At 44.0% G+C, this 144,179-nt stretch overlaps 3 protein-coding genes, 1 long non-coding RNA gene, 1 other non-coding gene and 2 pseudogenes across 5 annotated transcripts; 3 read left to right on the top strand and 4 right to left on the bottom strand.

The window, feature by feature from the left end:
• Positions 1-3,893: 3,893 nt before the first annotated feature.
• Positions 3,894-4,001, bottom strand: LOC132654474 (U6 spliceosomal RNA). Its single transcript, XR_009592115.1, has one exon. It is a non-coding gene; the product is annotated as a U6 spliceosomal RNA (small nuclear RNA).
• Positions 4,002-9,816: 5,815 nt separating this feature from the next.
• Positions 9,817-15,715, bottom strand: LOC110564843 (killer cell lectin-like receptor subfamily B member 1A; annotated as a pseudogene).
• A 17,370-nt stretch (positions 15,716-33,085) lies between these two features.
• Positions 33,086-66,079, top strand: LOC132654302 (uncharacterized). Its single transcript, XR_009591980.1, has 6 exons — positions 33,086-33,200; positions 35,930-36,077; positions 42,838-42,950; positions 47,259-51,628; positions 51,880-53,147; positions 65,441-66,079. It is a non-coding gene; the product is annotated as an uncharacterized LOC132654302 (long non-coding RNA).
• Positions 62,159-93,806, bottom strand: LOC110564841 (killer cell lectin-like receptor subfamily B member 1A). The gene is made up of 11 exons (XM_060384258.1): positions 93,661-93,806; positions 88,766-88,864; positions 88,107-88,181; positions 86,677-86,831; positions 86,243-86,358; positions 72,846-72,982; positions 69,983-70,081; positions 68,823-68,897; positions 68,146-68,300; positions 67,717-67,826; positions 62,159-62,976 (listed from the first exon to the last, which is right to left on the bottom strand). Exons 1-11 carry the CDS (start codon positions 93,743-93,745, stop codon positions 62,835-62,837), a joined length of 1,248 nt encoding a protein of 415 aa, XP_060240241.1. The 5' UTR covers positions 93,746-93,806; the 3' UTR covers positions 62,159-62,834.
• Positions 93,807-97,746: 3,940 nt separating this feature from the next.
• LOC110564839 (small ribosomal subunit protein uS8-like) lies at positions 97,747-98,139 on the bottom strand. Its single transcript, XM_060383367.1, has one exon. It carries the CDS (start codon positions 98,137-98,139, stop codon positions 97,747-97,749), a length of 393 nt encoding a protein of 130 aa, XP_060239350.1.
• Positions 98,140-113,152: 15,013 nt separating this feature from the next.
• Positions 113,153-126,371, top strand: LOC110543538 (uncharacterized; annotated as a pseudogene).
• A 1,825-nt stretch (positions 126,372-128,196) lies between these two features.
• LOC110543539 (killer cell lectin-like receptor subfamily B member 1B allele C) lies at positions 128,197-141,208 on the top strand. The gene is made up of 6 exons (XM_060383368.1): positions 128,197-128,420; positions 133,340-133,438; positions 134,023-134,097; positions 135,357-135,511; positions 135,831-135,940; positions 140,392-141,208. The coding sequence occupies exons 1-6, from the start codon at positions 128,336-128,338 to the stop codon at positions 140,531-140,533; spliced, it is 666 nt and encodes a 221-aa protein (XP_060239351.1). The 5' UTR covers positions 128,197-128,335; the 3' UTR covers positions 140,534-141,208.
• The last annotated feature ends 2,971 nt before the right edge of the window (positions 141,209-144,179 follow it).

The raw sequence follows: 144,179 nt of genomic DNA on the forward strand, positions 1-144,179 counted from the left end.
TGTTATACTTTGGGTGTGAAGTAATGGCCCCACAACTATATTAAAAGGTTTTTGTGCCTTTTCTCTCTTCACACATTACCACCTACTACTGTGGCCTACCAAGTACTTGAATGTGCTCGAGAAAGGCTCCTCGTGTTTAACCTTTATCAGGAAAGTATCGAGTTCCATCTGTTTGCCTGAAAGCGTCCTTGTGGTATGATGGAGCATCTTTTGGGTATATGTCCAGGAGTGGTACAGCTGGGTGTTGAGATAGAACTATTCCTAGTTTTCTGAGAAATGCTAGATTGATTTCCAATGTGCTTGTACAAGTTTGCACTCCTACCAGCAATGGAGGAATGTTCCCTTTTCTTCACATCCTCGCTAGCAGGTGCTGTCACTTGAATTTTTGATCTTAGACATTCTGATGGATGTAAGGTGGAGTCTTTTTGATTTGCATATCCCTGATGGGTAAGGATGTTTAATGTTTAAGTGCTTCTCAAGCCATTCGAGGTTCCTCTGCTGAGAATTCTCGATTTAGCTCTGTACCCCATTTTTTAATTGGTTTATTTTGTCTGTTGATGTTTACTTTCTTGAGTTCTTTATAGATTTTGGGTATTAGCCTTCTGTCGATGTAGGGTTGGTGGGGTCTAAGGGAGCATGCTTGAATTCCACTCAGAAGAGGAAATAGAATAGACTTGGGAAGTGGAGGGAGTGAGGGAGCTGGGGGAGGAGATGTGTGGGGATGATAGTGAGGCTGGGCAGAGTGGGGGTCAGAGGTTAGGGAGGTAGGAGAGAGACAGGAAACAGGAGAAAGGGACAAGCTGGAGACCTGTGACAGGGTAGGCTCCTGGGAGGATATGGGGGTGACTCTAGCTGGGACTCCTAGCAGCAGGGGACATGGAGACTGAAGTGGCCACCTCCTAGACAGGCAGGATTTACAGTAGAAAGAGTGAAACACTAATCTGCCCACAAAGCCATCGACCCAAAATTCACCCTGCCTACAAAATGTGCAGGGATAGAGATGGAGCAGAGATTGAAGGAAGGGCCAACCAGTGACTAGTATTCTGGATACTTTTACCGTTGCAGCTGTATGTTATGGACACAAGACGGCGATAGACTCAAACAGCATCCAGAAACAGATGTTTTCTTTCTTTTTTTTTAATTTTTATTTGTTTATTAATTACAGGTTATTCACTTTGTATTCCAGCTGTAGTCCTCTCCCTCCTCTCCTCCTAATCCCACGTTCCCTCTCTCATCTCCTCCAATGACCCTCTCCAAGTCCATGGATTGGGGAGGTCCTCTTCCCCTTCCATCTGACCCTAGGTTATCAGGTCTCATCAGAGCTGGCTGCATTGTCCTCATCTGTGGCCTGGCAAGGCTGCTCCAACAACCAGAGCAGGCGGTCAAAGAGCTAGCCACTGAATTCATGTCAGAGACAATGCCTGTTCCCCTTACTAGGACCCACTTGGATACTGAGCTGCCATGGGCTACATCTGAGCAGGGGTTCTAGGTTATATCCATGAATGGTCCTTGGTTGGAGTATCAGTCTCAGAAAAGACCCAGATATTTTGGTTCTGTTGCTCTCCTTGTGGCTCTCCTGTCCTCTCCAATGAGCAAAGGTTCCTCAGAAGGCAGGGAACCCTGAGAAAGTTCACACATGAGTGGTTTCCATACAAATGGCTGGAAGTCTAAGAAACAACTGGCAGACTGAGAGAGACCCAAGTTCAAGTCCCAGCTCGCCTGTGGATTAAATTTGTGGTTTGAGAGGCAAAATGAGAAAACGGGTTTTAAAGATTTGAGGCTTTTCTTCTGGTTGGAAGAACCACCATTTCCCTTTTAGTTACACACACGCACACACACGCACACATTAATAAATAAGATGTAACATTTAAGCTGGGTAGTGGTTGTGCATACCTCTATTCCCAGCACTTGGGAGGCAAAGACAGGTAGAAAACGGTGAATTTGAGGCCATCCTGCTCTACAGAGCAAGTTTCAGGAGAGACAGGGCTACACAAAGAAACACTGTCTCAAAAAATTTTTTTAGACATATACGCAATTATAGATGCTATGAAAATTTTTTTTGCAGTATCTCTATTTGCAGAACAGAAGTTGTCCCCAAAGCAGAGGTGGAGGCAGAGTAAAATAACAGATTAAAAATGAAGAGACCACAAAGACAGGGCAGGTGTTGAAATGGCAGGGTTGAAATGTTACGTGCTTCTTATCAGAGACGGAAATCAACTGGCTCCTGAGGAAAATTACCCTGGGTACTGCGCTGCAATCTCCTTGTTCAGGGATGCTTCCCGGAGCCCACTGCCTGACGAGGCTCTTTCAAAGTTGCAGCTGTGAATTCAGCATTCAGAAACTTAGAAGACACCTGGACCTTCTGTCTTCATCCTGTACAAACCTGCTATTTTTGTGTTTCTGAGTGGCCATGAGATTTCCCCATGAACATGTATGTTTACATGTGTAGACCTGGGCTGCCCTCAGTCTCGGTCACAGAAGCTTCTTTGTGCACTGGACAGTCAACAGAGAGATGCAAAGTGACCAAAGTGCTGGGACAGGAGACTGAGAATCAGCCCTAAAGTGGACACCTGTATTAATCCCCACTCCGGAGGCTCAGAGCACACTGTGGGTAAGGAGCTAGAATGAATCTAAGAGGCAGCAGGTGGGGAGGAGTGCTTCGAAGGGCTGTCTTCCAGATGTGACAGGGCTGTCACACTCGGGGGCTCCAGCGGCCGTGGATCTTTACATGAGGCTCCCCAATCCTCAGCACAGCAGGCCTAGATGATTCACACCCTTTATCGAGGAGTTAGTGGCAGTGGACAGTTGCCCAGGGAGAGAGGACTTTGCTGAGGATGCTCGAGCTGACCCATGCTGATTGTAAAGTGACTTCCCTAAAGACAAGGCTGCAGCTTCACCACCCTTGATCCTAGGGTGGTCTTTGACTTGATTTACCTAAGAGAATGTCAGGTAGGGAGTGAGTTCCAGTCAACATCCATCCAGTGACCAAATAAACAACACGACTTCAAACTGGAGACGCATGAGTGTGTCGGCCACATGGTCCCTGAGCTCACACCCCACATGTGGAGGAGCTCAGCCAATGCCAGGCAGATCTCTGACAACCAGGCAAAGTTCCACAGGTCTGTGGGTCTGCTGAGACTTGACCAGCAAAAACACGCAGCTAATCTCATCTTATGAACAAAGCCACTGGGCGCTGAGAGGACAGTCATGAAGCAAAACTTAACGGACATGAGCAGCAGAGGACAGCCGTGTTTGTAGTTTCTTATGCCATTACAACTTTGTAGTTTAGGTAATTTTGTTGGTCACATTTGAAATGATCTTGAATCAGTTGTTACTGATTTGTTTGCTCTGATTATAATAACTAAACATTTTGAAGGTCTTTGCTTTTTTTATCCATTTGGGCTATTTTAGTCCTGTGTTAAGAAAACATATAACTGGCTCTGAGTTTGCCTAGTTAGGTGCTAACCAGGTGATGAGTAGTTAGAAAAAAATACATCATATGTCCCTCTTTATTACTGTTCTTGCTGTGCTCAGACACCGTGACTCTCTTAGTTAGGGTTACCATTGCTGGGCTGAACCACCATGACCAAAGGGAAGGAAAGGGTTTGTTTTGCTGATACTTCCACATCACAGTTCACCATTAAAGAGAGTCAGGGCAGGAGATAGGAGCTGATGCAGAGGCCATTGAAGGGTGCTGCTTACTGGTTTGTACCACATGGCTTGCTCAGCCTGCTTTCTTTTTTTTTTTTCTATGATAAATATTTATTTTATTTCAAATGAGCCATAAATTTGGTTTTCCTATCTTTTAAGTAAAATAGTAGAAAATTTAGACTCTCTATATTTATAAATATAGAGACTACTCTGCAGTAGTTTTCTTTTTTTTATTTTTTATTAAAAATATGGAACGCTTCACGAATTTGCGTGTCATCCTTGCGCAGGGGCCATGCTAATCTTCTCTGTATCGTTCCAATTTTTAGTATATGTGCTGCCGAAGCGAGCACTCAGCCTGCTTTCTTATAGAACCCAGGACCACCAGCCCAGGGGTGGCACCATCTCAGTGGAATGAGCTCTTCCCCATCAATCACTAATTAAGATAATGCCTTACAGGCCTGTGTCCCTATTTCCCTTCTCACAGATGATGTTAGCCTATGTCAAATTGGGAAAAAAAAAAGTCCAGCACAATTGGCCCCTTGCCAACCTGACACATAAAAACATATTCCTTAAGCTACAACTTTTCTTTTCTTGTTCATTCCCAAGTTCTTACATTAAAAAATATAAATAGCTCTAGAAGTCCCACGTTTTTTACAAAACCAAACACATTAGACGTTCAGTCTCTTTAAAATACCCAATCTCTTTTAAAATCCAAATCCTTTTAAAATTCAAAGTCTCTTAACTGTGAGGTCCTAGAAAATCAAAATTAAGTTAAATACTTTCTTACTTCAAGAGAGAAGAACTAGGGCAAAGTCACAATCAATTCATTACAAAACCACCTAACAGTGTCAATAACACACTTAACACATTGTTGAATGTCTGTGACATACTTGTAATCTTTCAGCTCCTCCAAAGGGCTCGGGTCCCTTCTTTGACTCTGCCCTCTGCAGCACACACACAGCTTGTCTCCTAGGCTCAGGCCAACTCCATTCCACACCTGTAGCTGTCCTTAGCAGTCATCCCGTGGCACTGGCATCTCCAAAACACTGGGGTCATCTCCCGCAACTGGGCTGCACTTTCACCAATAGCCTGTCATAGGCTCTCTTAATGGCATGAAGCCTCAACTTCTCTGCATGATTCCTTCAATCCAGGGCCTTCAACTGGCACTGGGGCCTCACCTTTCCTGGCCTCTCACGGTGCTAAGCCTCAGCTGCTCTCCATGACCCCTTCATGCCTTCAAAACCAGTACCACCTGGGTGATTCTTATGCTACCAAACACAGCTTCCAGCAGGAGATACAACCTTGGCCACCTCTGGAACACAGCTTTTCTATGCTCTAAAGAGACACTTCCCAGACAACAATGCTAGTTTCTTCTTAATCACTGCCAATTTCTCACCTCCAGCTGACAGCATTGAGTATCCCAGCAAAGCAAAGGATTCACTTTAGTAGTTCAGTTATCTTGTTAATCTCAGCTGATTTTTCAGCCTCAGTGACCAAGGCAGCTTATAGAAAAAGACAGGCATGTTTGGGTTTACAGTTCCAGTGGGTTAGGAGACCTTCACCATCATGGAGGAGGAGAGCATGATAGCAGGCAGGTATGGAGGTTGGTGCGGAAGCTGAGAGCTCATATCTTGAACTGCAAGCAGCAAGCAGAGAGAGAAATCTGGGAATGATACATGGCTTTAAAACCTCAAAGGCCACCCCCATATATTCTCCAAAGCCACACCTCTTAAACCTACCCAAACCATGCCACAAACTGAAGACCCAGTATTCAAACACCTGGATTTCATCTTACTTCTATTTTATTATACTGTGTAATAAAAGCTCCTTATGGACTGTGCTATTTTCTATGAGATGAGAATGTTCCCATAGGCTCAGGTGTCTGAATACTTGGTCTCTGGTTTCTAAAAATTATTCAGAATTTCCAGGAAACAAAGAAGAAATTTTAGGATACATAGGTGGAAAGAGGAGACATTGTTACTGACATGTTTACATTCTATGCATTCTATGTATGAACCCACTTCACAGTCGAAAGGATTCTGTAAATTAACTAACAATCTAAATTATTCTATAGTGTTCTTATGGCCCCAAATGACAATTTGAAGCAAATCAGTAGCAAATCCCAGTGGGTATTTTTTTCCTTTGTTCCTCATGAAAACTGCTCTGATGAATAGAAATATCTGAATGTAAGCATATGAACAAGTCAAATGCAGAGGAATGTTAGTCAACCTTGTAATTGTAATTACTGATTGTTGCTGGTTAAATATATTTGCCCAGAAATGTTTAGTTGTCGTTGTGGATAGTTTTATGTCTAGTTGGCAGAAGCTAAAATCATTCGAGAAGAAGGAACCTCAATTATGAAAATACTTGCTGAACTGATTGGCCTGCTCTTTGATCACTTCCCCCTGAGGGGGGAGCAGCCTTACCAGGCCACAGAGGAAGACAATGCAGCCACTCCTGATGAGACCTAACAGACTAGGATCAGAAGAAGAAAAAGAAACCCTCCCCTAGCAGTCGTCTTGGGGAGGGGCTTGAGTGGAGAAGGAAGAGGAAGGTAGGGATTGGGAGGGGAGGAGGGAGGGAACTAGAGGGGGATACAAAGTAAATAAAGTGTAATTAAAAATAAAATGAAATTAAAAAAAGAAAATACTTGCATAAGATCAGGCTGTAGGCGAGTTTGTAGGGCATTTTCTTAATTAGATTAATAGGGGAGGGCCCATCCCTCGTAAGTGGTTCTATGCACGGCTGGTACACCTGGGTTCTATAAGAAAGCAGGCTGGACATGCCCAGAAAATGTCCAACCAATCCCTGGCCCAACCTGAGACCCACCCCATGGGAGACAGCCAACCCTTGACACTAACAGCGAATTCTGTTGTGCTTGCAGACTGGAGCCTAGCATAGCTGTCTTTTGAGAGGCTCCTCCTAGCAAATGACCAAAACAGATGCTGAGACTCACAGCCAAAGATTGGGCAGAGCACAGGGAGCCTTGTGGAAGAGTTGGGGGAAGGATAGAAGGACCCAGAGAAGATAGGAGCTTCACAAGAAGACCAACAATGCCAACTAACCTGGGACCACGGGGTCCTGCAGAGACTGACGCACCAACCAAGTACCATGCATGGACTGGATCTAGGGTTCCTACACATATATACCCAATGGGCAACTTGATCTTCTTAGGTCTCCTTGTAAGGGGAGGAAAGATGACGGTGGAGGGTGGGGTGCTGTTTCTGACATGGTCTCTGTCACATGCTTTTTGACCGTTTCCCCCTAGTGGGGCTGCCTTGCCAGGTCACTGCAGAAGAGGTTATGCTCAGTCCTGATACAACTTATATGGGGAGTGTTGAGGTGAGCCTTTTGGAGGCCCACAGGAAATGGCAAGTGAAGTGTCAGTGACTCCTATGACTCCTGGAAAGATCCTGACCCATGGCACACAGTGTTGATACACTTGGGAATCCTAACATGCTAAAGATGTCTCAAAATAGATCCAAGGGTAGGGCTGTGACTGCTTCCCCCTTCTTTACAGACATCTCCTAAGGTGAACTACACCCCCCACCCCGAGATCTCCCATAGATCCTTATAGTTGCACCAACCTGATTGATTGTTCCTGGTGCTTGAGGCGAGCATGGGATGGTCTGATTGGCCTTTCACTGTATTTAAAGGCCTTACACTGGACAATAAAGTTAGGTCTGCACCTTTGAGTCTGGTCTCCAGAGTCTCATTCCTGGGATTCTGCATGGGCTCCATTGCTACTCACTCCCCTTCCCCTGGTTCCTGATCCCCACAGACATGAAGTGCTGGCGTGGGTATGTGGGGGTGCTCTCCTAAGTGGAAGGGAAGGGGAGGAAGGAAAAGGGAGGTTGGTACCAGGGGGAGAGGATGATGGGGACTACAATTGAGATGTAAAGTGAACAATTAAATAAGCAAAGTTAAGTTAAAAAAAAAAAAAAGAAAAAGGCTAAGCCAGCCATGAGGAGGAGCAAGCTAGTAAGCAGCACCCCTCCACAGCCTCTGCATCAGCTCCTAACTCCAAGTTCCTACCCTGTTTGAATTCCTGTCCTGACTTCCTTTGATATAATGAACAATGATATGGAAGTGTAAGCCGAATAAACCCTTTCCTCCCAGACCTGCTTGTTGGTCATGGTGTTTCAGTACAGCCATACAAACCCTAATAAAGACAGCTGTTATGGGTTATCTGCTTTCCAGTGGTATATGCTGGGAACTTAGGATGAAGCACAAAGGACACATATCCAGCATGATCTGATTTCCCAGGGTTCCCAGATGTATGAGAAAGGGTCCTGACAGGTGGTGTTGGGGAAGTACACAGCAGGGCAGTCAAACTTGGCCTCCAGCTCTGTCAGCAGGTTACCACAGCTGACAAATCATTCCACACTCTGCCTTATGACTTGAAAAATAGTCCTTTTGGGAAAAGCCACTTCTGCTATCCAGTTTAAGTGTAGGAAATGTCCATTCCCAATAAGCACCTGTGCACATGAAGCATGCTGCCTGCATTCAGGACAGGGTGGAGTGTTTCCAGGCTCTTGGTGCCTTCTTCAGGGGTAGCAAGGTGGCTGGGAAACCTCATCTAAAGCAAGGCTATAGTTCACATTGGAATACAGTGTAATGAGAACATGCAGCCACAGGAGTGAGTACTCTAGGGCCCTGATGGTTGGGGGGCTTCTTTTTAGGGGTTCAAGAGAAGGAGTGTGGTTACAAGGAGCTTAATTTGGGTGGCTCTCTGTTTTGACTGACAAGCTTGGATCGCATAAACCTTCCCCCAACACGTCTGTTTTTAATGATTCACATGTTCAGGTGTTCTAGGCCTCAGACGGTAAACAGGAGATTCTCTCAACAGGTTTGCTTTGCCTTGTTGAGCACACACCCCAGACCAGTCTAGACTGGACTGACCCATTTCCCATAGTTCCAAGATACATTAATATTATGTTTGATTAGAAACTGTCAATGCTTGATGGTCCTTAGAGCGATGAAAACTTCTATTGTTTGAAGTAGGTGTAAAGTGCAGCTCTATGGCTGTGCAGGTCTTGGGGTGCAAACAGATCACGAGGTGCATTGTTTAGACATGGGACATGTGTGCATAGCATGTACAGGAAAGGAACCTGGGCTCCCAAGTGCATTACCAAAAGAGAGGTGTGTGCAGAGCTCAACTGAAGTAGATTCCCGAGTTACTAAACTGTTCCCTAAGCTCCCTGCTCTGCTGCAATGTGTTCACTGCAGCTAACTGCCAGGAGCAGGGTTTTGGTTGTTGTTTCTGTAGAAATCTGTATTTATTAGGGTCCTCTTCTCTACCCACCCTAGCTCCCAAATAGATGACACGGAGTCTTATGAGATTTATTCAACAAGTTTTAAGCTCTATAACTGCTCAGATATTTCTCTGTTCTCACACATTTATGCTAGCCTGGCTACATCCCAGCAATGAGCTCTTTTACTTGCCTTCTGCCATAACTCTCCATCCCCATGGCAAGCTCCTCATGGTCCTCCTTGTGGTGACTTCCTCCTCCCTTCTCCTCTTGCTCTCTCTCTTTCTATCTTCTCCTCCTCCTCCTCCTCCTCCTCCTCCTCCTCCTCCTCCTCCTTTTCCTCCTCCTCCTCCTCCTCCTCCTCTCTCTGTCCCTCTCTCTTTCTACCTGAGACCTCAGACTGGGAATGGGAGTCCTGCCTGCTCTCTCTTCTGCCCAGTCATCAGTTCATAAGCTTCTTTCTTAGCCTATCAATGACAATTGGGGAGCATTCTTTACACAACATCGAGACAGGATGTTCTTCATAGAAATGACAATGCCCACATTCAGACTGCAATTGAATCTCACAGCACAGCATCTGAATACAAAGTGTACGAGAACATCCCCAACAGTTTCTGATTTGCTTACTAAGTTGCCCAAATTATTAGTTACTTATCTTGTTCTAATGATAAAAACAAGTGAGGTGGCTTATAGAAGAGTTTGATTTGGCTTTTCATTCAAGAGGGTTGGAGCCCATAAAGGCAAGAAAGCAGAAAGTGTGGCAGCTGGAGTAGACAGCTGAGAGCTCACATCTTGAACTGGAAGCATGAAGCAGAGCAAGCTACAAGTAGCTGGGGCTTTTACTCGCAAAGGCCACCTCCAGTGACGTTCCTCCAGAAAGGCTACACTCCCGAACCTTCTCAGACAGTGCCAGCAACTGGGGACCAAGTGGTAAAATGCCCAATGCTATGGAGGACATTTATCATTTAATTCACATACTGAGGCTGGCCTTGAACTCATGGCCCTCCTGCTCAGCCTTCCCAGAGCCACCAGTTCCTGCATTGCCAGCATTTTAATAATGATTTTGCAAATAGTTTTCTGTGGCTGCTTTGCAGATGAGCTCAGACACAAACAGTTAGGGTCACCGTCTCCAGGATTTGAATCTGGTGCCCCTCAGCTGCCTGGGCTTCTCTCCAGCTCTCTTAGAATGGTACATCTGTGTCTCTGTACATTTACATTAACAGAATAATGAACACGTAAGCATCACCCTGCTGTTAGAGTCCATGCTTTGTGCCACTATGTACAGGGGGAGAGCTGACAGCAGAGACTGAGCACAGAGATCTGCTGTGGATGGTAAAGTAATCAAGATGCGATTTGCAGTCAGGAGTCATTGCACACGGTATCACATTTTGGTTCCTTTTGGCAGATCCAGCGGTTGTCTGAAACACAGCTCTCAGAAACCACTTTGTCGTCTGAGATGCTGACACAGCTGCCTTCCTTAGCTTCACCAGTGACTTTTAACCTGAGGAGGAAGAGAATAGCTGCTCTTAGCATTTAGGATTTTCTCGTAATTATCCTGTCAGCCGTTGTATTCCTTTGGACTTTAAAGGAAAGAGTAGAATGTACAATTATAGAGTATAGTAAAGACAAACATAATGTTGCAGACATTAAAGGCAGAGCTGATAGAAACCTCTAAAACTTGTTGTTTCTTCATTGATGAACCCTTCCAGCAAAATTCTTCATCATGATGCATAGGCAGTAGAAGGCTTAGAGAGAGATCATTAGTCTTTTCATTCTGCTACAGACACTGCGTGTGCAAAGCTTCATTTGGCTGAGCTTCAGTTTTCTTTAATATACAGAGGTATGGGATGGAGAGATGGCTCAGTGGTTAAGAGCACTGGCTGCTCTGGCAAAGGATCTGGGTCCAATTCCCAGCACCCCCACAGTCACTCACAGTGTCTGTAACCCCAGCCCCAAGGGATCTGAAACCCTCTTCTGGTTTCCATGGACACCAGGCATTCATGTGGTAAACATATACACATGTAGGCAAAGACACCTATACATAAGAGAAAATGAATAAATCTCTAAAAATTATTAATAGAAGAAAACACAATGTATGTATTATGTGTGCATGCATGCACACACACACGTTTGTGATTTAACTCATTAATATTTGAGGAAGTATTGAGATAACCATGAATGTGTGACAAAAGTTACACACAGTAGGCACTCAATGAATGTATTCCAAATACAGATTATGTTCTCAGGGTCTGGATGCAGAGGCCTAAAGAGGCTCAGCTCACGTGATACACAGGTACAATTCCTTTCACATTCACAATTCCTTTCATTCTCGTTCCATAAGTGGGTAAGCACTTGATTAACATGTAAGTTTCCACTGTTCACAGCTCCCATGGCTCCGTGCTGGTGGAGACACTAACACAGACAGTCTCAGGGTGGACTGGAAGAGAGCGATGACTTCATAATGCACTGATGGGTCTTAAAAAGAAGGTGGCCTGTGATAGCGGGAAGGGCTCCCCCACCAGTGTCCTTCCTTTGTTTAGTTCTTCGTGGAGCCACTTGAACTTGAGGGGCAAAACTGATGTCATCATTAGTCCAGCCTGGTCAACATTAGTCCAGCTGTGATTTGCCCTCTTTGTTTCTCTCATCCTTCAGGATCTTTCTTTAGTTTTCAGTATAAATTTCTTAAAACTGATCTGTTTAACTCAATGGCTTTCTTTCCAAATTCCTTCAAGGCTTCCCAGGCCTTCTCCTACCAGGCACCTTAAGAATTCTCTAACTTTCCTTATTAATTCCCCAAATTACCTGTGGGGCAAACTTTTTCCTACCTGAAAGCCAGGGACAGAGAATTGAAACAGAAGTGGGGATTGCTTGACTGACACTCTTTCGACTGAGGGTGGCAGTCTCCAGGTTTACCATTGGCTTTTGCCTAATCACAGTGTCAATTAGTCTTCAGAGTAAAATGGCAGATTCTCTGAGCTTAATCTGTATACTTCATATGTATTTCTTTATTCTATGCCAACATTTTGTGTTTAACAATTTCTTTATTAATAAATAATCATTACATTTTATTATAAACCTAAATGTGTTTCAGCCTTTTACATTGCAATCTCATCTGTTCTGAGTAACAAGTGGTATATTTTCCATATCAACTTGTGTGAATTGCTCAAGTTTATTCAAACACAATTATTAAAACAATTCTGAATATCACTCCTGAAAACCCCACTGGAAGCACTGTATAAAAATATGACTGAATCTTACATATTTTTGCTTATGAAAGGAATGAATATTTTGCTCTTGTTATGCAAACAATCATGAATTCTGCTAAAATACATAAATTAACTCTGAAGTGTCCTCTTGTTGCACTCACAGTTACCATGATAATCTCACACAATAAGAAAATGACAAAATGCCAAAGAGTTAACACCTTCTTTGTGAGCTACACACAATTACAGTTTTGATACCAAGTACCCTACATGTCCTGTGTGAGGTAGCTGTGATGCTGTTAAGAGGTGACTGGATCATGAGTGCAATAACTCCATCAAAGAATCAGCCAATCCCTGAGTTCCCAGCCAAAGGAAAGGAGGCCTCAAGAAAGATGTAGGTCATGGGGGCCAGGCCTTTGAAGGTCAGATCTCTGCCTCATTCCCTCCCTGTGGGTTTGCCAACTTCTCTACTTTTTACCAACCACAAGGCAAGCTACTTGTGCTCTTATAACCACATGTCTGCATTGCCACAGGACTAGCAACAATGGAGCAAACTGAAGATGGACTTGAGGCCCCTTGAACTGTGATCCAAAATGATTTATCACTCTTGTTTATCTGTGATATTTTATTACAACAACAAAAGCTGATCGATGCCTGTTTCCATCACAGCTCCTCAAATAATTGTATCTTTCATAACCGTAAACTAGGATGCAACCTGTGATGATGTGGTCATTTCTCTCAGCTGTCAAAGCTCCATGCTGACACTTACTTCTTTTCCTTTCACACCCACACTTCCTCTGCTGGTTGTGACCTGAGAAACTGGCCTCATGAAACAATATGGGTCATTTTAGCCACAGCTTGAGCAGTTCCATTTAAGAAATTCTTTGGAATATATAAAAAGTGTAAGAGGGAAAAAAGAAAAGGTCTAAGTGCCCATAGGCTCTAAGTTAGCATTTTAAAACTGCATATTCTTTCCAAAGGAGTTAGGCTAGTTCCCAATCTCAGAACTCCATTGTATACATACATACATACACGTGACCTTATAAAATACTGGTATCATTTTGTACATGGAAATTTGCAAGCACCTTTGAAATCATGCTTTCAGACTGTTCTGAACCTCTTTAATCTTGGATATCAGGGTTAGAGCCCTACAGTGTAATGACCTGAAATGAATATTCACATTAGCATCTTTAATACTCACAAATCAGAACTTAAGATAGAGTTGTTTATCCATTTCCAGTTCTTGTCCGGCAATTCATAACTTAGCCCAATCCAAAATGAAAGTCCTCCTTCCTTTATCTGGTCCTGTAGGAATCTCTACAACCAAAACAGAGTACAGGACTTAACCCAGAAACTATGTCTGTTGGCTCATCCACCAGACTCCTGAAACCTAGTTCAAAGTCACCTGTCTCTGACCTGAGTGCCCAGTTAATTCTTCCTCCTTTGTGAAATCTGTGCCCATATTTATGATCCTAGGACACTCGCCTTCCATACACAGTTATTGGCTCCATGTCATTAGTCTCTCAGACTATGAGCTTCCTTAAAGTCCCCACTTCCTTTGCATGGAGCATGTGTAAGTCTAGACAGTGGTGTAGCTTCAAGAACAGCTAACATCTCTGTTTTGTTGAACAACTTACCAGCTCTTCTTGGTCTTGAACAAGCAGCAAAGTGGCTTCTTTTTTATCACAGTCATCCAGACCTTCTGTCCAACTGTTGGTAGCTTGAGAAAAATGTATGCATTTATGCGTGTATGGGATCCAGTCTTTTGGGCACATTGACTTAGCTGGACTTTCTGAAGTGAGAAGGAGACACGGAATATTTCTACCTATTCTTGCTGTAACACAGCCAGCTGCACACAGTAGTTGCTTTACTAACACACTCTTTCACTAACATGTGCAGGAATGAGAGTACTGTCATGACAGATCAAGAATATACATAACACATAATATATATAAATATATATTCACTTTTGTTTCTATTAATTAACTTTAGGCAAAGTTAACTACTTGATCCATTTGCTAAAACAAATATCCCATTTGAGCATTTTCTTAAGTTAATGATCAAGTGTGCTAGCACACTGAGGCAGTACTGCCAAGTGGTTAAGACCTCAGGCTTCAAGGTCACACAGTTTCAAAGATGTTCCCAGCATTACCAACTACCCATCACAAGACCCTCAACAAGTTACTATGCAGCAATTTCCTGTAACATAGGACTACGGTGATACACTGTCTTCATGGATGCTGTTGTAAGCCTTGGCTGATGTAACCACCCAGTAAATAGCAAATTCAGCTAATATTCTTGAGAAATTCAGCCACAAAGATTATCTGTTGTCTTACCTATGTTCTCTTGAATACACACACAGTGTTTGTCTATTGATGGTTTTTGTATTAAGACTCGAACTAGGAAATAAGAAAACACACAGAGAATTTAGTGCTGAAGTGAATGGTGTGACAGGTGTTTTATTTCTCACTCCAGGAAACAGAAGTTGTTTCCACAAACCTGAATATCTGGATTGAAGATAAAATATTAGCAAACTGAATTGAGAATCAGTTTAGAGACAGATATATGAACAAAGAAGAAAAATGCTGAACATATGGATTCACAACACTGTTAAGTCATGTCTTATCAAATGGCCTTAGAGAAACTCTTAACTTACCCACACTCAGGCCTGAATGAGTATTATTACATCCCTTTCAAGAAAGATAGGTTACTGCTATTGGCGTTTAGTAGCCATTTAATAAAATAAGCTTCTGAGCCTTTTAGTTATCTTTGTTGTTATAGTTTTTATCACAATTGGGACTCTATTTTAGGTTCTGGGAACATGAGAGGAGTGTGTTTGTGGGTGGGGGACACTTGGAGTTAGCTCAGAACACACCCAGACACCAAATCCTCAGCACAAAGTAGATTTATTACCCTGGGGTGAAGAGGGGCTGTGTGTGCCTCTGGATCAGGCAAAGACAGCAGCAGGTGTGTTTTTGCAGGAGTGGGTTTTTAAGGAGAAAAAGGGGAAGTCTGTGCTAGGGTGAGTTGGTAAGTGCTGATTGTACTAACTTTAGCCAGTGTAGCCAAATAGTGAATTTGGATTACTGGACCTTGATGTTTTGATAGTTGGACCTTCGTGTTCAGCCTCAGGAATCAGGTAGGCATAAGAAAGTGGCTAAATAATGGACTGGACCTTAGGGGCCAGCTTTAGAAGGGTAATCTAATTGTTTAGCAAAGGAGAGGAAATGGGAAAGGGGAAAACCTGCTGGCCGCCATCTTTGTCATGCTCTGGTTTTTTAGAGAGCCCCTGGTGACTCTCAGAGGAATTTGGAAGCATGAAATGAATGAGAAGTTTCTGCCCTGGACATGGATACTGTCCTGTAAGCACTCATGTCATTGACCTTCCCCCAGGTTCAAGGGCCAAGTCATCTGAAGAGGCAGTGATATTTGTGATGGAAAGAGAGGAAGAATTCTGAAGCAAAAGCTCTTGCCTTACCTACCTAAGATGCTCATCCCAATCAGGGTCAAGAGAAGAAGGATCAGCACAGCACAGCTGAGCTTCAGAGCCAGCCTGTGTGAACATGGGCACTGGCAGGCATCTGTGAAGTTAGAAACCTTGTTACTCATTTAGGTCAGTTGAGTACATCTGGAATAATACTTAAAGGTGGTTTAGATTAACACGGACAATTGGATTCAGATAGATGGTCGATTGCAGGAAAGATCCTTAAAGCAGAATTCTATAAAATAAATTCTCTGTTAGGTTCTGAAAGACCAAGGAATTAAAAATTAGTTTTTTAGGGTTATAGAATTAAAGTTTAAAGCACAACCCTGATCAAAGTCCAGGCAGATGTAGACATATCCAGCCACCTGTGGGGAGGAACCAGGCTTATTGCATTCTTTTCCTGCTTACTAGAAATACAGTTGCTAGGAAACTGTCCCAGATGGCCTGGCAGGAATCACTTAAAGAGATATGGTCTCCTTGCAACCCACCCAGATGGCCAGGCCAGAACCATTTATGGACTTGGTTTCTAAAGTAAGCCAATCATTTAAAAATTCATTTTTCCTTACCCAATCATGTAACACCAAAGCATGTAACTCCCAGCTTGTGGTTTTTGCCCTTTAAAAAGCTTGTTCCCCTAGACAGCCTGGCCGCATAACTCTCTGTTTCCACAGGGAGCTTGTGATGCGGGCTTGAACTTGTATCAAATAAACGTTTATGTGTTTTGCAACAGACTCAACTTCTGGTGGTCTTTTAGGATCTTGCGAACTAGGCACAACATTTTTTGGGAGGTCCCACAGAGATTCAGGACCACCGCTCAGGACCCCAAAACCTTGCTCCAGAGGGTCCAGTACAAACTGATGAGTGTTTTTTGTCTCAGTGTTTCTGTGCAGTGTCCATATGTGCGTCTACTTTCTGTTCTCCGAAAACCCTTGAGGTGTTGGTTTAAACGGCAAGATGCGGCTAGAAATGAACTCACTTGTGGGTAACAGCCTTTGCAGTCCTTGGAGACATCTCTAGCCCGGGGGGGGGGGTTGACGGAGAGCCCACCCACCTTGTCTCTGGATGAAGAGTGTCTACCTCAGAGGTGGTTGGCAGAGAGCCCACCTGCTAATTGGAGAGTTTTGGTGGATGTGGAATCCCACCATTTTCTCTCCTCTCTGTGCTGCTCTGGGCTTCCATGGCAGGGTAACCAGAGTAGAAATCTGAAGGGCCTTGTGTCTGAGCTTGAGTTGTGAAATGGCTACACAGGCATTAGTTTGTGTTTGTCTTTCTATTTTGTTCCTTGTATTTGTGAATCTTTGTTTGTATCAGGCTGTGGGACTGTGACTGGACAGACTTCCTCTAATTCCTTCTTGTTCCTTCTGCCCATTCCACCCACATGTCATTCCTTATCCGTGCATCCAGTGGCAGAGGGATCGGCAGAAGCGGCAGGATTGTGAGCGCTCCTCTGGTGACTGATGCTCTGCCAGTGGACGGGATGCAAGGGTGGGGCCAGGGATGAAATTGTTGAGAACACTCCTGGCCAGCTAGCAACTGCTGCTGAGTACACTTTCATCATGAGCATGGCAGGCTGCATGAGCTTGCCCAGGCTGGTGGAACAAAGTGCTTGAAATTATGGCTGGTTTGAGCAAGAAACATTTTGTCTCTCTGGATGTATGTGTGGCCATTACTTGGTTGTTTCTGAAAGATCACAATTGGTTAATATGCTCTGTATGTCTTGGTTATAGATTAAGAGTTCTTAGATATGTTTAAAGGTTAAAGTCAAACTCTTGTTTAGAACATATATGTGTGCATATGTGTTTGTAAGATCTATAGAAGCACAGAGGTTTTTAAATAGCAACAATGTTCCTTGTCATGCCATGTGATGTGACTCTACCATCTTGAAATTGCCATGTAGTGTGGGGCAGAACAAAGGAATAGAAAGAACCTCTTAGTCATAATAAATTTTGGTTATCATCCCATTTCCTTTTAGACTAAGAAGACAAGTCTCATTTTAAATTGATATTGGTTTTAGAGATAGGATGGTTTGTACTGGTAAAATTCAGTTTTGACTTTTAAAATTATGGTTAGGCTTTGTAACTTCAATCCTAAAAGGGTACTTTATTTTGATGTTGCAAAAACAGAATTCTTCTAAAAATGTGTTTAAGACTATGAAACAGTTTAAAGTTTATCAGGAATTTTAAATAATGTTCGTGGGAAGTCTAACAAAAAACTTGGAACTTGAGGGAAGACAAAAGACCTTAGTAATTATTTTCTTTTTTTTTAATTTTTCATCAATTACACTTTATTCATTCTGCATCCCCCCATAAGCCCCTCCCTCCTCCCCTCCCAATCCCACCCTCCCTCCTCCCTCTGCTTGCATGCCACTCCCCAAGTCCACTGATAGGGGAGGTTCTCCTCTCCTTTCTGATCTTAGTCTGTCAGTTCACATCAAAAGTGGCTGTATTGTCCTCTACTATGGCCTGGTAAGGCTGCTCCCCCCCAGAGGGAGGTGATCAAAGAGCAGGCCAATCAGATTATGTCAGAGGCAGTCCCTCTTCACATTACTATGTAACCCAATTGGACTCTGAACTGCCCTGGGCTACATCTGTGCAGGGGTTCTGGGTTATCTCCATGAATAGTCCTTGGTTGGAGTATGAGTCTCTTGGAAGCTCCCTGTGTTCAAATTTTCTTGTTCTGTTGCTCTCCTTGTGGAGACCCTGTCCTCTCCAGCTCTTACTATTTCCCAGTTCTTACCTAAAATTCCATTCACCTGCCCAACAGTTGCCCATCCGGCTCAGCATCTGCTTTGATAGTCTGAAGGGCAGAGGCTTTCAGAGGCCCTCTGTGGTAGGTTCGTAGGTTGTTTCCTGTTTTCTTCTTCTTCTGATGTCCATCCTCTTTGCCTTTCCGGATGGGGATTGGACATTTTAGTTAGGGTCCTCTCTCTTGCTTAGTTTCTTTAGATGCACAGGTTTTAGTGGGTTTGTCCTATGTTGTATGTCTATATGAGTGAGTATATACCATGTGTGTCTTTTTGCTTAGTAATTATTTTCTTAATTTTACAAAATGAAACCAAGCTGTACTTTTTGAGTCAATTAAGTAAACTAAAGTTTTTACAGTGTATCATGTCAGGATGATAAACACATGGAAGGACTTAGTAAAGAAATGATGACAAGGATGTTGATGGAAGCTTTTATGGTGTCTGAAAAGCAAGAGAGAAAGCAAGAGACTGGGATAGTAAAGAAAGAAACAAAAGCCTAACCTGAAGGTATATAGAATGTTATATAAAGTCAGAGTATGTATAGAAAGCCAGAAGACATATGATCTGTATTTGCTTTGGTTTTTCATACCTGCAAATATGATTTGAGAAAGAACTGTAAAATGTTTTGTTCTTCATTTAAAAAGGCTGGTGATTCTTCATTGCAAAATGTTTCCTTATGCTCATTAAAAGGGGAAGAGGACTGCACCTCCATGTTAGCCCAGGGTTATACAGGGTTGTATTCAAGTCATTATTAACCATTATGTGAAATCTATGCCTGACCGCCAGGTCCTGAGTGAATGCATAGATGCTGTTTCTTTCTGGCCAATAGGTTTGGTATGGCCAGAATAGTTCAAGTACAGTTTAAAACTGTTCTATACTGTTCTGTTATGCAGTTGGTTCTAAAACTTATTTGATCGCAATTTAGAACTTAGTTACAGGAAAGTGTAAATGCTCCACAGTGCTTGCAATACCGTGGGAGGTAGCAATGCCATCAGTGGTGCCTAATGGCTATGTTTTAGACTGTTGGCCACAGCCTGTAGCAACACATGGCTAGCTGCCATGTTGATTCAAGAATAAAGAAAGTGGACCCGTGGTTTCATTGCCGTCTTTTTTGAGGGCTTCCAGTTGTGTTCAGGTCTCTGTTTAGTGCTAAGTGAAAATTTTGTCCTTTAACTTTTTGTTGTTCAGTCTTAATGCAATGTGGTAGAATCAGCAAGATTTGCTGATTCTATGAACTGTATCTGATTGAAAGTTTTGCTTTGATTTTAGTTCAGAAAGATATTTAAAGTTATGCTAATGACTGTAGTTGATTACAAGATTGAGGTTTACCTAGTCTTTTGTTAATATTTCCTAAGGTTAAGCCTAGGAAGCCTAAGATGATGGGTAACAACAAAGTTTGCCTATGTAGATCTACTTGAATTAGATATGGTCCTAAAACACTTATCCAAGTAATATACCAGAAATAGAGATTATGGCACTCTGTTTTACTGGTTAATCTACTGTTAGAGTAGATGACTAAAGATAGACAAAGAGTAATTGATATGCTGGCCCTCAAGCTTGTCAGAGATCTGATGAATATGGCATTTTAACATGTGTAAGCTTATTTTGACAGAGAGTCCCCAACTCTGGCAGTAGCTCCCCAAGTTCTCTGAGAAGATTTGGGCACAACGACAGATGACGTTCGACTCTGGATTATGCTATGCTAACCACTGGGCAAGACCACCACAACTGGACCACTGTGAGGGGCCAGCCTAAACTGTGGACAAAGCTGTGGACAGCTGGAGAGTCATTGTTTCACGTTGCTGAAGGTGAGGCTAGGTCATTCTCTCATGTTCTTTTTCCACAGAAACAGTCTCTCATCTTCTGTGCCTGATGGTCACACTGCCTCTGCTTATGATGCTATGAGACCACAGGAGCCAGGGACAACTGCCTAGGTGGTGAACTAACTAGTCATCTTTGTCATTTTGACTGGCACATACATAGAGTGGAACATTTATTTGATTTATATTTATTCTACTCAGGTCTCTTATCACACTGATGGTTAAGCTAAGCAAATGGTAATTTTGCAGCTAAAGGGAAGACAGTTAAATCCACCTGTTAGTTCATTGGTGAATTCATTAGCTAGTTAGAACTACTAGGTACTAGATCTTTTATTTGGAAAGGCAAACAGGTTTGCCTTGCTCACAGGTTTCAAGTTAATTTTCTGTGTCTTATGGTGAATAACTGGATAGCTGTAAGGTCTGAGGATATGAAAGTTTAGGTTATGAGGATCTAACAAAATTGTTTGAGGGTCTAGGAAAATGTTTCAAAGTTGGTAATTGCAAGGAAAATTGGAGGGTCTAAGTAGGTGTTTAAGGTATGTGAATGTAAGTTGTAATGATATAAGAAAGTAATTTAAGGCATATTGACAATGGGAGATATTTCAGATTTCTCCCTCCTCTCTGCTATTGTTGTGCTTGTGTTATAAGATTTCAGAAGTTCAGAGTTACAACATGGATCAATAGAGTTCTGATAAGTTGATGGAGCACTGACTGCTTATTATCCAGTCACAAGCTTGAGATGTTAATTTTCTTTTGGTTGTCTTCTGGAGATAGACTTAAAGATAGACTTTTTCATGCTAAAAACATCTGTCTAATGTGTAGATCTCAGACTCAAAAGACATAGCTTTTACTAGGTCTTCATAGCATGATTCTACTTTTGCTGTCTTGTAGACACCTGTTAACTGCTTTTTCTAAAGTATGAATCTCAATATGATAGTATTCCTAATCTACTTCCTTTTGTAAACTAAAATTCATATGAGTTTCAGGAAATCAAAAAGTCAGAATGCCTGGATCTGGCATAACTCAAACAGACCCCAGCTGAATTTTTCCCTTGGTCTTGGGATTCCTCACTTTCCCTAATTACTAGACAAATTTTAACTTCTATCTTGAGCCTGAATTTGTCTCTGTAGATTTTCACCTGGTTGACAGACTCTATTCAGGGATCAGCTATGGACTCCAAGCTGAAACCTGGACTTTCTGGAAGCTGCCATGATTGCCCCCTGCCCCTTCAGGTAGATCCACTAACCAAATACTTCTGACGACTGCCCCATTGTGGCATTTCACACTTTCTCACCCCTGATGGGGACAGCACCCTGGTCAGCACGGAAGCAGATACAGAAGAGACCTCTGCCTTAATTCCACCTGGCAGGCTGAATGCTAAGTCAAAGGAGGCTTCCTGACATTAGTTACTATCTTGGAAACCTGCTTATCTGGAATAGGAACTGCTATTGTAGCACTGGATGCACAAAGCCAGAATCATAACTGCTTAAAGGCAGATATTGATAAAGACAGTCAATGCCCTGAGCACTCAATCATCCATTTAGAAAAAATATTGATTCCCTGGCAGAAGTAGTGTTGCGAAACAGAAGGGACTTGGATCTGTTGATTTTACAGGAGGACAGGCTATGTGTAGATCTTAGAGAGAAATATTGTTTTTATGTAAACCAGTCAAGAATGATTAGAAAATCATTAGCAAGAATAACAAAAAGCCTGGAGAGATGCTGGCAAGACAGGATTCCAGAGGATGGTTTAAATCCTGGTTTAATAGTTCTCCTTGGCTTACTACCCTTATATCCACTCAGATGGGACCCTTACTTATTTTGATTTTTACCTTTGGGCCTTGTATTTTAAGTTGCTTGATGGCTTTCATGAAGGAATTCTTGGGAGCAATACAGCTAATGGTACTCAGATCCCATTGTGGATAGGTAAATCTGGAGGATACCAGAGGTCATATCGGGAAGACCCAAGATTGGGTCTTCAAATGATCATGGGAAGGAGGGAATGAAAGACCAAAGAATTAAAAATTGGTGTTTTTTTGGGGGGGGTATTGAATTACAGTTTAAAGCACAAGCCTGAATGCAAGTCAGACAAGTGGAGACATGCAGCCACCTGTGGGGGGAACCAGCCTTACTGCATTATTTTCCTACCCACTACAGTTGCTAGGAAACCGGCCTAGATGGCCTGGCAAAAACCACTTCGAGAGATACCGTCTCCTGGCAACCCATCTAGATGGCTAGGCCAGAACCGTTTATGGACTTGGCATCTAAAGTAAACCAATCCTTTCAAAAGTCAAATTCTGTTACCCAATCATGTAACGCCAAGGCATGTAATTCCGTTTGCGGTTTTGCCCTTTAAAAACCTTGTTTTCCTAGACCTCTCGGAAATACTCCCCCTCTTCAAAAGGGAGGTTGCTGTGACCTGGGCTCGAGCATGTATTAAATAAACCCTCATGTGTTTTGCAATGGAGTCAACTTCTGGTGGTCTTTTGGGGTCTCACAATCTAGGCACAACAGTTCAAGTGTTTGCTTTGGTGAAGTGGCAAACACTTTGCTGAAAAATAATGTGTATGCAGGTATTATGCGCAAAGGAGTATTGGGTGAATCAAACTTGATAGATGTGAAGATGTGTTGTGTTGGAGGCACCCTGCTGGTTGAGGTTGTAGTTCTCACCTAGTCAGGACAGCCATTGTGAACTCTGAGTTAAAGGCAGGACTCTCTCCCCTCAATGGGGTCCCCAGCTCTCTGTCTGGCTTCATCTGGAGAATGTTTTTAGACTCAGTCTCCCCTGGCCACAGTTGATACACATTTGATATGTGGCTTCTGACACAGTTCCTTTCTGGGTCTCTCCTCCCTGGTGCCTATATGTTAATTAGGTGCTGTGTTTCCATTCATATGAAAGGAGCTTAATGTATGATGCAAATCAAGCATCCTTGAAGTGCCTGCTTCCAACCAAGTATATACACCAATTCTTGGAGCTCCCCACCCACTCAACAGGGGTATACAGCCTTGTTCTCTGTAATTAAAGTTGAATTAGCCATCACCTGTTTGGGGTGTATGAACCCTCTACTGAGGATGGCACCCTGAGGCGTACAGAGGTCTGCTGCCCCTCTAGACTTCCTGGGCTGCTGGGAGACAGCCTCCAGGCAGAAGGAGACCAACAGTATTGAAAGGTGCTCAGCTATCAAAAAATAAATCACATGTTCTAGTTCAGGAAGGGAGTCAAAGCATTTTCAAGGAGGATTTCTTTTTAATCAAGAGACATTTTTGATGATCAGGTTTTCAGTAATTGTGACCATCATTGATGTTGAAACCCAGGATGGTCTTTCCTGGTTTTTCCTTGAACCCATTTGGACTCCTATGGGGCAATGGACAGCTACAACAGATCTTTTCTGCTCTATCTACCCCTAAAAATCTTTACTTTTCCTCAACCATCTTACTACGCATGGCACATCTTTCCAGCTGCCTACGGCAGTGACGGCAGTCCCCGGCTCCCCACACCACTCAAACTTGTTCCCTGCCAATGCTCCAAACTCTAGGGACTCAAGCCTCTCCAAAATTGGCTTGGGGAAATCACTGGTTCTCAGTGCTCTGAGCCCTGGGAACTCACAAAATCAGCCAATATCTGCTTGGGAAAAGTGCGGGTGCTATTGCTGGAGACCCTGTACACAGATTTTCACTGCGGCCTCAGGCTCCCATGAGTGAGATTTTAAACATGGGTGAGATTTTGAATCTTCTAAAAGACACCCGCCGCCATGTTGGTTTTGGGAGGAGATGGGTGGAGCCATGGCTTCACTGCCATCTTCACATGGTTTCACGACCATTTTGACTTAGGGCAATTGTGCCCCTTTCCTATGGATGGGTTCCTTCTACAAGAACTCAGCCTTGCCATATGCTCGACCCTCCCCTGTGATGCTCCAAGCCTTGCAAATTCTGTACACTGGCTCTCAATATTCTTACTACTCTAAAATCTATTTCCAAGCTTTAAAAAAATCTTCTCCCTGATTTCTGTACACTCTTAAATATTTAAAATGCTTTAAATTCTATCTAACAATTTATATAATTTTCTCTTTGGATTTACAAGACTTCCGTAGTCATAACTGTTTACTTTATCTCCTTTTAGACTAGGACAACAACAAACCTCGTTTTAAATTGGTATGGACTTTTTTAAAAATTCAAAGTTATGCTTTACAATATATATAACTCAACCCTGCTTCAAAATAAATTTTATATAATGCTAAAATTTCAAAGTTGTAAATGTCAATTCAAATTAATTTAATTTAAAATGTACATCTAACTGCCTATGTTTTTTTCAATTCCTAAATTAATAAATGCTATTGTTGTTTCTCCTGCCATGTGCTGCCTATGATCCAGATTCACCACTAGGCTTTCTGGCTAATGGGTTTGCTATAATAAAATCAAATATAATTTTAAAATTGTTTTATACCATTCTACTGTATTGTTGGTTTTAAATCTCATATCTCAGGGATTATTTACTACTTACAGTTTGTTTGTTTTTTTTTAACCAATATTCTAAATGAAGATCTATTAATTCTGTAGGCATTTATTTCTGTTAAAACTTGGTCGTTGTGCTATCAACACAGCGATATCTTTACTATCAAAAGGTTAAAATATGGTTGGTCTTATTTTCCAAAAACGATATTATGATTATTAATCTGTAGTATAGCCTTAGATTTTATAAGCTATGAACTTTTTATATACTAAATCATACAGAAAAATGCTATGTTCTCACTTTAATGGACTATCTGACTTTTAAGGCTCCAACTTAACAGGGACAAAACCTAAAGTCCTAATATTTAATGGTTAACAAATGCAAGTTAATAGTCATCTCATAGATGTCCAAATATACATTTATAGTCCTACATATGCAAACATGGTCTTACTGCCATCTTTAATAAATTTCAGTATCCTGCCAGACACAGATGTTTCCTATAGCCACAACAGCACCAAAGCAGCTACCGCACATGTTCCAGTCTGACCTCACAGACTTCCATCAAGCTGGACCTGCAATTTCTCTCCCTGCCATGAATATTCTTGAGGACCCTGGACAGCATCAAAACAGCCTGTTCTTCCTGGACTTGGCCAGCATTTCTGACTTTTGACCTCCCTACAGCACCTCCAGTGTCAGCAAGAAGTAGCCAGAAGAGAATCTACGCCCGTTATTCACTTATCATTGACAAAAGGCTGGAATGATGTGCTTCAGGCCCAGGAAAAGCAGCTCCAGATTCTCCCAGCATTCCTCAGTTCCTACGTGCAGCATTGCGTGGCTGACAACTCTCTTCTGGCAACCTTCTACCCTAAATTTTCCAGGGCAGAGGCTTCCCCTCCTCCTCTTGACCATGTAATCTGGCCATTTCGTTGCTATTATTTCTTCTCTCTCTCTTAACCCCTTGCATGGCATCCAAGAGCCTCTTCCAATGAACCTAAATTTATATACTTTAACTAACCTTACATGAGAAGCAGCACAAGTTCCTCATTTTTTAATTATAGAAAAAGGGAGGAATGTAAGTATTTAGGCACCTGCTCCTGGGTTGCCTAGCAAACTATGATGTCATCATGTTTTGAGGGCCAGGTGGTTACACCTGGAAGGCATGGTTGCCTTTCCCTTTAAAGGGAACAACCTGACACGTGGTCCCTCTCTTGGCCTCTTCTCTCTTGCCTCTTGCTCCCCCTCTTGCCCTCTTGGCCATTTCCCCTTTCTCTGTCAGGGAACCCCCTCTCCCTTTCTCTCTCTCTCTTTATCTCCATCTAATAAACTTCTTTCATGTAAAATCTGTTGTGCCCCTCATCATTCATTAATTGTCCCCATCAATGGGATTATAGGTGTGTACCAGACACAAGTGATCAAAAAGGTACAGAATTAGAGACATGAAGTACTCTAAATGGGACATAGGCATCTCATTCCATCCCCAACCCAGGGTTGGGCATCATCACAGAAGAAAGGGCAGAAGGACTGTAAAGACAGAAATGTTCAATAACTGCCATGAAACACTGTCTTCTGGACACAACAGTGCAGTTGCATATATGAACTCCAGGCCACTTGTGATAGCTCACACAAGACCTTCAAAAGCGCAAGTCAGACAAATGCCCAGCATGGAGTGAGAAGTTCCACCCCCAGATGGGGAGCTATTGGCAGTTGATGGGTGCTAGGAGTGGAGGAGTCAGTTTTCTTCAAAGATACAGTCCCTAAGAGGCCATCTATTCTTCAGGACATGGCCTTACACCCATGCACATGCTGGCAGTGTGACTAGACTCAGCTGAAGAACAAATATCAAAACCTTTAACTGTTTAAGTCCCTTCTTCCAGGTTTGCAGGTTTAAACACAGAAATCAAACACTTCATTGTGCCTATCATAAATAACCAGCTGTGTCAAATCACCCCTCTATTTATCAAAATCTCCCACTCTCTCCAGACTCTATGTAAAGTTTATAGTGAAGCTTATTTGCTGACTCTTAAGATATTTTTCCTAGTTAAAAAAAATCTGTTAATTTAAAAGTTTCTGACAAGCAGCCTTAAAGAGTTATGGTTCACATTTTTGACACAATACAGAAAATTTTAATTTAAAACATTGCAGTATTATATAAGGAAGCTCAGTTGTGTCACAGAAACTCATACTATACCATGACCACTTTAGTCATACATTCTGCCTCTGTGTCTGTCTCTTTTTATCCATCCTTAAATCATGGTATCCTTTATAAATGCTTCATATCAGTCTTCCACATTTCTGGCAGACAGGGGTTCAGTTGCACCTGTGGTCAGTGGTGTTAGGATGCTGTGGAGCTGAGCCATGGTATTTGTGTTCTGTAGAGAAGTTTGACTCAGGCAAGAAGTTTGCTTTACAGCAAGTCTTCCTGCTCGAAGCACCCCTTTCGTTGTAGATGTAAAATATCCTTTCTTCAGAGTCTTGTGACTAAAGCCAAAGAGAATGGCTGCACAAATTTCACAGACTGATTAACTAAAAATGGAATGTGTGAGCATTTTTTTTTTCTCCCAAGTTGTAGCCATCTACACTCTTCAGCTCTGACAGAGAGCTGGTCATCTTAAAAGCAACAGCTTAAAGCTGTAGGGGAAAAAAATCATAACTCTTCAGGGTATTCTAACACCTAAAGAAGAAATAAGGCTACTGACCTGGGGAGAAATATGTAGGTGATGCACGCTGAGCCGCTGGAGTCCTGGGTGCCTTTAAATTTAAGTAGACGGTCGCTGTGTCCATTGCAGATGGGAGCTGAGACACTGAACTTGTGAGCAGGGACACAGTCCAAGTCCTTTGCAGTGAAATAAGCAAAAGGAAGTCCTCTGCAAATTGCTATGTGTCCACGCCCACCCACTCTTGTCTCTGAGGGTTTCTTAGTAGTTATTGTCCTTGGTGTCTGTCCAGCTCACACAGCTTACACACTATTGTCTTTTCTTGTTCTTTATTCTTCTCTCATACAGTACATCTTCTCTGCAGTCTTTCCACCAGACTCCCTCCCCCACACCTCCCCTTTCCATGAGACATACTGCTCCTTTGTTTCCCTTGAGAAGAGAGAAACCCTCCTGTGATATTAGCCAAATACAGGATAACAAGATGCAATAGGACTAGGTGTAAACTGTCATATCAAGGTTTGACAAGGCAACCCAGGAGGAGAAAAAGGGTCCCATGAGCAGGCAAAAGACTCAGGGACACCCACACTCCAACTGTTAGGAGCACCACAAAACCAAAGCTATACATTCACAGCATGTATGCAGAGGGCCTAGCACAGACCCAGGCAGGCTTCATGATTGCCACTTCAGTCCTTGAGAAACCCTATGAGCCCTGCTTAGCTGATTCTGTGTTCTGTGTTGTCCTGGTGTCCTCTGGCTCCCGCAATCCTCCCTCTCCTTTTTCCATGCGGTTCCTTGAGCTCTGCCTGATGTTTGGCTGTGGGTCTGCTCCCATCACAGGTTATCATCTTAAGGTAAGAAGGAATAACTTGGTGTTTCCTTTTCTTAACTAAAGAGAGGGGCTTTTGTTCTGATTTCTGTAACCATCAGTTCTGAGTTGTTCTCTCAGGGTTGTTGTTATGTACAATGATGAAAATCCCAACCATTCTATTATACCACTGAGGACTCAGGAGTCAGATGCTGGGGTGAAAACCCGCCAGCTCAAAGAGACAGAGAAAGTAACCACTTGATCTTCCTTCTCAGCTCAGCTCTGGATGGAAAAACCCCAATGGGCTAATTAGTTCAACTAACAGCCCAGGAGGAAAAGGTCAAAAAACCCAAGGCTGAAGGCTTGCTAGTTCAAAGCCCCAAAAGGGAGCTGAGGAGCTGAAGCCTAAAGTAAAGACAGAGCTTGAGCCTTTTCTTCTTTTTCTCTACCATGTTTTAAATACCCCTCAACTCAAAGTCCATCCTACTCTTTAATCACTGTCAGCTGGTTTCCTGTTTCACCTCTGGACATAGTGTTAACTTTATTAGATTCAGTATACATAAAGCTCCTAGATTAAAGGTGTGTGCTAGGCCTGGGTGAAACACACCATAATCACCTGCTTACAATAAACAGAAAGTTCATGGATTAAAGGTGTGTGATAGGGCTCAACGACACCAAAGAAACAGGGTTTTACACTTCACAGTTTTGGGGACCACAATAGGAATATTGCAACACAGGGTAGGTGAGCTCAGGGTGAGGGAAATATAGCATGCTTCCTCAGTTCAAACTGAAGAGATCACTCTCTCCAAATTATCAGCAATTAAAATAGATAATATATTAGGCTGTGCTATAAAAATAATACATGAAAGTCCATGGTTATGTTTGACATGAGTTGAAGCTATAAAATCCTCCTGAAACATCCATGCTGCAAAGGAAGCTATGGAATGTGGAAACAACATGACCTTGGGAAATGTTCATGACTGAAACAACAGGAAAAGCAATGAGGAGGGAGCCATGTGTGCCACTCTGCACTGTCCTGCTCTGCACTGCACGTGGATGTGACAACATTCCCCTGAGTTAAGGACATCATCTGTCAGAGCTACAGGGAGTGCAGGACTTAGGTCTCTGGGGTGTGCTAACTTCTCCAGGGACTTTGCAGGCCTAGAGCCTCAGAGCAAAGACATCAAATGTCAAGTCAGATATTGTCACATTACAGTGAGGAAAAAGAAAAGCAGGGGTTGCCTTAAAGTTACTTTCTGTGTCAGAGCGGAATTGTTCCAGGTACTCACAGTTACTGGCCGTAAGAACAGTCTGATGGGTGCGAGTTCCAGAAGATAGGGGATGTAGACATACAACCTACATGGGGCTCACTCATTCCCTAAGACAATGATCACTATAAAGTGAGGGCAAACCTGTGTGGGTCTCACAGCTCACTTAAGACTCAGTACATCCACTGCAGCTGTTAATGTTTGATTACAGTCATTTCACTCAATGCAAGGCACAGTGTTCTGTGTCAGGCTCCATCTATTTATTTTCTGCAGTGCTGGAAATTGAACTTAGGACCTCATGAATTCAAAGGAAGCACTCAATCACTGAACTATGTTCCCAAGACTTTGTGTTCCCAAGTGATTTGCCAACACTGAAAACTTTAGCAATTAAGCAAGATTTTCCAGAGTTTCCTATCACGAGTCGTGATATTCTAAAATCAAATATGAAGAATTTATGAAAATATTCTCAAATTATGGTACACAACAATTTCAGTATATAGAAAGGCCTTGAGCCTTAGTATTTAGAGAACTGTGTCCTCTGTGCTCTGACTTCCACAAACACAGTTAGACATTCATGTGTGTTTTGCTTGCACACACAAACACTATCTATCTATCTATCTATCTATCTATCTATCTATCTATCTATCACTCAACATTCTTAAACATTTTTTAAATCTAAAAGCCAGTGACTAACATCATATTCAGTGATACAAGACTGAAAACATTTTCTCTAGATCAGGAGTGTCTGCCCTCCCCTCTTCTACAATGAGTGTAGAAGTCATGGATATATATTGAAGTGAACAGGTGTCATATTGCTGTGTTTGTACTGTGCTTCTATTTGCACCGGGGAGCAGATGTGAAATACATGCTGTGTTGGATTCTCTTGCATAAAGATTACCATAGTCTGGGCAACTTAAACAATAAAATGTTCTCAGAGTTCTGGAAGTCAAAGTCTACCATTAGAGTGTTCTCAGAGTTGATTTCATCTGAGACCTCCCTCATTATCTCAGAGCCATCTTCTTTTTTGTCCATGTCCCCCTCCCCTGTATCTATGCAATAACCCTTTGCTATCAGTCACAGCAAAGTGGGGTATAACTTCAAAGCTTCATTTTAGCTAATGAACTGAGACCCTGTCTCCAATACAGTCCCATTCTGAGGCACAATATATGAAGGGGAGGGACACAGTTAATGACATAGCCTAGTGTGTTTAAGCCAGTCCAGTGGGAGCATTTTTATATTGTGAACATTCTAAAACATAAAACATTTGTTTATTTATCTATTTGTTGATTGTTGAATGATTAAATACTTGTGTGTGAATGAAAACATGCTATTTTGTATGAACTCATAAGAATTGTTTCTCTCCTTTCACCCTATAGGTTTTAGGGATCAAAGTCAGGCCATCAGGTTTGGCTGCAAGTGCTGTCATTCTCTAAGGCAGCTTTACCTGTAAATGATTATGTCTGTATATATGACTAAGTATCATAGGTTAGTAGATGGCTATTGATATACACAGGACAAATAATAAAGACTTGTGACTTCTAAATGCCAAGTGAAACCACTGATTAGCACCAGACATGAAATGCAAACCCTTCTGAATGGGAAGCACTCTTCCTGACTTGTCCTACCATAAATGCCACCGGTACTCATAAAACTTTCAAAACCATAATGGATAGGACATTGGCTAGAAGCCTTCCATATTCAAGGTTCAGAATTTTCCACTGCAAACAAGAGCAGGTCAGTTGTCTTTGTGCACAGGAAATAATAACCACAAAGGTCTCCAAAGAAGCAGGTTTTTGTAACTCTGGTCAGCAGAACCATTAACCATCTGTGTACCAACAGGCCTACTAGCATCTGCCTGGAGTGTACAAACATGGATTTTTTTAACACATGTTCTATAATGAATATTCTATAATTGTTTTGTCAAAAACAAAGATTGTAAATGGGGGAAAAGATGAGGGAACAGCCCTAGAACTCACTCTTCTTCAAGTCCCCTTTTCTTAAACAATATGGCCCCCTTATTAGGTGGTCACTCTTGTTCAACCATTCAGTAAACAGCCACTTACATGTGTTACAAGACACAGTATTTGTTGGGAGGGTGGCATGTGAAAAGATTGAAGTGTGGAATACACATTATACAAGACAATATATGAACAAAGCTGGACACAGAAACAAAGCGGGGAGGTTAAATGCTCATGGGATGGTGCATGGATGGAGGGCTGTGTCGTTAGGAATGGAGTGAAAGTTAGAGAATGTACTGAAACACAGGAAGTCCCAAACCAAAGAGCAAGCATCTTTGGTTTTGGATATCTCACAAGATAGAAAATTCCATAAACAAATGTGTATTATTCATCACTGAATATTTATGGTGAATTCTCAGGAGGGGCACGTGCGAACAATCTCTGAAACCTCATATTAATCATTGCCTCTGTTTATACAGAAAGTGGGATTTCAAGGATGTTTTCTCGGGTTAAATATTTTTCTAAAGTTGTCCTGTATGAGTGTTTAACTTCTGTGCTGTTTGTCCTTCAGAAATATCAGGCTTATACATGTTGTATTTCTTAGTTATTTAACAGCTACCCTCTTCATTGCTTTAACTTGGCTGACAGGTAACTTTATATCCCATTATCTGGTTTAGTTACCGCTGTCCTTCTGTCTATGCTAACTGTGGCCAGCTCATTTACTCCCGTTGTTTTCATGCTTCATTCTTTTAATTTAACCTACTGAAGAAATCCTCTCACCAAAGCCAAAGTTGTCTATAATTGGTTGGCTATGATAAGGTTGCTATAAGACTTTACCTTATTTACCTTAAAATATTTATTTGGGTACAAATTTTTCATCAGCTTTCCTGTTTGTTTCCCCCTGGTTCTGGTGTGGTTTGTGGTAAAGGAATGCCAGGGCCATGTCTATGAAATGTCTCCAACGAGTCATCCTCATGATTACCTGCTCTGTGTGGAAATGTCATCGAACAGCTGCCTGAGGGCTCTTTCCCTCCACCTGGATAGGCAAGATGCTCTCCCACTTCTGGTCCTAGCAGCCTTGCCCCCTTTTACCCTCAGGGTTTGCAGAAATGAGTCATAGCCACTGCTGGGAAATCAACAGCAATTGGTGCCTTGTAGTGTTCAGTTTTTCTCCAAACCTCGATGGCCATGACCCTCAGCTCTCAAAGTTCAGACCCTAGGACTCTGCTGGACCCTTGGCAGAACCTGGGTTTGAACTCTCAGCCCCAGGTCTGAAACCCTTGTCCATTACCACTAGGTATCTCTCCAGGATTTTCCCAGCAACTAGGACCTTGGTTTCTGTTCTCTCCTCTTTCAGGCTCAGCTCTGCCTGCTCTGTCCTCTTTCTCCTTCTTTCCTTCTCCCTCCCATCCTGGCTGGTCACAAACAGATCAGCTGCTTCTTCAGCTGTCCAGCAGCAACAGCCTTACCGTAGTCACAACATGGCCAGCCTGCACTCGGGGGTCCTGCCTCAGCCTCTGTGGTTCTGTAGCCTGTGCTCTCTGTTCTCCCTGCTGCTATTTCCCTAGCCTTAGCAGCTCAGCCTGGACTGCCTAGAGAAAACATGACAAGGCCACTTCAGAGGAGCCTTTTTTGAGGACTCATGTTGCAACATCAGGCAGGCTGCTTCCAGCAGACTTGGTGAGCCAGAGCCACCTTCCTGAGAAGCTTGAGCAAAGGCCTTTGGACCAGTCATGGCCTTGGGTTTCTGACCATTCACAGCACTGTTTGGATCAGTCACAGAATTGACTCTTGCACCAATCACAGGAGTTGAGGATTGTGTTTTGGAGCAGTCACAGGCTGGACTCTAGAATCATCTCAAGCTCAGTGAACTTTCTGATAGCAAAGAATCTGGTTTAAACTGTTCCTGAGAGGTAAACCAAACTTAGTGACTTAATACAACAAATGCTGTGTGTGAGATGAATGAGTGACTATATTGAGTGAATGTATGTGATTGTCTGTTCTTGAGTCTTGAGTGTGTGGCACACCTGTGTGGAGGTCAGAGAGCAACTGTGTGCATGGCTCCTTTCACCTTTCTACTTTTTCTGAAACTGTGGTTTTTTTTTTTCTTTCTTGTTTTATTTTGTTTGTTGCTGCTCTCTTAGCCAGACTAAGAGGCTGAGGACCTTCTGAAGACCGTCCTGTGTCCAACTCCCTTCTTCTCATAGGGGCACACTTGGATTGCAGATGTTTTCACTTCTGCATAGCTCTTAGATGGGTTCTGGGCATCTCACTTCAGGTCATAATGCTTTGTGGAAAGTACTTTTACGCACTGAGCTGTCTCCTCAGCCTACAAGTGATATCTTCCATCACAATCTGTAAGTCGGGTATCTGGCATAGCTGAGCTGGAAAGGGAAGATACTGCATGCCTAAGACAGACAGAAACTTGGATTCTGGTGCTAGAGTACCCACCCAATGTATGACAGCCTGAGTTTGAGCCACGAGCAGGAGAAAAAGGGGGGAGAGGAGAGGAGGTATGGGAGAGGAAGGGGGAAAGATACAAGAACCACTTCCTTGTCATGTATATGAGAACCACAATGTTCACACTGAGCTCTCTTGCTTTGCCTCTGTTTCATGCCCGGATGCACTGGTACAGACTGTACCACTGGCAATGTTGTCAGCCTCATCAGGGGTCAAGAACGTAGCAAGTTAAAGCTGCTTCTTAAGATGCCAGTGCTGACACAAGAGTCACAGCGCTAAGGCTGGATTCAAGGAGGCTCACAGTACAATCTCTCCACAGCCTTTCTTACATTTTATGCAGGAAGTGTCCTCTGAAAGAGGCTCAAGTGTCCATGTTTTGGTGCTCAGCTTGATTACAGATGCAGTCCCTGAGAGGTCATTAGGGAATGAGGGCTCTGCCTCATTTTAATCCACTGATGAGTTCAGAACTTGATAACAGTACTGGGGGATTGGGGAGCCCCTGAGATCAGGTGTAGGTGACATGCCAGAAACATGCCTCTGGTTTGTCCTTGGTCCCTCTTTGTCTCCCTCTTCTGCTTCCAGTTGCCACATGCTCTGCCATCACCTTCTGCATCTCTGGGGCCCAGAAACACATTTACTGGGGCAGAAAATCCTGAAGCTGGGCCAAAGAAGTGCTCCCTGCTTTAAGTTTTTCTCTCAGCTGTTTTTAATAGAGATGTAAAATCCCACTAACACCCCTTGGAAAGAAGACGGGAGGAGGACAAAATGAAACAGAAGTGTTTCTAGATACCTTCAATATTTCCCTGAAGTCTTCCAGAATCCAGAACAACATTGTCACTCTAGTTGGCGGTGTGAATCTGGGAGAATAGAGCCTAAAAAGAAAAGAGCTAACGTCTCATGTAATAGCCAACTTCACTCAGAGCATCCGACAATTGTATTCTGAGGGTTAAGCAAGGTCATATGAGCAAAGATCGCATGAGTTCAAGATGCATACAGTCACAAGGAAGGTGTGCGCACGAGGGCTCAGTACACAGCCTGGAGGACAAGCCATGCCTGGAAACACCGTCTGAAGAGTGAGCTATCGCGTAATCTGAGCGAGGCCCACTCCGACATGCTGCATCTGGGAGGGGCACAGCAGCCCATTCCAGGAGCAACCCTTTGTTTTGGAGGTTCTGAGGACACAGGAGTCATCCTGTTTTCTGGAGTTTTCTCAGAATTCTCACAGCTTCAGTCATGGACTATGTACTGACAAATAGAGCTTTGATATTTTGGAGTGTGTGATCAATAAGCAAGGTTTATAACCTTTCAGGTAACATGACCTCTGAGCTTCCTGTGAAGCAATCAGGAGAATTGCACGTTGCCCATATAATTTATCTTTTGGGTTTAGAGCGCTGGAACTTGTAATATTCTTTCTTTTCTTTTCCTTTTCCTTTCTCAATGTGTACCCTTGTCTGTCCTGGAACCCACTATGGAGACCAGGGTAGCCTTAAGTTCACAGACATCCACCTGCCTCTTGAGTGCTTAGGATTAAAGATGTGCTCCACAAAGTCCAGCAACTTTTAATACTCTTGACGCATTGCGAGCTCCTTCCCAAAGGCTGCGTTATTTCAATCAGATTCTAACTAGGTCACGGTGCCAATTCACCTTTTTCTTATTTACTTTATTGTAAAAATACAATGCAGCGTTTCTCTTTTAAGTTCTTTCAATCGTTTTTAATTTTATATGTATGAACGTTTGCCTATATGCACGGGCACCGTGAAGCCTGGTGCCCAGGAAGGCCAGAAGAGGGTGTTGGGTCCCTGGAGCCAGAGGGGACTGTGAGCTGCCGCGTGGGTCTTGGGAACTTAACGTGGGTCCCTCTTCATCACTGAGTTCTCCTTCCAGCCCCTTCTCTTTTGAAATTTTAATTACACACTAGATAACTGGGGCCAACAGTTGCACGCACAGCAGGTCTCTAGAGTTTACTGAGCCTGGTTGATTTTCTACTTATAATGAATGATCTCCACATCCTCCCTGTTCCCTGGTGACCACCTCTCCGTTCCTTCACGTTCTCGTGTGACTACTGCAGATGTGTATGTGTGTGGAATCAGGAGGCATTTGTTTTCTGCGAGTCCCTTATCTATTTAGCATAAAGTCCTCCAGCTTCACCTGTTTCCTGAGCCACATGTGCCTTCTTCTAAAGGCCGACTACCCTTCCACCGTGTGAATATACCACACCCAGCTGGTGGCATCAGTCACTGGCTGCATGTCGGGTGATCTTATTCTGATAGTGCTTCAGTGAGGATGGAAGCGGTCATATCGCTTAAAGGCCTGGATTTTGATCATTTCAGGTAAGCATCTAGAAGAGAAACTGCTGGATCAAACTGCAGTGCCGTTTAATTTTCTGAGGAGTTTCTACTGTTTTCCAGGGGCCTCACCATTTAGCCTTCCCCGCAGTGTTCAGCTTCTCCCTCTCCTCTGTGTTCCTTGCATTGTTGTGTTTGGTCAATAGTCAGGAAATGATTTCCCATGAGGCTTTGACGTATACTAACCTCATGGATGAGCGTTCAGCATTCCCTTGGCCATCCGTGTATCTTTTTTTTTTTTTTTCTGTAGTGCCTATTGAAGTCCTTTACCCATTTTTATACAGTTATTACATTTTTAAAAAACCAATGAATCAGTCATGAAATCTTGTATATTTTGGACATATATGTAGCAGGGCAGGAACCTTCCCAGATGTCATAACGTCTAAGTCGTTAGTAGGATGTTGTCAGGTGCATAGTCCATGGCACACAGACAGATGGAAAGCTAAACAATAAAACATAAAAGTTGGGATGAGATGCGCACTGAGCCACAGTGTGGCTATTTTTATTTTTAATTTATTTGAAATTCGACTTTTAAGCCTAACCTGATTCTACCTAGTTTTCTTTAGAAAATTAACTTCGCTTCAGTTAGTTAATTTTAAGTCCAGCTTCAAACCAGAACATTCCTGGGAGTTGGGGGGGGGGATGACATATTTGGAAAGATCGAAGAGCCCACTTCTGAGTCTGATACGAATCATCCCTGTTCTGTGGGGTGTGGGCCCTTGGTGTTCTGTACATCAGCTTTAGGTTTCAGAGCAGCGAGGGACTACGTGAAATTTCCAGTCAAAGAGATGTACATTTCCCACAGGCCACATCCTATGTAGCGCCTACACTGCCTGCCCCACATCCTGTACCTCCTGCCCCACAGCCTACACTGGACACGTATGTTTGCCTTTTCTTGTCTGTTGCACTTCACTTCGCACAGTAGACCTGGTTTCATCCTCATCCTACCTGGTGCATTTCACCATTCTCTGCTCCCTCCTCCTCCTTCTTCCTCTCCCCTACATTGTATCCTCTCTCAAGCCACCGGGACACAGGCACGCCCAACACCTTTCATCTTTTCCAAGGCCTTTGTGCTCAGCTACCCACTATTCAACAGGCCTTTTGAGATCTCTTCCTCCCCAAGACTGCTGTAGCAGTCCCAGGTCCACGTGCAGGGTGTGTTGGGGCAGGGGGGAGAGGCAAGCCTTCCTGTCATGACAGCCCTTGTGCTTATCTGCTCATTGGCCAATCCCCATGCTTCAGGGCTGATCTTTGGGCTGCTTTCCTAAGGTCAAAGGTGATGCTGTGGTGAATCATGTCACCAGCAGGACCCCAGCATCTCTGTCCTTCTGCTCCTGTGGAAAAGGATGGAGATGGCAGTGGCTCACGCAGACCTGGGGTCTGAGGTCTTGCTCACAACAGATGGCACATGGGCAACGAAACCTAACTGGTCATTCTCTCTAAGCCTGGGGAATGTGATCGAGGCACACAGCATTCACTGAGAAACTGTCCCTAGGGGAAGAAAGCTTGTCTGCTGCCTCATTTTGGCTGTTGTGAATTCTGTTGCAATAACAGTGGACCCTGTATTCTCATCCTTCAGGTATGCACCCCGTAGCAGACTCCTGGATCATTTGGCACTCTCTATCATTAATTCATTTGTTCATTCAGTCAGTTGCTGACTGTATATTATGATAATCTATTTGTTTCTTTGCTTCTTTAATAATGGACCTACTGTCTTTCACAACAGCTTCAAGTTCACCAGCAGGCTTGGCAAACATCTCTTCTTTCTCTCTTTTCCATCCTGTCAATCCGTCTGACCACCTTTGCATATATATAAATCAGACCTAGTGGAGTTAAGTACTTTTAAGAGCTAGGAACATACCTTAGGTGGATCAGTGAGTTTGAGGCCAGCCAGTTATACAGAGCGAATTCTATGGTAACCAGAGCTACACAGAGGAAACTTAGTCTTGGGGGGAAAAAAAAGAAAAAATAGCAAGCAAACAAACAAACAAACAGTACTTTACACCTCCTTATAAGCAAGCGCAATGCAGCTATCAGTGGCCAACACAAGGGAGAGCAAGATGAAATGACCCCTTGACTTCTCAACCCACCAGAGGTATGTCAACTGGAGGAGAAGCTATGCTTTGAGATCAAACCCTGTGTGTGGGAACAGAATGGAGATAAGGGCAGGACTGGACTGGCCTCACAGTCACTCTCCAGAGAGGCACGAACCTTTCAGAGTGTCTCAAGGGAATATTTTGTCTATGAGTTAATTCTTCCTGAGCTGGTGAAGGGAAGGAGTGCTCAGGGCTTCTGTCATTATTTGAAAGTGAAATGTCCCCTGTAGGCTAATGTGCTTAAACACTTTGTCTCCTTCATCTCATGGGGCTATGTGGGGAAGCCCGGGGACTTAGGTTGAGACCTGACTGTGGTTCATATTCCAGCCTCAGGCCAAGCTCTCTGCATCCTGGTTGGTGTCAGGCACTGAGCAGTTGCTGTACAGTCCTGTCATCCCAGGCCAATGCAATTCTCCTGCTATGGGGCCATACCACGATGGACTGTTTTCTTTGATCTGTGAGCCAGAATGAATTCTCCAAAAAGTTCCTTCTGTCAGTTATGTGGTCACAGAGAGAAAATTAACCAATACAATGTCTTACTTCACGTATCACTGACAGGGTATCCCTTTTCTTATCAATATCAATGATCTCAGTTCCCCAGTAAAATGATAGACTAAGAGAATGGATGCAAAAACAGGATCCATCCTTCCAAGGAACACACCTCAACATCAAGGATAGACATTACCTCAAAGTAAAGGGTTGGAAAATGGTAGTCCAAGCAAATGTACCTAGGAAGGAAATTGGTATAGCTAATTTAATATCTAACAAAATATACTTCTAACCAAATCTAATCAGAATAGATAGGGGAAAGACACTACATAGTTATTAAAGAAAAAATCCACAAAGACGACATTTCAATTCTTAACATCTATGTCCTAAACAGAAGATCACCCAAGTTTTTAAAAGAAACACCACTACAGCGAAAACATGTTGACCCTTACACAGTAATAGTGGGAGATTTCAATATCCCAGTCTCACCAATAGACAGTTCATGCAGGCAAAATCTAAACAGAGAAATGCTGGAGCTAACAGATGCTTATAAACCAAATGGACCTAATAGATATTTGCAGAACATTTCACACAAAGAATACACCTTCTTTTCTGCACCTCACAGAACTTTCCCCAAGAGTAACCACATATTCTGACACCAAACAAGTCTCAACAGATACAAGAAAATTCAAGTAATGCCCTATCAGACCACCGCATATGAAGGCAGTATATCAGCAAAAAGAGATACAACGGAAAGCTTACAAACTAGTGGAAACCGAACAGCTTTACACAGAATAAAATAATAGGTCAAGACAGAAATTAAGAAAGAAGTTCAAGACTTTCTAGAATCCAATGAAACTGGAAACTGAAAATACAATATACCCGAACTTACGAGACACAATAAAGGCAGTTCTAAGAAGCAAGTCCATAGCACTAAGTGCCTGCAAAAAAAAAAAAAAAAATACCGAAGAGTTCTCAAACCAGCAACTTAACAGCCCACCTAAAAGCTCTAGAACAAAAAGATGAAATCACATCCAAGAGGAGTATATATAACATGAAATAATCAGACCCAGGGCTGAAACAAATAAAATAGAAACAAACAAACACAAAGAATGAGTGAAACAAAAAGTTGGTTCTTTAAGAAAATCAGTAATATTGGCAAACCCTTATCCAAATTTATTAAAAGGCAGAGAGAGTATATCTAAATCAAAATCAGAAACAAAATGGGGGACATAACATCAGACATCAAAAAAAAAATTACAAGGACATACTTTAAAAACCTGTACTCCACCAATTGGAAAGTATAAAAGAAATGAATAGTGTTCTCAATAGGCACCATATACAAAACTTCAATCAAACTCAAACAAACAATTTAAACAGATCTGTAATTCCCAGTGAAATACAAACAGTCATTAAAGTCTCTCAACAAAAATAGCTCAGGGACAGATAAAATGACTCCTAATGATAATTTTGCTATACTCATAGATCACTGCCTTACTAAACCATTATCAAAGAAGCTTGCTCCTGCAATAACTGGGAACAGGTACAGAGAACCACACATAATGGAGAGAGAGAGAGAGAGAGACACACCTTGGAGCACACAATTCTAAATGGGATGTCTCGAGCAAATTTCTCCCCTCAGAGCTCAGGGAATCCCATGGAAGAGGAGGTAGAAAGGATGTGTAGGAGCCAGAGAATATGGAGGACAGCAGGAGAACAAGGCTCTCTAAGTCAACTGAGCAAAGCGCGTAAGAACTCACAGCGACTGAAATGGAGAGCACAGGGTCTGCATAGCTCTACACCAGATCCTCTGCACACATAGTACAGCTTTCAGTTTAGTGTCCAGACGGTGTGGACAAGTGGATCTGTAATTCTTGTGCCTTCTCTTGGGCACTATTCCTTCTGTTCATTTCCTTGTTCAAATTTGAAGTGATGGTTTTTGTTTTAATCTTATTGTATTTTATTTTGTTATGTTTTGTTGTTATCTCTTAAAGAAGGCTGTTTTTTTGTTTGTTTGTTTGTTTTGTTGTTCTTCTCCTAATGAAACAGAAAGGGAATAGATCTGGATAGGAAGGAAAGTAGGGAGAAATTGAGAGGAGTAGAGAGAGGAGGAACTAATCAGGATATTTTGTCTGATGGAAGACTAATTTTTTAATAAAAGGTAGAGGAAAGAGGGGGAAGAAAATCTAGGCATCCAATTCTAAATCTGTGCAGATGACATGCTTAGTGTCATCTACACCTCACACACAGCATGCAGGGAGAAAGCTCGCTTAGGAGATAAGAAACCAGAGTTCCTCCTAGCTTCTGAACTCTGGCCAGGATGGAACCAAAGACATTTCCTATTTCGAGGAGAATTGGAACTGTCCAACTTGGGACCTCTGCTTCCAAATCTGCTTGGCCCTTTTCATCTCCTGTCCTTCACGGCTTAAGCATCCAGTCCTGTGTCCCAGCTTTTCCTTAGTTTAAGCTGAGGCTCCCTGTTACCTTGGAGTTTGGTGTAAATGAATAAAATGTAGTAAATATATATTACAATATATTCATTTTGTATCCCAGATGTAGCCCCCTCTCTTATTCCCTCCCAATCTCACCCTCCGTTTCTCATCTCCTCCCATGATCTTCCCCCAGTACACTGATAGGGGAGGTCCTCTTTCTCTTCCATCTGACCCCAGCTTATCAGGTCTCATCAGGACTGGCTGCATTGTCTTCCTCTGTGGCCTGGTAAGGTTGCTCCCCCCTCAGGGGGAGGTGATCAAAGAGCCAGCTCCTGAGTTCATGTCAGAGACAGCCCCTGTTTCCATTACTGGGGAACCCTCTTGGACACTGAACTGCCATGAGCTACATCTGTGCAGGGGTCTTTAGGTTATCTCCATACATGGTCCTTGTTTGGAGTATCAGTCTCAGAAAAGACCCCTGGGCTCAGATTTTTTGGTTCTGTTCCTCTTCTTGTGGAGTTTCTGTTCCCTCCAGGTCTTTCTATCTCCCCATTAATTCATAAGATTCCCTGCATTCTGCCCAAAGTTTGGCTATGAGTCTCAGCCTTTGCTTTGATATCCTGCAGAGTAGAGTCTTTCAGAGGCCCTCTGTGGTAGGCTCCTGTCCTGTTTCCTGTTTTCTCCCTCTTCCGATGTCCATCCCATTTGCCTTTCTGAATGGGGATTGATCATCTTACCCAGGGTCCTCCTTCTTGCTTAGCTTCTTTAAGTGTACAGATTTTAGTATGTTTATCCTATATTATATGTCTAATATCCACTTATAAGTGAGTATATACCCTGTGTGTCTTCTGCTTCTGTGATAACTCACTCAGGACAATCTTTTCTAGCTCCCACCATTTGCGTGCAAATTTCATGATTTATTTGTTTTTAATTGCTGAGTAGTATTCCATTGTGTAATTGCACCACAATTTCTGTATCCTTTCCTCAGTTGAGGAACATCTGGGTTGTTTCCAGATTCTGGCTATTATGAATAAACTTGGGAAGGATCTTCATCTACCCTATATCTGACAGAGGGCTAATATCCAGAATATATAAAGAACTCAAGAAGTTAAAAAGGAACAAATCAAGTAACCCAATTTAAAAATGGGGAACAGAGCTAAACAGAGAATTCTCAATAGAGGAACATCAAATGGCAGAGAAACACTTAAAGAAATGCTCAATGTCCTTAGTCATCAGGGAAATGCAAATCAAAACGACCCTGAGATTTCACCTTACACCTATCAGAATGACTAAGATTAAAAAAAAAAAAAAACTCAAGTGACAATACATTCTGGAGAGGATGTGGAGAAAGGGGAACCCTCCTCCATTGCTGGTGGGAATGTATATCAATCTGGCACTTTCTCAGACAATTAGGAGTAGTGCTACCTTAAGATCCAGCTCTACCACTCTGAGACATATATCCAAAAGATACTCAAGTACATAATAAGGACATTTGCTCAGCCATGTTTTTAGCAGCTGAAACTTTTTAAAAATATAATTTATAGTCAGTAAAATTAATTCATTTGTTGCACATTTCCGTGAATTTTGAGAATGATCTGTGAAACAGAAATACAAACCTCAACTAAACGTGCAAATTGCCTTGGTCATAGTGTCTCAGCCATAGCAAAGTAGCTAAGACACATGCTTCTTCAACCTAAGCCTGTTTGGACCTTTTTCATTCCGTTCCAGCCTAAAGACATGTCCAACAGGCCCCAACAAGAAACAGCGGGTCACGAAAGAAGAGACGGTGCTGGGGTCTGCGGGAATGGCTGCTAGTCCCAGAAGAAACACCTGTGTGCTGGGTAGGTTTGTCAATTGGACCCAACTGGAGTCAAGTGGGCTGGTGGAGCCTCCGCTGAGAAATTGCATCCATCAGATTGGGAAGTCTGTGGGGGCCTTTTCCTGACTGATGTCAGACGTGGAAGGGCCCATCCTTCTGTGGGCTGTGCCACCTCTGCCTGGGTGGTCCCTGGGGGGTATATGAAAGCTGACTGAGCAAGCCATGAGGAGCAAGCCAGTAAGCAGTGTTTGCCCCTGGCTCCTGCTTCAGTTCCTGCCTCAGCTTCCTCTCCGGGTGAGCTAATCAATACAAATTGATAGTTACACCCAAGATCGGTTTTGATCATGGTGTTTTATCACAGCCTTAGAAACCTAATTAGATAAAGAGTATCACAGCCCCACACCAGCCTTCACCAGCACCTCCCGTTACTTGGCTTCTGTGAACACAGATCTCCATCCTTTGGCCACTCACTGTCTCAGGAGGTACCAGCCTTTCCAGAGGCAGCAGCAGCGGGGTCAGCTGCCGGACAAGGAAACTAGGAATTCTTTCTTTGCTTAGTCTTTCTAAAACCCTCACCCACTTGCTATCCAGAAAATTCTTTACTTTGTCCTCGAAAGGTTTCTAATACAGTTAAGGGTAGTGGGTTAGGGGACCACTGCATCTCAGGAGACATCCGATCCGATTTTACTCCATACAGACCAGCCAGGCCACGTGCCCCGAGATCATGTCCTAGTGGCTTATTGGAGGGTTTGGAAGGAGGTGGGGAGGGTGGGGTGTTTGTGAGATTCAACAACTATTTTTAAAAGGGAAAGATGAGGTCAACGAGAAGAGGAGGAAAGGGGGGGGAGGAAGTAGGGTAGGAAAGGTAGTGACAGTTGGGGGTGGGGTGGGTGACCACAGCTGGAGCAGCTAAAGCAGGGGAGGAAGAAAACACACCAGGTGCAATGAAGATGAACCAGGTCACCGTTCTCAGGGAACAGGGCAGACAGGAGAGCACAAAACCGTGGATCATAGTCAGGGTGTGGGACAGAGGGTGTGCGGGAACATGGATGCTTTGGCTGGGGGGTCCACAGTGAGAACCCTGAAGTTGATGTCAAGAGCACCAGGCAGAAGAGAGGTGGTGCAGAGCCGCCAGAGAAGTGTGGCTCCCTGTCTTTGAGCACCTGAGGCCCGGGGCCCTGTGTGGACCTGACGATGGCTCTAATAAAACCAACTAATTAGAGTTTGTTAGGTTGCTTAATGGCAACAGAGTTAGGCGAGGTTGTCCGTGAGACGTAGTTTCAACTTGGTGAGGAGAGACGACGTCTCTTTCTCTTGATTTTTGGGTTTTCTTTTTAAAATATTAACTCTTCAATCGGCGTGTCCCGTTACGGCGCGGCGCAGGACAAAAAAGGTGGCTGGAGAGACAGCCGTGGGTGCTGGGAACCGAACTCTTATATTTTTGGTTGTGAGCCTAGCCTTTAACGGCTGAGCCATCTCTCCAGCCCGCGCACGGGGCCGAATCTGGATCTGATGTAGGTAGCGGGCGTGGCCGCACGTCACCGCCGCGGAAGTGCGGTCGGAGATAAACACGGACAGCGCCGAGCTCTACGCAGCGAGCACTTCCGGTCTGAGCGACCGCCGCTCCCGGCTGCGCCCTCCAGGGGGCTGAGGACGCGGGTTGGAAAGACGGGATCGTGTCAGGACGCGGGTGTGGAGGGAGGACGCGGGGATCGGCCGCGCGCCGCTCTGCGCCGCCAAGGGCTCCGGGGCCTCGGGAGGAATTAGTGCAAGCTCCAACCAGGAGGAGGGCGCGGCCGCCGGCGCAGACGCAGGGAGCCGGGGTGGGAGACGAGGGGGTCTAGGAAATGTGGCAGTGATGGAGATGGTTGGGGATGACGCGAGCCTGTGGATTTGTTCTTGAGTGGAAATTGGGGGAGGAAGGAAAGGAAAAATGGTTTCTCGCGAGAAAAAAGTGTGTAGACCAGGCTGTCCTCGAACTCCAGATCCACCTGCCTCTGCCTCCTTCAGCAAATCCTACCGGCCTGCGCCACCAAAACCGGTAGGAGCGACTACTCTTCTGAGAGTATTTAATAGTCACGTCCAGTGATGTCACGGCCTGGTCAACTTCCTGACACTATTATACACTAAAAACTGCGCGCAACATCCACCTGGCATTTGTCCGAACCGCCTCGGCAGCCGTGTCAAGAGGCCCCTCGCCTTTCCCACGCACACTCCCAGGCTCACTCCAGGGAACCGCAACTTCGCGAGCCTCGAAAGCGCTTCCCCCACGCGCTCCCTGCTGGTCACCCCGGAAAGCGCACTCCCGCACCTCCACACGTGGATTCCTCAGAACTCGCCAGGCCTCGTGCTATTGCTCTTCCAGGCACACAGGATGGAGCATTGCAGATCGCTTGTTTCCTCAGCAGGAATGCTGACAGCCTCAAAGGCCTGGAGCATAGCTTTGTGCTCTGGCTGAGCCAATTGGGAAGGCTCCTCTCAGGCTTTAAAAATTATTTTTACTAACTCTTGGTTGGGGGTTCAGGGACCATCTACAGCCCTTTAGTTATTTGGCAGTGTGTTGCATCTGTAGGTCTATAAATATATTTTTGTACATGTTAGAGGATTTGATCATCTATAAGATGACTGACTATTAAATTGCATTTGTTAACTATTAAATATTAGGACTTTGGGTTTTTTCCCTGTTAAGTTGGGGCCTTAAAAAAACAAACATAGTACGTAAAAAGAGTGTAATAGTTTCCTGTATAATTTAGTTTATTAAAAGTCAATAGCTTATAAAAGTCTAGGGCTATAATTTAGCAAACAGGACTAAACATATTTATAAGGCAGCAATTTTTAACCTTTTTGAGAGTGAAGAGGCAACATAATGACCAAGTTTTAATGTTGTAAAGAAATGAATATATCATATAGTTTTTGGGTATTTAGGCAAAAACTCATATCTAGTAACTCCTGAGATAGGAGTTTTAGAACCAACGACATAGTAGAACAACACAGAACAACAACAACTTTAAAATTCTATTTCAATCTGTTATAACAAAGCCATTGGCCAGAAAGCCTAGTGGCCAACCAACCCAGATCACAGGTGGGAGAAAAGCATTTATTCATTCCTTCAGCAACTGGTAAGGACATAGGCAGTTAGACATACATTCTAAATTAGCTTGTTAATCTGAATAGACCTTTATAACCTTGACAATTTAGCATCATATAAAAATTATTTTGAACCAGTGTTGAATCCTATATGTAGTATATTGTAAAAACATACTTTGAATTTATATAAAGATTCATACCAATTTAAAATGAGACTTGTTGCTTTATTAGTCTAAAAGGAGATAAAATAAGAAACAGAGTTAATAATGATTAAAGAAGTAAACCCAATAAGCAAATTAAATAAATCGTTAGATAAGAACTTACAGAATCATCTTAATATTTTTTTTAAGGCAGAGTGTGCAGAAATCAGGAAGGAAAGATTTTAGAAGCTGGGAAGTCGGGCCTTAGAGATCAGAGGCTTTGAGAGCCAGTGTTGGAAAGCCTGCAGGAGTGAGGAGGGGTGAGTGTCCATGAGGCTCCAGCAAGGACCAGGCCACTGCTTCAGCGTCCTGCCTTCAGTCCTGACACAGTGAGGAGCGAGGGTGCAAAGAGTCAGGTCCAAACTGTGGACCCTGGGACAGGATGTTGTCACTCAGAGTCCGCTCGTTAAGAAACACAGTATTGAGCTAAAAACAAAACAAAACAAAAAACCTCACTCACACACACACACACACACACGCACACAAACACACACACACACACACACACACGCATAAAAGCATCCTATTTTGAGTAGGTTACGATTCCGTGTAGGCCGCATTCCTAATCACGCGGGGCACGTCGGGGCCGCGGGATGTGCACGCGGGGTTGTGGGGGGGAACTCGGGGGCCGCAGGAGCAGAGGGTGGAAACAGCACGTTGCTCGCTCACCGTGGGGAAGAGAGCGCGGGGACTGGCCGGGCTCAGGCCTGGCCGTCCTTCACCTTAGGGAGGCCTTTAGCGTTAGGCCGTGCGAGCTGGAAGCCAACGGGGATGAGGGAGAGGACTTTGCGGTGAGGCTTTGGACGTGCTTGATTTTTAATGAGGTCCGTGTTTTAGTGCGTGAAGTGGCTGCGAGGGTTTTCGGGGCGGCGGAGGGAAAAAAAAAGTGTAGCCCAAGCTGTCCTGGAACTCGAAATCCACCTGCCTCTGCCTCCTTCAGCAAATCCTACCGGCCTGCGCCACCAGAGCCGGCGGGAGTTGATCCTGTTCTCAGAATACTTAACCGTCACGTACAGTGACGTCACTGGTCAACTTCCTGACAGGATTCTGCGCTGAAAACCGCGCACCACGTCCACAGGACGCCCTGGCCGCCGTGTCTACACGCCCTTCGCCTTTCCCACGCACACTCCCAGCCTGACGCCAGCCGCCCCGGCTCTAGGGAACCGCCAAGACGCGAGCCCCGAAGGCTCCTCCCGCCACGCGCCCCCTGCTGGTCACCCCGGAACGCGCACTCCCGCTCGTCCACGCGTGGATTCCTCAGAACTCGCCAGGCCTCTGCTCCTGCTCCTGCTCCTGCTCTTCCACGCGCCTGCTTGGCTTGGCCAGTGCCTGGGGCTTTTCCTCGGTGACCACACACGATGCCCCGGGTAAAGGAACTGCAGAACAGACCTTCAGGGCGCTGCTGAGGGGCAGGGGCAGGAAGTGTGATGAGGCCTCAGAGCGCTTTCACGTAGTCAGTCCCATCTGTCCTCCCCTCTCTTGCACAGCCTAGAAGAGCAGTTTGGTTTCCAGAGGGTTCACCCTGGTGTTGGGTGCAGGAATGTGGCGATTGGGCAGCCGGGAATTGATGCCATCCACAAGGGAAGACTCACCAGTCAGCTGCTGGTGGATGTAGGAATGTAGCAATCAGGAGGCCAGGAAAGGGGGGTCCAAAACCAGGGAAAGGGAGAGGAACCCCATCCTCTGAGATAGGCAAGAGGCTGTTGATTGGTGGTACTTATCTGGATTCCATTCGACCTGAGTGTTGGATTCAGGTGGATTTCCTGCAGCTTTCAAGAATTTTATTTGGGACATAAACTTTAGATGTGTTAGCATCACCATTGTAATCTGCAGTGAAATATACATTGCAGAAAAGGCAGGACACACACACTCCTCTGTGTTAACAGCATAAACACTCTCTGAGGTGAGCTTTGGAAAGGCAGAAGCCTTCTGTGAAGCAGAAGGGGCAAAGGCTCACTTGATCTTGACCTTGAGTAGGATTACAGATCGGGGAAGAGAGGCTGCTTCCCTGTCTCCAGAAGACGGGATCTAGCATAATGACAAATATCTTTTAACTCTATGCTTAAAAGACAAACCAAGAGATTTAAAATATTGATTTTGGATTCATGATAGTGGATCATATAGTGAAATGTTTTTTTTTTATCAGAGTTATATTAATAAATCAGAGCTCAGGTGATAATGTCAGAGCTCTGGACAGTTAATACAACACTAGCAAAACAACAGGAGGAAATATGAAACATTTCTTTAAAATTTGGGATTCCTTAAATCACCTTAGACCTTCTAACCTTCAGAACTTGCATCTACCAGCTTTCAAACACTTTCTTAGACCTTTAAAAAAACAAAGATAGTCCATAAAAAGAGGATAACAGTTTCCTGTATAATTTAGTTTATTAAAAGTCAATATCTTATAAAAGTCTAAGGCTATAATTTAGCAAAGAGGACTAAACATATTAATAAGGGAACAATTTTTAAATTTTTTGAGAGTGAAGAGAGAACATAATGACCAAATTTTAATGTTGTAAACAAATGAATATATCATATAGTTTTTGGGTATCTAGGCAAAAACTCATATCTAGTAACTCCTGAGACAGGAGTATTAGAACCAACAACATAGTAGAACAGCACAGAACAACAACAACTTTAAAATTCTATTTCAATCTGTTATAACAAAGCCACTGGCCAGAAAGCCTAGTGGCCAACCAACCCAGATCACAGGTGGGAGAAAAGCATTTATTCATTCCTTCAGCAACTGGTAAGTTAGACATACATTCAGGAACATAGGCAGTTAGACATACATTTTAAAATAGTTTGCTCCTCTGAATAGATCTTTATAACCTTGATATTTTAGCATCACATGAAAATTATTTTGAACCAGAGTTGAATCCTATACGTAGCATGTTGTAAAAATATAACTTCGAATTTATGTAAAGATTCATACCAATTTAAAATGAGACTTGTTGCTTTATTAGTCTGAAAGGAGATAAAATAACAAACAGAGAGTTAATAATGATTAAAGAAGTAAACCCAATAAGCAAATTAAATAAATCGTTAGATAAGAACTTATAGAATCATTTTAAAATATAAATTTTTAAGAGCAGGGTGTACAGAAATCAGGAAGATTTTTAAAAGCTGGGAGGTAGGGCATAAAACCATCATATTTTAAGTAAGTTACAATTTTGTGTTGGGCCGCATTCCTAATCATCGTGGGGCACGTTGGCCGGCGGGATGTGCATGCAGGGTTGTAGGAGGGAATTCGTGGGCCTCATGAGCAGATGGTAGAAACAACAGCCTTGCTCGCTCACCATCGGGAAGAGAGCACAATGACTAGCCGGGGCTCCTTCAGCCATAAGGAGGGCCCTTTAGCATCAGCCCCCACAAGCCCCTACACAGAGTGAGGAGACACTGAGAACCAGGGCCAGCCTCATCCCTGCTCTCCAGCTGCTGAAGCCCATTGGATGCCGGGGTCCTGAGAGCTGCTTGCCTCAGACATCAGCAAAATCAGGAGGAGGCCTCAATACTAGCAGGCAGCACAAAGCTCCTCCCCAAAGGCCGCCTAGACACATGGGGCCTGGTCAGTAAACATACAAGCTTGGTGGCTGCCGTGACAGGAAGGCTTGCCTGGCCTGTGGAACCTGGAACTACAGGGGCCTGGGGATGGCAGAGACCGCTAAGGGCCTGTAAACAGGGCAGGACAGCTCGGCCCAAGAGCCTTTGAAAGATGGAAGATGAGAACACGTGTGTCCTGGTGACTTGAGGTGCTCATGAAGGCCTGACAGTTGCTATCAGAGAGGGAGGTGTAGGAAAGAGGGGAGGAGAAGGGGAGGCTGTGGGGTCACCAGCTGGGGGAGGAAGAAATGCATCAGGCACAAAGTAGAGGGAAGAATGGTGCCCAGTGAACAGGGCAGACAGGAGGGGACACAGCCGTGGCTCTGTGCAGGGTGTGGAGCAGAGGGTGTGTGGGATGCGGACCTCTGGCGGGGGGTCCCTGTGACCCCACACAGTGAGCCCTGAAGCTGCTGTCAGGGGCAGGCCCCGTGTGTGCAGGACCAGAGAAGAGGAACAGAAGGTGGCTGGGCAGGAGGACTGTAGGGAAGAGGGCAGGTGGGGAGTGCGGTGGGTAGGGTGAGTCCAGGCATGAAGAAGGGCCAGAGAGCAGCAGTGTGGAACAAGCAGCTTCTGTGTCTGCGGGAGCTCGTGCGAGCTGGAAGCCGGTAGCCACCGGGGATGAGGGAGAGAGGACTTTGCGGTGAGGCTTTGGATGTGCTTGATTTTTAATGATGTCCGTGTTTTAGTGCGTGAAGTGGCTGCGAGGGTTTTCGCGGCGGCGGCGAGAAAAAAAAAGTGTAGCCCAAGCTGTCCTGGAACTCGAGATCCACCTGCCTCTGCCTCCTTCAGCAAATCCTACCGGCCTGCGCCACCAGAGCCGGCGATAGATAGTCTTGTTCTAATCGTAGTTAGCTGTGCGTTCCAATGACGTCACCGCCATTTCAGCGTGGTCAGACCAACGCGGGGTGAAAGCTGTGCACAGCGTCCAGATGCCTTCGCCTCAGACCGCACCGCGAGCCCTGCTCAAGCGGCGCTTTGCCCTTCTCAACACACCCCAGCCTACCAGCAGCCGCTCCTCCAGGAAACTGACACCTAAGAGCCCCCGAGGGGGTTGCTCGCCCCGCGCCCCCTGCTGGTCACCCCGGAAAGCGCACTCCCGCCCCTCCAGACCTGGATTCCTCAGAACTCGCCAGGCCTCCTGCTCCTGCTCCTGCTCCTGCTCCTGCTCCTGCTCCTGCTCCTGCTCCTGCTCCTGCTCCTGCTCCTTCCTGCTCCTGCTCCTGCTCCTGCTCTTCTGCTCGCCTACTTGGCTTGGGCAGTGCCTGGGGCTTTTCCTAGGTGACCACACACCATGCCCCAGGGAAAGGATTATGCACAATTACACCGTTAGTGTGCTGCTGAGGTGCGGGGTCAGAGAAGCGAGGTGAGGCCTCAGGGTGCCCTGTCACTTATTTCCTCCCGTGTGTCTTCGCCTCTATTGCAGACTACAAGAGCTGTTTGGTTTCCAGCGGGGTCACCTTGGTGGTTGTTTCGAGGATGAACTGGAAACTTCCGACCTCCTTCATGCAGAGCTAGAAACCAGGAGTCTTTTCTCACTGCGTCTTCATTTCAGTCCTCGTGATGGTTAGGGATGTTGTGCAACTTTTCTCGCGCTCCCTGGCCATCTCTGTGCTGTTGGGAGATTTGAGCTTGACTGTCAGTTTGCTTGGAATAAGAAGCAAACGCCTAAGCTGTTGGGAATGCACATCTCTGTGGTGCCTGTGAGGACGGCTCCAGGGGACACTGTTGGACTTGAGGGTTTTAAGGGAATGCGTGGATTAATCCCGGGGTGTTCAACGTGAGATGGCGTTTTGAGAGCTGGTCACAGGTAAGAGATGGTGGCCTGATGGAGTCAGAAGTTTATGGAGAGCACCAAGAGCACCTGGGCCTTCTCTGCACACAGCTTCTACCTTCTTTGACCTGAGAGTCTTCTCTTTCCCTAAAATTCTGTATTTCTGTATTTATGGATATGTATATGATTTCTGTGTTTATGAATACTGTAATTCATAAACGTGTGCTTCACGGTGCCTCCATACTCTGGCAGATTTCGTTTGAAATGCGTTTTTTCTCTGTTTGTAGATTCCAGCTCTTCTACTGTGTCTTCCACCCTGACATTCCGTCTTCTCCTTGATCTGTTCTCCTACAAGGCTTTGCTTGGAGTCTCCTCAGCCTGATAGGCTCCCCTGAGAAGCCAGGGAAAGAACACCAGAGTGCAGCCACAGGGCAGAGCAAAGGCCTTGGATGTGCAGAACCCTCTCTACATCGCTTTAGCTCACTGAGCCTTCCAGGAGGCCTTCAAGGAGGACTAGTAGACCACCATGCAGTTTAGCCTACACAAAAGTGCCAGGCGTCACCCTGAGTTACTCCCCAAGCTGTCCTCCCTTCCTTGACACAACAGCCACCCTACAGGCTCCAGCAGCCGTTAAAATACACGTTACAAGCAGGGCTGTGTCTGGGGGAGGAAGAAATGCACCAGGCACCAAGAAGAAGGAAGAATGGTGCCCAGTGAACAGGACAGACAGGAGGGACACAGCCGTGGCTCTGTGCAGGGTGTGGGGCAGAGGGTGTGTGGGATGCGGACCTCTGGCTGGGGGGTCCCTGTGACCCCACACAGTGAGCCCTGAAGCTGCTGTCAGGGGCAGGCCCCGTGTGTGCAGGACCAGAGAAGAGGACTCTAAGGTGGCTGGGCAGGAGGACTGTAGGGAAGAGGGCAGGTGGGGAGTGCGGTGGGTAGGGTGAGTCCAGGCATGAAGAAGGGCCAGAGAGCAGCAGTGTGGAACAAGCAGCTTCTGTGTCTGCGGGAGCTCGTGCGAGCTGGAAGCCGGTAGCCACCGGGGATGAGGGAGAGAGGACTTTGCGGTGAGGCTTTGGATGTGCTTGATTTTTAATGATGTCCGTGTTTTAGTGCGTGAAGTGGCTGCGAGGGTTTTCGCGGCGGCGGCGGGAAAAAAAAAGTGTAGCCCAAGCTGTCCTGGAACTCGAGATCCACCTGCCTCTGCCTCCTTCAGCAAATCCTACCGGCCTGCGCCACCAGAGCCGGCGGGAGCTGTTGATGTTCTGAGAATACTTATCCTTCACATACAGTGACGTCACTGGTCAACTTCCTGACAGGATTCTGCTCTGAAAACCGCGCACCACGTCCACAGGACGCCCTGGCCGCCGTGTCTACACGCCCTTCGCCTTTCCCAAGCACACTCCCAGCCTGACGCCAGCCGCCCCGGCTCTAGTGAACCGCCAGCACGCGAGCCCCGAAGGCTCCTCCTGCCACGCGCCAGTGCGCAGCCGTGTGGACGGGGCCTGCGTGTCTGCAGGAGCCGGAGCGAGCTGGGTGCCGGTAGCCAAAGGAGGTGAGGGCGAGAGGAGTTCGGGTGAGGCTTTGTGGGCCGTGGATTGTGGTGCGTGTGGGTATTTCAGTGCCTGAGGTGGTTCCGAGTGTTTTCCTGGCCGTGGCGGGAATAAAAACTGTGTAACTCAGGCTGGCCTCGAACTCCCGATCCTCCTGCCTCTGCCTCCTTCAGCAAATTTTACCGGCCTGCACCACCAGAACCAGCCCACCTTAGTTCCATAGCTAGTTAGCCTTCATTTCAGATGACGTCCGCCGGCCCCCGCCTGGGGAGGAGTGTGAATTTCAGCTGTGGTAGGAGGACACATTTGCTGGGGAAGCAAACATCCCCAGCCTCCAAGCCGCCGCCCTGTACTCTAGGGCACCACAGCTTCACAAGCCCCAAAAGCCTCTTCTGCTCCCTTGCCCCGGGCTGGTCTCCCCTGGAAGCCCTCCCCTCGCTGCAGCTCTGAGTTCAGTCTCAGCTATGGCCACCGCGAAACACCTTCAGCACTCCTGCAGCCTCTCTTGCCTATTGAGCGTCTGTGGACAATGCCTTTAGTGTCCCATCCAAGACGTCGCCATCAGATCCAAAGTCATTATGTTTCCTTACAGGAACTGTAGAACGTTAGTGTTTTGTTTATCTCTTTAGTTCATTCTGAGTTGATTTTTGTGCATGGTGAACAGTTAAGACCAAACGTGCGTGGTCATCCAGTTTTTCCACCGTTTTTCGCTCAATAAACTGTTTTTCCATCCATGGTATGGTTTGATGTCCTTGTCAAATCATGTGACCATCTCCGTGAACATTTAATAATATTTTTTGTTCTGTAATCTTTTACTATGGTTTATTTTTTCTGTGACAGTACTATACTAACTCGTTATTATAGGTTACTAGGGTGTTTTCAAATAAGCCCACCTAAGTCCTCCAGCTTTGTATATTTTCAAAGTGCTTTGAAGGTTTCAGATCCTATGCAGTTCTAGTACACTGTCAAGTTTTATTAGGGGTGGCTTCGAGTCTGTAGATCGCTTTGTTAGCATGGCCATCTCAACAATACTTACTCTTTCAACCCATTAACCCAAAATGTCATTTATTAGTGTTTGCTTTAATTTCTTTCAGCAGTGTTTTCCGGCTTACACTGTATAAAGCATTCACATTTATACCTTGGTTTGTTCCCAAATGTTTCAGTCCATCCTGTGATGTTGTTAAAGCAATTATTTTAGCTTTCTCTTTGAGTTGCTCGTTGTCAGTGATGCAGTCAAGGTGACTGCGGTGGTTTCAATGAGAAATGTCCCCCACAGTCTTGACCATTTGGGTTTGGTCCCCAGGTGGTGAGGCTGGTTGGGGAGGTTTAGGAGGTGTGGCCTTGGTGGAGGAAGTATGTCATATGTTACTGGCTTCGAGGGCTAAGCTCCCACCAACTTCCAGTTTACTCTCTCGGTTTCGTGCTTGTGCTCCAAGGTTTAAGCTCTTAGCATCCTGCATTAGCCACCATGCCAGCCTGCGGTCTCTGCCCTGCTGCTGTGTTTTCTCATCTTTTGGAACTATAAGCCAAAATTAACCCTTTCCTTTCCACATTGCCTTGGCCGTGGTGTTTTATCACAGTCACAGAAGAGTAACTGATAAAGTGGCCGGGTTCTGGGTGGGAACTTTATAGCTTGAAATGTTAAATTGCTTTGTTGGCTCTCATGAGTTTGTGTGTGACTCATCCCTGCTCCCACACACACAGAGAGACAGAGAGGCAGACAGACAGATGAGGCAGAGAAAGACAGAAAGACAGGACCTGAGTTTCGTCCCTGAAGTAGCTGTGTAGTAGGCTTCTGCTGACTGTCCCCTGAGCTCCTCATGCCTGCCATGGCATGTGCACAGGTCCACACACAGACACACACACAAATGCAGAACTGCAGTTTTAAGGAACACGTTCTCTGCTGACAGAGATGATTTGTTGTCCTCTCATAGAGTTGTCTCTACTTCTTCTGCGTGCCTACGGCCTTGGGGATTTACTGGCCAGCAGGCGTGGGCACACTCGCTCTGAGTCTAACGGCTGAGGAAGCCACCGGCTTTTTACAAATGCTCTCCACCGCGTTAGGGGAAGGGCTTCCACTTTGTTAAATGCCTCGCCGTAAAGTGGTGTGGGATCTTGCTGAATGCTGCTTTTGTGTTCCCTGAGATGATCGTGTGACTTCCGTCTTCGCTCTGTCAGCACTGTGATTTTCCTGGGCTGAAGCCTCCTTGAATTCCACAGCGTTTATCAGAGGACTTTGTAAGCTGAACGAAAGCAATGTGGAAGGCTAACAAAAGTCTTACATGGAGGGCCTGACCTAGAAGGCTAACAAGAGGTCATACGCGCCTGACCTTAGGGATGGATGAGAAGAGGCCGGAAGCTCTGTCAGAAGACGCGAATGCAGCGGTCACCAAGCCGTGGTCCACGCTGCACTTGAACACCCTGGCATCCACAAGAAGGCTGTGACTTCCAGTCAGACCACGACTCCCAGTTGTGGCAAGTGTGAGGCTCATGACCACTTCCAGCTGCTTGCTACAATTACATTGTCAAAGTTTTAAGGCAAGAGAAAAATGTGAGGTTTTGCTACCAGTCTTTACACAGGAGTCAGGGGAAAGTGGAGGATTTGAAAAACTTCAAGGAGCGCTTGACTGAGCTGTTTTAAAAATTACATTCATTTATTTATGGGTTTTGTGTAAGAGTAATTTCATTTTATTTTATAATGATATAATTGAAACTCTTAAGCAGCTATTAAAACTGGCTCCGAAAACATGACCTTCTCTCTGATTTCAGGTCAGTCTATGTGACTGATTTAAAAATCCACAACTCCAGAGAAAACAGGGAAAGGCCATCCTTCATACAAATAGAGGCGAGTTCAGGTTTTGGTCAATCGCTTGCTTAATTCTCTGTGAATGTTACTAAGTAGCTTTGAAATTTTACTCTCTTTTTTCATCAAAGTACTTAATAAGGTTTAATATGCATTTATGACACAATAATGAAAATTTGCTCTTAAAAAAACTTCAGTTAACACAATTAAAAATGATGAAAATAAATATTTTTGCAAAAGAAAACTCCCTCCCAACCAACCGAATGAAGTTCACCCTCCCAGATCCCTGTGCCTCTGTTTCTTCCTGCTTGTTCATCTCTGAGCTGGCCACAAAGACTGAATGATTTCCCATCTGTCTTCATCCTCCTACCACAGACACCCTGGCAGTCCCCTGTTACTCAAGAAATCTTTTCACACATTTTCATCAGCCCACAACTGCGACTCTGACGCCCTGTCAGCCCCGTCTCTCCAAGCTATTTGGTGGCTGCAACTACAAAACCACCATTTTCACAGGGAAGACATCAGCCACAGAAGAAGAAAACCTGGTGTCGTGGGTTGAAAATGTTTGCTTTATCTATGTGTAAGCATCGCTCTATTCAGAGCGGGTTAAACAGCCATGCATCTATGTGATGGAAGGTTTGGTTTCTTTGTATGTTATGTAAAAATGCTTCTGTTTTAATCCCAAGTGTGTGGTTTTAGCTGGGCTATAGTCTGTCCACAGCTGTTAACTGTCAGGTGGGAGGCATGATCTTCAGGGCGCAGCATCATGCAGGAGCCTTTTAGCTGCATCTGCGGTTGATGGAGATTGCTGTAGAGCCCTAAAAGAACCCTTGAACCTAACTAGCCAGGAGAAGTAAAGGGGTCTGGGCTGCCCTCTCTTTCTCTCTCCTACTTGAGGTTGGGGGGGGTGATGGAAGGGAGGTACAGGACTAAAAACCCCAAATAAAAAATAGTTTTAAACAGGAGAGCCATCAGTGGTTTTCTGCTACACATCTATCTCCGTGACATTAACATTTGGTTATGGCGATTACAGCAATGTGTCTTTTAAGAGGCAAGAAGTCACGTTAGGGAATGACATAAAGAACAGTTGAGAAACGATGCTTTAATATTTCAGAAAATGGATTTTTCTTTTTAAACACTTCATTTATTTTGTGATGTGGGAAGAGGTCTCAGGGCTACAGGCATGTGAGGAGGGAAACTCTGACCATTTATGCCCCTCCACCCAGAAAGTAGATTTCCTTTTCCTTCATGGGACTTTTTACTTTTATATATTTTCTTATTTACTGTCAGTCTGAGCAATAGGTGGTATAAGCTGTGTAGGGGCTAGGATCTTTGCCCGTTGTGTAGAGTGAGGTATCCCAAGCCCAAATAGATAGATAGATAACCAGATTCCTGACCATTAGCAGTCTTTCTGTATTTCTTCAACGAATAAATCTATCTTGAACTTTAATGCGCCATAAATTAAAAAGTTAAAAAAATAAGTATATGTAAAATTTACAGAAACAAATTCTTAAGGGGCATTTTGTCCTAATCTACACTTGCTAGATGCACTCAACTGAAGTAGTATTAGAATATAATGAACCATGATGCAAATAAAAGAGCAGGCTTGTGAGCTATTTGCATTCTACATCTCAGGGAATACATATTTTTTTTATTTTAAAGAAACTTTAGCATTTCATCATTATTTTAGAATTCATACAAAACATGCTAAGAATTTTATCCTTTTACAAAACAAAAATCACCTTTCTGTGTAACCATTGCCGAAAGGAATTTCCAATAATAGTTATAGAGCATTTGTAATAAATATTATTGGAGCTGGAGGGATGGGTGAGTGGTTGGGGCACTGGTGGCTCTTCCAGGGGACCCGGGTTTGATTCCCAGGACCACATGAGGGCTCACAACCCTCTGTATCTCCAGTTCAGGGGTTCTGACCTCTTCTGATCTTTCCAGGCACCAGACATGCAAGTGGTAAAAAGACATACAGGCACATAAAACACCCACACATATCAGATAAAAAATAATTTAATAAAAAATACTGACAATGCTGTGTATCTAGATACAGGAGTTAGAGCCCAATCTTTGTCAGAGAGATTATCCTTGTGCTTAATGTTCTTACTGACAAGGAGACAGGTGGCACACTCCTTTAATCCCACCTCTTGGGAGGCAGAGCCAGGCTGGTCTCTGAGCTCAGGGCCGGGCTCCATAGCGTCGGTGCTGGTACTGGCAGCCGTACGATTACAGTGTTCACTTCAGCACTGGGAAACGCGATTTCACCGAGGATGTAGTTGTGGAAGCAGCAGGTGTCATAACTGCTTGATGAGGAAATGAGCTTGTGTGGGCCGAGGTGGTGACACCTTCAATCCCAGCGCTCCGGAGGCAGAGGCAACAGCCAGAGATGTTACTGAACTTGTTTAGACCGAGACAGCCTCTAAAATTGTTTTCATGTAAATAAAAATAACCCGTGATCCTGTCGCATCATTAAGGCTATAGCCCCAGACAGCTGAACTTGGGCCAAAGGAGCAAGCAAATGACGCTATTCTGACGATCCACTGTATTAAAAAACACTATCTACTACTGAGCAGATCCCTCCAAAGTCTGCTAGACTGAAACATCACTTGCTGTATGACTATGACAGCACAGGCGCTGCCAAGGCTCCCTCAGGTGGTAAAGGTGAAATTTCTCCCCAAAGTGCTTTACTTTCGAAGCTGCAGCCGAGCGTTCTGGGCACAAGGCGGCGACAGACTCCTTTTGAGTTTATGAGCTAACACACCTCAGTGAAAGTAAAACCTTGCTTGGGGACATCTATTGCTGGATCTAGGGAGAGAAATGTGCAAAGACTCCTCAAAAGGCAGGGAAGGAGCGCCGAGAGGATTCACAAAACAGTCAACGAGCAGATTGGCAGGCTGGGCCAGGCCTAGTGGCGCCGCCTTTAATCCCAGCGCTCCGAAGGCCAGGCTGCAGGGACCTAGCGCCAGCCTTCAATGCCCTCTCTACACAGAGCTGACCCTGTCTCAAAAGCAAACCAAACCAGTCGGCACACAGGAAAGACGACTAAAGACTGAAGCAGAGACTGCATGCGTAGCTTGAGAGAGTTCTGGGCCGGGTCCTGACCCTCTTGCTGATTAATTTTGTAACTTATCTGAGGTGTAAGGCTCGGATGGGCAACTAAGGAAACTAACGCCCAGCTGTGCACTGTCATTTGCTCACCAATCAGTGCCTGATTAAATACCTCGAGTAACTTGGCTCTAGGAATAGTCTGCAATTTGAAAACAGGCTGTGTAAGGCACTGACTTTATTCCGTACGTATTGTTAAACAAACAAACAAACAATGGAGACCAAGGTTTCCCTGCAATAAAAGGATTTGATGAGCTGCTTTAGGTATTAGCAAGAAAAGGACCAGGTCACAATTTCCATATTTTCCATCATCAAGGCTGGGGAGCAATTGGAAATAGATTCAAGCTAAATAAATCTATCCCCGAAGCTTTGGTTTTCAGCTTCCTGAGACAAGCTCTGAGTGTTCCAGGCTGTCCTGGAATTCATGAACCGCTTTCTTCAGTGTTGTTTTCCCAGGCATGGCTCACCAGGCCCTGCCCCAAGATCATTTTAATAATAAACACTCGGGGAAGGAACTCAGAGACTGACAATGCTGAACTTTGCCTATGGATAAAAAGAGAGCTAAGAGGAAGTGGGCACAGTTTAGGGACACAGGGGGAATCCACTAGGACAGTCCTTGCTGCTTCTGCATTGGGTAGACTAAATTGTGAAGGAAGTTTCACAGTTATGCCTGGTTTTGCCCACCCAGCTAAGTTCTGAGTTAGGATGAAGGGAAGGAGGAAGTCTTCTGTCGGGTTTTGCTAATAGCTACTAACAGGTTAAATTTCTCTATTTCTTCCTGCCCCATCCTCCATCCTTGATAATTAAAACTGAAAACATTTTGAGAGACCAAAAGATTAAAAACCAGCGGCTATTATTAAAGGTTAAGGCCTGATCTAAGGCTACCTGGGTACAGACTTGTCCAGTAATGCCCTGAGGTAAACTCGTCTTACTGCATTCTTTTCCTGCCCTCTAATTAATTATACAGTTGCTAGGAAACCAGCCAGGCCAGAACTGTAGTCTTGGTGCCTAAAGTGGACCAATCATTTCAAAAGTCAATTTCCTTTACCCAATCATGTAATGCCAAAACATGTACATCACTGCTTACATTTTTTTCCCTTAAAAACTCTGTACCCCTAGACCTTGGGTCCACATTCCTTTTCTGTTTCCACAGGAGGTTTGCACCCATATTCAAACACATATACAATTAAAAAACCTCATGTATTTACAGCGAGTCTATTTATTCCTGGTCTTTTGGGGTGCAAGGACCAGGCAGAACAATTTCAGAGTTTGTCTTTCATCACAGGCATGGACTGGGATTGTCTGATGGTAAAGTAGATGTAGCTTTATTATCTGAGGACTCCTTGGCTCTTTTCCATAATGGTCATGTCAGCTTTCACTCCTACCGAGATGGGCACTTTATCTTTTCTCCATGCCCTCATGAACATTATCTCTTGTTTTGTTTTATAATCGACGGGAGACAGGGTTGGATACCGAATACTGTATTTTGGATGTGGCTCAGAGTTGCAGTTAGTTTATGTCAGTAAACACTGAGTCAGATCTATCAGGTGAGGTGGTGACCTCCTGTGATTTCTGAATTAGACCCGATACTTCACACGCCCTCCTGGTGGAGTTTCGCCTTCATAGCTGGACTTTCAAGGATGATCTCAGCAGGGTCCTCTCCAATAGTAAATTAATGTTGAAGCAGAAGTGATGGAGACAGACAGTCTACTTCTTGGGAATCCTGGGAAAACTTTCCACCCAAATCAACATTTAGGGTTACTTGCTATCGTGTGTAACATCCGTGTGTGGGATGCATTGTGAGCCATCAGGAAGGACTCAGCTCATCTTGAACAGTGTCAGAGAGTTGTCAGCAATAGCAGGCGAGCAGGCGCCTGATCACTTAGGGGATATTCCCTTCAGATTTGTGCTCTGATGGTGTCACCGTTACTGAAATGGCTAAGGTAACACCATTGATTCCTAATGTTACTGGTCACTTCTCAGCTTTCCATCCCCAGTGGCCACATTCACCGCGGCTAAGCTTCTGGGACCGTCATGACTTTGACCAACATTCAAGCATAGTATGTCGCATCTGGAAGATATTGCCGAGCCTTGTAAAGAGCACAGATGTTGCTAGCATTTTGTCTTTTAAAGTACTAAACCAGTAAGCTTGGGCACCAAGAAACTTTGCAGAGGCGTGAGCCCATTCTTGGTCTGCTCATTAATAAAGGACTCAAACCTTTGATCGGATTCACCAGTGTGCTTGCTGGGACTATCTTATGCTAACAGATCATGAGGTACATTGTTTAGACATGGGACATGTGTGCATAGCATGTACAGGAAAGGAACCTGGGCTCCCAAGTGCATTACCAAAAGAGAGGTGTGTGCAGAGCTCAACTGAAGTAGATTCCCGAGTTACTAAACTGTTCCCTAAGCTCCCTGCTCTGCTGCAATGTGTTCACTGCAGCTAACTGCCAGGAGCAGGGTTTTGGTTGTTGTCTCTGTAGAAATATGTACTTAGTAGGGTCCTCTTCTCTACCCACCCTAGCTCCCAAATAGATGACACGGAGTCTTATGAGATTTCCTCAACAAGATTTAAGCTCTATAACTGCTCAGGTATTTCTCTATTCTTACCCATTTATGCTAGTCTGGCTACCCCCCAGCCATGAGCTCTTTTACTTGCCTTCTGCCATAACTCTCCATCCTCATGGCAAACTCCTCATGGTCCTCCTTGTGGTGACTTCCTCCTCCCTTCTACTCTTTCTCTCTCTCGCTTTCTCCCTTCTCCCCAGTTTCCTCTTTCTGTCCCTCTCTCTTTCTACCTGAGACCTCAGATTCGGAATGGGAGTCCTGCCTACTCTTTCCTCTGCCCAGTCATCGATTCATAAGATCCTTTATTAGCAACTCAGGGACAATTGGTGAACATTCTTTACACAACATCGAGACAAGATATTCTTCATAGAAATGACAATGCCCACATCCAGACTGCAACTGGATCTCAGGGCACAGCATCTGAATACATAATGTATGAGAACATCCCCCAACAGTTTCTGATTTGCTTACTAAGTTGCCCAATTTATTAGTTACTTATCTTGTTCTTACGATAAAACACAATGGTGGCTTATAGAAGAGTTTAATTTGGCTTTTCATTCAAGAGGGTTAGAATCTGTACAGGCAAGAAACAGAAAGCATGGCAGCTGGAGGAGACAGCTAAGAGCTCACATCTGAACTGGAAGCATGAAGCAGAGCCAGCTACAAGTAGCAGGGGCTTTTACTCTCAAAGGCCACCTCCAGTGACATTCCTCCAGCAAAGCTGCACTCCCTGAACCTCCTCAGACAGTGCCAGCAACTGGGGACATAGTGGTAAAATGCCCAAGGCTATGGAGGACATTTATCATTTAATCCACCACACTGAGGCTGGCCTTGAACTCATGATCCTCCTGGCTCAGCCTTCCCAGAGCCACCAGTTCCTGCACTGCAAGCATTTTTTTTAATGAGATTGTAAATGGTTTTCTGTGGATTTTGCAGATGAGCTCAGAAACACAGTGAGGGTCATGGTTTCCAGGATTCAAATCTGGTTCCCCTCAGCTGCCTGGGCTTCTTTTCATAGAACACCTCTCTTAGAATGACACATCTGTGTCTCTGTCCATTCACATTTACAGAATAAATTATCTGTAAGCATCATGGTGCTTTCAGAGTCCATGCTTTGTGGCACTAACTGAACTGGGAGGAGAGACAGACTGACTGGGGAGAATTTTTGTGCATGGTAAAGTAGCTGAGATGCGATTTGCAGTCAGAAGTCATTGCACATGGTATCACGTTTTGGTTCCTTTTGGCAGATCCAGCGGTTGTCTGAAACACAGTCGTCAGAAACCACTTTGTCCTTTGAGAAGGCACCACAGCTGCCTTCTTTAGCTTCACCAGTGACTTGTAGTCTGAGGAGGAAGAGAACAGCTGCTCTTAGTTATCCTGAATTGGCCATCTTCTCCTCTAGACTTCCAAGGACTGTAGAACCCACAGTTCTTAAGCACAGGACACAGAGTAACAACATGTGTTGACATTAAAGATGGAGGTTTATCTGAACACTTCTCCTCTATATTTTTCAATTTTACTTTCAACTACAGAAGAATTCTTTCAGAAAAAAAATATTCATAAATGTTTTGAAGCAGGATTGAATCTCATTGGACTGACAACATCTCATGCAAGGAAAAGAGCCACCTCACTTTCCTGAGCTCCCGTTTCCTGAGTGTATAAGCTATAACCAGCCAGTGCTTGGGGAAGGCATTCATATGTACAGTGACAACAGTTAAACACGGTGGGTGTTCAGTGACTGTGTTTAACATACAGACTGAGCTCACAGGATCTATAGAGGAAAGAGTCTAAGGCCATATGATAATCATAACCCTTTATGCCTGTGGATATTTGATTTAATACTCAAACATGGCTCAGGTGTGAACTAGAATGCAAACAACAAAGGAAAAATTAGAGTTAACTGTAGGAAGAGATGAGTTCAGATTGCACCGATTCATTGTAAACAGAAGGTGGTGTACGACAATGGCTGGGGCTTTCTTACAGCTGCTCTTTCTTCCTTTTGTCATTTCTTCATGGAGCCCTTTGGCCTGAGAGGCAAGTCTGCCCTCACCCAACTTCCTGTATGCTAGCAGTCACGCCATAGACTTCCCTCCACTGTAAATGGGCGTTTGTCTTATTTCTTCATGCTTCAGGAGTTTCTTCAAGTTTAAGATAATTTCCTTACAACAATCGGTTTAAAATGCCTTTAAGGTTTCCCAGGCCATCTCCTATCAGGCCTTTGGAGATTGCTAATATTATTTTAACGATTTGCCAAATAATCATGCAGGAAAATTGGTTACATTTTCCTTATCTGAAAACCAGGGTAAGAGAGTTAAAACAAAAGCAGGGCTTGACTGATGCTTTTTCTACCATAGCTCAGCAGCCTCCAGGCTTACCTGATCATTGCCATGGTAAAATGACAGATGGACTGAGCTGAACCCATACACTTCAGATATCTTACAGTTTTATTATCACCGTGAATCACAATAATGTAAACATGTTACATCATAGCCTAATTAAGTAACACACACACACACACACACACTGGAAAGTGCTGTGCAGGTTTCTGGGTGAAAAGAGTCATCAGTGTCCAACTTAGCTGTGGATCCCACAAGCTACAACGACAACCTGCTTATACTGCTGGTGCAATAGTGGCAGGACTATTGCGGAAGTAACCAACCACTTTCTGATTGACTCTGAGGCTCACTTTGCAGGATGGCCTCTGCCTGAGCTCCTGTCTCCAGGTTCCTGCCCTGCTTGAGTTCCTGTCCTGAATTTCTTCAGTGATGAGAAGAGACATGGAAGCATAGCCAGATAAATAAACTCTTTTCTCTCTAACTTGCTTTTGGTCATAGCAACAGTAACCCTAAATAAGATACTGTGAAAACATTAGAAAATTTCAGGATAGATTTATGAAACAAGATGTGTATTTTTTGTTTTTGTTAAAATATTCTAACCATAACATTTGTCTTAAAATAATTCCCACTTTAAAGTCTTACTTTTTGAAAATAAAAATTCAAAATATGGTCTTGTATACTGTCAATATTTGCTCTCTAGGTTAACAATGTGTTTAACAATCTCTAAACTTAATTCATTATTATGTTTCATATAACATATATCTATATGTTTCAGTATTTTAAATTTCAATTATTTTTATTCTAAATGATTAAAAGGAATGTTTTAAGTATTGACTTGTGCAATTTGCATAAATTTACTCAAGATTTATGTCTTGAGTGAACACTTTGCTATGACACCATTGCTATCAGAAAACAACATGACCAAAAGCAATGTGGGAAGAAAAAGATTTATTTCACTTATAGATCCAAAACATCCTTCACTGAGGTAAGTCAAAGCAGGCACTCAAGCAGGCCAGAAAGCAGGAGGCAGGGACCATGAAGGAGCAGAAAGGAGGCACACATCGGCAGCTTATAAGGTACAAGGGGAAGCCCTGTGTTCAAATGAGGTGTTTAATTTTAACTGGGCATGCGTAAGCCAAAGGGGTCTTTTGATTGTTGGACTTCAATACTTTGATAACTGAACCTTGATAATCAGCCTCGGGGGAGGAAGTGGCCAAATAAGGGAAAAGACCTTGGTGGCTAGATTTGGAACAGTTTTTAGCAAGGCAGAGGGAATGAGGAAAAGGGCCAAGGCCTGCTGGCACCATGTTTGCCCTGTTCAGCCTGGCTAGACACCCTACCCCCTCCCAGATTACTCTAGCTTTTGTCAAGCTGACATAAAACTCACCAGCACAATTAGTAAAAAATGTACTCAACATAATATCTTCCTCTTAAAAAAATTAGAAGCAATGTAATTTCTTCTTCTTTACAGAAATGTCTTCTTCTGTACAGAAATTTGATCGAATCCTGCCTGCTTTTGCTTATAAAAAACATAACCATGTTGCCGTCATGACACAGCCCAAGAATGGAGTCGTGTGAGAAGCCCGAGTGCGTGAGGTGCTTGTGTGACACTCCAAGAAAACAGGACAAGAGTCCTGTGACTTGGGGCTGGAGAGCTGGCTCAGAGTTTAAGAGAACTGGTTGTTTTTCCAAAGACCCTGAGTTCAATTCCAGCAATTCCCAGCAACCACAAGGTGGCTCATAACCATCTAAAAAACTGAGATCTGTTGCCCTCCTCTGGCATGCAGGCACACATGCAGGTCAAATACTATAGAAATCATAAATAAATAAAATATTAAAAACAAAACAAAAGCCTGAGTCTTGTTTCTTTAAAACATGAAATGTTCTTGAATGTGTTTTTGTGCTCTGCTAGGTGCAGCAGAAAAAAAAAGTGACTTTTCCAGACTGCTTATTATTACTGATTGGTAATGTTTAAATTGTTTTTTGTGTGCCTCTCTGGAAAACCGTATTTGCCATGCTCAGCTTGCCTTTGTTATTGTATTCAGCTTGAGCTTTCTTAACCCTCAGTATAAACTGTCTGCTACTCTGAATAAAGTCAGCTGTTGTATGAGACTGTTCTCCAGGTCCTCCTGCCTCTGGAGTGGTGATACATTACTCCTTGTTATGCCAGTAATTATGAATTCTGTTCAAATATATAACTTAGGTATGAAGCATCAGTTCTCCCACTGAAATCTCCCATGCAGTCTCCCACAATAAGAAAATGAGACACCGAAGAGCAAACAGCTCATGACTGCTTTGTGATCTACACATACTTATGGCTTAGATGCCAAGTATGCCCTAACTGGGCACCTACTGAGACCTCAGTGTCCAACTGCTGATGCTACCCATGGGTGACTGGAGCATGAGGATGTTAATTCTGTCAATGGATTAACTAACTGATGAGTTTCCAGCTGAATGAAGTGACCCTCACAGGAAGGGCCATGCCTTTGAAAGGCCTATCTGCCCTGTGTCTCCTTTCTTCTCTGCCCCTGTGTTCTACAGGTGAGCAGCTTTGCTTGTCTCTGCCCTTCCACTGAGGTTCTGCATTGTCTCAGGAATCACAGCAATGGAGCAGCAGACCAAAGGCTGAGACGTCTTCACTTCAAAATAAAAGAAACCCAATCATCTTTCCATTCTTGTTTGTCTCAGATCTTTTATTACTATGACAAAAAGCTGATTATACACAATTTTATCATATCCTCTCAAACAACTGTTAATATGTGGGTATTTTCTCTCAGATGTCAGAGCTCCACATTGATTTTACTTTATTTTTCTTTCATACTCTGCCAGTTGGGACCAGACAAATTAATCTGAAGCCACCCTATGCTATATTTTCACCAAAAATTAAAATGTGCTGCTCAATATAGTCCATGTAAAACTCCATTGCAGGCATGCACACACACATTACCTTTTATAAGGCTGGTATCTTCTCATCTGTGAAGAATCTCAACCACCCGGGGAATCATTATTTTCAGACTGTTCTGAAGCTCTTTAATCTTAGATATCAGTGTTAGAGCCCTATAGCCCTAATGACCTGAGATGTCTTGGGGTAACCTACTCCTAAACATTGTGTATCAACTGGCTATGAACGTGTGCCCCTGTAGGGTATATGGTATTGTCATCTCTATACCCCGCAAGATCTACTTTCTAATATGTAAATGTTAGTTGCTTCCTCACCTGCCCAAAATGTTGATTCTCTGGGATTATCATGTTAAAAATCAAACTGCCGGAATTTTTTTTTTGCGGGGGGGAGGGGGCAGGAGGGGTCACTTAACCCTCAATCTGACCAAAAGATACTGAAAGATAGACAGGTGTAGTCCTGCTGCTGATTGGTTCAGGTGAGAAAGCTGTGGAACCTCTCCCACTAGACTAATAAGCAGTTTTGATATCAGAAAGGAGAGGAATTTGGATGAAAAAAGAGCTGGTTCCAGGGGATCTGACACACCCACAGAGAAACACATACAGTTAAAACACCCATATACATTAAAAAGAGCTGGAGGCTGGTGCTGGAGGAAGAATGGGAGCAGAGCAGGAGGCATGGTGGCAGGGGAGTCCTCCTGAGTAGGTGGTTAGCTGCCTCCAGCAAAAAGGCTAACAGGCTTGTACTGTACAGATGTCTCCATGTCCTTATTATTAAGCCTCAAGCAGCAGCCCCCTAAAAGCTCCTGCAATAGAAATGAATATTCGAGTTAGCTTCTCTATACTCACACATCAGAACTTAAAGCAGAGTTGTTTATCCACTTCCAGGTCTTGTCAGGCAATCCATATCTTAGTCCAATCCAAAATGTAAAGTCTTTTGTCCAGTTATGTAGGAATCTCTACAACCAAAACAGAGTAGGACTTAACCCTGAGACTGTGTCTGGGTGGCTCCTTCACCAGACTCCTGAAACCTAGTTAAAGGTCACCTGTCTCTGACCTGAGTGCCCAGGTAATTCTTCCTCCTTTGTGAAATCTGTGCCCATATTTATGATCCTAGGACACTCGCCTTCCATACACAGTCATTGGCTCCATGTCATAAGTCTCTCAGACTATGAGCTTCCTTAATGTCCCCACTTCCTTTGCATGGAGCATGTGTAAGTCTAGACAGTGGTGTAGCTTCAAGAACAGTTAACATCTCTGTTTTGTTGAACAACTTACCAGCTCTTCTTGGTCTTGAACAAGCAGCAAAGTGGCTCCTTTCTGAATACAGTCATCCAGAGCTTCCTTCCAAGTGTTGGAAACTTGAGAAAAATGTATGCATTTATGTCTGTGTGGAATCCAGTCTTTTGGGCACATTGACTTAGCTGGACTCTCTGAAGTAAGAAGGAGACACAGAATATTTCTACCTGCTCTTACTGCACCACAGCCAGCTGCACACAGTAGTTGCTTTACTAACACACACTTTCACTAACATGTGCAGGAACGAGAGTACTGTCATGACAGATCAAAAATATACATAACATGTAATAAATATAAATACATATTCACTTTTGTTTCTATTAATTAACTTTAGGCAAGGTTAACTACTTGATCCATTTGCTAAAACAAATATCCCATTTGAGCATTTTCTTAAGTTAATGATCAAGTGTGCGAGCACCCTGAGGCAGTACCGCCAAGTGGTTAAGACCTCAGGCTTCAAGGTCACACAGTTTCAAAGATGTTCGCAGCATTACCAACTACCCATCACAAGACCCTCAACAAGTTTCTATGCAGCAATTTCCTGTTACATAGGACTACGGTGATACACTGTCTCCATGGATGCTGTTGTAAGCCTTGGCTGATGTAAATAGCAAATTCAGCTATTATTCTTGAGAAATTCAAGCCACAAAGATTACCTGTTGTCTTACGTATGTTTTCTTGAATACACACACAGTGTTTGTCTATTGATGGTTTTTGTATTAGGACTCGAACTAGGAAATAAGAAAACACACAGAGAATTTAGTGCTGAAGTGAATGTTGTGACAGGTGTTTTATTTCTCACTCCAGGAAACTGAAATCATTTCCACAAACCTGAATGTGTGGATTGAAGAAATAATATTAGCAAACTGAATTGAGAGCCAGTTTAGAGACAGAATATATGAACAAAGAAGAAAAACTCAGAACATATGGATTCACACCACTGTAAAGTCACATCTTATCCAGTGGCCTTACAGAAACTCTTAACTTACCCACACTCAGAGGCCTGAATGAGTATTATTACATCCCTTTCAAGAAAGCTTACTGCCATTGAAGTTTAACAACCATTTAATAAAATAAGCTTCCGAGCCTTTTAGTTATCTTCATTGTTATTGTTTTTGTCACAATTATGACTTATTTTAGGTTCTGAGAACATGTGGAGGGTGTGATGGCAGGTGGTGGTGGGGTTTGGAATCAGCTCAGAACATACCCAGACACCAAATCCTCAGCACAAAGAAGATTTATTACCCTGGGGCAAAGAGGGGCTGTGTGTGCCTCTGGATCAGGCAAAGACAGCAGCAGGTGTGTTTTTGCAGGAGTGGGTTTTTGAGGAGAAAAAGGGGAAGTCTGTTCTAGGGTGAGTTGGTAAGTGCTGATTGTACTAACTTTAGCCAGTGTAGCCAAATAATGAATTTGGATTACTGGACCTTGACGTTTTGATAGTTGGACCTTGGTGTTCAGCCTCAGGAATAAGGTAGGCATAAGGAAGTGGCTAAAATAAGGGACTGGAGCTTGGGGGCCAGCTTGAGAAGCATAATATAATTGTTTAGCAAAGGAGAGGAATGGGGAAAGGGCAAAATCTGCCGGCCACCAACTTTGCCATGCTTTGATCTTTTAGAGAGGCCATGGTGACGATCAGGGGAATTTGGAAGCATGAAATGAATGTGTAGTTACTGCCCTGGACATAGATACTGTCCTGTAAGCACTCATGTCATTGACCTTTCCCCAGGTTACAGGGGCCAAGTCATCTGAAGAGGCAGTGATATTTGTGACAGAAAGAGAGGAAGAATTCTGAAGCCAAAGCTCTTGCCTTACCTACCTAAGATGCTCATCCCAATCAGGGTCAAGAGAAGAAGGATCAGCCCAGCACAGCTGAGTTTCAGAGCCAGCCTGTGTGAATGTGGGCACTGGCAGGCATCTGTGAAGTGAGAAACCTTGTTACTCATTTAGGTCAGTTGAGTACATCTGGAATAATACTTAAAGGTGGTTTGGATCAGCATGGACAATTGGATTTCAAGTAGACGGTTGACTGCAGGTAAGATCCCTAAAGCAGAATTCTATAAAATCAATTCTCTGTTAGTTTTAATTGTTTGCTGTGGTATAGTAGGACTGAAAAATAATGTGTCCGCAGGTATAATGCACAAAGGAATAGAGGTACACTGTTGGTTGAGGTTGAGTTCTCACCTAGTCAGGACAGCCATTGTGAGCTCTGAATTAAAGGCAGGATGCCCTCCCCCTCGGTGAGACCCCTGCTCTCTGACTGACTTCATCTGGAGAATGTCTTTAGACACAGACTCCCCTAACCACAACAAACATTTGATATATGGCTTCTGACATCTCCCTGCTAGGTTCCCCTCCCCAGGCATATATGATAATTAGGTACCGTGTTTCCATTCATATGACAAGAGCTTGCTCTATGATGCAAGTCAAGCATCCTTGAAGTGCCTAGTTCCAACCAATTATATACACCTACTATGGAGCTCCTCACCCACTCACCCAGCGACATAAAACCTTTGTTCTCTGTAATGAAACTTGATTAGCCATCAGCTGTTCCAGGGGTTTGAGACCCCTGTACTGAGGAAGGCACCCCTGTACTGAGGTCTGCTGCTCTGCCTGATTTCCTGGGCTGTTGGGAGACAGCCTCCAGGCAGGAGTAGACCAACAGTGTTGAAAGCTAATCAGGGCTGTACAAAAATAAATCAAATGTTCTAGTGCAGGAAGGGAGTCAAAGTATCTTTAAGTTGGATCTCTTCTTAAACAATAGACATTTTTCATGTTTAGTTTTTCAATAATTGTGACTTTCAGTGCCAATGACATATGATTCTATTCCTGAAAATTAGGTCTGCTTCAGTGCTGTTTACAATGATCTTCTCCACCTTGCATCTAAGTTATGTCATCCAAGGAAAATGAAAACTGGTACAACCACTCTGGAAAGTGGCGCTTTCTCAGACAACTAGGAATAGTGCTTCCTCAGGATCCAGCTATACCACTCCTAGGCATATACCCAAAAGAGTCTCAAGTACACAGGAAGGACATTTGCTCAACCATGTTTGTAGCAGCCTTATTTGTAATAGCCAGAAGCAGGAAACAGCCCAGATGCCCCTCAGTGGAGGAATGGATGCACAAATTATGGTATATCTACACAATGGAATATTACTCAGCAATAAAAAACAAGGAAATCATGATATTTGCAGGTAAATGGTGGGATCTGGAAAAGATCATCCTGAGTGAGCTATCCCAGAAGCAGAAAGATGCACACGGTATATACTCACTCATATAGACATATAATATACTATAAACCTACTAAAATCTGTACACCTAAAGAAACTAATCAAGAGGAAGAACTCTTGCTAAAATGCTAAATTCCTATGCAGAAAGGCAAAGAGGATGGACATCAGAAGAAGGCAAAAAGAGGGAACAAGTCAGGAGCCTGACACAGAGGACCTCTGAAAGGCTCTGCCCTGCAGACTATCAATGCAGATGCTGAGACTTATGGGACCTTTGGGCAGAGTGCAGGGAATCTTAGGAAAGAAGTGGGAAACAGTAAGATCTGGAGAGGACAGGAACTCCACAAGAATAACAGAACCAAAAAAATCTGAGCACAGGGGTCTTTCCTGAAACTGATACTCCAACCAAGGACTAAGCATGGAGATAACCCAAGTCCCCTGCACAGATGTAGCCCATGGCAGTTCAGTATCCAAGTGGGTTCCATTGTAATAGGAACAGGGACTGTCTCTGACATGAACTGATTGGTCTGCTCTTTAATTACCTCCCCCTGAGGGGGAAGCAGCATTACCAAGCCACAGAAGAAGACAATGTAACCATTGTCTCCTGAGGAGACCTAATTGACTAGGATCAGAAGGAAGGAAAAGAAGACCTCCCCTATCAGTGGACTTGGGGAGGGGCATGCATGCAGAGGGTGGAGGAAGGGAGGGATTGGGACAGGAGGAGGGAGGGAACCACAAGGGGGATACAAAGTGAATAAAGTCTAATTAATAAAGAATTTTTTAAAAGGTATTTTTCCTAGTTTTAAAAAAATCTGTTAATTTAAGTTTCTGACAAGCAGCCTTAAAGAGTTGTGGTTCACAATCTTGACACAATACAGAAAGATTACATTTGAAACATTGCAGTATTATATAAGGAAGCTCAGTTGTGTCACAGAAACTCATACTATACCATGACCACTTTACACATATTTTCTGCCTCTATCTGTGTCTTTTCATGCATCCCTAAATCATGGTATCCTTTATAAATGCTTCATATCAGTCTTCCCCCTTTCTGGCAGACAGGAGGTTAGTTGCACCAGTGGTCAGTGCTAGGATGCTGTGGAGCTGAGCCATGGTATTTGTGTTCTGTAGAGAAGGTTGGACAAGGCAAGAAGTTTGCTTTACAGCAAGTCTTCCTGCTCAAAGCACCCCTTTCTTTGTAGATTTAAAATATCCTCTCTTCAGAGTCTTGTGTCTAAAGCCAAAAAGAGTGGCTGCCCTAATTTCACACTGACTGATTGATTAAAAATGGAATGTGTGAGCATTTTTTTTTCTCTCCCAGGTTGTAGTCATCTGTACTCTTCAGTGCTGAGAAAGAGCTGGTCATCTTCAAAGCAACAGCTTAAAGCTGTAGGAAAAAATAATCATAACCCTGCAGGATATTTTGACACTAAAAGGAGAAATAAAATTACTGACCTGGGGGAAGAGATGGATATGATGCACGCTGAGCCCCTGGAGTCCTGGGTGCCTTTAAATTTAAGTAGACGGTTGCTGTGTCCATTGCAGATGGGAGATGAGACACTGAACTTGTGAGCAGGGACACAGTCCAAGTCCTTTGAGGTGAAATGAGAAAAAGGAAGTAGTCTGCAAATGGCCTGCTGGGTTCACACCTACCACTCTTGTCTCTGTGGGTGTCTTTGTAGTTATTGGCTTGGTGTCTGTCCAGCTCACACAGTTACACACTATTGTCTTTTCTTTTTCTTTATTCTTCTCTCATACAGTACATCCTCACTGCAGTCTTTCCTCCAGCCTCCCTCCTCCACACCTCCCCTTTCACCCCGGAGACATACTGCTCCTTTGTTTCCCTTCAGAAAAGAGAAGCCCTCCTGTGATATCAGCCAAATACAGGATAACAAGATGCATTAGGACTAGGTGTAAACTGTCATATCAAGGCTTGACAAGGCAACCCAGGAGGAGGAAAAGGGTCCCATGAGCAGGCAAAAGACTCAGGGACACCCTGACTCTAACTGTTAGGGCCCCACAGAAATCTAATCTATACACCACAGCATGTATGCAGAGGGCCTAGCACAGACCCATGCAGGCTTTATGATTGCCACTTCAGTCCTTGAGAAACCCTATGAGCCCTGCTTAGCTGATTCTGTGTTCTGTGTTGTCCTGGTGTCCTCTGGCTCCCACAATCCTTCCTCTCCTTCTCCCATGGGATTCCTTGAGTTCTGCCTGATGTTTGGCTGTGGGTCTGCTCCTATCAGACATTATCTTCTATAGAACGTATAACTTGGTGTTTCCTTATAACAACCATTCTATTTTACCAGGGTGCCAAGGAGCTGAAGCCTAAAGGAAAGCCAGAACTTGAGCTAAGGCCCCTTTCTTCTTCTTCTTCTTCTTCTTCTTCTTCTTCTTCTTCTTCTTCTTCTTCTTCTTCTTCTCCTCCTCCTCCTCCTCCTCCTCCTCCTCCTTCTTCTTCTTCTTCTTTTTCTTCTTCTTCTTCTTCTTCTTCTTCTTCTTCTTCTTCTTCTTCTTCTTCTTCATCTTCTTCTTCTTCTGTATGCTAGGGCTGAGTGAAACACACCATAATCCTCTGCTTACAATAAACAGAAAGTTCATGGATTAAGGGTGTGTGATAGGGCTCAAACACACCAAAGAAACAGGGTTTTACAGTTCACAGTTTTGGGGATCACAGTGGGATCCTGCAGCACAGGGTCGGTGAGCTCAAGGTGAGTGAAATATAGCCTGCTTACTCAGTTCAAACTGAAGTGAACACTTTCTCCAAATTTTCAGCAATTAAAATAGATAATATATTAGGCTGTGTTATAAAAATAAATTAATACCTGAAAGTCCATGGTTATGTTTGACATGAGTTGAAGCTGTAAAATCCTCCTGAAACATCCATGCTGCAAAGGAAGCTGTGGAATGTGGAAATGACATGATCTTGGGAAATTTTCATGACTGACACAACAGGAAAAGTGATGAGGAGGGGCCGTGTGTGTCACTCTGCACTGTCCTGCTCCACACTGCACATGGATATGACAACATTCCCCTGAGTTAAGGACGTCATCTGTCAGAGCTACAGGGAGTGCAGGACTTAGGTCTCTGGGGTGTGCTAACTTCTCCAGGGATTTTGCAGGCCTAGAGCCTCAGAGCATAGACATCAAATGCCAAGTCAGATATTCTCACATTACAGTGAGGAAAAGGAAAGGAAGGATTTCCATCAAGTCACCTTTTATTTCAGAGTGGAATTGTTCCACGCACTCACAGTTACTGGCCGTAAGAACAGTCTGATGGGTGCGAGTTCCAGTAGATAGGGGATGTGGACATACAACCTACATGGGGCTCACTCTTTCCCTAAGACGATGATGACTATGAAGTGAGGGCAAACCTGTGTGGGTCTCACAGCTCACTTAAGACTCAGTGCAACCCTCTGCAGCTGTCAGTGTCCCTCATTATCTCAGAGCCATCTTCTTGTTCCTCCATGTCCCCCTCCCCTGTATCTGTGCCATAACCCTTTTGCTATCAGTCACAGCAGAGCAGGGTATAACTTCAAAGCTTCATTTTAGCTAATGAACTGAGAGCCTGTCTCCAATACAGTCCCATTCTGAGGCACAACATCTGAATGGGAGGGACACAGTTAATGGCATAGCCTAGTGTGTTTAAACCAGTCCAGTGAGAATATTTTTATATTGTGAACATTCTAAAACATTTGTTTATTGATTGATTGATTCATTCATTGATTGATTTAATGCTTGTGTGTGAGTGTGAACATGCTATGATGTATAAACTTGTAAGAGTTATTTCTCTCCTTTCACGCTGTAGGTTTTAGGGATCAAATTCAGGACATCAGGTTTGGCTGCAAGTGCTATCATTCTCTGAGGCAGCTTTACCTGTAAATGATTATGTCTGTGTATATAACTGAGTATCATAGCTGAGTGGATGGCTATTGACATACACAGGACAAATAGCAAAGACTCGTGACTTCTAAACGCCAAGTGAAACCATTGATTAGCACCAGATGTTAAATGCAAACCCTTCTGAATGGGAAGCATTCTTCCTGACTTGTCCTGCCATAAATGCCACCAGTACTCATGAAGCTTTCAAAACCATAATGGATAGGACATTGGCTAGAAGCCTTCCATATTCAATGTTCAGAATTTTCCACTGCAAACAAGAGCAGGTCAGTTGTCTTTGTGCACAGGAAATAACAACCACAAAGGTCTCCAGAGAAGCAGGTTTTTGTAACTCTGGTCAGCAGACCCATTAACCATCTGTGTACCAACAGGCCTAGTAGCATCTGCCTGGAGTCTATAGAGATCGATTTTTTTTTTTAATTTCTGTAACAAATGCTCTATAATTCTGTTGTCAAATACAAAGATTGTAAATGGGAGGAAAGATGAGGGAACAGCCCTAGAATTTACTCTTCTTCAAGTCCCCCTTTCTTAAACAATGTGGCTCCCTTATTAGGTGGTCACTCTTGTTCAACCACTCAGTAAACAGTCACTTACATGTGTTACAAGACACATTATTTGTTGGGAGGGTGGCATGTGAAAAGATTGAAGTAGGGAATACACATTATGCAAGACACTATATGAACAAAGCTGGACACAGAAACAAAGCAGGGAGGCCAAATGCTCTTGGGATGGTGCATGGATGGAGGGCTGTGTCGTTAGGAATGGAGTGAAAGTTAGAGAATGTACCTGAAGCACAGGAAGTCCCAAACCAATGAGCAAGAGTCTTTGGTTGTGGATATGTCACAAGATAGAAAATTACATTAAAAAAATGTGTTTTATTTATCATTGAATATTTATGGTGAATTCACAGGAGGGGCACGTGCAAACAATCTCTGAAACCTCATATTAATCATTGCCTCTGTTGATACAGAAAACGGGATTTCAAGAATGTTTTTTTCCGTGGCTTCTCAGGTTAATTATGTTTGTAAAGTTTTCCTGTATGAGTGTTTAACTTCTGTGCTATTTGTCCTTCAGAAATATCAGGCTTATACATGTCATATTTCTTAGTTATTTAACAGCTGCCCTCTTCATTGCTTTAACTTGGCTGACAGGTAACTTTATACCCTATTATCTGGTTTAGTTACAGCTGTCCTTCCTGTCTCTGCTAACTGTGGCCAGCTCATTTACTCCCTTTGCTTTCATGCTTCATTCATTTAATTTAACCTATTGCAGAAATCCTCTCACCAAAGCCAAAGGTGTCTATAATTGATCGGCTATGATAAGGTTGCTATATGACTTTACCTCATTTACCTTAAAATATTTATTTGGGTACAAATTTTTCATCAGCTTTCCTGTTTGTTTCCCCCTGGTTCTGGTGTGGTTTGTGGTAAAGGAATGCCAAGGCTTTGCCTATGATGTCTCCAATGAGTCAGTGTCCTGAATACCCGCTGTGTGTGGAAATGTCATACATCAGCTGGCTGAGGGCTCTTCCCCTCTACCTGGAGGCAAGATGCTCTCCCACTTCTGGTCCTGGCAGCCTTGCTCCCCTTTTACCCTCAGGGTTTGCAGAAATGAGTCATAGCCACTGCTGGGAGATCAGCAGCAATTGGCTCACTCCTTCAAGTGTTCCATTTTTCTCCAAACCTCAATGACCCTGACCCTCAGCTCTCAAGGTTCAGACCCTAGGGCTCTGCTGGACCCTTGGCAGAACCTGTGTTTGAACTCTCAGCCCCTGGTCAGAGACCCTTTTCCATTACCACTAGGTATCTCTCCAGGACTCTCCCAGCAACAAGGACCTTGGTTTCTGTTCTCTCCTCTTTCAGGTCAGCTCTGCCTGCTCTGTCCTCTTCCTCTTTCTTTTCTTCTCCCTTTCACCCTGGCTGGTCACAAACCGATCAGCTGCTTCTTCAGCTGTTCAGCAACAGCAGCCTTCCCGTGGTCACAGCATGGCCAGCCTGCACTCGGGGGTCCTGCCTCAGCCTCTGTGGTTCTGTAGCCTGTGCTCTCTGCTCTCCCTGCTGCTATTTCCCTAGCCTTAGCAGCTCAGCCTGGACTGCCTAGAGAAAACATGACAAGGCCACTTCAGAGGAGACTTTTTTCAGGACTGGTGTTGCAACATCAGGCAGGCTGCTTCCAGCAGACTTGGTGAGCCAGAGCCACCTTCCTGAGAAGCTTGAGCAAAGGCCTTTGGACCAGTCATGGCCTTGGGTTTCTGACCATTCACAGCACTATGTTTGGATCAGTCACAGCCTTGACTCTTGCAACAATCACAGGATTTGAGGCTTGTTTTTTTTTTTTTTTTTTTTTTTGGAGCAGTCACAAGCTGGACTCCAGGGTTATCTTGGCCTCAGTGAACTTTCTGATAGCAAAGAATCTGGTTTACACTCTTCCTGAGGGTAAACCAAACTTAATGACTTAATATAACAAATGGTGTGAGTGTGAGTGAGTGTGAGATGAATGAGTGACCATGTGAGTGAATGTGATTGTTTGTTCTTGAATCTTAAGTGTGGGGCACACCTGTACATGTGTAGAGGTCAGAGGACAACTGTGTGCATAGGTCCTCTCACCTTTCTACTTTGTTTGAAACTGTGTATTGTTTGCTGCTCCCTTAGACTATGAGGCCCAGGACCTTCTGAAGACTGTGTCCAACCCCCTTCTTCTCTTAGGGGCACACTGGGATCGCAGATGTTTCACTTCTTCATAGCTCTTAGATGGGTTCTGGGCATCCCAGTTCAGGTCATCATGCTTTGTGGAAATTACTTTTATGCACTGAGCTGTCTCCTCAGCCCACATGTGATATTTTACATCACAGTCTGTAAGTCAGGTATCTGGCATAGCTGAGCTGGAAAGGAAGATACTGCATGCCTAAGACAGACAGGAACTTGGGTTCTGTGCTAGAGTAACTACCCAGTGTATGACACCCTGAGTTTGAGCCACAGAGCAGGACAGAAAGGGGGGAGAAGAGAGGAGGTATGGAGAGGAAGGGGGAAAGATACAAGAACCACTTCCTTGTCATGTATATGAGAACCCCAATGTGCACACTGAGCTCTCTTGCTTTGCCTCTGTTTCATGCCAGGATGCACTGGTACAGACTGTACCACTGGCAATGTTGTCAGCCTCATCAGGGGTCGAGAACGTAGCAAGTTAAAGCTGCTTCTTAAGATGCCAGTGCTGACACAAGAGTCACAGCGCTAAGCTGGATTCAAGGAGGCTCACAGTACAATCCCTCCACAGCCTTTCTTACATTTTATGCAGGAAGTGTCCTCTGAAGGAGGCTCACGTGTAGATGTTTTGGTCCTCAGCTTGATTACAGATGCAGTCCCTGAGAGGTCATTAGGGAATGAGGGCTCTGCCTCATTTTAATATACTGATGAGCTCAGAACTTGATAACAGTACTGGGGGATTGGGGAACCCCTGAGATCAGGTGTAGGTGACATGCCGGAAACATGCCTCTGGAGGCTCTGGCTTGTCCTTGGTCCCTCTTTGTCTCCCTCTTCTGCTTCCAGTTGCCACATGCTCTCTGCCATCACCTTCTGCATCTCTATGGGCTCAGAAACACATTTACCAGGGCAGAAAATCCTGAAGTTGGGCCAAAGAAGTGCTCCCTGCTTTAAGTTTTTCTCTCAGCTGTTTTTAGTAGAGATGTAAAATCCCACTAACACACCTTGGAAAGAAGACAGGAGGAGGACAAAACAAAACAAAACAGAAGTGTTTCTTGATATGTTCAATATTTCCCTGAAGCGTTCGAGAATCCACTTCTGCTATCCAGTTTAAGTGTAGGAAATGTCCATTCCCAATAAGCACCTGTGCACATGAAGCATGCTGCCTGCATTCAGGACAGGGTGGAGTGTTTCCAGGCTCTTGGTGCCTTCTTCAGGGTTAGCAAGGTGGCTGGGAAACCTCATCTAAAGCAAGGCTATAGTTCACACTGAAATACAGTGTAATGAGAACATGCAGCCACAGGAGTGAGTACTCTAGGGCCCTGATGGTTGGGGGGCTTCTTTTTAGGGGTTCAAGAGAAGGAGTGTGGTTACAAGGAGCTTAATTTGGGTGGCTCTCTGTTTTGACTGACAAGCTTGGATTGCATAAACCCTTCCCCCAACACTTCTGTTTTTAATGATTCACATGTTCAGGTGTTCTAGGCCTCAGAAGGTAAACAGGAGATTCTCTCAACAGGTTTGCTTTGCCTTGTTGAGCACACACCCCAGACCAGTCTAGACTGGACTGACCCATTTCCCATAGTTCCAAGACACATTAATATTATGTTTGATTAGAAACGGTCAATGCTTGATGGTCCTTAGAGCGATGAAAACTTCTATTGTTTGAAGTAGGTGTAAAGTGCAGCTTTATGGCTGTGGAGGTCTTGGGGTGCAAACAGATCACGAGGTACTTTGTTTAGACATGGGACATGTGTGCATAGCATGTACAGGAAAGGAACCCTGGCTCCCAAGTGCATTACCAAAAGAGAGGTGTGTGCAGAGCTCAACTGAAGTAGATTCCCGAGTTACTAAAGTGTTCCCTAAGCTCCCTGCTCTGCTGCAATGTGTTCACTGCAGCTAACTGCCAAGAGCAGGGTTTTGGTTGTTGTCTCTGTAGAAATCTGTAGTTAGTAGGGTCCTCTTCTCTACCCACCCTAGCTCCCAAATAGATGACACGGAGTCTTATGAGATTTCTTCAACAAGTTTTAAGCTCTATAACTGCTCAGCTATTTCTCTATTATACTATTTTTCTATTATGCTAGTCTGGCTCCCTCCCAGCCATGAGCTGTTTTAGTCGCCATCTCAGTCCTGCCTTGGCCTTCTGCCATGACTCTCCAACCTCATGGCAAACTCCTCAAGATCCTTCTTCTGGTGACTTCCTCCTCCCTTCTCCTCTTTTTCCTCTCTCTCTCTCTCACTCTCTGTCTCTCTTTTTCTCTCCTCCTCTCTCTGTCCCTCTCTCTTTCTACCTGAGACCTCAGACTGGGAATGGGAGTCCTGCCTGCTCTCTCTTCTGCCCATTCATCAGTCATATGCTTCTTTATTAGCCTGTCAGTGACAATTGGTGAGCATTCTTTACACAACATTGAGACAGGATATTCTTCATAGAAATGACAATGGCCACATCCAGACTGCAACTGGATCTCAGGGCACAGCATCTGAGTAAAAAGTGTATGAGAACATCCCCAACAGTTTCTGATTTGCTTATTAAGTTGCCCAATTTATTAGTTAGTTGTCTTGTTCTTACGATAAAACACAATGGTGGCTTATAGAAGAGTTTAATTTGGCTTTTCATTCAAGAGGGTTAGAATCTGTACAGGCAAGAAACAGAAAGCATGGCAGCTGGAGGAGACAGATGAGAACTCACATCTGAACTGGAAGCATGAAGCAGAGCCAGCTACAAGTAGCAGGGGCTTTTACTCTCAAAGGCCACCTCCAGTGACATTCCTCCAGCAAAGCTGCACTCCCTGAACCTCCTCAGACAGTGCCAGCAACTGGGGACATAGTGGTAAAATGCCCAAGGCTATGGAGGACATTTATCATTTAATCCACCACACTGAGGCTGGCCTTGAACTCATGACCCTCCTGGCTCAGCCTTCCCAGAGCCACCAGTTCCTGCACTGCAAGCATTTTTTTAATGAGTTTGTAAATGGTTTTCTGTGGCTTTTTGCAGATGAGCTCAGAAACACAGTGAGGGTCATGTTTTCCAGGATTCAAATCTGGTGCCCCTCAGCTGCCTGGGCTTCTTTTCATAGAACACCTCTCTTAGAATGGCACATCTCTTTCTCTATCCATTCACATTTACAGAATAAATTATCTGTAAGCATCATGGTGCTTTCAGAGTCCATGCTTTGTGGCACTAACTGAACTGGGAGGAGAGACAGACTGAGTGTGGAGATCTGCTATTCATGGTTAAATAATCAAGATAAGATTTGCAGTCAGGAGTAATTGCACACGGTATCACGTTTTGGTTCCTTTTGGCAGATCCAGCGAATGTCTGAACCACAGCCCTCAGAAAGCACTTTGTCCTTTGAGATTGCAGCACAGCTGTCTGCTTTAGCTTCACCAATGACTTGTATTCTGAGGAGGAAGAGAATAGCTGCTCTTAGTTATCCTGAATTGGCCATCTTCTCCTCTAGACTTCTAAGGATGGTAGAATCCACAGTTCTTAAGCACCATACACAGAGTAACAACATTTGTCGATATTAAAGATCGAGGCTTATCTGAACACATCTACTCAATATTTTTCAATTTTACTTTCAACTACAGAAGAATTCTTTCAGAAAAAAAAATATTCATAAAGGTTTTGAAGCAGGATTGAATCTCATTGGACTGACAACATCTCATGCAAGGAAAAGAGCCACCTCACTTTCCTGAGCTCCCATTTCCTGAGTGTATAGGCTATAACCAGCCAGTGCTTGGGAAAGGCATTCATATGTACAGTGACAACAGTTAAACACGGTGGGTGTTCAATGACTGTGTTTAACATACAGACTGAGCTCACAGGATCTACAGAGGAAAGAGGCTAAGGCCATGTGATAATCATGACCCTTTATGCCTGTGGGCATTTGATTTAATACTCATACATGGCTCAGGTGTGAACTAGAATCCAAACAACACAGGAAAAATTAGAGTTAACTGTAGGAAGAGATGAGTTCAGTTTGTACCGATTTATTGTAAACAGAAGGTGGTGTATGACAGTGGCTGGGGCTGTCTTACAGCTGCTCTTTCTTCCTTTTGTCATTTCTTCATGGAGCCCTTTGGGCCTGAGAGGCAACTCTGCCCTCACCCAACTTCCTGTATGCTAGCAGTCACGCCATAGACTTCCCTCCACTGTAAATGGCCTTTGTCTTATTTCTTCATGCTTCAGGACTTTCTTCAAGTGTAAAGATAATTTCCTTACAGCCAATCTGTTCAAAATGCCTTTAGGGTTTCCTAGGCCATCTCCTATCAGACCTTTGGAGATTGCTATTATTATTTTAACGATTTGCCAAATAATCATGCAGGAAAATTGGTTACATTTTCCTTATCTGACAACCAGGGTAAGAGAGTTAAAACAAAAGCAGGGCTTGACTGATGCTTTTTCTACCATAGCTCAGCAGCCTCCAGGCTTACCTGATCATTGCCACGTGATCATTTTATACTCATGGTAAAATGACAGATGGACTGAGCTGAACCCATACACTTCAGATATCTTACAGTTTTATTATCACTGTGAATCACAATAGTGTAAACACGTTACATCAAAGCCTAATTAAGTAACACACACACACACACACACACACACACACTCACACTGGAAAGTGCTGTGCAGGTTTCTGGGTGAAAAGAGTCATCAGTGTCCAACTTAGCTGTGGATCCCACAAGCTACAACAACCCGCTTATATGCTGGTGCAATAGTGGCAGGACGATTGCAGAAGTAACCAACCATTTTCTGATTGACTCTGAGGCTCACTTTGCAGGATGGCCTCTGCCTCAGCTCCTATCTCCAGGTTCCTGCCCTGCTTGAGTTCCTGTCCTGAATTTCTTCAGTGATGAGAAGAGACATGGAAGCATAGCCAGATAAATAAACTCTTTCCTCTCTAACTTGCTTTTGGTCATAGCAACAGTAACCCTAAATAAGGTACTGTGAAAGCATTAGAAAAATTCAGGATAGATTTATGAAACAAGATGTGTATTTTTTGTTTTTGTTAATATATTCTAACCATAACATTTGTCTTGAAATAATTCCCACTTTAAAGTCTTACTTTTTGAAAAAAAAATTCAAAATGTGGTCTTGTATACTGTCAATATTTGCTCTCTAGGTTAACAATGTGTTTAACAATCTCTAAACTTAATACATTATTATATTTCATATAACACATATCTATATGCTTCAGTATTTTAAATTTCAATCATTTTTATTCTAAATGATTAAAAGGAATGTTTTAAGTATTGACTTGTGCAATTTGCATAAATTTGCTCAAGATTTGTGTCTTGAGTAAACACTTTGCTATGACACCATTGCTATCATAAAACATGACCAAAAGCAATATGGGAAGAAAAGGATTTATTTCACTTAGAGTTCGAAAATGTCCTTCACTGAGGTAAGTCAAAGCAGGCACTCAAGCAGGCCAGAAAGCAGGAGGCAGGACCATGAAGGAGCAGAAAGGAGGCACACATCGGCAGCTTATAAGGTACAAGGGGAAGCCCTGTGTTCAAATGAGGTGTTTAATTTTAACTGGGCATGCTTAAGCCAAAGGGATCTTTTGATTACTTGGTTTCAATACTTTGATAACTGAACCTTGGTAGTCAGCCTCAGGGGAAGAAGTGGCCAAATAAGGGAAAAGACCTTGGTGGCTAGATTTGGAACAGTTTTTAGCAAGGCAGAGGGAATGAGGAAAAAGGCCAGGGCCTCCTGTCGCCATGTTTGCCATGTTCAGCCTGGCTAGACCCCCTTCCCCCCACCCCAGATTACTCTAGCTTTTGTCAAGCTGACGTAAAACTCACCAGCACAATTAATAAAAAATGGAACTCAACATAATACCTTCTTCTTAAAAAAATTAGAAGCAATGTAATTTCTTCTTCTTTACAGAAATGTCTTCTTCTGTACAGAAATTTGATCGAATCCTGCCTGCCTTTGCTTATGAAATACGTAGAAATGCCACTGTCATGACACGGCCCAAGAATGGAGTCGTGTGAGAAGCCCGAGTGCGTGAGGTGCTTGTGTGACACTCCAAGAAAACAGGACAAGAGTCTTGTGACTTGGGGCAGGAGAGATGGCTCAGAGTTTAAGAGAACTGGCTGTACTTCCAAAGATCCTGAGTTCAATTCCAGCAATTCCCAGCAACCACAAGGTGGCTCATAACCATCTAAAAAAATGAGATCTGTTGCCCTCCTCTGGCATGCAGGCACACATGCAGGTCAAATACTATAGAAATCATAAATGAATAAAATATTAAAAATAAAACAAAAGCCTGAGTCTTGTTTCTTTAAAACATAAAATGTTCTTGGATGTGTTTTTGTGTTCTGCTAGGTGCAGCAGAAAAAAAAAAAGTGACATTTCCAGACTGCTTATTATTACTGATTGATAATGTTTAAACTGTTCTTTGTGTGCTTCTCTGGAAAACCGTATTTGCCATGCTCAGCTGGCCTTTGTTATTGTATTCAGCTTGAGCTTTCTTAACGCTCAGTATAAACTGTCTGCTGCTCTGAATAAAGTTGGCTGTTGTGTGAGACTGTTCTCCAGGTCCTCCTGCCTCTGGAGTGGTGATACATTGCTCCTTGTTATGCCAGTAATTATGAATTCTGCTCAAATATATAACTTAGGTATGAAGCATCAGTTCTCCCACTGAAATCTCCCATGCAGTCTCCCACAATAAGAAAATGAGACACCAAAGAGCAAATAGGTCTTGACTGCTTTGTGATCTACACACACCTATGGCTTAGATGCCCAGTATGTCCTAACTGGGCACCTACTGAGACCTCAGTGTCCAGCTGCTGATGCTACCCATGGGTGACTGGAGCATAAGGATGTTAATTCTGTCAATGGATTAACTAACTGATGAGTTCCCAGCTGAATGAAGTGACCCTCACAGGAAGGGGCCATGCCTTTGAAAGGCCTATCTGCCCTGTGTCTTCTTTCTTCTCTGCCCCTGTGTTCTACAGGTGAGCAGCTTTGCTTGTCTCTGCCCTTCCACTGAGGTTCTGCATTGCCACAGGAATCACAGCAATGGAGCAGCAGACCAAAGGCTGAGACTTCTTCACTTCAAAATAAAAGATACCCAATCATCTTTCCATTCTTGTTTGTCTCAGATCTTTTATTACTATGACCAAAAGCTGATTATACACAATTTTATCATATCCTCTCAAACAACTGTTAATATGTCAGTTATTTTCTCTCAGATATCAGAGCTCCACACTGATTATTTTTATTTTATTTTATTTTATCTTATCTTATCTTATCTTATTTTATTTTATTTTATTTTATTTTCTTTCATGCTCTGCCAGTTGGGACCTGACAAATTGATCTGAAGACACCCTGTGCTATATTTTCACCAAAAATTAAAATGTGCTGCTTAAGACATTCCATGTAAAACTCCATTGCAGGCATGCACATACGAATTACCTTTCATAAGGCTGGTATCTTCTCATATGTGAAGAATCTCAACCACCCGGGGAATTATATTTTTGGGCTGTTCTGAACCTCTTTAATCTTAGCTATCTTTGTTGGAGCCCTATAGCCCTGATGACCTGGGATGTTTTGGGGTAACCTACTCCCACACATTGTGTATCAACTGGCTATGAACGTGTGCCCCTGTAGTTGCAACAGATGCTGCCGGGGTCTATGGTTTTGTCCTCTATACCCCACAAGGTCTGCTTTCTACTATGTAAATGTTAGTTGCTTCCTCACCTGCCCAAGATGTTGGTTCTCTGGGATTATCATGTTAAAAATCAAGCTACTGGAGGGTTGGTGGTGGGGCAGGGTTGGGGGATGGGTCACTTAGCCCTCAATCTGGCCAAGAGATACTGAAAGATAGACAGGTATGGTCCTGTTGCTGATTGGTTCAGGAGAGTAAGCTGTGGAACCTCTTCCACTAGGCTAATAAGTGGTTTTGGTATCAGAAAGGAAAGGGATTTGGATGAAAAAATAGTTGGTTCCAGGGGATCTGACACACCCACAGAGAAACACATGCAGTTAAAACACCAATTTACATTAAAAAGAAAAAAAAAAAAGAGCTGGAGGCTGTTGCTGGAGGAAGAATGGGAGCAGAGCAGGAGGCATGGTGGCAGGGGAGTCCTCCTGAGTAGGTGGTTAGCTGCCTCCAGCAAAAAGGCTAACAGGCTTGCACTATTCAGGTGTCTCCATGTCCTTATTATTAAGCCCCAAGCAGCAGCCCCCTAAAACCCCCGCAGTAGAAATGAATATTCGAGTTAGCATCTCTATACTCACACATCAGAACTTAAAGCAGAGTTGTTTATCCACATCCAGGTCTTGTCAGGCAATTTGTAACTTAGTCCAATCCAAAATGAAAGGCCTTCTTCCTTTATCCAGTCCTGTAGGAATCTCTACAATCAAAACAGAGTATTACTTAAACCGGGGTCTGTGTCTTCGTGACTCATCCACCAGTCTCCTGAAACCTAGTTCAAGGTCACCTGTCTCTGACCTGAGTGCCCAGTTATTCTTCCTCCTTTGTGAAATCTGTGCCCATATTTATGATCCTAGGACACTCGCCTTCCATACACAGTGATTGGCTCCATGTCATAAGTCTCTCAGACTATGAGCTTCCTTAAAGTCCCCACTTCCTTTGCATGGAAGATGTGTAAGTGTAGACGGTGGTGTAGCTTCAAGTACAGCTAATGTCTCTGTTTTGTTGAACAACTTACCAGCTCTTCTTGATCTTGAACAAGCAGCAAAGTGGCTCCTTTCTGAATACAATCATCCACACCTTCCTTCCATGTATTGAGAACTTCAGAAAAATGTATGCATTTATGTCTGTGTGGAATCCAGTCTTTTGGGCACATTGACTTAGCTGGACTCTCTGAAGTGAGAAGGAGACACGGAATATTTCTACCTGTTCTTACTGCACCACAGCCAGCTGCACACAGTAGTTGCTTTACTAACACTTTCACTAACAGGTGCAGGAACGAGAGTACTGTCATGACAGATCAGAGAAATATAAATAACAAAGAATGTATTTTATTTTTGTTTCTATTAATTAACTTCAGACAAAGTTATCTATTTGACAGGTTTATTAAAACAGTCAAGTATTCCTTGAGGTGGTTTGAATCAAAATGGTCCCCACATGCTCACACATTTCAATGTTTAGTTATCAGGGAGTGGCATTACTTTAGGAGGCGTGGCCTTGTTGGAGGAAGGGTGTCATGGGGGAGGGGCAGGGTGAAAGGGAGGAGAGGGGGAGATGGGAGGGTGGGCTTTGAAGTTTCAAAAGCCCAAATCAGGCCCAGGGCCCTTTCTTCCTGTTTCCTGTAGATCCAGATATAGAACTCTCCCTCAGCAGCTCTAGCACCATGTCTGCCTGTGTGCTGCCATGGTCCCCACCCTGAGGACAAGGACTAAACCTCAGAAACTGTGAGCCAGCCCCAATTAAATGCCTTTATTTATTTATTTATTTATTTTTCTGTAAGACTTGCACGGTCATGTTGTCTCTCCACAGCACTGGCTCTAAAGCATTTCTCTGAAGCATATTACTTTGTGTGTGTGTGTGTGTGTGTGTGTGTGTGTGCGTGCATGTGTGTGTGTGTGTTTATGTGCATGTGTGTTCAAGAACACATGCCTAGGCACATGCAGAGGCCAGAGAAGGATGTAAGGTCTCCCTCTCAATCCCTCTTCACCTAGTCTTTAGAAGCAGGTTTTCTCCTTTTATGTAAAGCTAATGCGTGTGTGTTTCCCTTCGAAGCTGGAAACCAGCAGGCCTCAGTGCCCATCCTCTCTTGCAGTGTGGGGGTGTTAAATACATAGATGCTGGGGCTGTAACTACAGTTTTCACACTTGCACACAGCACTCTTAACCACTGGGCTGCCTCTTAAGCCCCCTGCTTTTTGGATTGGTATTTGTCTATTAGTGATCAACTGTGCTAGCAGCCTGGGGTAACAAGTCCAGGTAGCTAAGACACTAGAGTTGAAGGTCATGTAGCCTCAGTGAAGTTTCCAGAGGTGTTACTTACCAGTCACGAGACTTTTGACAAGTTCTTAACTTCCTATGCTTCACTTTTCTCAAACATAAGACCCACAGTGGTGTGAGCTTTGACTAAAGGTAACATGATAATGATCTAATATCAGGATGTCAAAGTTACCTGCTGGTTTTGTCCTGTTTGAGTGACCTTCCACACTGCTTTTTTCTGCGGATGTTTTTTGGAGCAGTGATATCACTAGTAATAAGAAAACACAGGAAGAAGATGAAATGCTGAACGAGGCACAGAAACAGGTGTTGCATCTATCACTTCAGGAAGTCAAGCCAGCTCAACAAGCTGGAGAATGGACAGGAGACAATGCATTAGCCACATGTTAACAATGGACCCGACTGGACACAGAGCAGATGGATTCACAGGGTGTTAGGTCACAGGCCATCTAAGGGCACCGTGAAGCTCTTACCGCCCTCACACTCCTGAACATCTCCTCTGTGAGTGTACTCACACCCACGCCGACCAGACGGTTGCTGGCTGCCTTCTGGGGTTCAGTAGACACCTAATGAACTCATATTTAGGCCTTGTGGTTTTCGTTGCTATTGTCACCTTGTCACATCTGTGACCTTTGGCACAGCTTTGGGTGTCCATGTGTCACCCCCAGAATGATTCTCAGAACAAGTAAGAACTGTGACGGGGGACATTGTCCTGTAACTGCTCCTCAGTGATCTTTCCCCAGGCTCAAGGTGGCCATATCATGTGAGGAAGCTGAAATACTTACGGTGGAAACAGAGAAAGAATTTTAAGGTAAAAGGTTCTGTCTCACTTACCTAAGACACTGAGTCCAATCACCCCCAGGACAAGAAGGATGAGCCCAGCACAGCCGAATTTCAGAGCCAACTGATGCCAGCGTGGGCACCGACAGGTGTCTGAGAAGTTAAAGAAAATACGCTTTTCATCTAGTTGAGTGCATTTGGAATGAAAGTCAGAGGTGGTTTGATTGACGGGGACAACAAGATTCAAGTTAAGGGTGGGGTGCGGAAAAGATCCTTTCTCAGCCACCCTACTGTAGAGTTCCACAACATAAGTTTTCAGTTGGGTCAAATAGTGTTTTCTCTGATAACACAGGAATACTTGTACATGTTTCCTGTGAGAAGGGGTATTAGGAGGGTCAAACTTGATGAGAAAGATCTTTTGAAATTTTCTGAGTGAATGCTGTACAATAATAAAGTATGTGTTCTGTTATGGAAATGAGCAAGCATTTTCTCCAAAAAGGAGAAGGCGCGCACACACACACACACACACACACACACACACGGCTTATCTTTGTGCTGGCAATGTATAGTAATTCTATTATTTAACATGTTATCTAGAATGATCTTCTCCAACTTGGAGCAAAATGAGTGCATACTGTGGCTATAACTTTGACAGCTTGGTAGGTAGTAGCAAAATATTGTAGCTTTTCTTGTGGAGGACGAATGCCCCCTGGCTTATCTTTGACACAACAGGGTTGCCAGCATTCACAGCACTCACAGTTGGAGGCTACGATTTGGTAAAATGATGATTATTTGAGCACAAACCCGGGTAGCTGGCAGGCGGTGAGGAGTGACTCTTGTCTTTACCGAGCCTGTGTGAGAGCTCACTGTGCTGTTCAGAACCACGTCCAGCTTAAAACACAGTTACTCATTCCTGACATTTTCCATTTAATATTTTATTAATATTTCTCAACTTGTTATTGACTACAGGTTATGAATGTGCAGAAATTGAAATAGCAGATAAAGAGGGCACTGGGGTATAACAGGCTTGCATCAATTACTACACCATGAATGTCTCATGTTTGTCAGAAGTTGAGATACATCAGGTTTTGAACTATGTCCATAAAAAAAATCATGATTTGGTCAATCTATTTTGATTTCAGACAACTTTAAAAGCATGGGTGTCTTCTGGGAAATAACAACAATAATTTTATTTATGAAAATACTATGGAGAAATATTAGCTAGCTTCTATAACTCTAATTATTATAATACCCCATTGCTCTCATTTGTTCTCTAGCCTTTACATTTATAATGATTTTTATTAATTCTAAGAAAGCTTTCCTAGTTACCTTTTTGCTGTACTTTGTTCTCTTTTTATCCAGGCTGGCCTCTAACTTTCTGTGTGGTTGAACTCCTGATCCTCCTACCTCTACCTCTGAGGTTCTTGTATCACAGGTATGAACCACATTCCTGGCTAAGGATTTCTTACTTCTGCATAGTAGCTCCCCTTTCTTCTTTACTGGTTTTGGTTTTTTGAGATAGGGTTTTTCTGTGCAGCCTTGGCTGGCCTGTACTCTGTAGACCAGGTTAGCCTAGAACTCATAGAGATCTGTCTGCTGCTGCTTCCTGAGCATTGGGATTAAAGGCCTATGCCACCACACCTAGCTGCATAACACTTTTTGATTTATGATTTATATGTTTTTTTATGTTGGTTTTGCAGTTTTCTAAACATTTCTTAATATAAATTAATATTTGTTTTGAGTACATGTTAAATTTTTAAAAATCAGATGGGCCATCATATTGTCTTTTATTCTTGTTTTATTTTCCAGAATTTTCTGTATGTCCATTTCTACCTTCATACATTGTTGTAATATAATCCCTGGCAACTTAATTGTGTAACCCAGACTGAAGACAAACATCAGTTGTCTCTCATCTCTAGACCAGAACAGAGATATGACATCCACTTAAGCAAGTTACTTCCGTTTAAAATGTTACTCTGGAGTAAGAATAAAAGGAAGGGATGGAGAGGGAGAGAAGAACAAAAATGTTCCAGAAGGGACAAAAGACATTAATGTATGCACATAGCAGACCCTTGGTTAGACCCAAGTGACTACAGACCGAAGATAGTTACATACAAAAGCTGCGTTTGTGTTGAATGCACACAGTCTTTCTCCATCATTATTCTTTGAGCAAATACATAGTGGCCGCTATTCCTACGGCTTTGAAGTTATCCTAGGTGCTGTAGGATATCCGCAGGTTATCTGAAGCACACAGCCGCATGCAGGTTACTTATAAGTACTACACTTTATGTAAGAGACCAGCATATATGCAGACAAGCAAGCTCCCGTGGACGCTGAGCACCGTCGTATGGTGAGAGGTGATACAAGACTGTCATGGGAGGAAGCAGTCAGTGTATTTGAGGGTTTGAGGGTGTGGCCAAATGGGTCACCACTGCTGTGTCCTACACAGGAGAAATAGACCCCAGAGGAGACTCCAAAGCCTCAAGGCCCATAACATTTTCCTAATTCATGAATTTTCTTAGTTAAAAAATGTGGAGAATGTCTATTTCATAGTGTTCTAGAGAGGACTGTATACAATAAATATTCTAAATACCTGAGCATGGCTTTTGCCCTGTGGTAACTGCCAATATGTTACTTTTTTTTTTTTTTCCTAAAAAGTGAGTTTTTGTTTGTTTGTTTGAATTGTAGGTAGTAAGCCTTTTGGGTGACTTAAAATATCTTTATCCATTCATGACAAAATTTAGAGAACTCCCATCTTCTGCGTTGGGCTCTTCATACTCTCTTGTCATACTGTTGAAGTTCATGTAGAAGAAGCTATATAAGCACAGGTTATGTGGAGGGATCTGTGAGAAGCTCTTCTTTGGTATTTACACAATGCTGAGTTGTCGCCAAACATTTAATGGCTTCTCCCCTCAACATCTGACCCTCTGGAAAGTCTTCCGAATCCCTTTCCACCTGTCACCATTCCTCCTGCCTTGACCTCTGCAGCACACCAGGCATCATGTTCTCCTACAACATCACAGCCATGTTCACGCTTTGCCTTTGCAGGTCCAACTTCCTAGAAGACTCATCTCTCAGATACTCAGCCTTGGCCCCCAACATCTTTCAGGGCAGGACTCCAGCATCATCTCTCAGGTGATTTCTTTGCTTGACATGATGCTGTCTCTAATGGTAAAAGTCTTTATTTCGATTTAAATGTTTTTCTTGCTGGCATTCAACACCACACATTTGTGGTGTTGTGGTTATCACTGATTTTTAACTTCTCTGTAATATAAAATCTACAGGGAGAAAGATGTTGTCCTGTTTCTTCAGTGCTACTTTCCCTGTGTCTAGAGTAATGTTTGTCTCATAGTAATTATTTCTTTCTGAATGAATGAATGAATAAGCTCTGGAGGCATTTGTGCATATTTTATCCATTGTACCATCAAAACAGACCTTTGGCCATTTGACCACAAACAAAATAGGTCACTGCCCATGACCCCCTTTCCGGTTCTCTTTTCTGACAGATCTAATCACAGAGCTTTGAGTTTACCATGGTTTGAGTCCTTTAGCTAAGAGGTACTAGTGGTTTCACAGTTATTATGCTACTGCGTCAGAATTTTCTCTTCATATGTTATGCTCTATTTTTATTCTACTATTTTTTTCTTCAGGTTTGTTTCCATATTAGTGACATTTAAAATAATGATTACTTTTTTCAACTCTTTCCTAGACTTTCTAGACACTTTTTCTTTGTAGTCTTCTTGACTTGGGATCATATCCAGTAGAGTTTGAAGAGAGCATCATAATTTTTTGCTTTATTCGTTTTCTAACACACTTTTCAACAAAGCTCTTCATCTACTTTTGCTAGGCATCATGGGAAAACAAAGGCTTTCCTTTTCCCCAACAAAAACAAAACAAAACAAAAAACGGTGCCATCAACTCCACAGTTATTAAGCCAGTTCCTCCCTCCACTTTCCACTGACACTTATCTAAACATTATAAGACATTTCTTTCACTCAAACCATTGACAATTCAACAGTCTTTAACAAGGAGCCCTGAAGTTTGAAGTCCACATGTCACAACAAATGTGGGACTTCAAATTGGAAAGCAACTGCTTTAAGGTCTGTGTCAGTAGAGTCAGTTAGACAGCAGAATGGAATGCTGTATCATGATCATTTTATGTCCTTGCTGCCTGAGAGTCTGGTCTCTTACATCTCAGCCATCCCTAGGTCACATGCTTCGCCTCTTCCCAGCCTTTTACATTTCTTTTGCTTGAGTTACTACTAAATCCTCTGGGGGACAAGAGTGCTACTTTTGGCCAGTTGTTGACAGATTAATTCCCATGTGGCTGTGCTACCTTGAGGTTCATCTACTTAAAGCTGTTATACTTTGCAAAAGAGAAAGAACCAGCTTTTTAAAAAATTAAATAAACACACACACACACACACACACCCCTATATAAATCACCAGCTTTTAATATAATTCAAGCCTTTAGTTTTGACTGTGACTTTCCTCAAAAGACTGACCTTGTTTTGAGGAGACAAAGACATTAACCATGAAGTCTAAGCATTGCCCTGCAATGGGCGAACTGGGGTTGGCACTGAGGTAGAACTGTGTCATAGTGTCCATGCTCTGTAGATGAATTTGGAATTGGCCATTGCATGCAGCAAGTATCTGTAAAATCACCCCGTTGCTCGTATAAGCAAAATATTCTCTTTTTGTCAAGATTTTAAACGAAGGCTGAATAGGGGAAGTGATGTTCAGGTTTTCTGCCTGCTGCTTGAGTAAAAAACAGAATGCATGGCCTTTCCCAAATTGTGATTTTCTGCAGACAGGCTGCCTATAGTATTTAACACTAACAAAGACATGCTTGTCACCTTCAAAGCAATGGCTTAAACCCATACGTTTCAGAGGAAAATCTTCACTCTGGAAGAGAATTCAAATGCCAGAGGAGAGGTAAAGCTGCTTACCTGGGGGGAGAGATGGAGATGATGTCTGTGTAGGCTCTGGGGTCCTGGCTAGGTTTAAGTCAGCATAGACCACTGAGGTGTCCATTGTAGATGGAGGGATTTGGCACTGATCGCGTGAGCAGGGACAAACTCCAAGTTCTGCGAGGTGAAGTGAGCGAAAAAGGAAGTCCGCTGCAAGTGCTCTGCTGTGTGTCCCCACCCTCCCACACTGGTAGCTCAGGGTTTCTCCATAGTCACTGACCTTGCTGTGTGTCCTGCTCACACAGTTTGCCATTTTTTTTTTGTTTGTTTGTTTTTAAAGAAAAAAATCTGCAACATACAAAACATAAGGTTTGTTTTTTAGACAAAGTTTTGGAAAAGTCTTTCTTGTTCTTATTCCTCTAATCATGAGTTACCCTCTCAGAGCTCCAGTGAAATATTCATCTTGAATTCAAGTGCTTTTGCCTTATCTCTGATCCCCAGGGATTAAGATGCACAATATTTTATGCTACGTTTTGAAAAGGAGGATTGGGTTATGAAAATGAGGATTGGTACAAATAGTCCATGGTACTATTTGACATCAATTGAAGCTCTAAAAGTCTTCTGAGATGGCCATGTTGTGAATGAAGCCATGAAACGTGGAAATGCAGACACAAATGTGGTACAGACCTGTGAGTGACCCAATGGGAAAGCAGTGATGGGGGACAGCATGTGCGAAAGGACTTCCTCTGTCAGAGCTACAGGGAGTGGAGCATGTGGGTCCCTGGGCTGTGCTAACTCCTCCAAGGATGCTCAGGCCTAGGGCCTTAGAGCAAGGACTACAAATGGCACCAGGTCAGCCATTCTCATATCAAAAGTGAAAAAGAAGAAGAAAAGCAAGGATTTCCTTAAAGTCGCTTTCTGTGGTCAGGGTGGAACTGTACCGGACACTCAAGTCACATGGCCGTGGCAGCAGTCTGCTGGCTGTGGGGTCCAGAAGACACGGGGTGTGGACATCCAACATGGGGCTCATCCTCACTCCCCAAGACCACTGATGATTATGGAGCCAGTGGAAGCCTGTATGAGGGTCTCAGGCTCACTCGGTGACTCAGTGGAACTTCACCAGCTGTCACTGTGTGGTGACAGTGATTTCACTCAGCACCACGTCAGGCTTTCTGCCTCTCGCTTCATTGGTACCTAAAATGTCAACAAGTCCACAAGATTTTCCAGAGTTGTCCATCTTTGCTCAGTTTTGCTAAATCTGGCAGACGAGAGTGCTGATTTCAACCAGGATTGAACCTTTAGTACACGTAATTTCATACCCATCAGAACCTCAGGATTTAGTATCTGGAATCACATGAAAGTTTGTTAGTAATTCATTTCCTGTCTCTGAATCTCCTTCTCTTTCACAGATATCATGAGTATCCTCAGGGGTGTGTGTGGGTAACATTCCAAATGTTTGGTGGCTCATGAATCCTGCTTCATCAAACAACCCTGTGGTCAGTGAATGTGAAGATAGATTAGACAGAACTGCAGAGGAAAGAGAAGTCTGAGCTGTAATTAGATGGAAAACAAAGTATGGAAGACACTGACATTTGAAAAAAATTTTTTAAGGTTTACTTTATAACTTTATGTGTGTTGGTGTTCTATGGGTGTGAGCTGCCTTGTAAGATGGGAACTGAACTCTGTCCTTGGGGAAGATGGCCAGTGCTCTTGGCCACTGAGCCACCTCTGCAGGCCTAACATGGAAATTTAACATCAAGTTCTGAAGCCTGACCGTGATGGATCTACAATGGCCTTCCTAAAAGCAAGAGATTTGAGGGTGTGTTTTTTCATCAGCAGGTGCTTCCAAAAGCCTTTAAGCCACAAAGCGTAAAGAAACTAAAAATAACAAGCAAAGTCAATCATCATTGGTCCTCATGCCCATGCAGCTGTCAGACCACCTTTCCTGTGACAGAGTGGCAGAACTGATACCAGCTACCGCACAGTTATTTTTACAAAGTTGTGTTGTGCAGCCATCATCATACAGATAAACATAGGACCCTTCTGAGAATTCTCATTGGAAGAATCACCTGGTTGCCAAAATCACCTGATCACCTAATTGCCCAAGTGATAGTTTAACGGTAAAATATGTAAGATTTCAGGATATATGTACATAGAGAATACACAGGCATGTATATATATATATATATATATATATATATATATATATATATGTAGAATACACAGACATGTGTGTTTGTGTGTGTGAGAGTACAATGTGACATTAAACACACACAACATGTTGTGGAATCTAAAGAATTCAAATGGACCAAGCAAGTCAAAGACTTGTATGAAAAAAACTTCAAGTCTCTGAAGAAGGAAATAGAAGATATCAGAAGGTGGAAAGACCTCCCATGCTCATGCCTTGGCAAGATTAACATAGTAAAAATGGCCATCTTACCAAAAGCAATCTACAGATTCAATGCAATTACCAACACAATTCTTTACATACCTTGAAAGAAAAATTCTCAACTTCATATGGAATAACAAGAAACCCAGAATTGCTGCTAAAACAATCCTCTACAATAAAAGATCTTCTGGAGGTATCTCCATCCCTGATCTCAAGCTGTACAGTAATAAAAACTGCATGGTACTGGCATAGAAACAGAATGGCAGATCAATGGAATAGAACAGAAGTCCCAGAAACAAACCTACACACTTATGGACACCTGATTTTTGACAAAGCTGCCAAAACCATACAATGGAAAAAAGATAGCATCTTCAACAGATGGTGCTACTCTAACTGGATATCTACATGTATTAAAATGCAAACAGATCCATACTTATCACCCTGCACAAAACTAAAGTCCAAGTGGATCAAAGACCTCAACATAAAAGCAGGCTCTCTAAATCTGTTAGAAGAAAAAGTGGGGAAGTGTCCTGAACTTATTGGAATAGGAGATGACTTCCTGAACAGAACACCAACAGCACAGGCTCTAAGAGCAACAATCAGTATAGGACCTCATGAAACTGAAAAGCTTCTGTATAGCAAAGGACACTGTTGTCAAAACAAATAACTGCCTACAGAGTGGGAAAGGATCTTCACCAACCCTATATCTGACAGAGGGCCAATTTCCAGAATCTATAAAGAACTCAAGAAGTTAAAAAGCAACAATCAAGTAATCCAATTAAAAAATTGGGTACAGGGGCTGGAGAGGTGGCTGAGAGGTTAAGAGGTCATGAGTTCAATTCCCAGCAACCACATGGTGTCTCACATCCATCTAAAATGAAATCTGGTGCCCTCTTCTGGCTTGCAGGTGTACATGAAAACACACATTGTATATATAATAAATAAATATCTTTAAAAAAAATAGGGTACAGAGCTAAAGAGAGGATTCTCAATAGAGGAATATTGAATGGCAGAAAAACACTTAAAGAAATGTTCAATATCCTTAGTCATCAGGGAAATGCAAATCAAAACGACCCTGAGATTTCACCTTACACCCATCAGAATGGCTAAGATCCAAAACTCAAGTAACAACATATGCTGGAGAGGATGTGGAGAAGAGGAACCCTTCTCCACTGCTGGTGGGAATGTAAATTTGTACAACCACAATGGAAATCAATCTGGCACTTTCTCAATTAGGAATAGTGCTACCTCAAGATCCAGCTATACCATTCCTAGGCATACACAAAATAAGCTCAAGTAAACAACGATCAGTTTTACCCGTTAGATTTTAGATTTGTCTTATTTCACCTTGGGCTGGGCAGATATTCCACCTTCACTAGCTCATATCCTCCAGACCTCATCCCATGTCATCCTCTTTAACCATTCCTATCTGGGCTACCTTCCTTCCATAATCTTATAAATACTTGCATATATTTTTCGCCCTGGTGTTTCTTCCTATGCCATTCTTAGAGTCCTTTCTCCCTGCCCACGTGGTTCTCTCTTCACCTCACTCATGGTGACATCCTCCTTCCTTGCCTCTTCCTGTCTGACTGCTTCCCACGATTCTCCTGTCCCAGCCTGGAACTTTGGCCATGCCTACCTCATTCTGCCCTACCCAGGTTTAGGCCAATCAGGAATAATTTCTTTCTTTTTTTTTTGCACAGTCCACAGAGGCTTTTTAGTTATGTTTTACATCTCTAGAAAAAGAATCCCAGGATTTTCCCTCCTGTGTGTTTTTGTCTTGCTTGTTCATGGTCCGTGATGCCAGCTGAGGTTGCCAGTACAATGAGGCTGAAATGACCAGACGGGAGCAGATTGTTCTGCCATTTTTCTAGGTCTTTGAGTTGCACATCAAATCTAGGCCTGACCACGCCACACTTGTTCAACCTGCCTGTGAGGGTCACAACAATTTTCCCATCTCTGTGGTCATCAATGATCTCAAATTCACCAAAGTAACCGTGTTTCATCATCACAGTTAGGACCTGAAAGATGACTTTGGAGCATGGCCTGATGAGGACCTGGCGTTTGCCTCTCTTCACAGCATTGTTGATACTCTTGAGAGCATCTGCCAGGACATTCATGTGCACCATGGTGATGGCGGGGAAAGATGGCAGGAAGAGCCAGGAATAATTTTCCAGGCAAGGTTAGACAGCAAAACTTGGAGTCCGTGACAGTTTGCTCATAAACAGTAAGAACCTCAGGGGGCAAGCAATTAACAAGTACAAAGCACCAGACAATACTCCAACAGAATGCTTTACAAATTAAAGCATCCCAATTGCAGGAGCTTCTTCAGGAAGAGTTTTTGAAAATTATTCTGAAGATGATTAGTCAGCAAGTAGGCACTCAGTGAGCTGATGGACACCTCAAAGATACAACTACAGGAAGATGGAAGGCAAGGCATGAGCAAAATCATCTACCAGCAATAACCATTCAGATCTGGGGAATGAAAAACTGCAATAGTGTGTAATTACTATCCTCATTTTTCTCTGAGCTCCCTCTCCTACTTGTTCCCTCTCTTCAAACAATTCTATTGTCTCCTCTATTTCCCCTTTTGAGTGAGATTTAAGCATCCTCCCTTGGGTCCTCTTTGTTACTTATCTTCTTTGGGTCTGTGAATTGTAGTGTTTTTCCTGTTCTGTATGGCTGAAATCTGCTTATAAGTGAGTACATACCATGTGTGTCTTTCTGGGTCTGGGTTGCCTCACTCAGGGTGATCTTTTCTAGTTGCATCCATTTGCCTGCAGATTTCATGATTTTCTGGTTTTTAATAGCTGAGTAGTATTCCATGGTGTAATTATACCATAGTTTCTTCATCCATTCTTCTGTTGAGGGACATCTACGTTGCTTCCAGATTCTGGCTATTACGAACAGAGCTACTATGAACATAGTTGATCAAGAGTCCTTGTACTGTAGAGTGTCTTTTGGGTATAAGCCCAGGAGTGGTATAGCTGGATCTCTCTCTCTCTTTCTTTCTCTGAGATGGGGTTTCTCCATGTAGCCTTGGCTGTCCTGAAACTCCCTTTGCAGATCAGGCTGGCCGGGAACTCACTGAGATCTGCCTGCTTCCTCACATGCTGGCATTAAAAGTGTGCACCACGACAGCCTAGAGTCATTTGTTTCTTAATCCAAGCAAACTGACAATCAAGAATAAGCATCACAGCAGAATTAAGCTAGCTACAGAGCATGTGAGAAGTTGCACATCATTAACCATCTGAGGACTTAAATGAAAACAATGAGAGAAGCCCCTGGTTTCTAGTTCTGCATGAAGAAGCTTAGAAGTTTCCAGTTCATTCTTGCAACAAACATCAAGGTGAACCAGCTGGAAACCATACAGCTCTTCTAGGCTGTGCAGAAGTGGCACACAGGGCAAAGACCGGCACTGGAGAGACAGCGGAGGGAGGGCAGGAAGCCATGCCTCACGCTAGCAGAGATTCAGGCCCTGCTTTTCCTACAAGGGAGCCGGAAACAGCAAACCTCAGCTGGGACTGACAAAAGTGCTGTGGACTGAGTGTGGTTAACTTTGTAGTTACTAACAGCAGTGGCAGCCACCAGGAAGGCAACCAGAGCTAGTGAGACTGGCCAGCCTCTGGGGACTTCCTCCAGTTTTCACAGTAACCACCACATGAAAACACTCTTTAGAACATCATAGGGAAGAGAAACAATTATATTAAAAAAAAAAATGACACCTCCCTCTACTCTCCCTAATGGATGTTTGTGCTCAAAAGATGAGAGGGGACCAGTGACTGGTATTTTATCCTACCTGACCAGGGACGTTTTCCTAATGGAGGAGGGAATTCTCAGCCTCAGCCCACTCTAGCTTTCTAGGAGGAAAAGGGAACTGTCTAGCCTCAGCTGTTCTAGCTAGCTGTTCCCTCCCATGAGAACGGAGCAAAGAAGGAAGAAACACCGAAAGTGCATGGTCAGAGGCAGGAGACCACCAACAACCCTTATCACATTCCCCTCTCCTCGCACCTCACCAGCTCGCTAAAGGTCAAAATCTGCTCCTCCTTTACCTGGCTGCCCTAGAAATAAGCCCCAGACATGGCAGAAGGAAAACATGTGATTTGAGAATAAAAATCACAGCTGGGTACCACCTCCTATTCATTGGATGACTATTTTCAAGCAAGCTGTTTTCCCGCTAAGAAGATGAAAGAATGTTAAATGTGGGTGAGAGTGTGGGGAAGTTGAAAGCCTCATACAACACTTGGAGAAGCAAAATGGTTCTCCCAACCCCCGAGGAAAACAGCGTAGTGAGTTTTCTAATATGGAAAATGGGACCTCTGCTATTATTTTAGCATGCAGCTCTCAAAATTCATACTTGCAATTGAGCTCATGATAGCAGTTCTGACAGTAGTAAGGATGAAATCTTTAGGGAAGCGATTAAGCCACAAGGAATCTCCCCTCATCGATGGATTAGGATTTTATAAATGGGATAAGCAAAATTCAAGACCTTTTCGCCCTTCTACCTATGGACACAGCACTTTTCTGTCTGCCTTTTTGTCCCTTCTACCATATAAGGATGCAGCATGGAGGACCTCACTGGACACTAAATGCCTGTACCTTGACCTTGGACTTGCCAGCCAGCTTCCAGAAGTACAAGAAATAATTTGTGTGCTGTGGTCTCCCAAAGAGACCAAAGATGACTGGAAGAGCTGTTTGAAAGCTGTTGTTCATGGATGTAGTGCTCACCTGAGCCAGAATGTGGAAGAGGTCATATTGTTCATCAGTAGATGACAAAATATGGACAAAATACCATGTCTACACAATGAAATACTGCTTGGCTTCAAAAGGGAAGAAATGCTGATGTATGCACTAATATGGAAAAACCTTGTGTTAGGTGAAAGAAGAGAGTCATACAATGATGTATGACTCATAGGAAGCACTTAGAAATGGGGAATTCATAGAGACAGAAAGGGAAGAGTGTCAGGGTTTGGAGAAGGAAAGAATGGGAAGTACCATCTGCAGGTGTGTAGATTCAGTTTTGCAAGATGATCATCAGGTTGGGGATACAGGAGCAGAGTGCTTGCCTATCACATTAAAGGGCCTGGATCCTCTTTCCACCCATTGCAGAAAGACAAAGGAATTTCTCAAGCATGCTGACACATGGCAATGATCCAAGGTAATCCATCCCAGGCTACAGGAGACCCTGTAAAAAAGAAACCACAAAACCTCTTTCATGACCATATAGGTACACTTAACAGTTCCATTTTGTCAGCCTGGTAATAGTGTTGTAAATTTTGTATTATAGACTTTTGGTTGGCTACAATAAAAAGTTTCAGCAGAGAGCTTTTGTAACTTGAGCATAGTACTCGGTGACAACAAATAAAAGAGCATTGTTCCTGACAATGCAGAAGGCTGTGTGGACAGTGTGTTCAATGGAATCTCTTCTCTTTGCTTCCCATCTATAAAACTGTAAAGTGGTTAGTCACTGAAGAAAGTCAGAGAACAGTGAAGACTGGAGAATGAGTGAGCATCGCTGATGAATGAGTGTAGAAATGCCAGTCTTCTGCAGTCTGCTGTTGTTTTTTAAATAAAATCCCAAATGTTTAATTTTGCCAATAAAGACTCAGGAGCCAGATGCTGGGGTGAAAGCCTGCTAGTTCAGAGAGACCAGGAAAGCACCCAGCTGATTCTCCTCAGCTGATGAAGGGAAGAGCCTTTCTACTCAGCTCTCATCGAATAAGGAGAAAGCCCCTTCCTACTCAGCTGATGTCCCAGAAGTCAAAAAGCCCTTTCTCCTTCTCCATGCCATCTTAGAAACCCTTCAGACTGGATGTCCCTCCTTTTTACTTCCTGTTCATCCTCTCTATCTGTCCTCCGGACTTCCTCTCACTCTCAAGGATTTTTTTTTTCCTATGTTCACTCCCTTTCAACTGGTTGCTTGCTCTGCCTCTTGACCTACGGTTGACTTGATTTACCATTTGTTTACAGAAACCTCTTGGGTTAAAGGTGTGCACTAGGGCTGAGCCACACAAGACACAGGCTTTTTCAGTTCACAATGTGATCACATGTCCTGCAACAGTCTGCCTCAGCTGGTGTTGTACCAGAGTCCTGTGCAAGCTAGTTCATTCAAATATGATTACAAAAGACTGAGCCCCACCAAATTTACATAATTGGGACACACTGCTCTCTTGGGCAAATTCTTAACCTCCAGTGGCTGTGAGTTATCTTTTCTTGGCTTTGCTTCTCATTAGTCAGACTCTAGTTGTTTTTTGTCTTGGTGTTTCATAGTTCCATAAAAATGGCCAGGTATGATATAATTCCATCAACCTATAATAAGGGCAGTGGAAAGGCTGAGACAGAAGGGTTACTTCAAATTCCAGGCCAGTCTAAGCTGGTTTAACTCTGCCTGGGCTACAATGTGAGAAACTGTCTAAAAAACATCACAAATAAATTAATGAACCCAGTGATTTTGTGTTTGTATATGGATGGGTAAGAACGGAATGAACAGTTATTTATATATGCAGGTCAAAACCGAAAAGCTATGCCTCTAGACACCAAGTGAAACTGCTAATTAGCATAATCCATTCAAATATCGAAGGCTCTTCTCTACCTTATTCTGTAGTAAAATTACACCAACAATTAGAAAGATTTCAAAATTGTGATAAAACAAAACATTGGCTGAAAGTTTTGCTAGTCCAGTTACAGGACTTTTCATCTGCAAACAAAAGTAGGTCAGGTGTTTTGTTTTCTTCACAGGAAATACCAACCACAAAGGTCCCCATAGAAACAGACCTTTGTAATTACACACAGCAGACACGCCAATCAGCATATTAATGGGTCAATAACACTTGCCTGAAGCCTGTGGGGATAGAAAGAGCTAAAATTCTCTCTCCGCCCTGTGTAGTGGCTGAGCGCTTTATCCCAGCACTCTGAGGAAGAGAAAGCGGACCTATACAGTGAGTTTCTAGCCAGCTTGGTCATTGTAATGAGTTTGAGAAGTCAAACAAGCAAGCAAACAAATGAAAACCCCAAACCACACACATACACACACAAAACCAGAAGCTCCCTTTCCCGGCCTGCTAATGGTGTTTTTTTTTTTTTTAAGGTAATATGTTTCATATAATTTTGTGTTATCAAAAACAAAGGCTGTGTTTGGTTTAAGACAGCCTCTGGGAGTTAAAAATCTGAGTACCTATTTTATAAAGCCATAGGGTTTTCTTTTTAGGCGGGAACCAGTTCAATCAGTTGTTGGTGAACATTTATTCATGTTACCCTCCATCTTACTTGTTGGGGGAGCATAGGCAAACGTAGGAGTCTGAAATTCAGGTGCATGATGGAAGGTTGACAAAGGCAGATACAAAGCAAAAAGGTACATCCCCGTAACTAAAAATCCAAGTTGGAGTACATGCTCATCCAGTGTTATACAGATAGTTGTGGTGTTAGGGATGGAGGAGAAAGTTAGAGAATTTACATAAAGCACAGACAGTCGGGAGCTAGCAGTCAGGAGGCCTTGTAATTATAATAGGTAGGAATGTTAAGCATCAGAATATTAATGGGTCAGTAACATTTGCCTGAAGTCTGGGGGAATAGACAGTTTTAATAATTCTCTTTCCTCCAGTTAAGAGTGACTTGTGCCCTTAATCCTAGCACTCTGAAGCAGAGGCCTCTAAATTGGAAGGTAGAAAATTACACAAACAAGTTTCTGTGTTATTTATTCATGGTGGATACACAAAACACATGCGTGGAAATCGTCTCAGAAGCCTCACATTTGCCTGTCATCGCTGAGGGAGCAAAATGGAACATGACTTTAGTTGTTAGGTGTACATTTGATTTTAGACGTTCACATTTTAGCCCGACACAACCTCGAGAATAAAGCATTGATAAGAGCCCTGTTACTTTTTACTTTCAACTATTCATATTTCTGTGTGAGTATGTGCACATGCGTGCAAGCGCATACAGAGGCCAGAAGAGGTACATGCCAAGTAACCATCCAGGTCCAAGGTCCCCGGATCTTGGCAGAAGCCAGTGTTAGGATTCTGAGCCCCAACTGTGAGACCCTTGTCTATGAAGTCTTGTTAGCAAGGCCCTGCACGTTGTCTTCTGTGACTGTAATGGCCTTTTATCTTTCAGCCTCCCTTTTCTGCTCTTTCTTGCCATCTTTCTACTGTCTTCTTTAATTTAATTTAATTAATTATTTAGTTAGTTATTACAATTTATTCACTTTGTATCGACTGGCTTTCTTTAACTGCCAAGCCTAGAATCACCCAGGAGACCCTGCCCAGGGCACACCTGTGAGGGGTTAGCTAGAGTAAGGCTAGCGTCTGAGAATGTGTTTGAGGGATCATCTCAGCAATGAAGAGTTTAATTTAGCCAGAATATAACTCCATTTTGAAATAAAGATTTTGACTGGGAACTGAATTCAGGTACCAGGAAATATCACAGAGTGTACACCTGGCAGAAAACAAAGTTAACTCTCCTAGCAACAGCCTGCAGGAAATAGAATAAATGCTTCATAGAAAATAGAGACAAACTCCCTGGCAATAATCAATGGGAATCGGTTAAAAATCGGGTGAGAAAATTCTCCCCAATGTTTCAGATATGGTTTAGAAAAATAGCCATTGTGATTATATGCCTTAGCCATTGTGATTGTGTGCCTCAGAAAAGGTCACCCTGCCCTCCTAAACTTTACCCAATTCTGTAACGCCAAGGCTTGTGCCCCCCTGCTTGCTGCCATGGAAACCCCCTGCTCACAGACTTTCCCTTTAAAAATCCTGTTCACTCAGAGCTCGGGGTCCCACTTCTCTACTGCTGCGCCAGTGAGACTTGGGTCCCGAGTTCGATCGCTCTCGTAATAAAGCTCTCTTGCAAGTGCATCGAGTTGTCTCCTGGTGGTCTCTGAGGGTCCCGTGAACCTGGCATAACAGCAACATTAATGGAGTTTGGAAGAGCCATCTTAACTGTCCGCAGGACCGTTCCTCGGAAGGATTCGGGGTTGAGGTACAGGAGAAGCGGGGAGGCGGAGGGAGAGGGGGAGGAAGAAGAGGGGGAGGAAGAAGAGGGGGAGAATGAGCCGTGCAGGCGCTCACATATTGACACTTCTCTGTTTCCTGACTGGACCTGATGTTCCTAACGGCTTCAAGCTCCTGCTCCCTTGACCACCATCCTGTGTGACCGTCAAGTGTGGACCAAAATAAATCCCGTCTTTCTTTAGTTTTTGTTGTCAGGATATTTTGTCAAAGCAACGAAAAACACAACGAAGACAACGAGCCTTATGCTCTCTCTAAAACAATCATGTTGAATTTTGCTCACAAACAGAATCTTTTGCCTTAAAGCTCTGAGGCCTGTCAACGTCCCGAACACCTTGCTTGCTCCAGTCAAGTCTAGGGTATGTCAAGATGGGCGGATACCCTGCACCTACCCCTGACAGGGAATCCTAAAACTGGGGTACAGGGTGGTCGTCGTTTGCTGGCGGGCTCCTTGAAAGAGCTGTGGCATGATGGGGAGGCCCGGGGAGAACCAGGAGTGTCAAGAAAGGCGTGGATGTTGAAGTGCAGGAATCGGCCTAAGAGCCTGGGCTTGAAGCAGAGGCGAACGCGGCCTTGAAGGAGCCTCCAATTCTCTGTTCCGTTTTAGAAAGGGAACTAGAGCTGTTTGGGAACTTGCGTCATCAAGGGCAAGCTTCAAATATGCAGTTAACAACCCCCAGCTCTCGCCGGTTCTGGTGGCGCAGGCCGGTAGGATTTGCTGAAGGAGGCAGAGGCAGGTGGATCTGGAGTTCGAGGACAGCCTGGTCTACACATTTTTTTTCTAAGTTTACCCAACACCCCCAAACAAAACTCCAACAGCCACAAAGACGCTCCTCATGCTTCTTCTATCCGGAACCTGCTGGGCCGCCTGCACCCCAAACCCGTACCAGCTCCCCCACCGCACAGGCGCCGCCCCCTCCCTGCAAGCCTTTGCCCGCGCTCACACGCTCACGCCCGACCCTCGCGCCTGCCCACGCACGGACTCCACGCCCCTCTGTCCGCACACGCTCCCCTCTCTGCAATCCGCCTGCTCAACCCTCCCGACCCTTAGGTTAGTCCTGCACGAGCGAAACTACGGGACCGGGCGCCACCGCTCGGAGCACGGACGCTCGCGGCGAAGAGTCTTCCTCCGCCCCGGAGCGTTCGCTCTTAGGCACAAGGCGAGCGGAGGGGTCGTTCGGCGTCCGCAGGGTGACCGCGTCGGGGGCAGGCGCGGTTGCGCAAGAGCGCGGTGGCTACTTGAGGGAAAGCGCGGAGGCTGCGTGCGGGCTGGAGAGATGGCTCAGCCGTTAAAGGCTAGGCTCACAACCATAAATATAAGAGTTCGGTTCCCAGCACCCACGGCTGTCTCTCCAGCCACCTTTTTTGTCCTGCGCCGCACCCGGACTCCCGCTGCTACAGCCACACTACCCTAAAGACAAACAAGTAAATAAAATGAAAATAAGAATTCCACGTCCCTCTTCTAAAACCGCAATTCACGTGTAATTCTCAACGCCCAGCCTTACCGACTTAGCTGTCCTGAAATTCTCAGTCTATTTCAATTAACTTTTTTAATTTTAATTATTTTTCTTCACAATTTCTTCATTATATATACCCATTGAAGCCCCCTCCCTCAACTCCCCTAGCCGCACCCTCCCTCCTTCTTCCCCTTCCCCCCTTCCCCTGGTCCAATGAAAGGGATTCTCCACTATTGGCATCTGCCCATAGCTTCTTAAGTCTCATAGGGACTCGTTGGATCCTCTTCGTGGCCTGGCAAGGCTGCGTTACCATGGATCAGTAATGAGAGAGCAGTCAACTGAGTTCATGATAGAGGCAGCCCCTGCTCCCCTCACTCGGAGATCCACATGGAGACTGAGCTGCTCACAGGCCCCATCTGAGCAGGGGGTCTAGATCCTCTCCGTGCATGGTCCTCCTTTGGTGCATCAGTCTGTGCAGGACGCCCTGGGCTCAGATCTTTTAGTTGTGTTGGTCTCCTTGTGGGGGCTCCTGTCCCTTCCATGTCCCTCTAATTCACCCCTCTCTTCTTCCATAAGACTCCCTGCACCTGCACATATTTTAGTATGTTTATCCTATCTCATAGGCCTATATAAGTGAGTATATACCATGTGTGTCTTTCTGCTTCTGGGGTACCTCACTTGGGATGATCTTTTCTAGATGCCACCATTTGCCTGCAAATTTCTTTTAATTGCTGAGTAGTTTTCCATTGTGTAAAAGTACCACAATTTTTGTATCCATTCCTCCATTGATGGACATCTGGTTTGTTTCCAGGTTCTGGCTATTACAAATAAAGCTACTACAAACATGGTTGAGCAAATGTCCTTGTTGTGTACTTGAGCTTCTTTTGGATATATGCTTAGGAGTAGTATACAGAAAGAGGACCCAGGGTAAGATGATCAATCCTCACTTAGAAAAACAAATGGGATGGACAGGGGAAGTAGGAGAAAACAAGTAACAGGAAAGGAGCCTACTGCAGAGGGCCTCTGAAAGACTCTACCTAGCAGTGTATCAAAGCAGATGCTGAGACTCATAACCAAACCTTGGGCAGAGTGCAGGGAATCATATAAAAGAAGGGGGAGTTCGTGTGACCTGGAGAGGACAGGAGCTCCACAAGGACAAAATATATCAGGGCACGGGGGCCCTCTATGAGACTGTTTTTTCTACCAAGGACCATGTATGGCTATGACCTAGAACCGCTGCTCAGATGTAGCCCATGATAGCTCAGTAACCAAGTTGGTTTTCCTAGTAAGGGGAACAGGGACTATTTCTTATATGAACTCAACGACTGACTGCTGTACCTCTCCCCTGCTCCGCGCCCTCCGAGGGAGGAACAGTCTTGCTAGGCCACAGAGGAGGACATGGCAGCCAGTCCTGAAGACGGCTGAGATACCTGATAAGCTAGGGTCAGATGGAAGGGAAAGAGGACCTATTCTAGCAGTGGACTTGGAGAGGGGCAGCGAGGAGATGAGGGAGGGAGGAAGGGAGGGGACTACGTCTGGGATACAAAGTAAATAACCTGTGATTCATATAAAAAAATACAAATTAAAAAAAAAAAAAAGACTCCCTGTGCTCTGTCCAAAGTTTGGCCCTGAGTCTCAACTCAGCATCTGCTTCTATTCCCTGTCGGGTGAATTCTTTCAGAGGATACTCTATAGGCGATTCCCAACCTGATTCCTCTCAGCCGATATTAGCCATATACTATAGGACAGCCATGTACAGACCTACAGAAGCTGAACACTAAGGAGGACCATAAGAAGGATGCTTAGACCTCACTCAGAACGGCAAACAGGGTATTAAAGCCAGCTTCAAACCAGCACCGTTCCCAGGGCTCAGACCCTCAAAGACACACAGCTCTCTGGCTGCTCTGCGCCTCTCTTCTGCCTGGTGTTGTTGACAGCAGCTTCAGGGCTCACTGTGTGGGGTCACAGGGACCCCCCAGCCAGAGGTCCGCATCCCACACACCCTCTGCCCCACACCCTGCACAGAACCTACATCCAACACCAGCTGACCGGTGAGTCTTCCCTTGTGGATGGCATGAATTCCTGGCTGCCCAATCGCCACATTCCTGCACCCAACACCAGGGTGAACCCTCTGGAAACCAAACTGCTCTTCTAGGCTGTGCAAGAGAGGGGAGGACAGATGGGACTGACTAGGTGAAAGCGCTCTGAGGCCTCATCACACTTCCTGCCCCTGCCCCTCAGCAGCGCCCTGAAGGTCTGTTCTGCAGTTCCTTTACCCGGGGCATCGTGTGTGGTCACCGAGGAAAAGCCCAGGCACTGGCCAAGCCAAGCAGGCGAGTGGAAGAGCAGGAGCAGGAGGAGGAGCAGGAGCAGAGGCCTGGCGAGTTCTGAGGAATCCAGGCGTGGACGAGCGGGAGTGCGCGTTCCGAGGTGACCAGCAGGGGGCGCGTGGCGGGAGGAGCCTTCGAGGCTCACGTCCTGGCGGTTCGCTGGAGTCGGGGCGGCTGGCGTCAGGCCGGGAGTGTGCGTGGGAAAGGCGAAGGGCGTCTAGACACGGCGGCCAGGGCGTCCTGTGGACGTCGTGCGCGGTTTTCAGCGCAGAATCCTGTCAGGAAGTTGACCAGGCCGTGACGTCATTGTACGTGAGGGATAAGTATTCTGAGAACAGCATCGGCTCCCGCCGGCTCTGGTGGTGCAGGCCGGTAGGATTTGCTGAAGGAGGCAGAGGCAGGTGGATTTCGAGTTCCAGGACAGTTTGGGCTACACTTTTTTTTTTTCCCGCCGCCGCCGCGAAAACCCTCGCAGCTACTTCACGCACTAACACACGGACATTATTAAAATCAAGCACATCCAAAGCCTCACCGCAAAGTCCTCTCCCTCATCCCGGTGGCTACCAGCATCCAGCTCGCACGAGCTCCCGCAGACACAGAGCCGCTTGTTCCACACTGCTGCTCTCTGGCCCTTCTTCATGCCTGGACTCACCCTACCCACCGCACTCCCCACCTGCCCTCTTCCCTACAGTCCTCCTGCCCAGCCACCTTAGAGTCCTCTTCTCTGGTCCTGCACACACGGGGCCTGCCCCTGACAGCAGCTTCAGGGCTCACTGTGTGGGGTCACGGGGACCCCCCGCCAGAGGTCCGCATCCCACACACCCTCTGCTCCACACCCTGCACAGAGCCACGGCTGTGTCCCTCCTGTCTGCCCTGTTCACTGGGCACCATTCTTCCCTCTTCTTGGTGCCTGGTGCATTTCTTCCTCCCCCAGCTGGTGACCCCACAGCCTCCCCTTCTCCTCCCCTCCTTCCTACACCTCCCTCTCTTTGATAACAACTGTCAGGCCTTCATGAGCACCTCAAGTCACCAGGACACATGTGTTCTCATCTTCCATCTTTCAAAGGCTCTTGGGCCGAGGCATCCTGCCCTGTTTACAGGCCTTTAGTGGTCTCTGCCATCCCCAGGCCCCTGTAGTTCCAGGGTCCACAGGCCGGGCAAGCCTTCCTGTCACGGCAGCCACCAAGCTTGTATGTTTACTGACCAGGCCCCATGTGTCTAGGCGGCCTTTGAGGAGGAGCTTTGTGCTGCCTGCTAGTGTTGAGGCCTCCTCCTGACTTTGCTGATGTCTGAGGCAAGCAGCCCTTAGGACCCCGGGCATCCAATGGGCTTCAGCAGCTGGAGAGCAGGGATGAGGCTGGCCCTGGTTCTCAGTGTCTCCTCACTCTGTGTAGGGGCTTGTGGGGGCTGATGCTAAAGGGCCCTCCTTATGGCTGAAGGAGCCCCGGCTAGTCATTGTGCTCTCTTCCCGATGGTGAGCGAGCAAGGCTGTTGTTTCTACCATCTGCTCATGAGGCCCACGAATTCCCTCCTACAACCCTGCATGCACATCCCGCCGGCCAAAGTGCCCCACGATGATTAGGAATGCGGCCCAACACAAAATTGTAACTTATTTAAAATACAATGGTTTTATGCCCTACCTCCCAGCTTTTAAAAATCTTTTCTTCCTGATTTCTGTACACTCTGTTCTTAAAAATTTATATTTTAAAATGATTCTGTAAGTTCTTATGTAACGATTTATTGAATTTGCTTATTGGGTTTACTTCTTTAATCATTTTAACTCTCTGTTTCTTATTTTATCTCCTTTTAGACTAATAAAACAGCAAGTCTCATTTTAAATTGGTATGAATCTTTACATAAATTCAAAGTTATGTTTTTACAACAGGCAACCTATAGGACTCAAACCTGGTTCAAAATAATTTTCATGTGATACTAAAATATCAAGGTTATAAAGGTCTATTCAGATGAGCAAACTATTTTAAAATGTATGTCTAACTGCCTATGTTCCTGAATGTATGTCTAACTTACCAGTTCCTGAAGGAATGAATAAATGCTTTTCTCCCACCTGTGATCTGGGTTGGTTGGCCACTAGGCTTTCTGGCCAGTGGATTTGGCATAACAGATTGAAATAGAATTTTAAAGTTGTTGTTGTTCTGTGCTGTTCTACTATGTTGTTGGTTCTAATACTCCTGTCTCAGAAGTTACTAAATATGAGTTTTTGCCTAGATACCCTAAAACTATATGATATATTCATTTGTTTACAACATTAAAACTTGGTCATTATGTTCTGTCTTCACTCTCAAAAAGGTTAAAAAAAGCTGCCTTATAAATATGTTTAGTCCTGTTTGCTAAATTATAGCCTTAGACTTTTATAAGCTATTGACTTTTGTTAAAACAAATTATACAGGAAACTGTTATACTCTTTTTACGTACTGTTTGTTCTTTTTAAGGCTCCAACTTAACAGGGAAAAAGCCTAAAGTCCTAATATTTAATAGTTAACAAATGCAAGTTAATAGTCATCTTATAGATGATCAAGTCCTCTAACATGTCCAAAAATGTATTTATAGACCTAAAGATGCAACACACTGCCAAATTAACTAAACGGTTGAAGATGGTCCCTGAACCCCCATCCAGGAGCTGGTAAAAATAATTTTTAAAGCTGGAAAGGAGCCTTCCCAATAGGCTCAGCTACAGCACAATGCTATGCTCCAGGCCTTGTCTGCTGCTCTGAGGCTGTCAGTCCTGCCGAAGAAACAAGAGGTCTGCAATGCCCCATCATTCTGTGTGTGTGTGTGTGTGTGTGTGTGTGTTCTAGCCTAAGTCAACTCTGCCAGGTAACTGTTTCAAATGCAGCCAGAAGGACACTGGTCCCAGGCTGTCTCAACAAGCCATGGCCTGCGTGCTGGCAGACTAGCCTCTGGAAGTCAAAATGCTCCTGTGCAGACTTGTCCTCTGTGTCCAGCCATGAGGCTCAAACAGCACAAGAGCCACAGATACGTTCAGCCTTTGAGCTCCTTGGCCTGGCAGAGGACAAATGGCTCCTAGATTCAGTGACCTCACCAAGCCCAGGCAATGCTGAAGGTCTGTTTTAACCTCACACTTGGGTCCCTTGGTCAGATTGCCAACCTCTGTCACAGGAGGCTTCAGGCTTCTCAGTCCTCCTCATATTCAGGAGACCAGGCCTTAATCCTCATTCCTAGAGCTGCTACTGTCAGGTGTAGTCAGAGTCTACTTGATTACCAGACTCAAAGAGCAGGTGTCAGATGTAAGCTTTTATCATTCCTTCAGCTAAAGGACAACAAATGTTCACAGCAAAATCTCGCCTATGTCTCATGAGAAATAAGTGGATTTGAGGCCTAAGGATACAGAAGTTTGAGTTATGAGGTCTAAGAAAGTGTTTTAAGGTTGGTAAAGGCAAGCTATATGAAGGAAAGCTTCTAAGAAAATGTTTGAAGGCCTAAGATGGTATTTTAAGGTTGATAGATGCAAGTTCTGAAGGTTAGAATGTCTAAGGTTATTTAAGGAATCCCAAATAAATAAAAATGCTTCATATTTCCTCCTGTTGTTTTGCTACTGTTGTATTAACTGTCCAGAGCTCTGACATTATCACCTGAGCTCTGATTTATTAATATAACTCTGATTAAAAAAACCCATTCCACTATATGATCCATTATCATGAATCTAAGATCAAGATTTTAAATCTCTTGGTTTGTCTTTTAAGCATAGAGTTAAAAGTTATTTGTCATTATGCTAAATCCCGTCTTCTGGAGACAGGGAAGCAGCTTCTCTTCCCTGATCTGTAATCCTACTCAAGGTCAAGATCAAGTGAGCCTTTGCCCCTTCTGCTTCACAGAAGGCTTCTGCCTTTCCAGAGCTCACCTCAGAGAGTGTTTATGCTGTTAACACAGAGGTGTGTGTGTCCTGCCTTTTCTGCAATGTATATTTCACTGCAGATTACAATGGTGACGCTAACACATTTAAAGTTTATGTCCTTTGTACAACCTAAAACTTAAAGTAAACAAACAAAACTCTTGAAAGCTGCAGGAAATCCACCTGAATCCAAAGCTCAGGTCGAATGGAATTTAGATAAGTACTATCAGCCTCTTGCCTATATCGGAGGATGGGGTTCCTCTCCCTTTCCCTGGTTTTGGACCCCCCTTTCCTGGCCGCCTGATTGCTACATTCCTACATCCAACACCAGCTGACTGGTGAGTCTTCCCTTGTGGATGGCATCAATTCCCGGCTGCCCAATCGCCACATTCCTGCACCCAACACCAGGGTGAACCCTCTGGAAAGCAAACTGCTCTTCTAGGCTGTGCAAGAGAGGGGAGGACATAAGGGACTGCATGGGTAAAGAGCGCTCTGAGACCTTATCACACTTCCTGACCCTGCACCTCAGCAGCGCCCTGAAGGTCTGTTCTGCAGTTCCTTTACCGGGGGCGTCGTGATTGGTCACCTAGGAAAAGCCCAGGCACTGGCCAAGCCAAGCAGGCGCGTGGAAGGGCAGGGGCAGGGGCAGGGGCAGGGGCAGGGGCAGGGGCAGGGGCAGGGGCAGGGGCAGGGGCAGGGGCAGGGGCAGGGGCAGGGGCAGGGGCAGGGGCAGGGGCAGGGGCAGGGGCAGGGGCAGGGGCAGGGGCAGGGGCAGGGGCAGGGGCAGGGGCAGGGGCAGGGGCAGGGGCAGGGGCAGGGGCAGGGGCAGGGGCAGGGGCAGGGGCAGGGGCAGGGGCAGGGGCAGGGGCAGGGGCAGGGGCAGGGGCAGGGGCAGGGGCAGGGGCAGGGGCAGGGGCAGGGGCAGGGGCAGGGGCAGGGGCAGGGGCAGGGGCAGGGGCAGGGGCAGGGGCAGGGGCAGGGGCAGGGGCAGGGGCAGGGGCAGGGGCAGGGGCAGGGGCAGGGGCAGGGGCAGGGGCAGGGGCAGGGGCAGGGGCAGGGGCAGGGGCAGGGGCAGGGGCAGGGGCAGGGGCAGGGGCAGGGGCAGGGGCAGGGGCAGGGGCAGGGGCAGGGGCAGGGGCAGGGGCAGGGGCAGGGGCAGGGGCAGGGGCAGGGGCAGGGGCAGGGGCAGGAGAGTCCTGGCGAGTTCTGAGGAATCCAGGCTTGGAGGTGCGCGAGTGCGCTTTCCGGGGTGACCAGCAGGGGGCGCGTGGCGGGAGGAGCCTTCGAGGCTCGCGTCCTTGCGGTTCCCTGGAGCCGGGGCGGCTGGCGTCAGGCCGGGAGTGTGCGTGGGAAAGGCGAAAGGCGTGTAGACACGGCGGCCAGGGCGTCCTGTGGACGTGGTGCGCGGTTGTCAGAGCAGAATCCTGTCAGGAAGTTGACCAGGCCGTGACGTCACTGGAGATGACGGATAAGTATTCTGAGAACAGCATCGGCTCCCGCCGGCTCTGGTGGCGCAGGCCGGTAGGATTTGCTGAAGGAGGCAGAGGCAGGTGGATCTCGAGTTCCAGGACAGCTTGGGCTACACTTTTTTTTCCCCGCCGCCGCAAAAACCCTCGCAGCCACTTCACGCACTAAAACACGGACATCATTAAAAATCAAGCACATCCATAGCCTCACCGCAAAGTCCTCTCCCTCATCCCCGTTGGCTTCCAGCTCGCACGGCCTAACGCTAAAGGCCTCCCTAAGGTGAAGGACGCCCAGGCCTGAGCCCGGCCAGTCCCCGCGCTCTCTTCCCCACGGTGAGCGAGCAACGTGCTGTTTCCACCCTCTGCTCCTGCGGCCCCCGAGTTCCCCCCACAACCCCGCGTGCACATCCCGCGGGACCCGACGTGCCCCGCGTGATTAGGAATGCGGCCTACACGGAATCGTAACCTACTCAAAATAGGATGGTTTTATGCGTGCGTGCGTGCGTGCGTGCGTGTGTGCGTGTGTGCGCGCGTGTGAGTGTGTGTGTGCGTGTGTGTGTGTGTGTGTGTGTGAGGTTTTTTTGTTTTGTTTTGTTTTTAGCTCAATACTGTGTTTCTTAACGAGCGGACTCTGAGTGACAACATCCTGTCCCAGGGTCCACAGTTTGGACCTGACTGTTTGCACCCTCGCTCCTCACTGTGTCAGGACTGAAGGCAGGACGCTGAAGCAGTGGCCTGGTCCTTGCTGGAGCCTCATGGACACTCACCCCTCCTCACTCCTGCAGGCTTTCCAACACTGGCTCTCAAAGCCTCTGATCTCTAAGGCCCGACTTCCCAGCTTCTAAAATCTTTCCTTCCTGATTTCTGCACACTCTGCCTTAAAAAACATATATTAAGATGATTCTGTAAGTTCTTATCTAACGATTTATTTAATTTGCTTATTGGGTTTACTTCTTTAATCATTATTAACTCTGTTTCTTATTTTATCTCCTTTTAGACTAATAAAGCAACAAGTCTCATTTTAAATTGGTATTAATCTTTATACAAATTCAAAGTTATGTTTTTACAACTTGCTACATATAGGACTCAACCCTGGTTCAAAATAATTTTTATATGATGCTAAATTGTCAAGGTTATAAAGGTCTATTCAGATTAACAAGCTAATTTAGAATGTATGTCTAACAGCTTATGTTATTACCAGTTCCTGAATAAATGAATGAATAAATGCTTTTCTCCCACCTGTGATCTGGGTTGGTTGGCCACTAGGCTTTCTGGCCAGTGGATTTGGTATAACAGATTGAAATAGAATTTTAAAGTTGTTGTTGTTCTGTGTTGTTCTACTATGTTGTTGGTTCTAATACTCCTGTCTCAGGAGTTACTAGATACGAGTTTTTGCCTAGATACCCTAAAACTATATGATATATTCATTTGTTTACAACATTAAAACTTGGTCAATACATTCTCTCTTCACTCTCAAAAAGGTTAAAAATCGGTGCCTTATTAATATGTTTAGTCCTGTTTGCTAAATTATAGCCTTAGACGTTTATAAGCTATTGACTTTTTTAAAACTAAATTATACAGGAAACTGTCATCCTCTTTTTTTCGGTCTATGTTTATTTTTTGTTGTTGTTTGTTTGTTTGTTTTTTTAAGGCTCCAACTTAACAGGGAAAAAGCCCAAAATCCTAATATTTAATAGTTAACAACTGCAAGTTAATAGTCATCTTATAAATGATCAAATCATCTAACATGTCCAAAAATATATTTATAGACCTACAGATGCAGCACACTGCCAAATTAACAAAACGACTATAGATGGTCCCTGAACTCCCATCCAGGAGATGATAAAAATAATTTTTAAAGACAGAGAGGAGCCTTCCCAATAGGCTCAGCTACAGCACAAAGGTATGCTCCAGACCTTGTCTTCTGCTCTGAGGCTGTCAGTCCTGCTGAGGAAACAAGAGTCTGCAATGCTTCATCCTGTGTGTGTGTGTGTGTGTGTGTGTGTGTGTGTATTCTAGCCTAAGTCAACTCTGCCAGGTAACTGTTTCAAATGCTTCCAGGAAGGAGACTGGTCCCTGGCTGCCTCAACAAGCCATGGCCTGCGTGCTGGCAGACTGGCCTCTGGAAGTCAAAATGCTCCTGTGCAGACTTGTCCACTGTGCCCAGCCATGAGGCTCAAACAGCACAAGAGCCACAGACACTTTCAGACTTTGAGCTCCTTAGCCTGGCAGAGGACAAATGGCTCCTAGATTCAGTGACCTCACCAAGCCCAGGCAATGCTGAAGGTCTGTTTTAACCTCACACTTGGGTCCCTTGGTCATATTGTCAACCTCTGTCACAGGAGGCTTCAGGCACCTTCTCAGTCCTCTTCATATTCAGGAGACCAGGCCTTAATCCTCATTCCTAGAGCTGCTACTGTCAGGTGTAGTCAGAGTCTACTTGATTACCAGACTCAAAGAGCAGGTGTCAGATGTAAGTTTTTATCATTCCTTTAGCTAAAGGACAAGAAATGTTCACAGCATTGTCTCGCCTATGTCTCATGGGAAATAAGTTGATTTGAGGCCTAAGGATACAGAAGTTTAAGTTATGAGGTCTAAGAAAGTGTTTTAAGGTTGGTAAAGGCAAGCTATATGAAGGAAAGCTTCTAAGAAAATGTTTGAAGGTCTAAGAAGGTATTTTAAGGCTGATAGATGCAAGTTCTGAAGGTTAGAATGTCTAAGGTGATTTAAGGAATCCCAAATAAATAAAAATGCTTCATATTTCCTCCTGTTGTTATGCTACTGTTGTATTAACTGTCCAGAGTTCTGACATTTATCCCTAGAGCTCTGATTTTTTTTATTAATTACAATTTATTCACTTTATATCCCAGCTGTAGCCTCTGCCTTCATTCCCGTCCAATCCCACCTTCCCTCCCTCTTCTTCTCCTATGCCCTTCTCCGAGTCCACTGATAGTGGAGGTCCTCTTCCATCTGACCCTAGCCTATCTGGTCTCCTCAGGACTGGCTGCATTGTCTTCTCTGTGGCCTGGTAAGGTTGCTCCCCCTTAAGGGGGAGGTGATCAAAGAGCCAGCCACTGAGTTCATGTCAGAGACAGTCCCTGTTCCCCTTACTGGTGACACTTGGACACTAAGCTGCCATGGGTTACATCTGTGCAGGGGTTCTGGGTTATCTCCATGGATAGTCCTAGGTTGGAGTATCATTCTCAGAAAAGACCCCTGGGCTCAGATTATTTGGTTCTGTTGCTTGCTTTGTGGAGCTCGAGTCCACTCCAGGTCTTTCTATCTCCCCCTTCTTTCATAAGATTCCCTGCAGTCTGCCCAAAGTTTGGCCATGAGTCTCAGCCTCTGCTTTAATACCCTGCAGGGTAGAGTCTTTCAGAGGCCCTCTGTGGTAGGCTCCTGTCCTGTTCCCTTTCCTCCCTCTTCTGATGTCTATCCTTAACCATGTTCATAGCAGCTTTATTTGTAATAGCCAGAATCTGAAAACAACCCAGATTTCCCTCAATTGAGGAATGGATACAGAAATTGTGGTACATTTACACTGTTGGTATAATGTTCTTTTGGAATGTATACACCTTACTCTTGTTTCATTCAAATGCTGATTTCTCTCCCCACTCTCTGGTTTCAATCCAGACATTGCATTGTGATACTTATTCTAAGCATCACCTGTCTCAAGTTTGTGTAAACAAGTCAAAATAAAACAACCAGCCACAATGTTGAGCAATGGAGAGGAAGGAGTAAGAGGGAGAAGGAAGGAGCTGGAGGACAGGTGGAAGGGGGAGGCAGAGGAGCAGAGCTGGGAGAGAGAGGCTGGAGGAGAAGTCTTGGACCAACGTGGAGAATGAAACGGACCTCAGATTTCACAAAACGCAAGTATAATGGGTGAATCAAAATGTTAGGAAACTATGAGGGCTTGCTTGCAGGTTTGGGATGGAGTAACTATTGCCCAGCATTGTGTTCTAGGTTAACCAAATAAATCACAGTCTCTATGTGGTGATTTGGTTATACAGCTGTTTAGGATTAACAGCAGCGTTACCAGAAGATATATCAATAGTAAATATTAAGTGATAAAACAACATACGTGGGACATTTACAAAATGGAATACTACTCAGCAATTAAAAACGAGGAAATTGTGAAATTTGCAGGCAAATGGTAGGAACTAGAAAAGATCATCCTGAGTGAGGTATCCCAGAAGCAAAAAGACACACATGGTATGTACTCATTCATAAACAGATATTAGAAATATAATATAGGATTAACATACTAAAATCTGTCCACCTAAAGAAGCTAAGCAAGAAGGAAGACCCTGGGTAAGATGCTCCAACCTCATTCAGAAAGAGCTCTGATTTATTAATCTAACTCTGATAAAAAAAAAATTCCACTATATGATCCACTATCATGAATCCAAGATCAAGATTTTAAATCTTTTTTGGTTTGTCTTTTTATGTCTTTTGTAAAACTTAAAACTGAACCAAAGCAAAAAATAATTCTTGAAAGCTGCAGGAAATCCACGTGAATGCAGCGCTCAGGTCCAATGGAATCCAGATAAGTACCACCAATCAACAGCTTCTTGCCTATCTCAGAGATTGGGGTTCCTCTCCTTTTCCCTGGTTTTGGACTCCCCTTTCCTGGCCTCCTGATTGCTACATTCCTACACCCAACAGCAGCTGACTGGTGAGTCTTCCCTTGTGGATGGCATCAATTCCCGGCTGCCCAATCGCCACATTCCTGCACCCAACACCAGGGTGAACCCTCTGGAAAGCAAACTGCTCTTCTAGGCTGTGCAAGAGAGGGGAGGACATAAGGGACTGCATGGGTAAAGAGCGCTCGGAGGCCTCATCACACTTCCTGACCCTGCACCTCAGCAGCGCCCTGAAGGTCTGTTCTGCAGTTCCTTTACCCGGGGCGTCGTGATTGGTCACCTAGGAAAAGCCCAGGCACTGACCAAGCCAAGCAGGCGAGTGGAAGAGCAGGAGCAGGAGCAGGAGCAGGAGCAGGAGCAGGAGGAGGAGCAGGAGCAGAGGCCTGGCGAGTTCTGAGGAATCCACGCGTGGACGTGCGCGTTCCGGGGTGACCAGCAGGGGGCGCGTGGCGGGAGGAGCCTTCGAGGCTCACGTCCTGGCGGTTCCCTTGAGCCGGGGCGGCTGGCGTCAGGCTGGGAGTGTGCGTGGGAAAGGCGAAGGGCGTGTAGACACGGCGGCCAGGGCGTCCTGTGGACGTGGTGCGCGGTTTTCAGTGCAGAATCCTGTCAGGAAGTTGACCAGGCCGTGACGTCACTGTCCGTGACAGTTAAGTATTCTCAGAGCAGCGTTAGTTCCTGCCGGCTCTGGTGGCGCAGGCCTGTAGAATTTCCTGAAGGAGGCAGAGGCAGGTGGATCTCGAGTTCCAGGACAGCTTGGGCTACACTTATTTTCCCCGGCGCCGCCGCGAAAACTCTCGCAGCCACTTCACGCACTAAAACACGGACATCATTAAAAATCAAGCACATTCAAAGCCTCACCGCCAAGTCCTCTCCCCGTCATCTCTGTTGGCTACCGGCTTCCAGCTCGCACGAGCTCCCGCAGACACAGAGCCGCTTGTTCCACACTGCTGCTCTCTGGCCCTTCTTCATGCCTGGACTCACCCTACCCACCACACTCCCCACCTGCCCTCTTCCCTGCAGTCCCCCTGCCCAGCCACCTTCTGTTCCTCTTCTCTGGTCCTGCACACACGGGGCCTGCCCCTGACAGCAGCTTCAGGGCTCACGGTGTGGGGTCACAGGGACCCCCCCAGCCAGAGGTCCGCATCCCACACACCCTCTGCTCCACACCCTGCACAGAGCCACGGCTGTGTCCCTCCTGTCTGCCCTGTTCACTGGGCACCATTCTTCCCTCTTCTTGGTGCCTGGTGCATTTCTTCCTCCCCCAGCTGGTGACCAAACGGCCACCCCTTCTTCTCCCCTCCTCCCTACACCTCCCTCTTTTGATGACAACTGTCAGGCCTTCATGAGCACCCCTCAAGTCACCAGGACACATGTGTTCTCATCTTCCATCTTTCAAAGGCTCTTGGCCTGAGCCGTCCTGCCCTGTTCACAGGCCCTTAGCGGTCTCTGCAATCCCCAAACCCCTGTAGTCCCAGGGTCCACAGTTTGGACATCACTCTTTTGCACCCTTGCTCCTCACTGTGCCAGGACTGAAGGGAAGGACGCTGAAGCAGTGGCCTGGTCCTTGCTGGAGCCTCATGGACACTCACCCCTCCTCACTCCTGCAGGCTTTCTAAACACTGGCTCTCAAAGCCTCTGATCTCTAAGGCCCTACTTCCCAGCTTTTAAAAATCTTTTCTTCCTGATTTCTGTACACTCTGCTCTTAAAAATTTATATTTTAAAATGATTCTGTAAGTTCTTATCTAACGATTTATTTAATTTGCTTATTGGGTTTACTTCTTTAATCATTATAAACTCTCTGTTTCTTATTTTATCTCCTTTTAGACTAATAAAGCAACAAGTCTCATTTTAAATTGGTATGAATGTATATAAATTCAAAGTTATGTTTTTTCAACATGCTATATATAGGACTCAACCCTGGTTCAAAATAATTTTTATATGATGGTTATATCAAGGTTATAAAGGTCTACTCAGATTAACAAGCTAATTTAGAATGTATGTCTAATTGCCTATGTCCTTACCAGTTGCTGAAGGAATGAATAAATGCTTTTCTCCCACTTGTGATCTGGGTTGGTTGGCCACTAGGTTTTCTGGCCAATGGCTTTGGTATAACAGATTGAAATGAATTTTAAAGTTGTTGTTGTTCTGTGTTGTTCTACTATGTCGTTGGTTCTAAAACTCCTATCTCAGGAGTTACTAGATATGAGTTTTTGCCTAAATACCCAAAAAGTATATGATATATTCATTTGTTTACAACATTAAAACTTGGTCATTATGTTCTCTCTTCACTCTCAAAAAGGTTAAAAATTGCTGCCTTATAAATATGTTTAGTCCTGTTTGCTAAATTATAGCCTTAGACTTTTATAAGCTGTTGACTTTTTATAAACTAAATTATACAGGAAATTGTTATCCTCTTTTTACGTACTATGTTTGATTTTTTTAAGGCTCCAACTTAACAGGGGAAAAGCCCAAAGTCCTAATATTTAATAGTTAACAAGTGCAAATTAAGTCAGTCATCTTATAGATGATCAAATCCTCTAACACGTCCAAAAATATATTTATCGACCTACAGATGCAACACACTGCCAAATAACTAAAGGGCTGCAGATGGTCCCTGAACCCCCAACCAAGAGTTAGTAAAAATAATTTTTAAAGCCGGAGAGGAGCCTTGCCAATAGGCTCAGCCAGAGCACAAAGCTATGCTCCAGGCCTTGTCTTCTGCTCTGAGGCTGTCAGTTCTGCTGAGGAAACAAGGGGTCTGCAATGCCCCATACTGTGTGTGTGTGTGTGTGTGTGTGTGTGTGTGTGTGTGTGTGTTTTCTAGCCTAAGTCAACTCTGCCAGGTAACTGTTTCAAATGCCGCCAGGAAGGAGACTGGTCCCTGGCTGCCTCAATAAGCCATGGCCTGCGTGCTGGCAGACTGGCCTCTGGAAGTCAAAATGCTCCTATGCATTCTTGTCCTCTGTGTCCAGCCATGGAGGCTCAACCATCACAAGAGCCACAGACACTTTCAGCATTTGAGCTCCTTGGCCTAGCAGAGGACAAATGGCTCCTAGATTCAGTGACCTCACCAAGCCCAGGCTGAAGGTCTGTTTTAACCTCACACTTGGGTCCCTTGGTCAGATTGCCAATGTCTGTCACAGGAAGCTTCAGGCACCTTCTCAGTCCTCCTCATAATCAGGAGACCAGGTCTTAATCGTCATTCCTAGAGCTGCTACTGTCAGGTGTAGTCAGAGTTTGCTTGATTACCAGACTCAAAGAGCAGGTGGCAGATGTAAGCTTTTATTATTCCTTTAGCTAAAGGACAACAAATGTTCACAGCATAGTCTCTCCTATGTCTCATGGGAAATAAGTGGATTCGAGGCCTAAGGATACAGAAGTTTAAGTTATGAGGTCTAAGAAAGTGTTTGAAGGTTGATAGATGCAAGTTCTGAAGGTTAGAATGTCTAAGGTGATTTAAGGAATCCCAAATTTTAAAGAAGTGCTTCATATTTCCTCCTGTTGTTATGCTACTGTTGTATTAACTGTTCAGAGTTCTGACATTTATCATCTGAACTCTGAATTTTTATTTATTACAATTTATTCACTTTATATCCCAGCTGTAGCCCCCTCCATCATTCCCTCCCAATCACACCTTCCCTCTCTCTTCTACTCCCATGCCCCTCCCCCAGTACACTAATAGTGGAGGTCTTCTTCCTCTTCCATCTGACCCTAGCCTATCAAGTCTCCTCAGGACTGGCTGCACTGGCTTCCTCTGCGGCCTGGTAAGGTTGCTCCCCCCTCAGGGGGAGGTGATCAAAGAGCCAGCCACTGAGTTCATGTCAGAGACAGTCCCTGTTCCCCTTACTGGTGACACACTTGCAGACTGACCTGCCTTAGGCTACATCTGTGCAGGGGTTCTAGGTTATCTCCATGGATGGTCCTTGGTTGCAGTATCAGTCTCAGAAAAGACACCTGGGCTCAGATTTTTTGGTTCTGTTGCTCTCTTTGTGGAGCTAAAGTTCCCTCAAGGTCTTTCTATCTTCCCCCTTCTTCCATAAGATTCTCTGCATTCTGTCCAAAGTTTAGCCATGAGTCTCAGCATCTGCTTAAATACCCTGCAGGGTAGAGTCTTTCAGAGGCCCTCTGTGATAGGCTCATATTTTGTTCCCTGTTTTCTCCCTCTTCCAATGGCTATCCTCAACCATGTTCATAGCAGCTTTATTTATAATAGCCAGAATCTGAAAACAACCCAGATTTCCCTCAGTTGAGGAATGGATACAGAAATTGTGGTACATTTACACTGTTGCTATAATGTTCTTTTGGAATGTATACACCTTACTCTTGTTTCATTCAAATGCTGATTTCTCTCCCCACTCTCTGGTTTCAATCCAGACATTGCATTGTGATACTTATTCTAAGCATCACCTGTCTCAAGTTTGTGTAAACATGTCAAAATAAAACAACCAGCCACAATGTTGAGCAATGGAGAGGAAGGAGTAAGAGGGAGAAGGGAGGAGCCAGAGGACAGGAAGAAGGGAGAAGCAGATGAGCAGAGCTGGGCAAGAGAAGGTAGAAAGGTCTTGGAAGGATGTGGAAAATGAACCCGTCCTCAGATTTCATAAAACACGAATATAATGGGTGAATCTAACTGTTGGGAAACTATGAGGGCTTGGAGGTTTAGGATGGAGTAACTATTGCCCAGCATTGTGTTCTAGGTTAACCAAATAAATAAATCCTAGTCTCTGTGTGGTGACTTGGTTATACAGCTGGTTAGGATTAACAGCAGCATTACCAGAAGATATATCGATAGTAAATATTAAGTGATAATACAACAAATGTGGTGCATTTACACAATGGAATACTACTCAGCAATTAAAAATAAGGAAATCGTGAAATTTGCAGGAAATGGTAGAAACTAGAAAAGAACATCCTGAGTGAGGTATCCCAGAAGCAGAAAGACACACATGGTATATATACTCACTTATATAGCCCTATGAGATAGGATAAATATGCTAAAATCTGTACATCTAAAGAAGCTAAGCAAGAAGGAGGACCCTGGGTAAGATGCTCAAACCTCATTGAGAAAGAGCTCTGGTGTATTAATTTAACTCTGATAAAAAAAAAAAAAAAGCGTTCCACTATATGATCCACTATCATGAATCCAAGATCAAGATTTTAAATCTCTTTTGGTTTGTCTTTTTATGTCTTTTGTAAAACTTTTAACCAAACCAAAACATTTGTTGTAAGCTACAGGAAATCTGCCTGAATCCAAACTTTGGGTCAAATGGAATCCAGATAAGTACCACCAAACAACAGCCTGTTGCCTATCTCAGAGATTGGGGTTCCTCTCCCTTTCCCTGGTTTTGGACCCCCCTTTCCTGGCCTCCTGATTGCTACATTCCCACACCCAACAGCAGCTGACTGGTGAGTCTTCCCTTGTGGATGGCATCAATTCCTGGCTGCCCAATCCCCACATTCCTGCACCCAACACCAGGGTGAACCCTCTGGAAAGCAAACTGCTCTTCTAGGCTGTGCAAGAGAGGGGAGGACATAAGGGACTGACTAGGTGAAAGTTCGCTCTGAGACCTTATCACACTTCCTGACCCTGCCCCTCAGCAGCACCCTGAAGGTCTGTTCTGTAGTTCCTTTACCTGGGGCATCGTGTGTGGTCACCTAGGAAAAGCCCCAGGCACTGGCCAAGCCAACTAGGTGCTTGGGAGAGCAAGCGCAGGAGCAGGAGGCCTGGCCAGTTCTGAGGAATCCACGGGTGGACGTGCAGGTGTGTACTAACTACGAAGTTAACCATACTCAGTCCACAGCACTTTGTGAGTCGCAGATGAGGTTTGCTGGTTCCAGCTCCCTTGTAGGAAAAACAGAGCCTGAATCTCTGCTAGCGTGAGGCATGGCTTCCTGCCCTCCCTCCGCTGTCTCTCCAGTGCCGGTCTTTGCCCTGTGTGCCACTTCTTCTGCACAGCCTAGAAGAGCTGTATGGTTTCCAGCTGGTTCACCTTGATGTTTGTTGCAAGAATGAACTGGAAAGTTCTAAGCTTCTTCATGCAGAACTAGAAACCAGGGGCTTCTCTCATTGTTTTCGTTTAAGTCCTCAGATGGTTAGTGATGTGCAACTTCTCACACGCTCTGCAGCTAGCTTAATTCTGCTGTGATGCTTATTCTTGATTGTCAGTTTGCTTGGATTAAGAAACAAATGCCTCTAGGCTGTGGTCTTGCACACTTTTAATGCCAGCACGTGAGGAGGCAGGCAGATCTCAGTGAGTCCCAGGCCAGCCTGATCTGCAAAGGGTGTTCCAGGACAGCCAAGGCTACATGGAGAAATCCCATCTCAGATAGAGAAAGAGAGAGAGATCCAGCTATACCACTCCTGGGCTTATACCCAAAAGATGCTCTACCGTACAAGGAAGGACTCTTGATCAACTATGTTCATAGAAGCTCTGTTCATAATAGACAGAATCTGAAAGCAACGAAGATGTCCCTCAACCAAAGAATGGATATGGAAACTATGGTATAATTACACCATGGAATACTACTCAGCTATTAAAAACAAGAAAATCATGAAATCTGCAGGCAAATGGATGGAACTAGAAAAGATCACCCTGAGTGAGGCAACCCAGACCCAGAAAGACACACATGGTATGTACTCACTTAAAAACAGATTTCAGCCTTACAGAACAGGAAAAACATACTACAATTCACAGACCCAAAGAAGATAAGTAACAAAGAGGACCCGAGGAAGGATGCTTAAATTTCACTCAAAAGGGGAAATAGAGGAGCAGCAGAATTGTTTGAAGAGAGGGAACAAGTAGGAGAGGGAGCTCAGAGAAAAAGGAGGATAGTAATCACACACTATTGCAGTTTTTCATTCCCCAGATCTGAATGGTTATTGTTGGGAGATGATTTTGCTCATGCCTGGCCTTCCCATATTGCTGTAGTTGTATCTTTGAGGTGTCCATCAGCTCATTGAGTGCCTATGTGCTGACTAGTCATCTTCAGAATAATTTTCAAAAACTCTTCCTGAAGAAGCTCCTACAATTGGGATGCTTTAATTTGTAAAGCATTCTGTTGGAGTATTGTCTGGTGCTTTGTACTTGTTAATTGCTTGCCCCCTGAGGTTCTTACTGTTTCTGAGCAAACTGTCATGGACCCCAAGTTTTGCTGTCTAACCTTGCCTAGGAAATGATTCCTGGCTCTTCCCGCCATCTTTCCCCTTCATCATCACGGTGCACCCATCAGTTGCTCTCAAGAGCATCAACAATGCTGAGAAGAGAGGCAAACGCCAGGTCCTCATCAGGCCATCCTCCAAAGTCATCTTACAGTTCCTAACTGTGATGATGAAACATGATTTCGTTGGTGAATTTGAGATCACTGATGACCACAGAGATGGGAAAAATGTTGTGACCCTCACAGGCAGGTTGAACAAGTGTGGCGTGATCAGGCCTAGGTTTGATGTGCAACTAAAAGACCTAGAAAAATGGCAGAACAATCTGCTCCCGCCTGGTCATTTCAGCCTCATTCAGCTGGCATCACAGACCATGAAGAAGCAAGACAAAAACACACAGGAGGGAAAATCCTGGGATTCTTTTTCTAGAGATGTAAAACATAACTAAAAAGCTTCTATGGACTGTGCAAAAAAAAAAAAAAAAAAAAAAAAAAAACAAAGAAAGAAATTATTCCTGATTGGCTGATTAAAGGCCTAAACCTGGGCTGGGACAGGAAAATCATGGGAATCATGGGAAGGAGATAAACAAGAAGAGACAAGAAAGGAGGATGCCACCATGGGTGAGGAGAAGAGAGAACCACGTGGGCAGGGAGAAAGGACTCTAAGAATGGCATAGGAAGAAACACCAGGATGAAAAATATATGCAAGTACTTATAAGATTATGGAAGGAAGGTAGCCCAGATAGGAATGGTTAAAGAGGATGACATGGGATGAGGTCTGGAGGATATGAGCTAGTGAAGGTGGAATATCTGCCCAGCCCAAGGTGAAATAAGACAAATCTAAAATCTAACAGGTAAAACTGATCGTTGTTTACTTGAGCTTATTTTGTGTATGCCTAGGAATGGTATAGCTGGATCTTGAGGTAGCACTATTTCTAATTGAGAAAGTGCCAGATTGATTTCCACTGTGGTTGTACAAATTTACATTCCCACCAGCATATGTTGTTACTTGAGTTTTGGATCTTAGCCATTCTGATGGGTGTAAGGTGAAATCTCAGGGTCCTTTTGATTTGCATTTTCCTGATGACTAAGAATATTGAACATTTCTTTAAGTGTTTCTCTGCCATTCAATATTCCTCTATTGAGAATCCTCTGTTTAGCTCTGTACCCTATTTTTTAAAAGATATTTATTTATTATATATACAATGTGTGTTTTCATGTACACCTGTAAGCCAGAAGAGGGCACAAGATTTCATTTTAGATGGTTGTCTCGTCTGCCAGATTTAGCAAATCTGAGCAAAGATGGACAACTCTGGAAACTCTTGTGCACTTGTTGACATTTTAGGTACCAATGAAGCGTGAGGCAGAAAGCCTGACGTGGTGCTGAGTGAAATCACCGTCACCACACAGTGACAGCTGGTGTAGTTCCACCGAGTCACCGAGTGAGCCTGAGACCCTCACACAGGCTTCCACTGGCTCCATAATCATCAGTGGTCTTGGGGAGTGAGGGTGAGCCCCATGTTGGATGTCCACACCCCGTGTCTTCTGGACCCCACAGCCAGCAGACTGCTGCCACAGCCATGTGACTTGAGTGTCCACTACAGTTCCACCCTGACCACAGAAAGCGACTTTAAGGAAATCCTGGCTTTTCTTCTTCTTTTTCACTTGTGATATGAGAATGGCTGACCTGGTGCCATTTGTAGTCCTTGCTCTAAGGCCCTAGGCCTGAGCATCCTTGGAGGAGTTAGCACAGCCCAGGGACCCACATGCCCCACTCCCTGTAGCTCTGACAGAGGAAGTCCTTTCGCACATGCTGTCCCCCATCACTGCTTTCCCATTGGGTCACTCACAGGTCTGTACCACATTCGTGTCTGCATTTCCACGTTTCACGGCTTCATTCACAACATGGCCATCTCAGAAGACTTTTAGAGCTTCAATTGATGTCAAATAGTACCATGGACTATTTGTACCAATCCTCATTTTCATAACGTAGCATAAAATATTGTGCATCTTAATCTCTGGGGATTCAGGGGTAATGCAGAAGCATCTGAATTCAAGATGAATATTTCACTGGAGCTCTGAGAGGGTAACTCATGATTAGAGGAATAAGAACAAGAAAGACTTTTCCAAAACTTTGTCTAAAAAACAAACCTTATGTTTTGTATGTTGCACATTTTTTCTTTAAAAACAAAACAAAACAACAAAATAGCAAGCTGTGTGAGCAGGACACACAGCAAGGTCAGTGACTATGGAGAAACCCTGAGCTACCAGTGTGGGAGGGTGGGGACACACAGCAGAGCACTTGCAGCGGACTTCCTTTTTCGCTCACTTCACCTCGCAGAACTTGGAGTTTGTCCCTGCTCACGCGATCAGTGCCAAATCCCTCCATCTACAATGGACACCTCAGTGGTCTATGCTGACTTAAACCTAGCCAGGACCCCAGAGCCCACACAGACATCATCTCCATCTCTTCCCCCAGGTAAGCAGCTTTACTTCTCCTCTGGCATTTGAATTCTCTTCCGGAGTGAAGATTTTCCTCTGAAACGTATGGGTTTAAGCCATTGCTTTAAAGGTGACAAGCATGTCTTTGTTAGTGTTAAATACTATAGGCAGCCTGTCTGCAGAAAATCACAATTTGGGAAAGGCCATGCATTCTGTTTTTTACTCAAGCAGCAGGCAGAAAACCTGAACATCACTTCCCCTATTCAGCCTTCGTTTAAAATCCTGACAGAAAGAGAATATTTTGCTTATATGAGCAAAGGGGTGTTTTTACAGGTACTTGCTGCATTCAATGGCCAATTCCAAATTCATCTACAGAGCATGGACACTATGACACAGTTCTACCTCAGTGGCAACCCCATTTCGCCCATCACAGGGCAAAGCTTAGACTTCATGGTTAATGTCTTTGTCTCCTCAAAAGAAGGACAATCTTTGGGGGAAAGTCAGAGGCAAAATCAAAGGCTGGAATTAAATTAAAAGCTGGTGACTTATATAGGTGTGTGTGTGCGTGTGTGTGTGTGTGTGTGTGTTTATTTAATTTTTTAAAAAGCTGGTTCTTTCTATCTTGCAAAGTATAACAGCTTTAAGTAGATGAACCTCAAGGTAGCACAGCCACATGGGAATTAATCTTTCAACAAGCACTCTTGTCCACCACAGGATTTAGTAGTAACTCAAACAAAAGAAATGTAAAAGGCTGGGAAGAGGCAAAGCACATGACCTAGAGATGGCTAAGATGTAAGAGACCAGACTCTCAGGCAGCAAGGACATAAAATGATCATGATACAGCATTCCATTCTGCTGTCTAACTGACTCTACTGACACAGACCTTAAAGCAGTTGCTTTCCAATTTGAAGTCCCACATTTGTTGTGACATATGGAGTTCAAACTTCAGGACTTCTTGTTATAGACTGTTGAATTGTCAATGGTTTGAGTGAAAAAAATGTCTCATGACAATATTTAGATAAGTGTCAGTGGAAAGTGGAGGGAGGAACTGGCTTGATAACTGGGGAGTTGATGGCACCATTTTTTTTCGGGGAGCGGGGGAAGAAAGCGTTTGTTTTTCCATGATGCTTAGCAAATGTAGAAGAAGAGCTTTGTTGAAAAGTGTGTAAGAAAATTAATGTAGCTAAAGATTATGATGCTCTCTTCAAACTTTACTGTATATGATCCCAAGTCAAGAAGACTGCATAGAAAAAGTGTCTAGAAAGTCTAGAAAAGACTTGAAAAAAGTAATCATTATTTTCAATGTCACTAATATGGAAACAAACCTAAAGAAAAAACTCGTAGAAAAAAATAGTGCATAACATCTGAAGAGAAAATTCTGACGCAGTAGCATAAAAGCTGTGAAACCACTGGTACCTGTTTAGCTAAAGGACTCAAAACGTGGTACATTCATAGCACTGTGATTAGATCTGCCAGCAAAGAGAACCGGAAAGGGGGTCATGGGCATTGACGAATTTTGTTTGTGGTCAAATAGCCAAAGGTCTGTTTTGATGGTACAATGGATAAAATATGCACAAATGCCTCCAGAGTTTATTAAGGAAGGAAGAGAGAAAGAAAGAAAGAAAGAAAGAAAGAAAGAAAGAAAGAAAGAAAGAAAGAAAGAAAGAAAGAAAGAAGAAAGAAAATAACCAATTACTATGAGACAAACATTACTCTAGACACAGGGAAAGCAGCTATGAAGTAACAGGAAAACAGCTTTCTCCCTGTAGATTTTATATTACTGTGAAGTTTAAAAATCAGTGATATAAACTCAACTGTGTGGTGTTGAATGCCAGCAAGAAAAACATTTAAATGGAAATAAAGACTTTTACCATTAGAGACAGCATCATGTCAAGCAAAGAAATCATCCTGAGAAATGATGCTGGAGTCCAGCCCTGACAGATGTTGGGGGCCAAGGCTGAGTATCTGAGAGATGAGTCTTCTAGGAAGCTGGACCTGCAAAGGCAAAGGGTGAACATGGCTGTGATGTCGTAGGAGAACATGATGCCTGGTGTGCTGCGGAGGTCAAGGCAGGAGGAATGGTGACAGGTGGAAAGGGATTCGGAAGACTTTCCAGAGGGTCAGATGTTGAGGGGAGAAGCCATTAAATGTTTGGAGCAGTGGCGACGACTCAGCATTGTGTAAATACCAAAGAAGAGCTTCTCACAGGTCCCTCCACGTAACCTGTGCTCACATAGCTTCTTCTACATGAACTTCAACAGTATGACGAGAGTATGAAGAGCCCAACGTAGAAGATGGGAGTTCTCTAAATTTTGTCATGCATGGATAAAGATATTTTAGGTCACCCAAATGGCTTACTACCTACAATTCAAACAAACAAAGAAAAACTCACTTTTTAGGAAAAATAAAATATTTTTTGTCAGTTACCAAGGGCCAGAAACTATGCTCAGGAATTTAGAATATTTACTTTATACAGTCCTCTCTAGAACACTATGAAGTAGACATTGTCCACATTTTATAAGTAGGAAAATTCATGAATTAGAAAAATGTTTTGAGCCTTCAAGCTTTAGCATCTCCTCTGGGGTCTATTTCTCCTGTGTAGAACACAGCAGAGGTGACCCACTTGGCCACACCCTCAAGCCCTCAAATACACTGACTGCTTCCTCCCATGACAGTCTTGTATCACCTCTCACCATACAACGGTGCTCAGTGTCCACGGGAGCTTGCTTGCAGACTGTCTGCATATATGCTGGTCTCTTACATAAAGCATAGTGCTTATAAGTAACCTGCATATGGCTGTGCGCTCCAGATAACCTGCGGATATCCTACAGCACCTAGGATGACTTCAAAGCTGTAGGAATAGCGGCCACCATGTATTTGCTCAGAGAATAATGACGGAGAAAGACTGTGTGCATTCAACACAAACGCAGCTTTTGTATGTAACTATCTTCAGTCTGTAGTTAGTTGGGTCTAACCACTGCTACGTGCATGCATTAATGTCTTTTGTCCCTTCTGGAATATTTTTGTTCTTCTCTCCCTCTCCATCTCTTCCTTTTATTCTGTCTCCAGAGTAACATTTTAAAAGGAAGTAACTTGCTTAAGTGGATGTCATATCTCTGTTCTGGTCTAGAGATGAGAGACAAATGATGTTTGTCTTCAGTCTGGGTTACACAATTAGGTTGCCAGTGATTATATTAAAACAATGTATATAAAGAAAATAGAAATGAATATACAGAAAATTCTGGAAAATAAAACAAGAATAAAAGACAATATGATAGCCCATCTTATTTTCAAAAATTTAACATGTAACTCAAAACAAATATTCATTTATATTAAGAAATATTTAGAAAAATACAAAACCAACATAAAAATATATAAATCATCAATCAAGAGGTGTCATGCAGCTAGGTGTGGTGGCATAGGTCTTTAGTCCCAATGCTCAGGAAGCAGCAGCAGACAGATCTCTATGAGTTCTAGGCTAACCTGGTCTACAGAGTATAGGACTGCCAAGGCTGCACAGAAAAACCCTATCTCAAAAAACCAAAACCAATAAAGAAGAAAGGGGAGCTACTGTGCAGAAGTAAGAAAACCTTAGCCAGGAATGTGGTTCATACCTGTGATACAAGAACCTCAGAGGTAGAGGTAGGAGGATCAGGAGTTCAACCACACAGAGAGTTAGAGGCCACCCTTGATAAAAGGAGAACAAAGTACAGCAAAAAGGCAACTAGAAAAGCTTTCTTAGAATTAATAAAAATCATTATAAATGTAAAGGCTAGAGACCAAATGAGAGCCAGGGGGAATTATAATAGAGTTATAGAAGCTAGCTAATATTTCTCCATAGTATTTTTATATATAAAACTATTGTTGTTATTTCCCAGAAGACACCCATGCTTTTAACGTTGTCTGAAATCAAAATAGATTGACCAAATCATGATTTTTTTATGGACGTAGTTCATAACCTGATGTATCTCAACTTCTGACAAACATGAGACATTCATGGTGTAGTAATTGATGCAAGCCTGTTATACGCCAGTGCCCTCTTTATCTGCTATTTCAATTTCTGCACATTCATAACCTGTAGTCAATAACAAGTTGAGAAATATTAATAAAAAGATTAAATGGAAAATGTCAAGAATGAGTAACTGTGTTTTAAGCTGGACGTAGTTCTGGACAGCACAGTGAGCTCTCACACAGGCTCGGTAAAGACAAGAGTCACTCCTCACCGCCTGCCAGCTACCCAGGTTTGTGCTCAAATAACCATCATTTTACCAAATCGTAGCCTCCAACTGTGAGTGCTGTGAATGCTGGCAACCCTGTTGTGTCAAAGATTAGCCGGGGGCATTCTTCCTCTACACTAAAGCTATCCTATTTAAGGAAAGAAAAAGAAAAAAACAGATTTTGCCACTACCTAACAAGCTGTGAAAGTTATAGCCACAGTATGCACTCATGTTGCTCCAAGTTGGAGAAGATCATTCTAGACAGCAGTGAAGCAGACCTCATGTTAAATAATAGAATTACTATACATTGCCAGCACAAAGGTAAGCTGTGTGTGTGTGTGTGTGTGTGTGTGTGTGTGTGTGTGTGCCTTCTATAAACGAAGATGCTCCTCTCCTTTTTGGAGGAAATGGTACCTCATTTCCAAAACAGAGCATATACTTTATTTTTGTACAGCACTCAGTCAGAACATTTCAAAAGATCTTTCTCATCAAGTTTGACCCTCCTAATACCCCTTCTCACAGGAAACATGTACAAGTATTCCCATGTTATCAGAGAAAAGATTAGTTGACCCAACTGAAAACTTATGTTGTGGAACTCTACAGAAAAATGGCTTAGGGAGGTTCTTTTCCGCACCCCACCCTTAACTTGAATCTGTTGTCCACGTCAATCAAGCCACCTCTGACTTTCATTCCAAATGCACTCAACTAGATGAAAAGAGTATTTTCTTTAACTTCTCAGACACCTGTCGGTGCCCACGCTGGCATCGGTTGGCTCTGAAATTCGTCTGTGCTGGGCTCATCCTTCTTGTCCTGGGGGTGATTGGACTCAGTGTCTTAGGTAAGTGAGACAGAACCTTTTACCTTAAAATTCTTTCTCTATTTCCACCATAAGTATTTCAGCTTCCTCACATGATATGGCCCCCTTGAGCCTGGGGAAAGATCACTGAGGAGCAGTTACAGGACAATGTCCCCGTCACAGTTCTTACTTATTCTGAGAATCATTCTGGGGGTGACACATGGACACCCAAAGCTGTGCCAAAGGTCACAGATGTGACAAGGTGACAATAGCAACGAAAACCACAAGGCCTAAATATGAGTTCATTAGGTGTCTCCTGAACCCCAGAAGGAAGCCAGCAACCGTCTGGTCGGTGTGGGTGTGAGTACACTCACAGAGGAGATGTTCAGGAGTGTGAGGGCGGTAAGAGCTTCACGGTGCCCTTAGATGGCCTGTGACCTAACAGCCCTGTGAATCCATCTGTTCTGTGTCCAGTTGGGTCCATCGTTAACATGTTGCTAATGCATTGTCTCCTGTCTGTCCTCCAGCTTGTTGAGCTGGCTTGACTTCCTGAAGTGATAGATACAACACCCGTTTCACTGCCTTGTTTAGCATTTCATCTTCTTCGTGTGTTTTCTTATTACTAGTGCTATCACTGCTCCAAAACACATCAGCAGAAAAAAGCAGTGTGGATGTTCAAGTGAACAGGACAAAACCAGCAGGTAACTTTGACATCCTGATATTAGATCACTATCATGTTACCTTTAGTCAAAGCTCACACCGCTGTGGGTCTTATGTTTGAGAAAAGTGCAGCATAGGAAGTTAAGAACTTGTCAAAAGTTCTCGTGAATGGTAAATGATGCCTCTGGAAACTTCACTGAGGCTACATGACCTTCAATTCTAGTGTCTTAGCTACCTGGACTTGCTACCCCAGGTTGCTAGCACAGTTGATCACTAACAGACAAATACCAATCCAAAAAGCAGGGGGCTTAAGAGGCAGCCCAGTGGTTAAGAGTGCTTGCATGCAAGCATGAAAACTGTAGTTACAGCCCCAGCATCTATGTATTAACACCCCTGCACTGCAAGAGAGGATGGGCACTGAGGCCTGCTGGTTTCCAGCTTCGCAGGAAAACACACACACGCATTAGCTTCACATTCAAGGAGAAACCCTGTTTCTAAAGAATAGGTGAAGACAGAATAGAATCGAGACAAAGACTTTACATCTTTCTCTGGCCTCTGCATGTGCCTAGGCATGTGTTCTTGAACACACGTGCACATAAACACACACACACACACACACACACACACACACACACACACACAAAGTAATATGCTTCAGACAAATGCTTTATAGCCAGTGCTGTAGAGAGACACCATGACCATGCAAGTCTTATAGAAAACAGAACAAATAAAAACAAATCATTTAATTGGGGCTGGCTCACAATTTCAGAGGTTTAATCCATGTCCCCACGGTGGGGAACACATAGGCAGACATGGTGCTAGAGCTGCTGAGGGAGAGTTCTATATCTGGATCTGCAGGAAGAAAGGGCCCTGGGCCTGATTTGGGCTTTTGAAACTTTAAAGCCCACCCTCCCATCTCCCCCTCTCCTCCCTTTCACCCTGTCCCTCCCCCATGACACCCTTCCTCCAAGAAGGCCACGCCTCCTAAAGTAATACTACTCCCTGATAACTAAGCATTTAAATGTGTGAGCCTGTGGGGACCATTAGATTTAAACCACCTCAAGGAATACTTGACTGTTTTAATAAACCTGTCAAATAGATAACTTTGTCTGAAGTTAATTAATAGAAACAAAAATAAAATACATTCTTTGTTATTTACATTTCTCTGATCTGTCATGACAGTACTCTCGTTCCTGCACATGTTACTAAAAGTGTGTGTTAGTAAAGCAACTACTGTGTGCAGCTGGCTGTGGTGCAGTAAGAACAGGTAGAAATATTCCGTGTCTCCTTCTCACTTCAGAGAGTCCAGCTAAGTCAATGTGCCCAAAAGACTGGATTCCACACAGACATAAATGCATACATTTTTCTCAAGTTTCCAACACTTGGAAGGAAGGTATGGATGACTGTGATCAGAAAGGAGCCACTTTGCTGCTTGTTCAAGACCAAGAAGAGCTGGTAAGTTGTTCAACAAAACAGAGATATTAGCTGTTCTTGAAGTTACACCACCGTCTAGACTTACACATCTTCCATGCAAAGGAAGTGGGGACTTTAAGGAAGCTCATAGTCTGAGAGACTTATGACATGGAGCCAATCACTGTGTCTGGAAGACGTGTGTCCTAGGATCATAAAGATGGGCACAGATTTCACAAAGTAGGAAGAATAACCTGGGCACTCAGGTCAGAGACAGGTGACCTTGAACTAGGCTTCAGGAGGCTGGTGATGGATCCACTCAGACACAGTCTCAGGGTTAAGGCCTACTCTGTTTTGGTTGTAGAGATTCCTACAGAACCAGACAAAAGACTTTATATTTTGGATTGGACTAAGATATGAATTGCCTGACAAGACCTGGAAGTGGATAAACAACTCTGCTTTAAGCTCTGATGTGTGAGTATAGAGATGCTAACTCGAATATTCATTTCTACTGCGGTGGTTTTAGGGGGCTGCTGCTTGGGGCTTAATAATAAGGACATGGAGACACCTGAATAGTACAAGCCTGTTAGCCTTTTTGCTGGAGGCAGCTAACCACCTACTCAGGAGGACTCCCCTGCCACCATGCCTCCTGATCTGCTCCCATTCTTCCTCCAGCACCAGCCTCCAGCTCTTTTATTTATTTTTTTCTTTTAATGTCAATTGGTGTTTTAACTGCATGTGTGTCTCTGTGAGGGTATCTGATCCCCTGGAACCAGCTACTTTTTCATCCAAATCCCTTTCCTTTCTGATACCAAAACCACCTATTAGCCTAATGGGAGAGGTTCCACAGCTTACTCACCTGAACCAATCAGCAGCAGGATCACACCTGTCTATCTTTCAGTATCTCTTGGCCAGATTCAGGTCTAAGTGACCCCTTCCCCAACCCTCCAGCAGCTTGATTTTTAACATGATAATCTCAGAGTACCAACATTTTGTGCAGGTGAGGAAGCAACTAACATTTACATATTAGAAAGTAGATCTTGTGAGGTATAGAGATGACAATACCATATACCCTACAGGGGCACACTTTCATAGCCAGTTGATACACAACGTGTTGGAGTAGGTTACCCCAAAACATCTCAGGTCTTTAGGGCTATAGGGCTCTAACACTGATAGCTAAGATTAAAGAGGTTCAGAACAGCCCGAAAATATGATTCCCCGGGTGGTTTAAATTCTTCACATGTGAAAAGATAACAGTCTTATAAAAGGTAATGTGTGTGTGCATGCCTGCAATGGAGTTTTACATGGAATGTCCTGAGCAGCAAATTTTAATTTTTGGTGAAAATATAACACAGGGTATCTACAGATCAATTTGTCTGGTCCCAACTGGCAGAGCATGAAAGAAAAATAAAGTAAAATCAGTGTGGAGCTCTGACATCTGAGAGAAAATACCCACATATCAACAATTGTTTGAGAGGATAAGATAAAATTGTGTATAATCAGCTTCTTGTCATAGTAATAAAAGATCTGAGACAAAGAAGAATGGAAAGATGATTGGGTATCTTTGTTTTGAAGTGAAGACATCTAAGCCTTTGGTCTGCTGCTGCACTGCTGTGATTCCTGTGGCAATGCAGAACCTCAGAGACAAGCAAAGCTGCTCACCTGTAGAACACAGGAGCAGAGAAGAAAGGAGACACAGGGCAGATACGCCTTTCAAAGGCATGGCCCCTTCCTGTGAGGGTCACTTCATTCAGCTGGGAACTCATCAGTTAGTTAATCCATTGACAGAACTAACGTCCTCATGCTCCAATCACCCATGAGTAGCATCAGCAGCTGGACACTGAGGTCTCAGTAGGTGCCCAGTTAGGGCATACTTGGCATCTAAGCCATAAGTGTGTATAGATCACAAAGCAGTCAGAGCTATTTGCTCTTCGGTGTCTCATTTTCTTATTGTGGGAGACTGCATGGGAGATTGCAGTGGGAGAACTGATGCTTCATACCTAAGTTATATATTTGAGCAGAATTCATAATTACTGGCATAACAAGGAGCAATGTATCACCACTCCAGAGGCAGGAGGACCTGGAGAACAGTCTCACACAACAGCCGACTTTATTCAGAGCAGCAGACAATTTATACTGAGGGTTAAGAAAGCTCAAGCCGACTACAATAACAAAGGCAAGCTGAGCATGGCAAATACGGTTTTCCAGAGAAGCACACAAAGAACAGTTTAAACATTATCAATCAGTAGTAATAGGCTGAAGTAAAGTCATTTTTTTTCTGCTGTACCTAGTAGAGCACAAAAACACATCCAAGAACATTTCATGTTTTAAAGAAACAAGACTCGGGTTTCTTGTTTTGTTTTTAATATTTTATTTGTTTATGATTTATATACTATTTGACCTGCATGTGTGCCTGCATGCCAGAAGAGGTCACCAGATCTCATTTCTTTAGATGGTTATGAGCCACCTTGTGGTTGCTGGGATTGCTTCTAATTTTTTTAAGAAGAAGCTATTACGTTGAGTACCATTTTTATTAATTGTGCTGTTGAGCTTTATGTCAGCTTGTGAAAAGCTAGAGTAATCTGGGAGGGGGGAGGGAGACTAGCCAGGCTGAACAAGGCAAACATGGTGCCAGCAGGCCTTGGCCTTTTCCCTCATTCCTCTGCCTTGCTAAAAACTGTTCCAAATCCAGCCACCAAGGTCTTTTCCCTTATTGGGCCACTTCCTCCCCTGAGGCTGACTACCAAGGTTCAGTTATTAAAGTATTGAAGTCCAGCAATCAAAAGACCCCTTTGGCTTACTCATGCCCAATTAAACTTAAACACCTCATTTGAACACAGGGTTTCCCCTCGTTCTTATAAACTGCCGATGCCTGTCTCCTCTATGTTCCTTTATGGTCCCTGCCTCCTGCTTTCTGGCCTGCTTGAGTGCCTGTTTTGACTTACCTCAGTGAAGGACGTATTGGAACTATAAGTGAAATAAATCCTTTTCTTCCCAAGTTGCTTTTGGTCATGTTGTTTTATCATAGCAATGGTAATTTAGCTAAGACACAAATCCTGAGTAAATTTATGCAAATTACACAAGTCAAAACTTTAAACATTCCTTTTAATTATTTAGAATAAAAATGATTGAAATTTAAAATACTGAAACATACAGATATATGTTATATAAAATATAATAATGTATTAAGTTTAGAGATTGTTAAACACATTGTTAACCTAGAGAGCAAATGTTGACAGTATACAAGACCATATTTTGAATTCTTTTTTCAAAAAGTAAGACGTTAAAGTGGGAATTATTTTAAAACAAATAAATGTTATGGGTTAGAATATATTTACAAAAACAAAATACACACATCTTGTGTCATAAAATCTATCCTGATTTTTTTCTAATGCTTTCAGAGTGTGCTATTTAGGGTTAATGTTGCTATGACCAAAGGCAAGTTAGAGAGGAAAGAGTTTATTTATCTGGCTATGCTTCCATGTCTCTTCTCATCACTGAAGGAATTCAGGCAGGAACTCAAGCAGGGCAGGAACCTGGAGACAGGAGCTGAGGCAGAGGCCATCCTGCAAAGTGAGCCTCAGAGTCAATCAGAGAGTGGTTGGTTACTTCCACAATAGTCCTGCCACTATTGCACCAGCATATAAGCAGGTTGTCGTTGTAGCTTGTGGGATCCACAGCTAAGTTGGACACTGATAACTCTACTCACCCAGAAACCTGCACAACACTTTCCAGTGTCTATTACTTAATTAGGCTATGATATAACATGTTTACATTATTGTGATTCACGGTGATAGTAAAACTGTAAGATATCTGAAGTGTATGGGTTCAGCTCAGTCCATCTGTCATTTTACCATGAGTATAAAATGATCACGTGGCAGTGATCATTAAGCCCGCAGGCTGCTGAGCTACGGTAGAAAGAGCATCAGTCAAGCCCTGCTTTTGTTTTAACTCTCTTACCCTGGTTTTCAGATAAGGAAAATGTAACCAAATGCATGATTATTTCCGAATTGATAAAATAATGCTAGTAATTTCCAAAGGTCTGATAGGAGATGGCCTAGGAAAACTTAAAGGCATTTTGAACAGATTGGTGTAAGGAAATTATCTTTACACTTGAAGAAAGTCCTGAAGCATGAAGAAATAAGACAAAGGCCATTTACAGTGGAGGGAAGTCTATGGCGTGACTGCTAGAATACAGGAAGTTGGGTGAGGGCAGAGTTGCCTCTCAGGCCCAAAGGGCTCCATGAAGAAATGACAAAAGGAAGAAAGAGCAGCTGTAAGACAGCCCCAGCCACTGTCGTACACCACCTTCTGTTTACAATAAATCAGTGCATTCTGAACTCATCTCTTCTACAGTTAACTCTAATTTTTCCTGTGTTGTTTGGATTCTAGTTCACACCTGAGCCATGTATGAGTATTAAATCAAATGCCCACAGGCATAAAGGGTTATGATTATCACATGGCCTTAGCCTCTTTCCTCTGTAGATCCTGTGAGCTCAGTCTGTATGTTATGCACAGTCACTGAACACCCACCGCGTTTAACTGTTGTCACTGTACATATGAACGCCTTCCTCAAGCACTGGCTGGTTATAGCCTATACACTCAGGAAACGGGAGCTCAGGAAAGTGAGGTGGCTCTTTTCTGTGCATGAGATGTTAGCAGTCCAATGAGATGCAATCCTGCTTCCAAAAATTTTTTTTTATCGTATGAATATTTTTTTTCCTGGAAGAATTCTTCTCTAGTTGAAAGTAAAATTGAAAAATATATAGGAGATGTGTTCAGATAAGCCTCCATCTTTAATGTCGACACATGTTGTTACTCTGTGTCCTGTGCTTAAGCACTCTGGATTCTACAGTCCTTAGAAGTATAGAGGAGAAGATGGCCAATTCAGGATAACTAAGAACAGCTATTCTCTTCCTCCTCAGAGTACAAGTTACGGGTGAAGCTAAAGCAGACAGCTGTGGTTCCATCTCAAAGGACAAAGTGGTTTCTGAGGACTGTGGTTCAGACAACCGCTGGATCTGCCAAAAGGAACCAAAACGTGATACCATGTGCAATGACTCCTGACTGCAAACCGCATCTCGATTACTTAACCATGCACAGCAGATCTGCACACTCAGTCTGTCCTTGCTGTCTGCCCTCCCAGTTCAGTTAGTGGCACAAAGCATGGACTCTAAAAGCACCATGATGCTTACAGATAGTTTATTCTGTAAATGTGAATGGACAAAGACAGAAATGTGCCATTCTAAGAGAGGTGTTCTGTGAAAAGAAGCCCAGGAAGCTGAGGGGCTTCAAATCCTGGACACCATGACCTTCACTGTTTGTGTCTGAGCTCATCTGCAAAGCAGCCACAGAAAACCATTTACAAACTCATTATTAAAATGCTTGCAGTACAGGAACTGGTGGCTCTGGGAATGCTGAGCCAGGAGGGTCATGAGTTCAAGGCCAGCCTCAGTATGTGGATTAAATGATAAATGTCTTCCATAGCTTTGGGCATTTTACCACTTGGTCCCCAGTTAGTGGCACTGTCAGGGGGTTCAGGGAGTGCAGCCTTGCTGGAGGAATGTCACTGGAGGTGGCCCTTGAGAGTAAAAGCCCCAGCTACTTGTAGCTTGCTCTGCTTCATGCTTCCAGTTCAAGATGTGAGCTCTCAGCTGTCTACTCCAGCTGCCATGCTTCCTGCTTCCTTGCCTGTATGGACTCCAACCCTCTTGAATGAAAAGTCAAATTAAACTCTTCTATAAGCCACCTCACTTATTGTGTTTTATCATAAGAACAAGATAAGTAACTAATAAATTGGGCAACTTAATAAGTAAATCAGAAACTGTTGGGGAATGTTCTCATACATTATGTATTCAGATGCTGTGCCCTGAGATCCAGTTGCAGTCTGGATGTGGCCATTGTCATTTCTATGAAGAATATCCTGTCTCAATGTTGTGTAAAGAATGCTCCCCAGTTGTCTCTGAGAGGCTAATAAAGGAGCTTATGAACCGATGACTCGGCAGAGGAGAGAGCAAGCAGGACTCCCATTCCCAGTCTGAGGTCTCAGGTAGAAAGACAGAGGGACAGAGAGAGGAGGAGAGAAAAAGATAGAGAGTGAAAGAGAGAGAGAGAGATGAAAAAGAGGAGAAGGGAGGAGGAAGTCACCACAAGGAGGACCTTGAGTTTGCCATGAGTTTGGAGAGTCATGGCAGAAGGCCAAAGCAAGACTGAGATGGCGACTAAAACAGCTCATGGCTGGGAGGGAGCCAGACTAGCATAATAGAAAAATAGCATAATAGAGAAATAGCTGAGCAGTTATAGAGCTTAAAACTTGTTGAAGCAATCTCATAAGACTCCATGTCTTCTCTTTGGGAGCTAGGGTGGGTAGCAGAAAAGGACCCTACTAACTACAAATTTCTACAGAAACAACAACCAAAACACTACTCTTGGCAGTTAGCTGGAGTGATCATATTGCAACAGAGCAGGCCAGCTTAGGGAATACTTTAGTAACTCGGGAATCTACTTCATTTGAGCTCTGCACACACCTCTCTTTTGGTAATGCACTTGGGAGCCCAGGTTCCTTTCCTGTACATGCTATGCACACATGTCCCATGTCTAAACACAGCACCTCATGATCTGTTTGCACCCCAAGACCTCCACAGCCATAGAGCTGCACTTTACACCTACTTCAAACAATAGAAGTTTTTCATCGGTCTAAGGACCATCAAGCATTGACCGTTTCTTTTTTTTTTTTTTTTTTTTTTTAATTAAATTTTTATTTTTTATATTAATTACAGGTTATTCACTTTGTATCCCAGCTGTATAAAGCCTGCCTTTTACACTACTATTTCCTTTACCCACTTCCTTGCCCAGCTGTCTGTCTTAGTTTAAGCAATGGGAGAGTGTTAAAAGGAAAAAGGCTTAGGAAGAAAGGGTAGATTTATTTTTGAAAGTTGATGCTAACCACACCATTCTCTAATCAAGCAAATGTGTGAAAGCCAATGTGGAAACTAACAGAAAAGCAAAGGCAGCAAACAGTTCGCACGTGAAACAGGTTTCATATAAACTGCAAATTGGCAAAGAAGATGAAGTGCCTATTATTTGGTGCTAAAACCTGTATTGAATAATACAAAAGCCATAAAACAGAGAGCTTGCTAAAGTAACTGAGCATTCACTTGAAATCTCACAAAACCCTATGAGTCACCTACCACAACGTGAGCAAGCTCAGTTTCAAAGCACTTTAAATCCAGTAATCTGGTTTCCCTATAAAAAACAGAAACTCTTGCTTACACCGTGTGGATGTATATATATATATATATATATATATATATATATATATATATATATGTCTTGTAGCCTATGTTTAGGAGAAGAGAATGTATATATATATATATATATATATATATATATATATTTCCCTTCAAGCAAAAACAACTCAATTTATACAAACTGTTCTTTGAATTGTTCCTGTATATCATGTATGGGTGTGTTAAAGCAATACAAAAACAATTTCTGTAAATTTAGAAGGCAAAAGATGTATGTGGGAACTGACAATTGAGCCTTATTTAGAGAAGAAAAGCAGAAATGGTGGTGGGTTAGGCAAAAAAAAAAAATAGGGTCATTACATTTGTCACTAGCTGAATGGTTGACAGTTGCAGAGCTAGCACTAAATCAGGTAAGTAGCTGAGAAAAACTATTGGCTAATTTCTGCAAGGGAGAAAACCCATTGCCTATATTACCAGGCCATTCTAAAATTCCCCTAAAATACAGTAAGTTTATACATCCAAAAGATACATGACAACCGTATATAACCAGCAACATCAATAATACAAAAAGAAAACCAAATCACTTCTAGAGAGTAGAAGACTTAGAACAATTGAATCAACATTTGAAGTCCAGGAACCCCGAAATATCCAACACATTAAATGCCATGCGGCATTGACCGTTTCTAATCAAACATAATATTAATGTATCTTGGAACTATGGAAAATGGGTCAGTCCAGTCTAGACTGGTCTGGGGTGTGTGCTCAACAAGGCAAAGCAAACCTGTTGAGAGAATCTCCTGTTTACCATCTGAGGCCTAGAACACCTGAACATGTGAATCATTAAAAACAGACGTGTTGTGGGAAGGTTTATGCAATCCAAGCTTGTCAGTCAAAACAGAGAACCACCCAAATTAAGCTCCTGGTAACTACACTCCTTCTCTTGAACCCCTAAAAGGAAGCCCCCCAAACCATCAGGACCCTAGAGTACTCACTCCTGTGGCTGCATGTTCTCATTACACTGTATTCCAATGTGAACTATAGCCTTGCTTTAGATGAGGTTTCCCAGCCACATTGCTACCCCTGAAGAAGGCACCAAGAGCCTGGAAACACCCCACCCTGTCCTGAATGCAGGCAGCATGATTCATGTGTATAGATGGTTATTAGTAATGGATGTTGTGCTATCCTTAAACTGGATAGCAAAAGTGGATTGTGGAACACTTCAGGGAAACATTGAATGTATCAAGAAACACTTCTGTTTTGTTTTGTTTTGTTTTGTCCTCCTCCTGTCTTCTTTCCAAGGTGTGTTAGTGGGATTTTACATCTCTATTAAAAACAGCTGAGAGAAAAACTTAAAGCAGGGAGCACTTCTTTGGCCCAGCTTCAGGATTTTCAGCCCTGGTAAATGTGTTTCTGGGCCCACAGAGATGCAGAAGGTGATGGCAGAGAGCATGTGGCAACTGGAAGAA

This window comes from Meriones unguiculatus, chromosome 5, assembly GCF_030254825.1.
Source record: "Meriones unguiculatus strain TT.TT164.6M chromosome 5, Bangor_MerUng_6.1, whole genome shotgun sequence".
NCBI classification, from domain to species: domain Eukaryota; kingdom Metazoa; phylum Chordata; class Mammalia; order Rodentia; family Muridae; genus Meriones; species Meriones unguiculatus.

Bases quoted from the DNA above. Each gene is read 5' to 3' on its own strand.
- LOC110564841 (XM_060384258.1), bottom strand. From the start codon at position 93,745: ATGGACACCTCAGTGGTCTATGCTGACTTAAACCTAGCCAGGACCCCA. The intron at 70,082-72,845 runs GTCAGTAATTTT...CTCACTTCACAG, and splicing joins ATATCCATCTCTTCCCCCAG to ATGCCTGCCAGTGCCCACAT. The intron at 68,898-69,982 runs GTAGGTAAGGCA...CTTATTTCCTAG, and splicing joins GATTGGGATGAGCATCTTAG to TTCGAGTCCTAATACAAAAA.
- LOC110564839 (XM_060383367.1), bottom strand. From the start codon at position 98,139: ATGGTGCACATGAATGTCCTGGCAGATGCTCTCAAGAGTATCAACAAT.
- LOC110543539 (XM_060383368.1), top strand. From the start codon at position 128,336: ATGGACACCTCAGTGGTCTATGCTGACTTAAACCTAGCCAGGACCCCA. The intron at 133,439-134,022 runs GTAAGTGAGACA...TCTTATTACTAG, and splicing joins GATTGGACTCAGTGTCTTAG to TGCTATCACTGCTCCAAAAC. The intron at 134,098-135,356 runs GTAACTTTGACA...TTCTCACTTCAG, and splicing joins GAACAGGACAAAACCAGCAG to AGAGTCCAGCTAAGTCAATG.